Source organism: Oncorhynchus kisutch, unplaced genomic scaffold, assembly GCF_002021735.2.
Source record: "Oncorhynchus kisutch isolate 150728-3 unplaced genomic scaffold, Okis_V2 scaffold4019, whole genome shotgun sequence".
Classification (NCBI taxonomy): Eukaryota; Metazoa; Chordata; class Actinopteri; order Salmoniformes; family Salmonidae; genus Oncorhynchus; species Oncorhynchus kisutch.
The window spans coordinates 1-130,320 of NW_022265964.1; the positions used below are offsets into that span (position 1 = coordinate 1).

Consider the following 130,320-nt stretch of genomic DNA (forward strand, 5'->3'; position numbering starts at 1 on the left):
TTAACGTAAGGACTTAAAACTCAGGATTCTGTAAAAGCATCACCCCTGTGAGGATATTTGTTGACTTATAGCTTCCTGTGCCAACCGGAAGTAACCATAATTGGTGTCTCGGGGCTGTTTCGAGGGGTTAAAAAAAGTCAGATCTTCCAAAACTTCATTTATGTGATTAGGCAACCATGACTGTAAATCAGTCCTTTTTTTTTTCTTTCCCATAAAATTTAAAAGGAAAATAAATCACACTAAAACACAACTTGGATAGAGGGACGTATTGGGATGTGTAGAGACAGACAGTGACTGCATAGTTAGCTTTGTTCGAGCTAAAAAAGAACCGTCAGACCTAGAGTTCCGAAAACTTTAGAATCCTGTTCTAGACCTCCGGTCGATAATGCGTGGTGAGTTAGGTGGCTCTAGAAGGTTCTCGGACCGAGAACAGCCTCGTACATTTGCAATGATTTCAATTAATTTTGACCATTACGAAAATGACGACATTAGAAAAGTCTCAGAGACGCAAGGCTAGGTGCATTGAAACCGGCTCGGCCCATAGAGACAGATCCCAACGTTTCTGTCCGATAGCTCATTCAAGGACCCCGTAGCAAGGCATGGAAAAAAGTAGATTTTCAGCACCAATTAGGGTTTTAACTCGGGCACCGAAGGACCTATCGAGCAGAAACTTGGGATTCGGGGTCGCCTCACATAGGCCTTCACATAATGTCCGAACTGGACCCGCAGCTAGAACGTAACTATGCGTTTTACCTTTTATTATGTTTTAAACTGAAGGCGCTGTGAATTATGGGCCTGCTCTGACATATGTGATAGTTGGCTTCTAAATGAGTAGGAAAAAGTGGGTTTGGTGTCAATTGATATCAGTTTGGTGTCATAATGACATCTAATTGACTGATGGACACTGACTTGCTAGTTGACTTTTGTACATTTGCAATGTGTTTAAACGGAGAGGGACCATCACCAAAATGGCATTCTGAAATCAACACAAAAAAATGGCATCACCATAGTCTCCAGACTGTGCCGAGTTCAACGAGACGCCCCGCTTGACCGTAGCTCGTTCTGAGGTCCTCCCGATCCGTGAAAGCCTAACCTTGACCGTGTGGCATTAACCCTTAACAGTTAAAAGAAGGTGTTTACTTCAAACAGTTTGCTTTGACTTCTCTCCCCATAGGAATACATTGCCTGCACCTCTAAATTCAACCTGAAGCCTATGTGGGTTATGAATGCCTAATGAACCTGTCTTCTATGACAGTCCATCAGACCACTATGAGGTCTACCTGTGTCGATTCTAAGCTTCCTGGAGCAAATGGATGTGATTAAATTAACCCAAAAGGTGTTTTGATGTACATAACCTTCAAAGGTGAAAATGACTACATTCAACCCTGTGTAGATTGTAGATCAGTCAATTCTTAACAAAGACTTAAAACTCAGGATTCGGTAAGTGTCTATGTCAATCAAGACATGTGTTTACTTATAGCTTCCTGTGCCAACCGGAAGTGCCTTTAATTGGGTCACACTGTCTGTTTTGAAGGGTTAGAAAAGTCACATCTCTCCAAAACTTCATATGTGTGACTAGGTGACCCTCCTAAACTGTAAATCAGTCATTTCTCCCAGCAGATGTCAAAGAAAAGCTCTCACACACACACACACACACACACACAGCAAGGATGGAGTGATAAAGTGCGGTGCTCAAAGACACAGAGAGCAGGCAATGGCATAAACATAATCTCTAGGCCGTGCCGAGTTCAACGAGATATCCCGCTCGGTCTAAGCGCAGCGACCATTAGAAAAGTAGGCACAAAATGAAGACTGCACCACAACATCATTTGCTTTTGGGTGACAGCGGCGGAACCGTTAGGTTTAGAAGGACAATTCAACCACAGGAATGTTCCTAAGGTCCTCCCGATCCGTGCAAGCCTAACCTTGACCGTGTGGCATTAACCCTTAACAGTAAAACAGGGTTTTTTGATCTCACAGATTAATGACTTCTCTCCCCATAGGAATACATTGCCTGCACTCCTAATTTCAACCTCAGGCCTATGTGGGTTATGAATGACTTATGAACCTGTCTTCGATAACAGTCCATCAAGCCACTATGAGGTCTACCTGTGTCGATTCTAAGCTTCCTGGAGCAACCGGAAGAGGTTAAAATCACCCTAAAAGTGTATACTCATACCCTGCCTGCAGTTTGATAGACATAGTGCATTCAACCCTGTGTAAATCAGTCAGTTCTTAACGTAAGGACTTAAAACTCAGGATTCTGTAAAAGCATACCACAATGAGGATATGTGTTGATTTATAGCTTCCTGTGCCAACCGGAAGTGCCATAATTGGTGTCTCAGGGGCTGTTTCGAGGGGTTAAAAAAGTCAGATCTTTCCAAAACTTCATATATGTGATTAGGCAACCCCCATGAACTGTAAATCTGTCATTTTTCCCATAAAATTTCAAAGGAAAAATAAATCACACTAAAACACAACTTGGATGGAGGGACGTAATTGGGGTGCGTAGAGACAGACAGTGACTGCAATAGTTAGCTTTGTTCGAGCTAAAAAAGAACCGTCAGACCTAGAGTTCTGAAACTTTAGAATCCTGTTCTAGACCTCCGGTCAATAGTGCGTGGTGAGTTACGTGGCTCTAGAAGGTTCTCGGACCGAGAAACAGCCTCGTACATTTGCAATGACTTCAATTCATTTTGACCATTACGAAAATGACGACATTTAGAAAAGTCTCAGAAACGCAAGACTAGGTGCATTGCGACCGTCTCGTTCCATAGAGACGGACCGCAACGTTTCTGTCCGATAGCTCATTCAAGGACCCCGTAGCAAGTCATGGAAAAAAGTGGATTTTCAGCACCAATTAGGGTTTTGCTCGGACACCAAATGACCGATCCGAAACTTGGGATTCGGGGTCGCCTCAGCTAGGCCAACACATAACATAAGAAATGGACCCGCAGCTAGAACGTAACTACGTGTTTTATGTTTTTTTAATGGTTTGAACCGAAGGAGTTGTGAATTTTGGGCCATCTCTGTAGTATGTGATAGTTGGCTACTAAACGAGTTGGAAAAAGTGAGTTTGGTGTCAGTTGTGTCAGAATGATATCTAATTGACTGACGGTGACTTGCTGGTGACTCTTGTCCATTTGCAATATGTTTAAACAGTGAGGTACCATCACCAAAGTGACATTCTGAAATCAACCCTAACGAGCGACTGAGATTAACCAGAATCACTGCCCAGCCATCCCGAGTTCATCGGGCCAGTCAATTTCACATTCCTGCAGGATTTTTATAGCATGACAAATTCGTGATGGTACCTGCCCATTGAACCATATTGCAAATGCACAGTGACTTTGCAAAAGTAAGAAAACATAAACAAATGGACATAATGAAATCACCATATTTTTATTTTTGGGTTACCAGTTGCACAACAATGCACGTGCATTTGCAATATGATTCAAAAGTGAAAAAACATCACCAAATGGACATGATGAAGTCAACACAACGAGCGATGGAAAGGAGCAACTATCACTGCCAGGCCATCCCGAGTTCATCAGGCCAGTCAATTTAGCATTTCTGCAGGAGTTTTGAGCATGTCAAATTTCTTATGGTAAATGCCCATTGAACCATATTGCAAATGTACATGCACTTGCAATATGATTCTATAGTGAAAAAACATCACCAAATGGACATGATGAAATCAACACAACGAGTGATGGAAAGGAACTACTATCACTGCCCGGCCATCCCGAGTTCATCAGGACAGTCAATTTTGCATTTTTGAGCATGTCAAATTTCTAATGGTAAATGCCCATTGAACCATATTGCAAATGTACATGCACTTGCAATATGATTCTATAGTGAAAAAACATCACCAAATGGACATGATGAAATCAACACAACGAGTGATGGAAAGGAACTACTATCACTGCCCGGCTGTTACGAATCCCTTTTGGCCCGACAGTCTAGGGGGGGATGGTAATGAGACCGGTAACATAACTCATGCAAATTATTATTGTGACAAAGTAAAAGTGTGAACAAAATAACCATGACAACAGAAATCTACCGTCAAACTCTTATTAGGTTTATTTATAAACACACGGTAATGGGGGGGAAGCAGGAAAAGGGGCTGAGCTGGACCCAAGGAAAGAAACAGTAAATATACAAAAACACCCCTAAGCTAGACTAGCCTACTTTAACAACAGCTAACTAACCAAAAATACAGTGGGGGGGGTCCGCCCAGTTCTAACTAGTGTATTTAACAAAGTTCACCTACTGGTAGTGTATGCCCATGGGAGACTTGTCTTGGTTTCCCCCTTTTCCCACCAGCAACAAACAAACACCATAACCAAAACAATACTCACAGGTGATGACAAAGTGCTATGGAGGTGCTCAAACAAAAGCGAGGTTAAGACACAACGCAAGAGTGAAACACAGAGGCCTACAGACATGGCATTTACAGAGAGATTGAGCTCTAGAGCAAACAAATGATGGGGTTTTTAAACCATGGGGAAGGAACTGTGATAGGGTAGGAAATAGGAGGAGGTGTGTCTTCTGATTGATGATTGATTGTTGACTGATTGGGGAGTGATGATTTTCACCTGTGAGGGGAGAAGGAGAGAAAAGAAACACACACACAGGATACACACACACACAGGATAACTGTATCCGTAACACCGGCCATCCCGAGTTCATCAGGCCAGTCAATTTAGCATTTCTGCAGGATTTTTGAGCATGTCAAATTTCTTATGGTATTTGGGCCCCAAAAAAGTTACTTTTGACTTTGACTTTTGACTTCCTATGAAATCATATTGCAAATGGAAAAAACATATGCCTTTTATGCACAAGTAAAAAAAAAATGATAATAAAATATGACTAAAGTATGTTGATACAGTTCTTATACATGTGTAATTGACACAAAAATTGAAACAATTTCGAAAAACGGTCCAGAAAGCACTTTTTTAAGGGGTGATCATTTTTGACCAAAAAATCATTTTTTCACAATTTTGCTTTTGGATGTTGACTTGAGGTCCATTTCCAATATGAAAAACCACGGTGGAGCGCACTCGCCACCCCCTGTTGGATTTTTGAAGTGTTACAACTGGCAATTTCCATATGGCATTTGCAATCAACTTTGCATGAATCAACGCCGAATTGGGTGGTATTGACCAATGTGTATATGGTTTGTCCGATGCCAATGATTTGCCATTCATTTTTGTCCATTTCAGGGGGGACTTCCCTTACAACAAAAAAATATTAGCAGACTTTGCCGCCGCTGTGACTACTGCACAGTCAGAACAGGCCGCTCTCATGCTCAGCTCCAACAGCTCCCAGTGGGGGCTCCCATGGAGAGGGTGGGAGTGGATGTAGTTGGGCCGTTCCCCACCACAGACAGTGGAAACCCGCTGGGTGCTCACGGCCAAGGACTATTTCATTAAAATGTCCCGAGGCCTATGCTCTGCCTGACCAGGAGGCAGAGACCATCGTCGACGCCCTGACAGCGGGGATGTTCAGCAGGTTTGGAGCTGCGGAGTTCATCCACAGCGACCCGGGAAGAAACTTTGAGTTCCCTGTGTTTGCCACCATGTGAGAGGCTGGGTATGCACAAGACCCCACTACTCCTATCTATCCTCAAAGTGATGGCCTTGTGGAGCTCTTCAACAAAACGCTTGGACAGCAGCTGGCCATCGTCTCTGCCAAACACCAGCGTGACTGGGACAAGCACCTGCCCATAGTCCTCACGTCATGCCTCCAGCACGCCTGCCCTCCTCATGTTGGGCAGAGAGAGCCGCACCCCTGCAGAAATGCCGTTTGGTCGGTCCCTGGATAGCCCTCCTATTCCCCTGGAGCTGGAGTATGCCCGGAGACTCCAGGACCACCTGGAGACAGCCCACACCTTCGCCAGAGAGCAGCTGGTGAATGCAGGTGTGAGACAGAAGAGGAACTATGACGTTCACACCCGGGGAAGGCTCTTTGTGGCTGGGGAAGATAGGCAGATGCCCCAAGTTGGACAGCCACTGGGTGGGGCCCTGCAGCGTCCTGAAGAGGGTAGGGGAGGTTGTGTACCGGGTGCAGCTTCCTCCCAGGGGGGCACCTCTTCAACCTCCAGAGGCTGAAGAAATTTGGCTTGTCACCTAAAATCCTATCTGACTCAAGGTCATCAGACTGTTAAATAGCCATCACTAACACAGAGAGGCTAATGCCTACATACAGACTTGAAATCATTGGCCACTTGAAAAAAATGGTTGACTAGTCACTTTAATAATGCCAGTTTAATAATGTTTACATATCTTGCATCACTCATCTCATGTGTATATACTGTATTTTATACCATCTATTGCATCTTGCCTATGCCGCTCGGTCATCGCTCATCCATATCTTTTTATGCATATATTTTTATTCAATCCGTTTAATTTAAGATTTGTGTGAATGATTTATTATTCTTGTTGTGGAATTGTTAGATTAGATTAGCCCCCGGGTACCCATCTAATTATTTAATTTATATTACAGCTGTCCACCAATAAAACCCTCAGACTTTTTAATACATATTTTTTTACCTTTATTTAACCAGGCAAGTCAGTTAAGAACAAATTCTTATTTTCAATGACGACCTAGGAACAGTGGGTTAACTGCCTGTTCAGGGGTAGAACGACAGATTTGTACCTTGTCAGCTCAGGGATTTGAACTTGCAACATTCCGGTTACTAGCCCAACACTCTAACCACTAGAGTGGAACAAACTACCACAGGAACTCCAAGCCTGTTTGAAATGGAAGAGTCTATCTGGTAAGAACACCTTTTAATTTACCTGCGCTGCAGAGTGGAACAAACTACCACAGGAACTCCAAGCCATGCCGATCGTAACTTCCTATAAATAATGTCTAGAGTTGGCTAATGATGGACCAATAGAACGGTTTATTTTCCATGACAGTAGGTAAGGCTCTACGCTGTGACAAGGTCCTCCTGTCCTTTGTTTTGTGTTATGTGGAGCCGAGGCCTACTATGATTCGAAAAATATTTAAAAATAGAAATGTGTTTTCAAACGTATTTTCTGTGTCATTCTCGATGATTGAAAATGCTTTATCAACGTGTGGTTTGTGCATGGACAGGCATAATCATCAGTGCTACCATAACAGATCTCATACATTGGGGTTGTCAGAAGACAAATTGTCTCTTTCAGGCCTTACTAAGCTTTTAAAAAGATCCTACATTGTAACACCATTCATCCGATAAGAAAATCTAACTGCTGATAAACCTTAAATATTATTTTGAACATGAAGATCAGGGGAGAGCGCGAACGCAGTCCCCCACTACCAGATATTATGCAATCGAGATTTCCACATTTGAGAAATTCGCAGGGGTCAGCACAGCCGGAGTGCAATGGCTGAGCCTCGCCCTGGGTGAACCGCCTTCTTGATCACGGTGTCTCCCTTGCCAGGTAAGTATGAGTTGTACACGTTGGTAGAGGAGCACTCCTTCCAGGACAAAGGTGTTTGACTCACGGTTACCACTTCTACTACTGATATACCACATCATATTGAACAAGGTTTAATGATGTTTACGAATACAATTGCGGACAAGGTGAAGAAAAAGCAATACATTTAGTTTTACTATATTATATCACGGACCGACTGTTTTCTCATCATGCAACACGGCATAAATTCTATATACATTGAATTTCTTGTCTAAATGTCCGTCTGGTTACACACAAGTAGGCGATGTACCAAAATGCTGAAATCACATTCGTGCACACAGCCAACCGAAAGACACCACTTATTTCTGGTGTTTTGTAGCGTTCCAGACGTTGTAGGAATAGTTTCATCACGCTTGTTTTCTGCTCTCAGTAAAATATGATTCCACCATCGACCACAGGGTGGCATACGACCAACAGATATGGAGGAGAAACAGTAGCCTACTACTTCAACTTTGACTGATTTTATCAGGAAATAAGTGGACCAGGGACATGTCTGTGGAATGGTAATGGTTGACCAGGGCAATGTCTGTTGTCATGGTAATGGTTGACCAGAAAATGTCTGTTGTCATGGTAATGTTTGACCAGGGAAATGTCTGTTGTCAAGGTAATGGTTGACCAGGGAAATGTCTGTGGAATGGTTGACCAGGGCAATGTCTGTGGCATGGTAATGGTTGAGCAGGGCAATGACTGTGGCATGGTAATGGTTGACATTTTCTGTGGACTTAAATGACAAACTGTCCTATAAATGATTTAATAATCTAGCAAATAAAAGACCTCAATCCAGAAAACGTCATGAGGGCACAAAATGATCCATTCACAAGTAGGCCTTTTCCTTGACATTATCGGGACATGACAGGCATAATCACCAGTGCTACAATAACATATCACACACATCCGGGTTATCAGAAGACAAAAATGTATCTCTGAGGCCTTAGTTGACTTATAAACAGACCCTACATTCTATAGCCATTCATCTGATAAGAACATGTAAATGTTGACAAATGTCCCTCTCAACACGAAACTCAATAGAAGTGAGAGTTAAATGAAACACATGGAATTAAATATGTACCTTAATTGTTTTTAACATCAAGATCAGGGGAGAGCGCGAACGCAGTCCCCCACTACCAGAAATTATGCAATCGAGATTTCCACATTTGAGAAATTCGCAGGGGTCAGCACAGCCGGAGTGCAATGGCTGAGCCTCGCCCTGGGTGAACCGCCTTCTTGATCACGGTGTCTCCCTTGCCAGGTAAGTATGAGTTGTACACGTTGGTAGAGGAGCACTCCTTCCAGGACAAAGGTGTTTGACTCACGGTTACCACTTCTACTACTGATATACCACATCATATTGAACAAGGTTTAATGATGTTTACGAATACAATTGCGGACAAGGTGAAGAAAAAGCAATACATTTAGTTTTACTATATTATATCACGGACCGACTGTTTTCTCATCATGCAACACGGCATAAATTCTATATACATTGAATTTCTTGTCTAAATGTCCGTCTGGTTACACACAAGTAGGCGATGTACCAAAATGCTGAAATCACATTCGTGCACACAGCCAACCGAAAGACACCACTTATTTCTGGTGTTTTGTAGCGTTCCAGACGTTGTAGGAATAGTTTCATCACGCTTGTTTTCTGCTCTCAGTAAAATATGATTCCACCATCGACCACAGGGTGGCATACGACCAACAGATATGGAGGAGAAACAGTAGCCTACTACTTCAACTTTGACTGATTTTATCAGGAAATAAGTGGACCAGGGACATGTCTGTGGAATGGTAATGGTTGACCAGGGCAATGTCTGTTGTCATGGTAATGGTTGACCAGAAAATGTCTGTTGTCATGGTAATGTTTGACCAGGGAAATGTCTGTTGTCAAGGTAATGGTTGACCAGGGAAATGTCTGTGGAATGGTTGACCAGGGCAATGTCTGTGGCATGGTAATGGTTGAGCAGGGCAATGACTGTGGCATGGTAATGGTTGACATTTTCTGTGGACTTAAATGACAAACTGTCCTATAAATGATTTAATAATCTAGCAAATAAAAGACCTCAATCCAGAAAACGTCATGAGGGCACAAAATGATCCATTCACAAGTAGGCCTTTTCCTTGACATTATCGGGACATGACAGGCATAATCACCAGTGCTACAATAACATATCACACACATCCGGGTTATCAGAAGACAAAAATGTATCTCTGAGGCCTTAGTTGACTTATAAACAGACCCTACATTCTATAGCCATTCATCTGATAAGAACATGTAAATGTTGACAAATGTCCCTCTCAACACGAAACTCAATAGAAGTGAGAGTTAAATGAAACACATGGAATTAAATATGTACCTTAATTGTTTTTAACATCAAGATCAGGGGAGAGCGCGAACGCAGTCCCCCACTACCAGAAATTATGCAATCGAGATTTCCACATTTGAGAAATTCGCAGGGGTCAGCACAGCCGGAGTGCAATGGCTGAGCCTCGCCCTGGGTGAACCGCCTTCTTGATCACGGTGTCTCCCTTGCCAGGTAAGTATGAGTTGTACACGTTGGTAGAGGAGCACTCCTTCCAGGACAAAGGTGTTTGACTCACGGTTACCACTTCTACTACTGATATACCACATCATATTGAACAAGGTTTAATGATGTTTACGAATACAATTGCGGACAAGGTGAAGAAAAAGCAATACATTTAGTTTTACTATATTATATCACGGACCGACTGTTTTCTCATCATGCAACACGGCATAAATTCTATATACATTGAATTTCTTGTCTAAATGTCCGTCTGGTTACACACAAGTAGGCGATGTACCAAAATGCTGAAATCACATTCGTGCACACAGCCAACCGAAAGACACCACTTATTTCTGGTGTTTTGTAGCGTTCCAGACGTTGTAGGAATAGTTTCATCACGCTTGTTTTCTGCTCTCAGTAAAATATGATTCCACCATCGACCACAGGGTGGCATACGACCAACAGATATGGAGGAGAAACAGTAGCCTACTACTTCAACTTTGACTGATTTTATCAGGAAATAAGTGGACCAGGGACATGTCTGTGGAATGGTAATGGTTGACCAGGGCAATGTCTGTTGTCATGGTAATGGTTGACCAGAAAATGTCTGTTGTCATGGTAATGTTTGACCAGGGAAATGTCTGTTGTCAAGGTAATGGTTGACCAGGGAAATGTCTGTGGAATGGTTGACCAGGGCAATGTCTGTGGCATGGTAATGGTTGAGCAGGGCAATGACTGTGGCATGGTAATGGTTGACATTTTCTGTGGACTTAAATGACAAACTGTCCTATAAATGATTTAATAATCTAGCAAATAAAAGACCTCAATCCAGAAAACGTCATGAGGGCACAAAATGATCCATTCACAAGTAGGCCTTTTCCTTGACATTATCGGGACATGACAGGCATAATCACCAGTGCTACAATAACATATCACACACATCCGGGTTATCAGAAGACAAAAATGTATCTCTGAGGCCTTAGTTGACTTATAAACAGACCCTACATTCTATAGCCATTCATCTGATAAGAACATGTAAATGTTGACAAATGTCCCTCTCAACACGAAACTCAATAGAAGTGAGAGTTAAATGAAACACATGGAATTAAATATGTACCTTAATTGTTTTTAACATCAAGATCAGGGGAGAGCGCGAACGCAGTCCCCCACTACCAGAAATTATGCAATCGAGATTTCCACATTTGAGAAATTCGCAGGGGTCAGCACAGCCGGAGTGCAATGGCTGAGCCTCGCCCTGGGTGAACCGCCTTCTTGATCACGGTGTCTCCCTTGCCAGGTAAGTATGAGTTGTACACGTTGGTAGAGGAGCACTCCTTCCAGGACAAAGGTGTTTGACTCACGGTTACCACTTCTACTACTGATATACCACATCATATTGAACAAGGTTTAATGATGTTTACGAATACAATTGCGGACAAGGTGAAGAAAAAGCAATACATTTAGTTTTACTATATTATATCACGGACCGACTGTTTTCTCATCATGCAACACGGCATAAATTCTATATACATTGAATTTCTTGTCTAAATGTCCGTCTGGTTACACACAAGTAGGCGATGTACCAAAATGCTGAAATCACATTCGTGCACACAGCCAACCGAAAGACACCACTTATTTCTGGTGTTTTGTAGCGTTCCAGACGTTGTAGGAATAGTTTCATCACGCTTGTTTTCTGCTCTCAGTAAAATATGATTCCACCATCGACCACAGGGTGGCATACGACCAACAGATATGGAGGAGAAACAGTAGCCTACTACTTCAACTTTGACTGATTTTATCAGGAAATAAGTGGACCAGGGACATGTCTGTGGAATGGTAATGGTTGACCAGGGCAATGTCTGTTGTCATGGTAATGGTTGACCAGAAAATGTCTGTTGTCATGGTAATGTTTGACCAGGGAAATGTCTGTTGTCAAGGTAATGGTTGACCAGGGAAATGTCTGTGGAATGGTTGACCAGGGCAATGTCTGTGGCATGGTAATGGTTGAGCAGGGCAATGACTGTGGCATGGTAATGGTTGACATTTTCTGTGGACTTAAATGACAAACTGTCCTATAAATGATTTAATAATCTAGCAAATAAAAGACCTCAATCCAGAAAACGTCATGAGGGCACAAAATGATCCATTCACAAGTAGGCCTTTTCCTTGACATTATCGGGACATGACAGGCATAATCACCAGTGCTACAATAACATATCACACACATCCGGGTTATCAGAAGACAAAAATGTATCTCTGAGGCCTTAGTTGACTTATAAACAGACCCTACATTCTATAGCCATTCATCTGATAAGAACATGTAAATGTTGACAAATGTCCCTCTCAACACGAAACTCAATAGAAGTGAGAGTTAAATGAAACACATGGAATTAAATATGTACCTTAATTGTTTTTAACATCAAGATCAGGGGAGAGCGCGAACGCAGTCCCCCACTACCAGAAATTATGCAATCGAGATTTCCACATTTGAGAAATTCGCAGGGGTCAGCACAGCCGGAGTGCAATGGCTGAGCCTCGCCCTGGGTGAACCGCCTTCTTGATCACGGTGTCTCCCTTGCCAGGTAAGTATGAGTTGTACACGTTGGTAGAGGAGCACTCCTTCCAGGACAAAGGTGTTTGACTCACGGTTACCACTTCTACTACTGATATACCACATCATATTGAACAAGGTTTAATGATGTTTACGAATACAATTGCGGACAAGGTGAAGAAAAAGCAATACATTTTGTTTTACTATATTATATCACGGACCGACTGTTTTCTCATCATGCAACACGGCATAAATTCTATATACATTGAATTTCTTGTCTAAATGTCCGTCTGGTTACACACAAGTAGGCGATGTACCAAAATGCTGAAATCACATTCGTGCACACAGCCAACCGAAAGACACCACTTATTTCTGGTGTTTTGTAGCGTTCCAGACGTTGTAGGAATAGTTTCATCACGCTTGTTTTCTGCTCTCAGTAAAATATGATTCCACCATCGACCACAGGGTGGCATACGACCAACAGATATGGAGGAGAAACAGTAGCCTACTACTTCAACTTTGACTGATTTTATCAGGAAATAAGTGGACCAGGGACATGTCTGTGGAATGGTAATGGTTGACCAGGGCAATGTCTGTTGTCATGGTAATGGTTGACCAGAAAATGTCTGTTGTCATGGTAATGTTTGACCAGGGAAATGTCTGTTGTCAAGGTAATGGTTGACCAGGGAAATGTCTGTGGAATGGTTGACCAGGGCAATGTCTGTGGCATGGTAATGGTTGAGCAGGGCAATGACTGTGGCATGGTAATGGTTGACATTTTCTGTGGACTTAAATGACAAACTGTCCTATAAATGATTTAATAATCTAGCAAATAAAAGACCTCAATCCAGAAAACGTCATGAGGGCACAAAATGATCCATTCACAAGTAGGCCTTTTCCTTGACATTATCGGGACATGACAGGCATAATCACCAGTGCTACAATAACATATCACACACATCCGGGTTATCAGAAGACAAAAATGTATCTCTGAGGCCTTAGTTGACTTATAAACAGACCCTACATTCTATAGCCATTCATCTGATAAGAACATGTAAATGTTGACAAATGTCCCTCTCAACACGAAACTCAATAGAAGTGAGAGTTAAATGAAACACATGGAATTAAATATGTACCTTAATTGTTTTTAACATCAAGATCAGGGGAGAGCGCGAACGCAGTCCCCCACTACCAGAAATTATGCAATCGAGATTTCCACATTTGAGAAATTCGCAGGGGTCAGCACAGCCGGAGTGCAATGGCTGAGCCTCGCCCTGGGTGAACCGCCTTCTTGATCACGGTGTCTCCCTTGCCAGGTAAGTATGAGTTGTACACGTTGGTAGAGGAGCACTCCTTCCAGGACAAAGGTGTTTGACTCACGGTTACCACTTCTACTACTGATATACCACATCATATTGAACAAGGTTTAATGATGTTTACGAATACAATTGCGGACAAGGTGAAGAAAAAGCAATACATTTAGTTTTACTATATTATATCACGGACCGACTGTTTTCTCATCATGCAACACGGCATAAATTCTATATACATTGAATTTCTTGTCTAAATGTCCGTCTGGTTACACACAAGTAGGCGATGTACCAAAATGCTGAAATCACATTCGTGCACACAGCCAACCGAAAGACACCACTTATTTCTGGTGTTTTGTAGCGTTCCAGACGTTGTAGGAATAGTTTCATCACGCTTGTTTTCTGCTCTCAGTAAAATATGATTCCACCATCGACCACAGGGTGGCATACGACCAACAGATATGGAGGAGAAACAGTAGCCTACTACTTCAACTTTGACTGATTTTATCAGGAAATAAGTGGACCAGGGACATGTCTGTGGAATGGTAATGGTTGACCAGGGCAATGTCTGTTGTCATGGTAATGGTTGACCAGAAAATGTCTGTTGTCATGGTAATGTTTGACCAGGGAAATGTCTGTTGTCAAGGTAATGGTTGACCAGGGAAATGTCTGTGGAATGGTTGACCAGGGCAATGTCTGTGGCATGGTAATGGTTGAGCAGGGCAATGACTGTGGCATGGTAATGGTTGACATTTTCTGTGGACTTAAATGACAAACTGTCCTATAAATGATTTAATAATCTAGCAAATAAAAGACCTCAATCCAGAAAACGTCATGAGGGCACAAAATGATCCATTCACAAGTAGGCCTTTTCCTTGACATTATCGGGACATGACAGGCATAATCACCAGTGCTACAATAACATATCACACACATCCGGGTTATCAGAAGACAAAAATGTATCTCTGAGGCCTTAGTTGACTTATAAACAGACCCTACATTCTATAGCCATTCATCTGATAAGAACATGTAAATGTTGACAAATGTCCCTCTCAACACGAAACTCAATAGAAGTGAGAGTTAAATGAAACACATGGAATTAAATATGTACCTTAATTGTTTTTAACATCAAGATCAGGGGAGAGCGCGAACGCAGTCCCCCACTACCAGAAATTATGCAATCGAGATTTCCACATTTGAGAAATTCGCAGGGGTCAGCACAGCCGGAGTGCAATGGCTGAGCCTCGCCCTGGGTGAACCGCCTTCTTGATCACGGTGTCTCCCTTGCCAGGTAAGTATGAGTTGTACACGTTGGTAGAGGAGCACTCCTTCCAGGACAAAGGTGTTTGACTCACGGTTACCACTTCTACTACTGATATACCACATCATATTGAACAAGGTTTAATGATGTTTACGAATACAATTGCGGACAAGGTGAAGAAAAAGCAATACATTTAGTTTTACTATATTATATCACGGACCGACTGTTTTCTCATCATGCAACACGGCATAAATTCTATATACATTGAATTTCTTGTCTAAATGTCCGTCTGGTTACACACAAGTAGGCGATGTACCAAAATGCTGAAATCACATTCGTGCACACAGCCAACCGAAAGACACCACTTATTTCTGGTGTTTTGTAGCGTTCCAGACGTTGTAGGAATAGTTTCATCACGCTTGTTTTCTGCTCTCAGTAAAATATGATTCCACCATCGACCACAGGGTGGCATACGACCAACAGATATGGAGGAGAAACAGTAGCCTACTACTTCAACTTTGACTGATTTTATCAGGAAATAAGTGGACCAGGGACATGTCTGTGGAATGGTAATGGTTGACCAGGGCAATGTCTGTTGTCATGGTAATGGTTGACCAGAAAATGTCTGTTGTCATGGTAATGTTTGACCAGGGAAATGTCTGTTGTCAAGGTAATGGTTGACCAGGGAAATGTCTGTGGAATGGTTGACCAGGGCAATGTCTGTGGCATGGTAATGGTTGAGCAGGGCAATGACTGTGGCATGGTAATGGTTGACATTTTCTGTGGACTTAAATGACAAACTGTCCTATAAATGATTTAATAATCTAGCAAATAAAAGACCTCAATCCAGAAAACGTCATGAGGGCACAAAATGATCCATTCACAAGTAGGCCTTTTCCTTGACATTATCGGGACATGACAGGCATAATCACCAGTGCTACAATAACATATCACACACATCCGGGTTATCAGAAGACAAAAATGTATCTCTGAGGCCTTAGTTGACTTATAAACAGACCCTACATTCTATAGCCATTCATCTGATAAGAACATGTAAATGTTGACAAATGTCCCTCTCAACACGAAACTCAATAGAAGTGAGAGTTAAATGAAACACATGGAATTAAATATGTACCTTAATTGTTTTTAACATCAAGATCAGGGGAGAGCGCGAACGCAGTCCCCCACTACCAGAAATTATGCAATCGAGATTTCCACATTTGAGAAATTCGCAGGGGTCAGCACAGCCGGAGTGCAATGGCTGAGCCTCGCCCTGGGTGAACCGCCTTCTTGATCACGGTGTCTCCCTTGCCAGGTAAGTATGAGTTGTACACGTTGGTAGAGGAGCACTCCTTCCAGGACAAAGGTGTTTGACTCACGGTTACCACTTCTACTACTGATATACCACATCATATTGAACAAGGTTTAATGATGTTTACGAATACAATTGCGGACAAGGTGAAGAAAAAGCAATACATTTTGTTTTACTATATTATATCACGGACCGACTGTTTTCTCATCATGCAACACGGCATAAATTCTATATACATTGAATTTCTTGTCTAAATGTCCGTCTGGTTACACACAAGTAGGCGATGTACCAAAATGCTGAAATCACATTCGTGCACACAGCCAACCGAAAGACACCACTTATTTCTGGTGTTTTGTAGCGTTCCAGACGTTGTAGGAATAGTTTCATCACGCTTGTTTTCTGCTCTCAGTAAAATATGATTCCACCATCGACCACAGGGTGGCATACGACCAACAGATATGGAGGAGAAACAGTAGCCTACTACTTCAACTTTGACTGATTTTATCAGGAAATAAGTGGACCAGGGACATGTCTGTGGAATGGTAATGGTTGACCAGGGCAATGTCTGTTGTCATGGTAATGGTTGACCAGAAAATGTCTGTTGTCATGGTAATGTTTGACCAGGGAAATGTCTGTTGTCAAGGTAATGGTTGACCAGGGAAATGTCTGTGGAATGGTTGACCAGGGCAATGTCTGTGGCATGGTAATGGTTGAGCAGGGCAATGACTGTGGCATGGTAATGGTTGACATTTTCTGTGGACTTAAATGACAAACTGTCCTATAAATGATTTAATAATCTAGCAAATAAAAGACCTCAATCCAGAAAACGTCATGAGGGCACAAAATGATCCATTCACAAGTAGGCCTTTTCCTTGACATTATCGGGACATGACAGGCATAATCACCAGTGCTACAATAACATATCACACACATCCGGGTTATCAGAAGACAAAAATGTATCTCTGAGGCCTTAGTTGACTTATAAACAGACCCTACATTCTATAGCCATTCATCTGATAAGAACATGTAAATGTTGACAAATGTCCCTCTCAACACGAAACTCAATAGAAGTGAGAGTTAAATGAAACACATGGAATTAAATATGTACCTTAATTGTTTTTAACATCAAGATCAGGGGAGAGCGCGAACGCAGTCCCCCACTACCAGAAATTATGCAATCGAGATTTCCACATTTGAGAAATTCGCAGGGGTCAGCACAGCCGGAGTGCAATGGCTGAGCCTCGCCCTGGGTGAACCGCCTTCTTGATCACGGTGTCTCCCTTGCCAGGTAAGTATGAGTTGTACACGTTGGTAGAGGAGCACTCCTTCCAGGACAAAGGTGTTTGACTCACGGTTACCACTTCTACTACTGATATACCACATCATATTGAACAAGGTTTAATGATGTTTACGAATACAATTGCGGACAAGGTGAAGAAAAAGCAATACATTTTGTTTTACTATATTATATCACGGACCGACTGTTTTCTCATCATGCAACACGGCATAAATTCTATATACATTGAATTTCTTGTCTAAATGTCCGTCTGGTTACACACAAGTAGGCGATGTACCAAAATGCTGAAATCACATTCGTGCACACAGCCAACCGAAAGACACCACTTATTTCTGGTGTTTTGTAGCGTTCCAGACGTTGTAGGAATAGTTTCATCACGCTTGTTTTCTGCTCTCAGTAAAATATGATTCCACCATCGACCACAGGGTGGCATACGACCAACAGATATGGAGGAGAAACAGTAGCCTACTACTTCAACTTTGACTGATTTTATCAGGAAATAAGTGGACCAGGGACATGTCTGTGGAATGGTAATGGTTGACCAGGGCAATGTCTGTTGTCATGGTAATGGTTGACCAGAAAATGTCTGTTGTCATGGTAATGTTTGACCAGGGAAATGTCTGTTGTCAAGGTAATGGTTGACCAGGGAAATGTCTGTGGAATGGTTGACCAGGGCAATGTCTGTGGCATGGTAATGGTTGAGCAGGGCAATGACTGTGGCATGGTAATGGTTGACATTTTCTGTGGACTTAAATGACAAACTGTCCTATAAATGATTTAATAATCTAGCAAATAAAAGACCTCAATCCAGAAAACGTCATGAGGGCACAAAATGATCCATTCACAAGTAGGCCTTTTCCTTGACATTATCGGGACATGACAGGCATAATCACCAGTGCTACAATAACATATCACACACATCCGGGTTATCAGAAGACAAAAATGTATCTCTGAGGCCTTAGTTGACTTATAAACAGACCCTACATTCTATAGCCATTCATCTGATAAGAACATGTAAATGTTGACAAATGTCCCTCTCAACACGAAACTCAATAGAAGTGAGAGTTAAATGAAACACATGGAATTAAATATGTACCTTAATTGTTTTTAACATCAAGATCAGGGGAGAGCGCGAACGCAGTCCCCCACTACCAGAAATTATGCAATCGAGATTTCCACATTTGAGAAATTCGCAGGGGTCAGCACAGCCGGAGTGCAATGGCTGAGCCTCGCCCTGGGTGAACCGCCTTCTTGATCACGGTGTCTCCCTTGCCAGGTAAGTATGAGTTGTACACGTTGGTAGAGGAGCACTCCTTCCAGGACAAAGGTGTTTGACTCACGGTTACCACTTCTACTACTGATATACCACATCATATTGAACAAGGTTTAATGATGTTTACGAATACAATTGCGGACAAGGTGAAGAAAAAGCAATACATTTTGTTTTACTATATTATATCACGGACCGACTGTTTTCTCATCATGCAACACGGCATAAATTCTATATACATTGAATTTCTTGTCTAAATGTCCGTCTGGTTACACACAAGTAGGCGATGTACCAAAATGCTGAAATCACATTCGTGCACACAGCCAACCGAAAGACACCACTTATTTCTGGTGTTTTGTAGCGTTCCAGACGTTGTAGGAATAGTTTCATCACGCTTGTTTTCTGCTCTCAGTAAAATATGATTCCACCATCGACCACAGGGTGGCATACGACCAACAGATATGGAGGAGAAACAGTAGCCTACTACTTCAACTTTGACTGATTTTATCAGGAAATAAGTGGACCAGGGACATGTCTGTGGAATGGTAATGGTTGACCAGGGCAATGTCTGTTGTCATGGTAATGGTTGACCAGAAAATGTCTGTTGTCATGGTAATGTTTGACCAGGGAAATGTCTGTTGTCAAGGTAATGGTTGACCAGGGAAATGTCTGTGGAATGGTTGACCAGGGCAATGTCTGTGGCATGGTAATGGTTGAGCAGGGCAATGACTGTGGCATGGTAATGGTTGACATTTTCTGTGGACTTAAATGACAAACTGTCCTATAAATGATTTAATAATCTAGCAAATAAAAGACCTCAATCCAGAAAACGTCATGAGGGCACAAAATGATCCATTCACAAGTAGGCCTTTTCCTTGACATTATCGGGACATGACAGGCATAATCACCAGTGCTACAATAACATATCACACACATCCGGGTTATCAGAAGACAAAAATGTATCTCTGAGGCCTTAGTTGACTTATAAACAGACCCTACATTCTATAGCCATTCATCTGATAAGAACATGTAAATGTTGACAAATGTCCCTCTCAACACGAAACTCAATAGAAGTGAGAGTTAAATGAAACACATGGAATTAAATATGTACCTTAATTGTTTTTAACATCAAGATCAGGGGAGAGCGCGAACGCAGTCCCCCACTACCAGAAATTATGCAATCGAGATTTCCACATTTGAGAAATTCGCAGGGGTCAGCACAGCCGGAGTGCAATGGCTGAGCCTCGCCCTGGGTGAACCGCCTTCTTGATCACGGTGTCTCCCTTGCCAGGTAAGTATGAGTTGTACACGTTGGTAGAGGAGCACTCCTTCCAGGACAAAGGTGTTTGACTCACGGTTACCACTTCTACTACTGATATACCACATCATATTGAACAAGGTTTAATGATGTTTACGAATACAATTGCGGACAAGGTGAAGAAAAAGCAATACATTTTGTTTTACTATATTATATCACGGACCGACTGTTTTCTCATCATGCAACACGGCATAAATTCTATATACATTGAATTTCTTGTCTAAATGTCCGTCTGGTTACACACAAGTAGGCGATGTACCAAAATGCTGAAATCACATTCGTGCACACAGCCAACCGAAAGACACCACTTATTTCTGGTGTTTTGTAGCGTTCCAGACGTTGTAGGAATAGTTTCATCACGCTTGTTTTCTGCTCTCAGTAAAATATGATTCCACCATCGACCACAGGGTGGCATACGACCAACAGATATGGAGGAGAAACAGTAGCCTACTACTTCAACTTTGACTGATTTTATCAGGAAATAAGTGGACCAGGGACATGTCTGTGGAATGGTAATGGTTGACCAGGGCAATGTCTGTTGTCATGGTAATGGTTGACCAGAAAATGTCTGTTGTCATGGTAATGTTTGACCAGGGAAATGTCTGTTGTCAAGGTAATGGTTGACCAGGGAAATGTCTGTGGAATGGTTGACCAGGGCAATGTCTGTGGCATGGTAATGGTTGAGCAGGGCAATGACTGTGGCATGGTAATGGTTGACATTTTCTGTGGACTTAAATGACAAACTGTCCTATAAATGATTTAATAATCTAGCAAATAAAAGACCTCAATCCAGAAAACGTCATGAGGGCACAAAATGATCCATTCACAAGTAGGCCTTTTCCTTGACATTATCGGGACATGACAGGCATAATCACCAGTGCTACAATAACATATCACACACATCCGGGTTATCAGAAGACAAAAATGTATCTCTGAGGCCTTAGTTGACTTATAAACAGACCCTACATTCTATAGCCATTCATCTGATAAGAACATGTAAATGTTGACAAATGTCCCTCTCAACACGAAACTCAATAGAAGTGAGAGTTAAATGAAACACATGGAATTAAATATGTACCTTAATTGTTTTTAACATCAAGATCAGGGGAGAGCGCGAACGCAGTCCCCCACTACCAGAAATTATGCAATCGAGATTTCCACATTTGAGAAATTCGCAGGGGTCAGCACAGCCGGAGTGCAATGGCTGAGCCTCGCCCTGGGTGAACCGCCTTCTTGATCACGGTGTCTCCCTTGCCAGGTAAGTATGAGTTGTACACGTTGGTAGAGGAGCACTCCTTCCAGGACAAAGGTGTTTGACTCACGGTTACCACTTCTACTACTGATATACCACATCATATTGAACAAGGTTTAATGATGTTTACGAATACAATTGCGGACAAGGTGAAGAAAAAGCAATACATTTTGTTTTACTATATTATATCACGGACCGACTGTTTTCTCATCATGCAACACGGCATAAATTCTATATACATTGAATTTCTTGTCTAAATGTCCGTCTGGTTACACACAAGTAGGCGATGTACCAAAATGCTGAAATCACATTCGTGCACACAGCCAACCGAAAGACACCACTTATTTCTGGTGTTTTGTAGCGTTCCAGACGTTGTAGGAATAGTTTCATCACGCTTGTTTTCTGCTCTCAGTAAAATATGATTCCACCATCGACCACAGGGTGGCATACGACCAACAGATATGGAGGAGAAACAGTAGCCTACTACTTCAACTTTGACTGATTTTATCAGGAAATAAGTGGACCAGGGACATGTCTGTGGAATGGTAATGGTTGACCAGGGCAATGTCTGTTGTCATGGTAATGGTTGACCAGAAAATGTCTGTTGTCATGGTAATGTTTGACCAGGGAAATGTCTGTTGTCAAGGTAATGGTTGACCAGGGAAATGTCTGTGGAATGGTTGACCAGGGCAATGTCTGTGGCATGGTAATGGTTGAGCAGGGCAATGACTGTGGCATGGTAATGGTTGACATTTTCTGTGGACTTAAATGACAAACTGTCCTATAAATGATTTAATAATCTAGCAAATAAAAGACCTCAATCCAGAAAACGTCATGAGGGCACAAAATGATCCATTCACAAGTAGGCCTTTTCCTTGACATTATCGGGACATGACAGGCATAATCACCAGTGCTACAATAACATATCACACACATCCGGGTTATCAGAAGACAAAAATGTATCTCTGAGGCCTTAGTTGACTTATAAACAGACCCTACATTCTATAGCCATTCATCTGATAAGAACATGTAAATGTTGACAAATGTCCCTCTCAACACGAAACTCAATAGAAGTGAGAGTTAAATGAAACACATGGAATTAAATATGTACCTTAATTGTTTTTAACATCAAGATCAGGGGAGAGCGCGAACGCAGTCCCCCACTACCAGAAATTATGCAATCGAGATTTCCACATTTGAGAAATTCGCAGGGGTCAGCACAGCCGGAGTGCAATGGCTGAGCCTCGCCCTGGGTGAACCGCCTTCTTGATCACGGTGTCTCCCTTGCCAGGTAAGTATGAGTTGTACACGTTGGTAGAGGAGCACTCCTTCCAGGACAAAGGTGTTTGACTCACGGTTACCACTTCTACTACTGATATACCACATCATATTGAACAAGGTTTAATGATGTTTACGAATACAATTGCGGACAAGGTGAAGAAAAAGCAATACATTTTGTTTTACTATATTATATCACGGACCGACTGTTTTCTCATCATGCAACACGGCATAAATTCTATATACATTGAATTTCTTGTCTAAATGTCCGTCTGGTTACACACAAGTAGGCGATGTACCAAAATGCTGAAATCACATTCGTGCACACAGCCAACCGAAAGACACCACTTATTTCTGGTGTTTTGTAGCGTTCCAGACGTTGTAGGAATAGTTTCATCACGCTTGTTTTCTGCTCTCAGTAAAATATGATTCCACCATCGACCACAGGGTGGCATACGACCAACAGATATGGAGGAGAAACAGTAGCCTACTACTTCAACTTTGACTGATTTTATCAGGAAATAAGTGGACCAGGGACATGTCTGTGGAATGGTAATGGTTGACCAGGGCAATGTCTGTTGTCATGGTAATGGTTGACCAGAAAATGTCTGTTGTCATGGTAATGTTTGACCAGGGAAATGTCTGTTGTCAAGGTAATGGTTGACCAGGGAAATGTCTGTGGAATGGTTGACCAGGGCAATGTCTGTGGCATGGTAATGGTTGAGCAGGGCAATGACTGTGGCATGGTAATGGTTGACATTTTCTGTGGACTTAAATGACAAACTGTCCTATAAATGATTTAATAATCTAGCAAATAAAAGACCTCAATCCAGAAAACGTCATGAGGGCACAAAATGATCCATTCACAAGTAGGCCTTTTCCTTGACATTATCGGGACATGACAGGCATAATCACCAGTGCTACAATAACATATCACACACATCCGGGTTATCAGAAGACAAAAATGTATCTCTGAGGCCTTAGTTGACTTATAAACAGACCCTACATTCTATAGCCATTCATCTGATAAGAACATGTAAATGTTGACAAATGTCCCTCTCAACACGAAACTCAATAGAAGTGAGAGTTAAATGAAACACATGGAATTAAATATGTACCTTAATTGTTTTTAACATCAAGATCAGGGGAGAGCGCGAACGCAGTCCCCCACTACCAGAAATTATGCAATCGAGATTTCCACATTTGAGAAATTCGCAGGGGTCAGCACAGCCGGAGTGCAATGGCTGAGCCTCGCCCTGGGTGAACCGCCTTCTTGATCACGGTGTCTCCCTTGCCAGGTAAGTATGAGTTGTACACGTTGGTAGAGGAGCACTCCTTCCAGGACAAAGGTGTTTGACTCACGGTTACCACTTCTACTACTGATATACCACATCATATTGAACAAGGTTTAATGATGTTTACGAATACAATTGCGGACAAGGTGAAGAAAAAGCAATACATTTTGTTTTACTATATTATATCACGGACCGACTGTTTTCTCATCATGCAACACGGCATAAATTCTATATACATTGAATTTCTTGTCTAAATGTCCGTCTGGTTACACACAAGTAGGCGATGTACCAAAATGCTGAAATCACATTCGTGCACACAGCCAACCGAAAGACACCACTTATTTCTGGTGTTTTGTAGCGTTCCAGACGTTGTAGGAATAGTTTCATCACGCTTGTTTTCTGCTCTCAGTAAAATATGATTCCACCATCGACCACAGGGTGGCATACGACCAACAGATATGGAGGAGAAACAGTAGCCTACTACTTCAACTTTGACTGATTTTATCAGGAAATAAGTGGACCAGGGACATGTCTGTGGAATGGTAATGGTTGACCAGGGCAATGTCTGTTGTCATGGTAATGGTTGACCAGAAAATGTCTGTTGTCATGGTAATGTTTGACCAGGGAAATGTCTGTTGTCAAGGTAATGGTTGACCAGGGAAATGTCTGTGGAATGGTTGACCAGGGCAATGTCTGTGGCATGGTAATGGTTGAGCAGGGCAATGACTGTGGCATGGTAATGGTTGACATTTTCTGTGGACTTAAATGACAAACTGTCCTATAAATGATTTAATAATCTAGCAAATAAAAGACCTCAATCCAGAAAACGTCATGAGGGCACAAAATGATCCATTCACAAGTAGGCCTTTTCCTTGACATTATCGGGACATGACAGGCATAATCACCAGTGCTACAATAACATATCACACACATCCGGGTTATCAGAAGACAAAAATGTATCTCTGAGGCCTTAGTTGACTTATAAACAGACCCTACATTCTATAGCCATTCATCTGATAAGAACATGTAAATGTTGACAAATGTCCCTCTCAAAGTCCCCCACTACCAGAAATTATGCAATCGAGATTTCCACATTTGAGAAATTCGCAGGGGTCAGCACAGCCGGAGTGCAATGGCTGAGCCTCGCCCTGGGTGAACCGCCTTCTTGATCACGGTGTCTCCCTTGCCAGGTAAGTATGAGTTGTACACGTTGGTAGAGGAGCACTCCTTCCAGGACAAAGGTGTTTGACTCACGGTTACCACTTCTACTACTGATATACCACATCATATTGAACAAGGTTTAATGATGTTTACGAATACAATTGCGGACAAGGTGAAGAAAAAGCAATACATTTTGTTTTACTATATTATATCACGGACCGACTGTTTTCTCATCATGCAACACGGCATAAATTCTATATACATTGAATTTCTTGTCTAAATGTCCGTCTGGTTACACACAAGTAGGCGATGTACCAAAATGCTGAAATCACATTCGTGCACACAGCCAACCGAAAGACACCACTTATTTCTGGTGTTTTGTAGCGTTCCAGACGTTGTAGGAATAGTTTCATCACGCTTGTTTTCTGCTCTCAGTAAAATATGATTCCACCATCGACCACAGGGTGGCATACGACCAACAGATATGGAGGAGAAACAGTAGCCTACTACTTCAACTTTGACTGATTTTATCAGGAAATAAGTGGACCAGGGACATGTCTGTGGAATGGTAATGGTTGACCAGGGCAATGTCTGTTGTCATGGTAATGGTTGACCAGAAAATGTCTGTTGTCATGGTAATGTTTGACCAGGGAAATGTCTGTTGTCAAGGTAATGGTTGACCAGGGAAATGTCTGTGGAATGGTTGACCAGGGCAATGTCTGTGGCATGGTAATGGTTGAGCAGGGCAATGACTGTGGCATGGTAATGGTTGACATTTTCTGTGGACTTAAATGACAAACTGTCCTATAAATGATTTAATAATCTAGCAAATAAAAGACCTCAATCCAGAAAACGTCATGAGGGCACAAAATGATCCATTCACAAGTAGGCCTTTTCCTTGACATTATCGGGACATGACAGGCATAATCACCAGTGCTACAATAACATATCACACACATCCGGGTTATCAGAAGACAAAAATGTATCTCTGAGGCCTTAGTTGACTTATAAACAGACCCTACATTCTATAGCCATTCATCTGATAAGAACATGTAAATGTTGACAAATGTCCCTCTCAAAGTCCCCCACTACCAGAAATTATGCAATCGAGATTTCCACATTTGAGAAATTCGCAGGGGTCAGCACAGCCGGAGTGCAATGGCTGAGCCTCGCCCTGGGTGAACCGCCTTCTTGATCACGGTGTCTCCCTTGCCAGGTAAGTATGAGTTGTACACGTTGGTAGAGGAGCACTCCTTCCAGGACAAAGGTGTTTGACTCACGGTTACCACTTCTACTACTGATATACCACATCATATTGAACAAGGTTTAATGATGTTTACGAATACAATTGCGGACAAGGTGAAGAAAAAGCAATACATTTTGTTTTACTATATTATATCACGGACCGACTGTTTTCTCATCATGCAACACGGCATAAATTCTATATACATTGAATTTCTTGTCTAAATGTCCGTCTGGTTACACACAAGTAGGCGATGTACCAAAATGCTGAAATCACATTCGTGCACACAGCCAACCGAAAGACACCACTTATTTCTGGTGTTTTGTAGCGTTCCAGACGTTGTAGGAATAGTTTCATCACGCTTGTTTTCTGCTCTCAGTAAAATATGATTCCACCATCGACCACAGGGTGGCATACGACCAACAGATATGGAGGAGAAACAGTAGCCTACTACTTCAACTTTGACTGATTTTATCAGGAAATAAGTGGACCAGGGACATGTCTGTGGAATGGTAATGGTTGACCAGGGCAATGTCTGTTGTCATGGTAATGGTTGACCAGAAAATGTCTGTTGTCATGGTAATGTTTGACCAGGGAAATGTCTGTTGTCAAGGTAATGGTTGACCAGGGAAATGTCTGTGGAATGGTTGACCAGGGCAATGTCTGTGGCATGGTAATGGTTGAGCAGGGCAATGACTGTGGCATGGTAATGGTTGACATTTTCTGTGGACTTAAATGACAAACTGTCCTATAAATGATTTAATAATCTAGCAAATAAAAGACCTCAATCCAGAAAACGTCATGAGGGCACAAAATGATCCATTCACAAGTAGGCCTTTTCCTTGACATTATCGGGACATGACAGGCATAATCACCAGTGCTACAATAACATATCACACACATCCGGGTTATCAGAAGACAAAAATGTATCTCTGAGGCCTTAGTTGACTTATAAACAGACCCTACATTCTATAGCCATTCATCTGATAAGAACATGTAAATGTTGACAAATGTCCCTCTCAAAGTCCCCCACTACCAGAAATTATGCAATCGAGATTTCCACATTTGAGAAATTCGCAGGGGTCAGCACAGCCGGAGTGCAATGGCTGAGCCTCGCCCTGGGTGAACCGCCTTCTTGATCACGGTGTCTCCCTTGCCAGGTAAGTATGAGTTGTACACGTTGGTAGAGGAGCACTCCTTCCAGGACAAAGGTGTTTGACTCACGGTTACCACTTCTACTACTGATATACCACATCATATTGAACAAGGTTTAATGATGTTTACGAATACAATTGCGGACAAGGTGAAGAAAAAGCAATACATTTTGTTTTACTATATTATATCACGGACCGACTGTTTTCTCATCATGCAACACGGCATAAATTCTATATACATTGAATTTCTTGTCTAAATGTCCGTCTGGTTACACACAAGTAGGCGATGTACCAAAATGCTGAAATCACATTCGTGCACACAGCCAACCGAAAGACACCACTTATTTCTGGTGTTTTGTAGCGTTCCAGACGTTGTAGGAATAGTTTCATCACGCTTGTTTTCTGTTCTCAGTCAAATATGATTCCACCATCGACCACAGGGTGGCATACGACCAACAGATATGGAGGAGAAACAGTAGCCTACTACTTCAACTTTGACTGATTTTATCAGGAAATAAGTGGACCAGGGACATGTCTGTGGAATGGTAATGGTTGACCATGGAAAAGTCTGTTGTCATGGTAATGGTTGACCAGAAAATGTCTGTTGTCATGGTAATGTTTGACCAGGGAAATGTCTGTTGTCAAGGTAATGGTTGACCAGGGAAATGTCTGTGGAATGGTTGACCAGGGAAATGTCTGTGGCATGGTAATGGTTGAGCAGGGCAATGACTGTGGCATGGTAATGGTTGACATTTTCTGTGGACTTAAATGACAAACTGTCCTATAAATGATTTAATAATCTAGCAAATAAAAGACCTCAATCCAGAAAACGTCATGAGGGCACAAAATGATCCATTCACAAGTAGGCCTTTTCCTTGACATTATCGGGACATGACAGGCATAATCACCAGTGCTACAATAACATATCACACACATCCGGGTTATCAGAAGACAAAAATGTATCTCTGAGGCCTTAGTTGACTTATAAACAGACCCTACATTCTATAGCCATTCATCTGATAAGAACATGTAAATGTTGACAAATGTCCCTCTCAACACGAAACTCAATAGAAGTGAGAGTTAAATGAAACACATGGAATTAAATATGTACCTTAATTGTTTTTAACATCAAGATCAGGGGAGAGCGCGAACGCAGTCCCCCACTACCAGAAATTATGCAATCGAGATTTCCACATTTGAGAAATTCGCAGGGGTCAGCACAGCCGGAGTGCAATGGCTGAGCCTGAGTTGTACACGTTGGTAGAGGAGCACTCCTTCCAGGACAAAGGTGTTTGACTCACGGTTACCACTTCTACTACTGATATACCACATCATATTGAACAAGGTTTAATGATGTTTACGAATACAATTGCGGACAAGGTGAAGAAAAAGCAATACATTTTGTTTTACTATATTATATCACGGACCGACTGTTTTCTCATCATGCAACACGGCATAAATTCTATATACATTGAATTTCTTGTCTAAATGTCCGTCTGGTTACACACAAGTAGGCGATGTACCAAAATGCTGAAATCACATTCGTGCACACAGCCAACCGAAAGACACCACTTATTTCTGGTGTTTTGTAGCGTTCCAGACGTTGTAGGAATAGTTTCATCACGCTTGTTTTCTGCTCTCAGTAAAATATGATTCCACCATCGACCACAGGGTGGCATACGACCAACAGATATGGAGGAGAAACAGTAGCCTACTACTTCAACTTTGACTGATTTTATCAGGAAATAAGTGGACCAGGGACATGTCTGTGGAATGGTAATGGTTGACCAGGGCAATGTCTGTTGTCATGGTAATGGTTGACCAGAAAATGTCTGTTGTCATGGTAATGTTTGACCAGGGAAATGTCTGTTGTCAAGGTAATGGTTGACCAGGGAAATGTCTGTGGAATGGTTGACCAGGGCAATGTCTGTGGCATGGTAATGGTTGAGCAGGGCAATGACTGTGGCATGGTAATGGTTGACATTTTCTGTGGACTTAAATGACAAACTGTCCTATAAATGATTTAATAATCTAGCAAATAAAAGACCTCAATCCAGAAAACGTCATGAGGGCACAAAATGATCCATTCACAAGTAGGCCTTTTCCTTGACATTATCGGGACATGACAGGCATAATCACCAGTGCTACAATAACATATCACACACATCCGGGTTATCAGAAGACAAAAATGTATCTCTGAGGCCTTAGTTGACTTATAAACAGACCCTACATTCTATAGCCATTCATCTGATAAGAACATGTAAATGTTGACAAATGTCCCTCTCAACACGAAACTCAATAGAAGTGAGAGTTAAATGAAACACATGGAATTAAATATGTACCTTAATTGTTTTTAACATCAAGATCAGGGGAGAGCGCGAACGCAGTCCCCCACTACCAGAAATTATGCAATCGAGATTTCCACATTTGAGAAATTCGCAGGGGTCAGCACAGCCGGAGTGCAATGGCTGAGCCTCGCCCTGGGTGAACCGCCTTCTTGATCACGGTGTCTCCCTTGCCAGGTAAGTATGAGTTGTACACGTTGGTAGAGGAGCACTCCTTCCAGGACAAAGGTGTTTGACTCACGGTTACCACTTCTACTACTGATATACCACATCATATTGAACAAGGTTTAATGATGTTTACGAATACAATTGCGGACAAGGTGAAGAAAAAGCAATACATTTTGTTTTACTATATTATATCACGGACCGACTGTTTTCTCATCATGCAACACGGCATAAATTCTATATACATTAAATTTCTTGTCTAAATGTCCGTCTGGTTACACACAAGTAGGCGATGTACCAAAATGCTGAAATCACATTCGTGCACACAGCCAACCGAAAGACACCACTTATTTCTGGTGTTTTGTAGCGTTCCAGACGTTGTAGGAATAGTTTCATCACGCTTGTTTTCTGCTCTCAGTAAAATATGATTCCACCATCGACCACAGGGTGGCATACGACCAACAGATATGGAGGAGAAACAGTAGCCTACTACTTCAACTTTGACTGATTTTATCAGGAAATAAGTGGACCAGGGACATGTCTGTGGAATGGTAATGGTTGACCAGGGCAATGTCTGTTGTCATGGTAATGGTTGACCAGAAAATGTCTGTTGTCATGGTAATGTTTGACCAGGGAAATGTCTGTTGTCAAGGTAATGGTTGACCAGGGAAATGTCTGTGGAATGGTTGACCAGGGCAATGTCTGTGGCATGGTAATGGTTGAGCAGGGCAATGACTGTGGCATGGTAATGGTTGACATTTTCTGTGGACTTAAATGACAAACTGTCCTATAAATGATTTAATAATCTAGCAAATAAAAGACCTCAATCCAGAAAACGTCATGAGGGCACAAAATGATCCATTCACAAGTAGGCCTTTTCCTTGACATTATCGGGACATGACAGGCATAATCACCAGTGCTACAATAACATATCACACACATCCGGGTTATCAGAAGACAAAAATGTATCTCTGAGGCCTTAGTTGACTTATAAACAGACCCTACATTCTATAGCCATTCATCTGATAAGAACATGTAAATGTTGACAAATGTCCCTCTCAAAGTCCCCCACTACCAGAAATTATGCAATCGAGATTTCCACATTTGAGAAATTCGCAGGGGTCAGCACAGCCGGAGTGCAATGGCTGAGCCTCGCCCTGGGTGAACCGCCTTCTTGATCACGGTGTCTCCCTTGCCAGGTAAGTATGAGTTGTACACGTTGGTAGAGGAGCACTCCTTCCAGGACAAAGGTGTTTGACTCACGGTTACCACTTCTACTACTGATATACCACATCATATTGAACAAGGTTTAATGATGTTTACGAATACAATTGCGGACAAGGTGAAGAAAAAGCAATACATTTTGTTTTACTATATTATATCACGGACCGACTGTTTTCTCATCATGCAACACGGCATAAATTCTATATACATTGAATTTCTTGTCTAAATGTCCGTCTGGTTACACACAAGTAGGCGATGTACCAAAATGCTGAAATCACATTCGTGCACACAGCCAACCGAAAGACACCACTTATTTCTGGTGTTTTGTAGCGTTCCAGACGTTGTAGGAATAGTTTCATCACGCTTGTTTTCTGTTCTCAGTCAAATATGATTCCACCATCGACCACAGGGTGGCATACGACCAACAGATATGGAGGAGAAACAGTAGCCTACTACTTCAACTTTGACTGATTTTATCAGGAAATAAGTGGACCAGGGACATGTCTGTGGAATGGTAATGGTTGACCATGGAAAAGTCTGTTGTCATGGTAATGGTTGACCAGAAAATGTCTGTTGTCATGGTAATGTTTGACCAGGGAAATGTCTGTTGTCAAGGTAATGGTTGACCAGGGAAATGTCTGTGGAATGGTTGACCAGGGAAATGTCTGTGGCATGGTAATGGTTGAGCAGGGCAATGACTGTGGCATGGTAATGGTTGACATTTTCTGTGGACTTAAATGACAAACTGTCCTATAAATGATTTAATAATCTAGCAAATAAAAGACCTCAATCCAGAAAACGTCATGAGGGCACAAAATGATCCATTCACAAGTAGGCCTTTTCCTTGACATTATCGGGACATGACAGGCATAATCACCAGTGCTACAATAACATATCACACACATCCGGGTTATCAGAAGACAAAAATGTATCTCTGAGGCCTTAGTTGACTTATAAACAGACCCTACATTCTATAGCCATTCATCTGATAAGAACATGTAAATGTTGACAAATGTCCCTCTCAACACGAAACTCAATAGAAGTGAGAGTTAAATGAAACACATGGAATTAAATATGTACCTTAATTGTTTTTAACATCAAGATCAGGGGAGAGCGCGAACGCAGTCCCCCACTACCAGAAATTATGCAATCGAGATTTCCACATTTGAGAAATTCGCAGGGGTCAGCACAGCCGGAGTGCAATGGCTGAGCCTGAGTTGTACACGTTGGTAGAGGAGCACTCCTTCCAGGACAAAGGTGTTTGACTCACGGTTACCACCTCTACTACTGATATACCACATCATATTGAACAAGGTTTAATGATGTTTACGAATACAATTGCGGACAAGGTGAAGAAAAAGCAATACATTTTGTTTTACTATATTATATCACGGACCGACTGTTTTCTCATCATGCAACACGGCATAAATTCTATATACATTGAATTTCTTGTCTAAATGTCCGTCTGGTTACACACAAGTAGGCGATGTACCAAAATGCTGAAATCACATTCGTGCACACAGCCAACCGAAAGACACCACTTATTTCTGGTGTTTTGTAGCGTTCCAGACGTTGTAGGAATAGTTTCATCACGCTTGTTTTCTGCTCTCAGTAAAATATGATTCCACCATCGACCACAGGGTGGCATACGACCAACAGATATGGAGGAGAAACAGTAGCCTACTACTTCAACTTTGACTGATTTTATCAGGAAATAAGTGGACCAGGGACATGTCTGTGGAATGGTAATGGTTGACCAGGGCAATGTCTGTTGTCATGGTAATGGTTGACCAGAAAATGTCTGTTGTCATGGTAATGTTTGACCAGGGAAATGTCTGTTGTCAAGGTAATGGTTGACCAGGGAAATGTCTGTGGAATGGTTGACCAGGGCAATGTCTGTGGCATGGTAATGGTTGAGCAGGGCAATGACTGTGGCATGGTAATGGTTGACATTTTCTGTGGACTTAAATGACAAACTGTCCTATAAATGATTTAATAATCTAGCAAATAAAAGACCTCAATCCAGAAAACGTCATGAGGGCACAAAATGATCCATTCACAAGTAGGCCTTTTCCTTGACATTATCGGGACATGACAGGCATAATCACCAGTGCTACAATAACATATCACACACATCCGGGTTATCAGAAGACAAAAATGTATCTCTGAGGCCTTAGTTGACTTATAAACAGACCCTACATTCTATAGCCATTCATCTGATAAGAACATGTAAATGTTGACAAATGTCCCTCTCAACACGAAACTCAATAGAAGTGAGAGTTAAATGAAACACATGGAATTAAATATGTACCTTAATTGTTTTTAACATCAAGATCAGGGGAGAGCGCGAACGCAGTCCCCCACTACCAGAAATTATGCAATCGAGATTTCCACATTTGAGAAATTCGCAGGGGTCAGCACAGCCGGAGTGCAATGGCTGAGCCTCGCCCTGGGTGAACCGCCTTCTTGATCACGGTGTCTCCCTTGCCAGGTAAGTATGAGTTGTACACGTTGGTAGAGGAGCACTCCTTCCAGGACAAAGGTGTTTGACTCACGGTTACCACTTCTACTACTGATATACCACATCATATTGAACAAGGTTTAATGATGTTTACGAATACAATTGCGGACAAGGTGAAGAAAAAGCAATACATTTTGTTTTACTATATTATATCACGGACCGACTGTTTTCTCATCATGCAACACGGCATAAATTCTATATACATTGAATTTCTTGTCTAAATGTCCGTCTGGTTACACACAAGTAGGCGATGTACCAAAATGCTGAAATCACATTCGTGCACACAGCCAACCGAAAGACACCACTTATTTCTGGTGTTTTGTAGCGTTCCAGACGTTGTAGGAATAGTTTCATCACGCTTGTTTTCTGCTCTCAGTAAAATATGATTCCACCATCGACCACAGGGTGGCATACGACCAACAGATATGGAGGAGAAACAGTAGCCTACTACTTCAACTTTGACTGATTTTATCAGGAAATAAGTGGACCAGGGACATGTCTGTGGAATGGTAATGGTTGACCAGGGCAATGTCTGTGGCATGGTAATGGTTGACATTTTCTGTGGACTTAAATGACAAACTGTCCTATAAATGATTTAATAATCTAGCAAATAAAAGACCTCAATCCAGAAAACGTCATGAGGGCACAAAATGATCCATTCACAAGTAGGCCTTTTCCTTGACATTATCGGGACATGACAGGCATAATCACCAGTGCTACAATAACATATCACACACATCCGGGTTATCAGAAGACAAAAATGTATCTCTGAGGCCTTAGTTGACTTATAAACAGACCCTACATTCTATAGCCATTCATCTGATAAGAACATGTAAATGTTGACAAATGTCCCTCTCAACACGAAACTCAATAGAAGTGAGAGTTAAATGAAACACATGGAATTAAATATGTACCTTAATTGTTTTTAACATCAAGATCAGGGGAGAGCGCGAACGCAGTCCCCCACTACCAGAAATTATGCAATCGAGATTTCCACATTTGAGAAATTCGCAGGGGTCAGCACAGCCGGAGTGCAATGGCTGAGCCTGAGTTGTACACGTTGGTAGAGGAGCACTCCTTCCAGGACAAAGGTGTTTGACTCACGGTTACCACTTCTACTACTGATATACCACATCATATTGAACAAGGTTTAATGATGTTTACGAATACAATTGCGGACAAGGTGAAGAAAAAGCAATACATTTTGTTTTACTATATTATATCACGGACCGACTGTTTTCTCATCATGCAACACGGCATAAATTCTATATACATTGAATTTCTTGTCTAAATGTCCGTCTGGTTACACACAAGTAGGCGATGTACCAAAATGCTGAAATCACATTCGTGCACACAGCCAACCGAAAGACACCACTTATTTCTGGTGTTTTGTAGCGTTCCAGACGTTGTAGGAATAGTTTCATCACGCTTGTTTTCTGCTCTCAGTAAAATATGATTCCACCATCGACCACAGGGTGGCATACGACCAACAGATATGGAGGAGAAACAGTAGCCTACTACTTCAACTTTGACTGATTTTATCAGGAAATAAGTGGACCAGGGACATGTCTGTGGAATGGTAATGGTTGACCAGGGCAATGTCTGTTGTCATGGTAATGGTTGACCAGAAAATGTCTGTTGTCATGGTAATGTTTGACCAGGGAAATGTCTGTTGTCAAGGTAATGGTTGACCAGGGAAATGTCTGTGGAATGGTTGACCAGGGCAATGTCTGTGGCATGGTAATGGTTGAGCAGGGCAATGACTGTGGCATGGTAATGGTTGACATTTTCTGTGGACTTAAATGACAAACTGTCCTATAAATGATTTAATAATCTAGCAAATAAAAGACCTCAATCCAGAAAACGTCATGAGGGCACAAAATGATCCATTCACAAGTAGGCCTTTTCCTTGACATTATCGGGACATGACAGGCATAATCACCAGTGCTACAATAACATATCACACACATCCGGGTTATCAGAAGACAAAAATGTATCTCTGAGGCCTTAGTTGACTTATAAACAGACCCTACATTCTATAGCCATTCATCTGATAAGAACATGTAAATGTTGACAAATGTCCCTCTCAAAGTCCCCCACTACCAGAAATTATGCAATCGAGATTTCCACATTTGAGAAATTCGCAGGGGTCAGCACAGCCGGAGTGCAATGGCTGAGCCTCGCCCTGGGTGAACCGCCTTCTTGATCACGGTGTCTCCCTTGCCAGGTAAGTATGAGTTGTACACGTTGGTAGAGGAGCACTCCTTCCAGGACAAAGGTGTTTGACTCACGGTTACCACTTCTACTACTGATATACCACATCATATTGAACAAGGTTTAATGATGTTTACGAATACAATTGCGGACAAGGTGAAGAAAAAGCAATACATTTTGTTTTACTATATTATATCACGGACCGACTGTTTTCTCATCATGCAACACGGCATAAATTCTATATACATTGAATTTCTTGTCTAAATGTCCGTCTGGTTACACACAAGTAGGCGATGTACCAAAATGCTGAAATCACATTCGTGCACACAGCCAACCGAAAGACACCACTTATTTCTGGTGTAGCGTTCCAGACGTTGTAGGAATAGTTTCATCACGCTTGTTTTCTGTTCTCAGTCAAATATGATTCCACCATCGACCACAGGGTGGCATACGACCAACAGATATGGAGGAGAAACAGTAGCCTACTACTTCAACTTTGACTGATTTTATCAGGAAATAAGTGGACCAGGGACATGTCTGTGGAATGGTAATGGTTGACCATGGAAAAGTCTGTTGTCATGGTAATGGTTGACCAGAAAATGTCTGTTGTCATGGTAATGTTTGACCAGGGAAATGTCTGTTGTCAAGGTAATGGTTGACCAGGGAAATGTCTGTGGAATGGTTGACCAGGGCAATGTCTGTGGCATGGTAATGGTTGAGCAGGGCAATGACTGTGGCATGGTAATGGTTGACATTTTCTGTGGACTTAAATGACAAACTGTCCTATAAATGATTTAATAATCTAGCAAATAAAAGACCTCAATCCAGAAAACGTCATGAGGGCACAAAATGATCCATTCACAAGTAGGCCTTTTCCTTGACATTATCGGGACATGACAGGCATAATCACCAGTGCTACAATAACATATCACACACATCCGGGTTATCAGAAGACAAAAATGTATCTCTGAGGCCTTAGTTGACTTATAAACAGACCCTACATTCTATAGCCATTCATCTGATAAGAACATGTAAATGTTGACAAATGTCCCTCTCAACACGAAACTCAATAGAAGTGAGAGTTAAATGAAACACATGGAATTAAATATGTACCTTAATTGTTTTTAACATCAAGATCAGGGGAGAGCGCGAACGCAGTCCCCCACTACCAGAAATTATGCAATCGAGATTTCCACATTTGAGAAATTCGCAGGGGTCAGCACAGCCGGAGTGCAATGGCTGAGCCTCGCCCTGGGTGAACCGCCTTCTTGATCACGGTGTCTCCCTTGCCAGGTAAGTATGAGTTGTACACGTTGGTAGAGGAGCACTCCTTCCAGGACAAAGGTGTTTGACTCACGGTTACCACTTCTACTACTGATATACCACATCATATTGAACAAGGTTTAATGATGTTTACGAATACAATTGCGGACAAGGTGAAGAAAAAGCAATACATTTTGTTTTACTATATTATATCACGGACCGACTGTTTTCTCATCATGCAACACGGCATAAATTCTATATACATTGAATTTCTTGTCTAAATGTCCGTCTGGTTACACACAAGTAGGCGATGTACCAAAATGCTGAAATCACATTCGTGCACACAGCCAACCGAAAGACACCACTTATTTCTGGTGTTTTGTAGCGTTCCAGACGTTGTAGGAATAGTTTCATCACGCTTGTTTTCTGCTCTCAGTAAAATATGATTCCACCATCGACCACAGGGTGGCATACGACCAACAGATATGGAGGAGAAACAGTAGCCTACTACTTCAACTTTGACTGATTTTATCAGGAAATAAGTGGACCAGGGACATGTCTGTGGAATGGTAATGGTTGACCAGGGCAATGTCTGTTGTCATGGTAATGGTTGACCAGAAAATGTCTGTTGTCATGGTAATGTTTGACCAGGGAAATGTCTGTTGTCAAGGTAATGGTTGACCAGGGAAATGTCTGTGGAATGGTTGACCAGGGCAATGTCTGTGGCATGGTAATGGTTGAGCAGGGCAATGACTGTGGCATGGTAATGGTTGACATTTTCTGTGGACTTAAATGACAAACTGTCCTATAAATGATTTAATAATCTAGCAAATAAAAGACCTCAATCCAGAAAACGTCATGAGGGCACAAAATGATCCATTCACAAGTAGGCCTTTTCCTTGACATTATCGGGACATGACAGGCATAATCACCAGTGCTACAATAACATATCACACACATCCGGGTTATCAGAAGACAAAAATGTATCTCTGAGGCCTTAGTTGACTTATAAACAGACCCTACATTCTATAGCCATTCATCTGATAAGAACATGTAAATGTTGACAAATGTCCCTCTCAAAGTCCCCCACTACCAGAAATTATGCAATCGAGATTTCCACATTTGAGAAATTCGCAGGGGTCAGCACAGCCGGAGTGCAATGGCTGAGCCTCGCCCTGGGTGAACCGCCTTCTTGATCACGGTGTCTCCCTTGCCAGGTAAGTATGAGTTGTACACGTTGGTAGAGGAGCACTCCTTCCAGGACAAAGGTGTTTGACTCACGGTTACCACTTCTACTACTGATATACCACATCATATTGAACAAGGTTTAATGATGTTTACGAATACAATTGCGGACAAGGTGAAGAAAAAGCAATACATTTTGTTTTACTATATTATATCACGGACCGACTGTTTTCTCATCATGCAACACGGCATAAATTCTATATACATTGAATTTCTTGTCTAAATGTCCGTCTGGTTACACACAAGTAGGCGATGTACCAAAATGCTGAAATCACATTCGTGCACACAGCCAACCGAAAGACACCACTTATTTCTGGTGTAGCGTTCCAGACGTTGTAGGAATAGTTTCATCACGCTTGTTTTCTGTTCTCAGTCAAATATGATTCCACCATCGACCACAGGGTGGCATACGACCAACAGATATGGAGGAGAAACAGTAGCCTACTACTTCAACTTTGACTGATTTTATCAGGAAATAAGTGGACCAGGGACATGTCTGTGGAATGGTAATGGTTGACCATGGAAAAGTCTGTTGTCATGGTAATGGTTGACCAGAAAATGTCTGTTGTCATGGTAATGTTTGACCAGGGAAATGTCTGTTGTCAAGGTAATGGTTGACCAGGGAAATGTCTGTGGAATGGTTGACCAGGGCAATGTCTGTGGCATGGTAATGGTTGAGCAGGGCAATGACTGTGGCATGGTAATGGTTGACATTTTCTGTGGACTTAAATGACAAACTGTCCTATAAATGATTTAATAATCTAGCAAATAAAAGACCTCAATCCAGAAAACGTCATGAGGGCACAAAATGATCCATTCACAAGTAGGCCTTTTCCTTGACATTATCGGGACATGACAGGCATAATCACCAGTGCTACAATAACATATCACACACATCCGGGTTATCAGAAGACAAAAATGTATCTCTGAGGCCTTAGTTGACTTATAAACAGACCCTACATTCTATAGCCATTCATCTGATAAGAACATGTAAATGTTGACAAATGTCCCTCTCAAAGTCTCCCACTACCAGAAATTATGCAATCGAGATTTCCACATTTGAGAAATTCGCAGGGGTCAGCACAGCCGGAGTGCAATGGCTGAGCCTCGCCCTGGGTGAACCGACTTCTTGATCACGGTGTCTCCCTTGCCAGGTAAGTATGAGTTGTACACGTTGGTAGAGGAGCACTCCTTCCAGGACAAAGGTGTTTGACTCACGGTTACCACCTCTACTACTGATATACCACATCATATTGAACAAGGTTTAATGATGTTTACGAATACAATTGCGGACAAGGTGAAGAAAAAGCAATACATTTTGTTTTACTATATTATATCACGGACCGACTGTTTTCTCATCATGCAACACGGCATAAATTCTATATACATTGAATTTCTTGTCTAAATGTCCGTCTGGTTACACACAAGTAGGCGATGTACCAAAATGCTGAAATCACATTCGTGCACACAGCCAACCGAAAGACACCACTTATTTCTGGTGTTTTGTAGCGTTCCAGACGTTGTAGGAATAGTTTCATCACGCTTGTTTTCTGTTCTCAGTCAAATATGATTCCACCATCGACCACAGGGTGGCATACGACCAACAGATATGGAGGAGAAACAGTAGCCTACTACTTCAACTTTGACTGATTTTATCAGGAAATAAGTGGACCAGGGACATGTCTGTGGAATGGTAATGGTTGACCATGGAAAAGTCTGTTGTCATGGTAATGGTTGACCAGAAAATGTCTGTTGTCATGGTAATGTTTGACCAGGGAAATGTCTGTTGTCAAGGTAATGGTTGACCAGGGAAATGTCTGTGGAATGGTTGACCAGGGCAATGTCTGTGGCATGGTAATGGTTGAGCAGGGCAATGACTGTGGCATGGTAATGGTTGACATTTTCTGTGGACTTAAATGACAAACTGTCCTATAAATGATTTAATAATCTAGCAAATAAAAGACCTCAATCCAGAAAACGTCATGAGGGCACAAAATGATCCATTCACAAGTAGGCCTTTTCCTTGACATTATCGGGACATGACAGGCATAATCACCAGTGCTACAATAACATATCACACACATCCGGGTTATCAGAAGACAAAAATGTATCTCTGAGGCCTTAGTTGACTTATAAACAGACCCTACATTCTATAGCCGTTCATCTGATAAGAACATGTAAATGTTGACAAATGTCCCTCTCAACACGAAACTCAATAGAAGTGAGAGTTAAATGAAACACATGGAATTAAATATGTACCTTAATTGTTTTTAACATCAAGATCAGGGGAGAGCGCGAACGCAGTCCCACACTACCAGAAATTATGCAATCGAGATTTCCACATTTGAGAAATTCGCAGGGGTCAGCACAGCCGGAGTGCAATGGCTGAGCCTCGCCCTGGGTGAACCGCCTTCTTGATCACGGTGTCTCCCTTGCCAGGTAAGTATGAGTTGTACACGTTGGTAGAGGAGCACTCCTTCCAGGACAAAGGTGTTTGACTCACGGTTACCACTTCTACTACTGATATACCACATCATATTGAACAAGGTTTAATGATGTTTACGAATACAATTGCGGACAAGGTGAAGAAAAAGCAATACATTTTGTTTTACTATATTATATCACGGACCGCCTGTTTTCTCATCATGCAACACGGCATAAATTCTATATACATTGAATTTCTTGTCTAAATGTCCGTCTGGTTACACACAAGTAGGCGATGTACCAAAATGCTGAAATCACATTCGTGCACACAGCCAACCGAAAGACACCACTTATTTCTGGTGTTTTGTAGCGTTCCAGACGTTGTAGGAATAGTTTCATCACGCTTGTTTTCTGTTCTCAGTCAAATATGATTCCACCATCGACCACAGGGTGGCATACGACCAACAGATATGGAGGAGAAACAGTAGCCTACTACTTCAACTTTGACTGATTTTATCAGGAAATAAGTGGACCAGGGACATGTCTGTGGAATGGTAATGGTTGACCATGGAAAAGTCTGTTGTCATGGTAATGGTTGACCAGAAAATGTCTGTTGTCATGGTAATGTTTGACCAGGGAAATGTCTGTTGTCAAGGTAATGGTTGACCAGGGAAATGTCTGTGGAATGGTTGACCAGGGCAATGTCTGTGGCATGGTAATGGTTGAGCAGGGCAATGACTGTGGCATGGTAATGGTTGACATTTTCTGTGGACTTAAATGACAAACTGTCCTATAAATGATTTAATAATCTAGCAAATAAAAGACCTCAATCCAGAAAACGTCATGAGGGCACAAAATGATCCATTCACAAGTAGGCCTTTTCCTTGACATTATCGGGACATGACAGGCATAATCACCAGTGCTACAATAACATATCACACACATCCGGGTTATCAGAAGACAAAAATGTATCTCTGAGGCCTTAGTTGACTTATAAACAGACCCTACATTCTATAGCCATTCATCTGATAAGAACATGTAAATGTTGACAAATGTCCCTCTCAACACGAAACTCAATAGAAGTGAGAGTTAAATGAAACACATGGAATTAAATATGTACCTTAATTGTTTTTAACATCAAGATCAGGGGAGAGCGCGAACGCAGTCCCCCACTACCAGAAATTATGCAATCGAGATTTCCACATTTGAGAAATTCGCAGGGGTCAGCACAGCCGGAGTGCAATGGCTGAGCCTCGCCCTGGGTGAACCGCCTTCTTGATCACGGTGTCTCCCTTGCCAGGTAAGTATGAGTTGTACACATCGGTAGAGGAAGAGTCATTCCAGGACAAAGGTGTTTGACTCACGGTTACCACTTCTACTACTGATAATACCTCATCATATTGAACAAGGTTTAATGACGTTTACGAATACAATTGCGGACAAGGTGAAGAAAAAGCAATACATTTTGTTTTACTATGTTATATCACGGTCCGACTGTTTTCCCATCATGCAACACGGTAGAAATTCTATATACATTGAATTTCTTGTCTAAATGTCAGTCTGGTTACACACAAGTAGGCGATGTAGCATAATGCTGAAAATACATTCGTGCACACAGCCAACCGAAAGACACCACTTATTTCTGGTGTTTTGTAGCGTTCCAGACGTTGTAGGAATAGTTCCATCACGCTTGTTTTCTACTCTCAGTAAAATATGATTCCACCATCGACCACAGGGTGGCATACGACCAACAGATATGGAGGAGAAACAGTAGCCTACTACTTCAACTTTGACTGATTTTATCAGGAAATAAGTGGACCAGGGACATGTCTGTGGAATGGTAATGGTTGACCAGGGAAATGTCTGTTGTCATGGTAATGGTTGACCAGAAAATGGCTGTTGTCATGGTAATGTTTGACCAGGGAAATGTCTGTTGTCAAGGTAATGGTTGACCAGGGAAATGTCTGTGGAATGGTTGACCAGGGAAATGTCTGTGGCATGGTAATGGTTGACCAGGGCAATGACTGTGGCATGGTAATGGTTGACATTTTCTGTGGACTTAAATGACAAACTGTCCTATAAATGATTTAATAATCTAGCAAATAAAAGACCTCAATCCAGAAAACGTCATGAGGGCACAAAATGATCCATTCACAAGTAGGCCTTTTCCTTGACATTATCGGGACATGACAGGCATAATCACCAGTGCTACAATAACATATCACACACATCCGGGTTATCAGAAGACAAAAATGTATCTCTGAGGCCTTAGTTGACTTATAAACAGACCCTACATTCTATAGCCATTCATCTGATAAGAACATGTAAATGTTGACAAATGTCCCTCTCAACACGAAACTCAATAGAAGTGAGAGTTAAATGAAACACATGGAATTAAATATGTACCTTAATTGTTTTTAACATCAAGATCAGGGGAGAGCGCGAACGCAGTCCCCCACTACCAGAAATTATGCAATCGAGATTTCCACATTTGAGAAATTCGCAGGGGTCAGCACAGCCGGAGTGCAATGGCTGAGCCTCGCCCTGGGTGAACCGCCTTCTTGATCACGGTGTCTCCCTTGCCAGGTAAGTATGAGTTGTACACGTTGGTAGAGGAGCACTCCTTCCAGGACAAAGGTGTTTGACTCACGGTTACCACTTCTACTACTGATAATACCTCATCATATTGAACAAGGTTTAATGACGTTTACGAATAGAGTTGCGGACAAGGCGAAGAAAAAGCAATACATTTTGTTTTACTATGTTATATCACGGTCCGACTGTTTTCCCATCATGCAACACGGTAGAAATTCTATATACATTGTATTTTTTGTCTAAATGTTGGTCTGGTTACACACAAGTAGGCGATGTACCAAAATGCTGAAATCACTTTCGTGCACACAGCCAACCGAAAGACACCACTTATTTCTGGTGTTTTGTAGCGTTCCAGACGTTGTAGGAATAGTTTCATCACGCTTGTTTTCTGCTCTCAGTAAAATATGATTCCACCATCGACCACAGGGTGGCATACGACCAACAGATACGGAGGAGAAACAGTAGCCTACTACATCATCAACAAGACACGGTCGTAGCTACAATGGTTGGTTTTTAATTCATTGTTTTATTTCACCAGGTAGGCCAGTTGGGAACAAGTTCTCATTTTCAAACTGCGACCTGGCCAAGAATAAAGCAAAGCAGTGCGACAAAAACAACAACACAGAGTTACACGTAAACAAACATAGTCAATAACACAGTAGAACATCAAAATAGAAAGATCTATGTACAGTGACATGGCCATACTCGTATTTGTAATTGTATCTGTAAATTGACAGGATGATACTCGCGATCGGGATGCGCCGAGGTGTGTTTGTTTGTGGGCAGCTACATTTGCTATCAATCAATCAAATCAGAATATGCATTAGCGTTTCATCTTTATCCCTACCCCTTGCCCTCTTGTGAGATATAATGCACATTGATAGCAAACGTCCTCGTCGTGTGGTTTGTATCATAGCAGCAGACAGCAGCAATCTAAATGATAATCTATGATCAGACCAAAAACATGCGAGGTTTGTTGTCGTGCATAAGAACAGTCATTAGCCGTGGTATATTGGCCATATACCACACCCCTTGGGGTTAATTCGATAATTGGATTTAGAAAAAAAAGAACTGGAATACATTTCCTCGTATAATGTTGTTCCTCTTTGAATGCGATTTAACTGCGAAGAAAAACATTCAAAATAAAAGTCCTCGTCAAAACTTCCCGTTCCATGGCTACTACTACTTCCGGGTCAGCTTCGCTCCATGCAATGACATTGTAACCAAATATTTACGAAAGTCAAATACGGGGTGTGTGTCTGTGCACGTTTTTTGCTATTCATGCTATGAATTTGTACCAGACATTTACGAAATCTATACGGGGAGTGTGTCTGTGCCAGTTGTTGCTATACATGCTCTGAAAGACAAAGTTGACCGACATAGTTTTACAATATGACACCAATGTCTACGGGATTCACAGATGAGCGACAGGGCGAAGCACAGGTAAACACGTAACAGTAAGCTGCTCCAGTAACTAAGCTACTGTTCCCTAGCTACCCTCATCTGTCACTCGCAGTCATTTAACATGCTTACTGCTACTAGCAAGTTGTAGGCTAACTAGCTAACGTTTTCTATGCACTCGAATTCTTGACAACAACAAAAAACACAAACCGGTTACGTCAATGAATATCTATTGATAAAATCAATCAAGGTTCGTTTTTGGGACAGCTAACCTGTGTGTCTGTGTGTGTGTGTTTGTATAGAGTCCTGTAGGAATGGATTATATCCCCACAGAAGATGAGAGGAGAGTCTTCAGAGAATGCAACCAGGAGAGTTTCTGGTACAGATGTAAGTTACCATGGGTAACACAAGACGAACAAAATAGCAATAGATTTTACAGGAGTCTATATTTTTTACAGGAGTCTGTGTTTTTACAAGAGTCTGTTTGACAGGGGTCTACATTTTTACAGGAGTCTGTGTTTTACAAGAGTCTGTGTTTTACAGGAGTCTGTATTTGACAGGAGTCTGTGTTTTACAGGAGTCTATATTTTTACAGGAGTCTGTGTTTTACAGGAGTCTGTATTTGACAGAGGTCTGTGTTTTACAGGAGTCTATATTTTTACAGGAGTCAGTGTTTTACAGGAGTCTGTATTTGACAGGAGTCTGTTTGACAGGAGTCTGTGTTTTACAGGAGTCTGTTTGACAGGAGTCTGTGTTTTACAGGAGTCTGTATTTGACAGGAGTCTGTTTGACAGGAGTCTGTGTTTTACAGGAGTCTATATTTTTACAGGAGTCTGTTTGACAGGAGTCTGTGTTTTTACAGGAGTCTGTGTTTTTACAGGAGTCTGTATTTGACAGGAGTCTATATTTTTACAGGAGTCTATATTTTTACAGTAGTCTGTTTTACAGGAGTCTATATTTTTAGAGGAGTCTGTGTTTTACAGGAGTCTGTATTTGACAGGAGTCTATATTTTTACAGGAGTCTGTTTGACAGGAGTCTATTTTTACAGGAGTCTGTTTTACAAGAGTCTGTATTTGACAGGAGTCTATATTTTTACAGGAGTCTATATTTTTACAGGAGTCTGTTTGACAGGAGTCTGTGTTTTACAGGAGTCTGTGTTTTTACAGGAGTCTGTATTTGACAGGAGTCTGTATTTGACAGGAGTCTATATTTTTACAGGAGTCTATATTTTTACAGGAGTCTATATTTTTACAGGAGTCTGTATTTTTACAGGAGTCAGGTTCATGTTCAATATATCATTCCTTCTATGTACAGGTATTGGTGCACACGTGATTCTAACCTGGTTTCTCCCCTCCCTTCCTACAGCCGTGCCTTTCTCAGTGGTCAGCATGCTTGTCACTCAAGGCCTCATCCATAGAGGTAGGCCCACCTCCCATTTCCATCATCACTATATCTTAGTGTATGATAGTGTATGATCTAGGAGAGCATCTCAATACTCTGATATAGAATAGTAGCTTCCGGTTAGAGATACCTTAATGACAAGTAGCGTCCAAGATGATAGTGTATGATCTAGGAGAGCATCTCAATACTCTGATATAGAATAGTAGCTTCCGGTTAGAGATACCTTTATGACAAGTGGCGTCCAAGATGATAGTGCAGAGACGGCAGCCAAAAAGATTGAGGTGTTTTCTGCAGAACACAGGAGAGTCAGTCTTGATATCACTAGTCCAATTCATGGTAGAAAAGGCAAGTGTTGACCAGGTGGGCATCAAGACCGACTCTCCTGTGTTCCTTCCTGTCTTAACCCTGGTGACATCAAGATCGACTCTCCTGTGTTCCTTCCTGTCTTAACCCTGGTGACATCAAGACTGACTCTCCTGTGTTCCTTCCTGTCTTAACCCTGGTGACATCAAGACCGACTCTCCTGTGTTCCTTCTTGTCTTAACCCTGGTGACATCAAGACTGACTCTCGTGTGTTCCTTCCTGTCTTAACCCTGGTGACATCAAGACCGACTCTCGTGTGTTCCTTCCTGTCTTAACCCTGGTGACATCAAGACCGACTCTCCTGTGTTCCTTCCTATCTTAACCCTGGTGACATCAAGACTGACTCTCCTGTGTTCCTTCCTGTGTTTTAGGAGCTCTGACGTTGTCGTCCAGGTTTGGATCTCTCCCTAAAGTGGCCTGTGAGTTCACTGAACACAGATGTTTGTGTATAAAAAAAGTGTGTGCGCATTGTTATTATGAGATTGTAATACAGATGTGTGTCCCCAGTTGCAGGGCTGTGTGGCTACCTGGCAGGGAAGATGTCGTACATGAAACATTGTCAGGAGAAGTTCAAGAGGCTGGAGCACTCCCCTCTGGGAGAAGCACTGAGACAGAGGACCAGACCCAACGCACAGTCAGTAACACACACACACACATACATTCACTCACTCACTCACTCACACACACACACACACACACACACACACACACACACACACACACACACACACACACACACTCTCCTCTTCTCTCTCAGGTCGTCTCAGGGCCCCCAGTCAGAGATGAGTGACCCCGACCAGGTGACCTTTGACCCCATGTTCCAGGCCTCTGACCCCCAGAGCCAGGTACACACACACATTTCAATACTTTCTTTGAATCCACCCATCAAATGTATATAAAAAATGGATCCAAACATTTCAAAGTTCCCTGTATGCATGGCAACCAACAGTACAGGAAGCACCTCCTTCTCCAAACAGCTAGGCTGCCCACGACAGCTGAAACAGAGCAGTACCTAGACAACTAGTCTCCTTGTCCAAACAGCTAGGCTGCCCACGACAGCTGAAACAGAGCAGTACCTAGACAACTAGTCTCCTTGTCCAAACAGCTAGGCTGCCCACGACAGCTGAAACAGAGCAGTACCTAGACAACTAGTCTCCTTGTCCAAACAGCTAGGCTGCCCACGACAGCTGAAACAGAGCAGTACCTAGACAACTAGTCTCCTTGTCCAAACAGCTAGGCTGCCCACGACAGCTGAAACAGAGCAGTACCTAGACAACTAGTCTCCTTGTCCAAACAGCTAGGCTGCCCACGACAGCTGAAACAGAGCAGTACCTAGACAACTAGTCTCCTTGTCCAAACAGCTAGGCTGCCCACGACAGCTGAAACAGAGCAGTACCTAGACAACTAGTCTCCTTGTCCAAACAGCTAGGCTGCCCACGACAGCTGAAACAGAGCAGTACCTAGACAACTAGTCTCCTTGTCCAAACAGCTAGGCTGCCCACGACAGCTGAAACAGAGCAGTACCTAGACAACTAGTCTCCTTGTCCAAACAGCTAGGCTGCCCACGACAGCTGAAACAGAGCAGTACCTAGACAACTAGTCTCCTTGTCCAAACAGCTAGGCTGCCCACGACAGCTGAAACAGAGCAGTACCTAGACAACTAGTCTCCTTGTCCAAACAGCTAGGCTGCCCACGACAGCTGAAACAGAGCAGTACCTAGACAACTAGTCTCCTTGTCCAAACAGCTAGGCTGCCCACGACAGCTGAAACAGAGCAGTACCTAGACAACTGGTCTCCTTGTACAGTGCCTTGCGAAAGTATTCGGGCCCCCTTGAACTTTGCGACCTTTTGCCACATTTCAAGCTTCAAACATAAAGATATAAAACTGTATTTTTTGTGAAGAATCAACAACAAGTGGGACACAATCATGAAGTAGAACAACATTTATTGGATATTTCAAACTTTTTTAACAAATCAAAAACGGAAAAATTGGGCGTGCAAAATTATTCAGCCCCTTTACTTTCAGTGCAGCAAACTCTCTCCAGAAGTTCAGTGAGGATCTCTGAATGATCCAATGTTGACCTAAATGACTAATGATGATAAATACAATCCACCTGTGTGTAATCAAGTCTCCGTATAAATGCAACTGCACTGTGATAGTCTCAGAGGTCCGTTAAAAGCGCAGAGAGCATCATGAAGAACAAGGAACACACCAGGCAGGTCCGAGATACTGTTGTGAAGAAGTTTAAAGCCGGATTTGGATACAAAAAGATTTCCCAAGCTTTAAACATCCCAAGGAGCACTGTGCAAGCGATAATATTGAAATGGAAGGAGTATCAGACCACTGCAAATCTACCAAGACCTGGCCGTCTCTCTAAACTTTCAGCTCATACAAGGAGAAGACTGATCAGAGATGCAGCCAAGAGGCCCATGATCACTCTGGATGAACTGCAGAGATCTACAGCTGAGGTGGGAGACTCTGTCCATAGGACAACAATCAGTCGTATATTGCACAAATCTGGCCTTTATGGAAGAGTGGCAAGAAGAAAGCCATTTCTTAAAGATATCCATAAAAAGTGTCGTTTAAAGTTTGCCACAAGCCACCTGGGAGACACACCAAACATGTGGAAGAAGGTGCTCTGGTCAGATGAAACCAAAATTGAACTTTTTGGCAACAATGCAAAACGTTATGTTTGGCGTAAAAGCAACACAGCTCATCACCCTGAACACACCATCCCCACTGTCAAACATGGTGGTGGCAGCATCATGGTTTGGGCCTGCTTTTCTTCAGCAGGGACAGGGAAGATGGTTAAAATTGATGGGAAGATGGATGGAGCCAAATACAGGACCATTCTGGAAGAAAACCTGATGGAGTCTGCAAAAGACCTGAGACTGGGACGGAGATTTGTCTTCCAACAAGATAATGATCCAAAACATAAAGCAAAATCTACAATGGAATGGTTCAAAAATAAACATATCCAGGTGTTAGAATGGCCAAGTCAAAGTCCAGACCTGAATCCAATCGAGAATCTGTGGAAAGAACTGAAAACTGCTGTTCACAAATGCTCTCCATCCAACCTCACTGAGCTCGAGCTGTTTTGCAAGGAGGAATGGGAAAAAATGTTAGTCTCTCGATGTGCAAAACTGATAGAGACATACCCCAAGCGACTTACAGCTGTAATCGCAGCAAAAGGTGGCACTACAAAGTATTAACTTAAGGGGGCTGAATCATTTTGCACGCCCAATTTTTCAGTTTTTGATTTGTTAAAAAAGTTTGAAATATCCAATAAATGTCGTTCCACTTCATGATTGTGTCCCACTTGTTCTTGATTCTTCACAAAAAAATACAGTTTTATATCTTTATGTTTGAAGCCTGAAATGTGGCAAAAGGTCGCAAAGTTCAAGGGGGCCGAATACTTTCGCAAGGCACTGTAAAAGTGAGAATGTCCTCGTCAACGGCAGCATTCTGGTACATGGAATGAGAGACAGAGTGGTCAGTACTGTCCAGAGCAGTGAGTTCCCCCTGCAGCCTCAGGCCAGTCTAGTGTTGTAGTAGCTGGGAGACAGAGTGGTCAACACAGTCTCAGTCTAGTGTTGTAGTAGCTGGGAGACAGAGTGGTCAACACAGCCTCAGTCTAGTGTTGTAGTAGCTGGGAGACAGAGTGGTCAACACAGTCTCAGTCTAGTGTTGTAGTAGCTGGGAGACAGAGTGGTCAACACAGTCTCAGTCTAGTGTTGTAGTAGCTGGGAGACAAGAGTGGTCAACACAGCCTCAGTCTAGTGTTGTAGTAGCTGGGAGACAAGAGTGGTCAACACAGCCTCAGTCTAGTGTTGTAGTAGCTGGGAGACAGAGTGGTCAACACAGTCTCAGTCTAGTGTTGTAGTAGCTGGGAGACAGAGTGGTCAACACAGTCTCAGTCTAGTGTTGTAGTCGCTGCATCCGTCTGATACCGAGGAGTGTTGTCCTGGATGTACGATGAGCTTCTGCAACAACACTTGCAGTCTGACCACAACTGCATCCGAGGCCGTCACTGGCTCAGTTTTACATATCAGTCCGTGTCCAACCTGATCTCCAGTCAGTGTTCTGTGTAAAGTGTTCCCGTTTTGATTGTGTGTGTCAGGTCCCACCCAACGCCAGAGACTATGGATACAGTGACGCCCCCACCGCGGCACAGACCAGCCGCACCGCTGCAGACATCGACTACAACATGCCAGGTAACCGTGGCAGCAAGTAGTAACCTAACTACAGTTGTTAACCATGACAACCCTCCAACGGTATCCTCCTAGTTATAACTGCCTGATTTAACCTCAGTCTGACCCCCCCCCCCCTCCACCTCTCCTCCTGCAGCTCAACCTCTGACCTCTGACCTGTATATCTTGAATGTCTGTCCCCTGCAGCCCAGGGTCGTTTTCACTAGGAACCGAGCCGGGAAGGGGGCAGGGTGAAGTTGGCCCTAGACACTGATCTTAGGTCAGTTGCATCCCCCCCCCCCCCCCCTGCCCCTCCACTAGTGGTTAAAGTTACCATTGGGGGGGATGAGGAAGCTGATCCTAGATCTGCACCATAGACTTAGATAGATGACATAATTTGCATCTATCCCATTGTGGCGTCTGGGGGCACGAGCAGCACCATTAAGGCCATCTCTAGGTTGAAGTAGTCCATTTTCTACTATTTAAACAGAGTTGGTAAACCAACTGAAAGGGAGCATACTGCCCCCTGGAGGGTGTTGTCTGAACAGGAATAAAGTCTAGGTAGGTGATTACTGCCCCCTGGAGGGTGTTGTATGAACAGGAATAAAGTCAAGGTAGGTGATTTACTGCCCCCTGGAGGGTGTTGTCTGAACAGGAATAAAGTCTAGGTTGGTGATTTACTGCCCCCTGGAGGGTGTTGTCTGAACAGGAATAACATCTAGGTTGGTGATTTACTGCCCCCTGGAGGGTGTTGTCTGAACAGGAATAGTCTAGGTAGGTGATTTACTGCCCCCTGGAGGGTGTTGTCTGAACAGGAATAAAGTCAAGGTAGGTGATTTACAGCCCCCTGGAGGGTGTTGTCTGAACAGGAAAAGTCTAGGTAGGTGATTTACTGCCCCCCTGGAGGGTGTTGTCTGAACAGGAATAAAGTCTAGGTAGGTGATTTACTGCCCCCCCTGGAGGGTGTTGTCTGAACAGGAATAAAGTCTAGGTAGGTGATTTACTGCCCCCCTGGAGGGTGTTGTCTGAACAGGAAAAGTCTAGGTAGGTGATTTACTGCCCCCTGGAGGGTGTTGTCTGAACAGGAATAGTCTAGGTAGGTGATTTACTGCCCCCTGGAGGGTGTTGTCTGAACAGGAATAAAGTCTAGGTAGGTGATTTACTGCCCCCCTGGAGGGTGTTGTCTGAACAGGAATAAAGTCTAGGTAGGTGATTTACTGCCCCCCCTGGAGGGTGTTGTCTGAACAGGAATAAAGTCTAGGTAGGTGATTTACTGCCCCCCTGGAGGGTGTTGTCTGAACAGGAATAAAGTCTAGGTAGGTGATTTACTGCCCCCCCTGGAGGGTGTTGTCTGAACAGGAATAAAGTCTAGGTAGGTGATTTACTGCCCCCCTGGAGGGTGTTGTCTGAACAGGAAAAGTCTAGGTAGGTGATTTACTGCCCCCTGGAGGGTGTTGTCTGAACAGGAATAGTCTAGGTAGGTGATTTACTGCCCCCTGGAGGGTGTTGTCTGAACAGGAATAAAGTCTAGGTAGGTGATTACTGCCCCCTGGAGGGTGTTGTCTGAACAGGAATAAAGTCTAGGTAGGTGATTTACTGCCCCCTGGAGTTATGGAATGTTTTTTTCACAAGTAGATCATTCATTGGTTGATCCCTCCTCATGACCTGGATGGAATGGTGTCATCTTTCCTTTAACTCACCCATAGGAAGTCCCGCTCAGTTGACTACTTCAGAATGGTGGAAGTCCTCAATGACAATGTCCATGTTAAAACAGGTTATTTTCCAAGTAGATATCTATCTACACTGAACAAAAAATATATATTTTTAAAAACGCAACAATTTCTGAGTTTACTGTTCATATAAAGAAATCAGTTTAATTGATATATATTCATTAGGCCATAATCTATGGGTTTCACAGGACTGGGAATACAGATATCTTTAAAAAATATATATTTTTAATGTAGGGGCTTGGATCAGAAAACCACTCACTATCTGGTGTGACCACCATTTCAAATCAAATATTTATTTATATAGCCCTTCGTACATCAGCTGATATCTCAAAGTCTGGTGTACGCAGGTCGTGTTCTTTTTCCTGACCTGTCACCTCTGACCCCTGAAGCCCAGTCGTTCCAATATAACGAGGAGCCCAGGAGGAAGCCAATCATGTACGAGGACTTCTAACCTTTACCCTCTAACCTCTGCCCCCCCCCCCCTCCAGCCCAGTCGTTCCTGGATGACGAGGAGCCCAGGAGGAAGCCAATCATGTACGAGGACCTAAGGAACAAGAACCGAGAAACCTATGAGGTCACGCTTACCCAGAAGGCTGAGACGCTGCTCAAACCAGAGTCTGACCGGCCAGGGAGGACCGCCCCCAAGAAGGACTGTGAGTTAGTGGATGTGTGCCAAATGCCACCCTATTCCCTATATAGTGCACTACTTTAGACCAGAGCTCTATTCCCTATATAGTGCACTACTTTAGCCCAGAGCCCTATTCCCTATATAGTGTACTACTTTAGACCAGAGCCATATTCCCTATATAGTGCACTACTTTAGACCAGAGCCCTATTCCCTATATAGTGCACTACTTTAGACCACAACCCTATGGAACCCTATTCCCTATATAGTGCACTACTTTAAACCAGAGCCCTATTCCCTATATAGTGCACTACTTTAGACCACAACCCTATGGAACCCTATTCCCTATATAGTGCACTACTTTAGACCAGAACCCTATTCCCTATATAGTGCACTACTTTAGACCAGAACCCTATTCCCTATATAGTGCACTACTTTAGACCAGAGCCCTATTCCCTATATAGTGCACTACTTTAGACCAGAACCCTATTCCCTATATAGTGCACTACTTTAGACCAGAGCCCTATTCCCTATATAGTGCACTACTTTAGACCACAACCCTATGGAACCCTATTCCCTATATAGTGCACTACTTTAGACCAGAGCCCTATTCCCTATATAGTGCACTACTTTAGACCACAACCCTATGGAACCCTATTCCCTATATAGTGCACTACTTTAGACCAGAACCCTATTCACTATATAGTGCACTACTTTAGACCAGAACCCTATTCCCTATATAGTGCACTACTTTAGACCAGAGCCATATTCCCTATGGAGTGCACTACTTTAAACCAGAGCCCTATTCCCTATATAGTACACTACTTTAGACCAGAGCCCTATTCCCTATATAGTGCACTACTTTAGACCAGAGCCCTATGGCACCCTATTCCCTATATAGTGCACTACTTTAGACCAGAGCCCTATTCCCTATGGAGTGCACTACTTTAGACCAGAGCCCTATTCCCTATATAGTACACTACTTTAGACCAGAGCCCTATTCCCTATATAGTGCACTACTTTAGACCAGAGCCCTATTCCCTATATAGTGCACTACTTTAGACCACAACCCTATGGAACGCTATTCCCTATATAGTGCACTACTTTAGACCAGAGCCCTATGGCACCCGATCCCTTATATAGTGCACTACTTTAGACCAGAGCCCTATTCCCTATGGAGTGCACTACTTTAAACCAGAGCCCTATTCCCTATATAGTACACTACTTTAGACCAGAGCCCTATTCCCTATATAGTGCACTACTTTAGACCAGAGCCCTATGGCACCCTATTCCCTATATAGTGCACTACTTTAGACCAGAGCCCTATTCCCTATGGAGTGCACTACTTTAGACCAGAGCCCTATTCCCTATATAGTACACTACTTTAGACCAGAGCCCTATTCCCTATATAGTGCACTACTTTAGACCAGAGCCCTATTCCCTATATAGTGCACTACTTTAGACCACAACCCTATGGAACGCTATTCCCTATATAGTGCACTACTTTAGACCAGAGCCCTATTCCCTATATAGTACACTACTTTAGACCAGAGCCCTATTCCCTATATAGTGCACTACTTTAGACCAGAGCCCTATTCCCTATATAGTGCACTACTTTAGACCACAACCCTATGGAACCCTATTCCCTATATAGTGCACTACTTTAGACCAGAGTCCTATGGCACCCTATTCCCTATATAGTGCACTACTTTAGACCAGAGCCCTATGGCACCCTATTCCCTATATAGTGCACTACTTTAGACCAGAGCCCTATGGCACCTTATTCCCTCCTATTCCCTATATAGTGCACTACTATAGACCAGAGCCCTATGGCACCCTATTCCCTATATAGTGCACTACTATAGACCAGAGCCCTATGGCACCCTATTCCCTATATAGTGCACTACTTTAGACCACAACCCTATGGAACCCTATTCCCTATATAGTACACTACTTTAGACAGGAGTCCTATGGCACCCTATTCCCTATATAGTACACTACTTTAGACCAGAGCCCTAATGGTGTTTATCATCCCTTCATCCTCTCCTCTCTTTTAGCAGGGAAGAAGAACGTCTACGGAGACAGCTTGGAGGAGTGAGTCTCTCCATCTGTTATCACTGACAGTGCTGATTGGACTACAATACCCACAACCCCCTTGTGGTTGCTTTGCTATTATTTACGTCTCAATTTATGAATGTATGGGATAATCTCAATTGCATTTCCTTGATTCCTTGCGTCCTCTCTCCTCAAAACCCATTGGATGAGGAGGTCAGGAGGTCAGCAGGTAGCCTAGTGGTTAAGAGCGTTGGGCCAGTAACCAAAAGGTTGCTGGTTCAAATCACCGAACCAACTAGGTGAGAAAAATAAAAAAAATCAGTCGACGTGCCCTTGAGCAAGGCAATTAACCACAATTGCTCCTGTAAATTGCTCTCGATAAGCGTCTGCTAAATTACTTAAATATATTTTTTAAATTAGGGCCTCCCCCCTCCTTGCTAGGAATCAAGGAAATTAGATTCTCCCATTTGTCTGTCTGATTCTGTCTTTTGAAAACATGTCAATAAACCCAATTGGTTTTGAAATTGCATACCGTTGTCTTTTTGTGTGTCTGTCAATCAGAGAATGATAAGAGGCCTCTCTATTGGCCAAATGGCCTTTCCACTTCATTGGCTGATACCTCCTGTGTTTTTTTTTGTTATCAATGATAACAGGTAATCATTCACAGGGTCATACTTATGAATCATTCTGAAAGAGAGACATCTTTCACCTTGTTAAACAAGCAGGTATTTGTGTGGTAATAACCAGACTTTTTTTTCTCCCCCCAACAGACATTATTGACAAATGTATTCCAGTAAGTTGTGACATTTTTTTTTACCTTTATTTAACTTGGCAAGTCAGTTAAGAACAAATTATTATTTTCAATGACGGACTAGGAACAGTGGGTTAACTGCCTGTTCAGGGGCAGAACGACAGATTTGTACCTTGTCAGCTCGGTGGTTTGAACTTGCAACCTTCCGGTTACTAGACCAATGCTCTAACCACTAGTACTAGACCAACGCTCTAACCCTGCCGCCCCACATAAGGAATGGATTCAAAATATCCCGTTCTGAGGGAACAAGGAGAAACACATTTTCCCTATTGGAGTCAACTGGATTAAGGAGGGCAGGTCAAGAAGGTGAAATCTGGCTACACCTCTAAATAACATGAGAGTTCCAGATGGAATAGCATCAGAGACTACGGAGAACTCTCTAGGTGTGTAAAGGATACTGTAACGAAATAAAAAAAATCCTCATAATTGAGTAACAATCCTTCTGCATTAATATTATCAACGGACACCTCCTGGTGACCCTGTAGGAGTCATGTCCAACCGCGTCATCAGGATGGATCAGCCAATCGTGAAGAAAATCTACAAACAAAAATGAGATTGAGGCAATGGTGCTGCCACAGAAGCAATAATGGCACAAGATAAGTCCTCTATCTATATGGTTGCAACCTGCCAACCTAGGGTCGATAAACCAATCAGCAGTATGGATTGAAACATTTTTATTTAACCTCTATGGGATCAGTGTCCCTAAACTGGCCCTAATGGGACTAGAATGAAGAAAGTAACAGCCAACTTTCCGGGACATTGACATGTCTTATATATAGCTTAAATTCTAGTTAATCCACCTGCAATGTCCAATTTACAGTAGCTATTACAGTAGCTATTATTGTTTGAGGAGAGTGCACAACAACAAAACACTTATTAAAGCAACTGGGTTTAATACATTCACCTCTGAAGGTAAATAATGTACTTACAATGCAGTAGTCTTGCTCTGATTTGTCATCCTGAGGATCTCCCGAGATAAAATGGAGCATGGTTTTGTTTGATAAAATCAATTTTTTTATATTCAAATGTAGGAACTGGGTTCTACAGTTTTAACCCCTGTTGTCTCTGGCCCCACAACTACCCCGCTCGGCCATCTAGATGTGTGAAGGTTAGTGTTTTTTTCTGTAGGGAAGCTAATTATCCTTCCTTTATGACATTCCTGGGCGTGTGTAAACTTGAATTGTTTTATTACCATAGCATTTTTGTATGTTCTCTATAGTTATGTACTTGATAATGTATCAATTGGCCAATTTGGCACATTTGGGCAAACTCCTGGCAGACCTGATACAAAATATTGTGTCGTAAATTAAATGCTTCACTGGATCAGTCTGAAACCCACTGCTGCCACCTGGTGGCCAAAATCTAAATGACAACTATCTGACTATGGCCTTTCTTTTGGGTTTCAAAGATGATAAAATAAAAAAATATATAGAAAATAGAAAATAGAAAACGCATGTTTTTTGGTTTGTATTATCTTTTACCTGATCTAATGTGTTATATTCTCCTACATTAATTTCAAATTTCCACAAACTTCAAAGTGTTTCCTTTCAAATGGTATCAATAATATGCATATTTTTCTTTATTTAACTAGGCAAGACAGTTAAGAACAAATTCTTATTTACAATTACGGCCTACCCCCCTGGACAAACCCTCTCCTACCCCGGACGATGCTGGGCCAATTGTGCTTCGCCCTATAGCCTGGGAACGAACCAGGGTCTGTAGTGACACCACTGCAATGCCATAAGACCGCTGCGCCTCTCAGGAGGCCATAAAAGCCACATAGCTCAGTAACTACAACAAATGGAAACAATTGCTTTCCTATATACGGTTGTTTCATATGACACAACTTTAGTGGTACGGACAGAAGGAAGAGGTTTAGCTCATGTGTGATCATCATGGTAACAAGTAGGCCTAATAATCTCAACTGAATCACATGTCCGTTCTTTACTGCAACCATAAATAAATTACAAATAGCTACATACATACTTAACCAAGAACATACGATAGCTAGCTACTGACGGATAAATATGTTGAGATATTTATATGTAGAATAGAAAGCCATTTTGCACACAGAATACTTTCTGTGGAATTCCTGAATCGATGACGAAAGAACGTCTCTCTCCTTCCGGTTTCAGGGCACTGCGGCGGATGTTGATATTCTGTTTTGGAGACCACAACCAGAGTTAGCTAGCGAGCTTTCGTCGTTGCCGGAGTTTTTTTTTGTTAGTTGTTGTTTGGTTGTTGTCTGACTTTTTTTTAATCGTTTTTCAACCGGGGGAAGGAACCCATTCCCCAAACGACGGCACCGTGTCTCTCCCGGCGCCTCACCGGGTAAACGCGAGGCCGAGTCGTGCGATGATGGAGGACTTCGACGAGATCTACGAGGAGGAGGAGGAGGAAGAGGAGGACGAGGAGAGGGCCGCGGAGGAACAGCTGTTAAAATACGCTCCAGACCCGGTGGTCGTCCGAGGATCTGGCCACGTCACTGTGTAAGAAACCGGCAGGGCTCGGGGGGGGGAAAGACCCAAGCACCTGTTAGTTGTCATAAACTAACGCGAACTAGATAACGAAAGTTACACTACGGCATTAACTAGCTTGTTAGCGGAAAGCTAAGCTAACGTAATCAGGTCGGTGTATTTACGATAACAGGGCCAAGAAGCTCGCCTATTAGCATGGCAACTAACTATTAACGAGCTAACATGACCTAGTTTATGTAGTTCGGACCATAAAATGACTATATATACACCGTAACTACCTGGTTAACTAAATATACTTTCCATATGTGGTTTAGTCAAACAGTTAAATAGAACGTCACTCAAGGGAAATGAGGCTATCTAGTTGTTGTGTGCATCAAATAATGCATTTACTTATGTTCTTGTCCCCGAAGGTTTGGACTCAGTAACAAGTTTGAGTCAGAGTTCCCATCGGCACTTACAGGGAAGGTGAGTCATGGAAATTACACACATTTTCTGTAAATCTGCCATCTTCGACGTGTGTCCCTCAAGAGTTTTAACGAGTGCAGGTGGTCAGGGGCGGTTGCCAGGTGTGCATCAATCATGATTGTATATATATTTTTTTGTGTTGGGATAGGGTTGAGGTGCCACTTGTTGGGAACAACTACCATACCTGGCAACCCTGCATTTCCAGCTAGCGACAGACTCTGAGAGAATACCTTGCAAATGGCACTTTTCCAGTATTGTAACTTTGTAGTATTGTATTTGCCACTTTAAAATATAAAGATCCACCTGAAATCATTGTAATAGTCATGTGTTTATTAGCAGGTAATATTGACTCCCCCCAGGACAGCCAACTAGCTTTCCTGGAGATGTTGAAAGTGTGCAGGTCTCCCCAGCAGAATCTTCTGTGTTTTGATTCCATCCGCAGACAAGCTCACTCTCCCTACCTGTTTCATGTATATGACCTGATTTGAGTATTTCCCCTGTCTGTCCTCTAGGTGGCGCCAGAGGAGTTCAAGGCCAGTATAAACCGTGTTAACGGCTGTCTGAAGAAGACGCTGCCAGTGAATGTGCGTTGGCTGCTGTGTGGCTGTCTCTGTTGCTGCTGTACACTGGGCTTCAGTCTCTGGCCCGTCATCTGTCTGAGCAAAAGGGTGGGAGACACACACACACACTGAGATACCCACACAGACCATCCCTCTGCGTACCATACTCAAGGTTACCTGTCTCTCTCCTCCTCAGACACAGAGATCCATGGAGAAGCTGTTGGATTGGGAGAACAGCAGACTGTACCACAAGGTGTGTAGGGGTGGGAGGAGGGCCGGGAGAGGTAGTTAAGTTTGACTGACCTCTCCCTCTCTTTTTCTCCTCTTCCCTCCCTCCCCTCTCCCTCCCCTCTCTCTCTCTCTCTCTCTCCCTCCCCTCTTTCTTTCTCCCCCCTCTCTCCCCCCCTCTCTCCCCCCCTCTCTCCCTCCCTCTTTCTTTCTCCCCCCTCTCTCCCCCCCTCTCTCCCCCTCTCTCTCCCTCTCTCTCTCTCTCTCTCTCTCTCTCTCTCTCTCTCTCTCTCTCTCTCTCTCTCTCTCTCTCTCCTTCCCTCTCTCAGCTGTGTTTGCATTGGAGGCTGAGCAAGAGGAAGTGTGAAACCAACAACATGATGGAATATGTGAGAACACACACACACACACACACACGGAGTACTTGAGTAATGCACACACACACACACTTTGAATAACCTCTCTCCCCCCCCCCCCTCAGGTAATCCTGATAGAGTTCCTACCCAAGATCCCCATTTTCAGACCGGACTAGCTCTCCGCGGCCCCACCCACATCCTCCCGTGGTGCCTCTCTTCACTCGGCCCAGTCACCTCTCCAAAATGGCCTCCTCTTTCCTCCCCTAACCAGGCCCATACCCCTAAAACAACAACACCATTTAGTGTTTACTGGACATTATCTAACTTCTCTATCTAGCCCCTCTATATACCCAGAAAACACCTGTTTACACCCTAAAGCCCCTCCCCTTCTCTGATGTCAACCTTCGACCCCTGATCTGTTGGAGGAGACGTGGCCTTTTGACCCCCCCGGGGTGGCCATGTTGACTGTCATCGGTCTGTGGGTCATCATGGGAGACCCAGCTCAGAAAGGGTGTAAACGGTACCATAGAACTGTGGAACTGGACTCCTAATTTTGGACCTGCAATGATGGACCTCCTCTTCACAGCCCTTCCCTGTACACGAGGCACAATCTTTACTCAGATTTATACCCCCGTTATGTTGTACCCCAACCTGAACTATGAGACACTGTTGGAACAGTTGATATTATACTCTGTTCTAGAACCTCTATGGAACCGCTGAGGTGACAATCAATGGATTAGCTACGGAACTACTACAGAACTTCAATGGAACTAATATAGAACATTGACAGAACTTCAATGGATTAGCAAACGGAACAGCTATGGAACTGGCAGAACATCATTAGAACAGCGATGGAACTGACAGAACATCATTAGAACAGCTATGGAACTCCCAACGGAATGTCATTGGGCTCCCGAGTGGCGCGGTGTTCCAAGACACTGCATCTCAGTGCAAGAGGCGTCACTGGTTCGAATCCAGGCTGTATCACATCCGGCCGTGATTGGGAGTCCCATAGGGCGGCGCACAATTGGCCCAGCGTCGTCCGGGTTTGGCCGGGGTAGGCCGTCATTGTAAATAATAATTTGTTCTTTAAATGACTTGCCTAGTTAAATAAAGGTTAAATACAAATGGAACATTGGTAGAACAGTTGTGGAACTTGCAGCATCATTCGCCTTTTGACTGGTCATAGTATCGGTAGTGAACAGCCAAACTAACCACAGTGGATCAGTAGAGAGAACAGCCAAACTAACCACAGTGGATCAGAAGAGAGAACAGCCAAACTAACCACAGTGGATCAGTAGAGAGAACAGCTAAACTAACCACAGTGGATCAGTAGAGAGAACAGCCAAACTAACCACAGTGGATCAGTAGAGAGAACAGCCAAACTAACCACAGTGGATCAGTAGAGAGAACAGCCAAACTAACCACAGTGGATCAGTAGAGAGAACAGCCAAACTAACCACAGTGGATCAGTAGAGAGAACAGCCAAACTAACCACAGTGGATCAGTAGAGAGAACAGCCAAACTAACCACAGTGGATCAGTAGAGAGAACAGCCAAACTAACCACAGTGGATTAGTAGAGAGAACAGCCAAACTAACCACAGTGGGTCAGTAGAGAGAACAGCCAAACTAACCACAGTGGATCAGTAGAGAGAACAGCCAAACTAACCACAGTAGATCGGTAGAGAACAGCCAAACTAACCACAGTGGGTCAGTAGAGAGAACAGCCAAACTAACCACAGTGGATCAGTAGAGAGAACAGCCAAACTAACCACAGTAGATTAGTAGAGAGAACAGCCAAACTAACCACAGTAGGTCAGTTGAGAGAACAGCCAAACTAACCACAGTGGATCAGTAGAGAGAACAGCCAAACTAACCACAGTAGATCGGTAGAGAACAGCCAAACTAACCACAGTGGGTCAGTAGAGAGAACAGCCAAACTAACCACAGTGGATCAGTAGAGAGAACAGCCAAACTAACCACCGTGGATCAGTAGAGAGAACAGCCAAACTAACCACAGTAGGTCAGTTGAGAGAACAGCCAAACTAACCACAGTGGTCAGTAGAGAGAACAGCCAAACTAACCACAGTGGGTCAGTAGAGAGAACAGCCAAACTAACCACAGTAGGTCGGTAGAGAACACCCAAACTAACCACAGTGGATCAGTAGAGAGAACAGCCAAACTAACCACAGTAGATCGGTAGAGAGAACAGCTAAACTAACCACAGTGGATCAGTAGAGAGAATAGCCAAACTAACCACAGTGGATCAGTAGAGAGAACAGCCAAACTAACCACAGTGGGTCAGTAGAGAGAACAGCCAAACTAAACACAGTGGGTCAGTAGAGAGAACAGCCAAACTAACCACAGTGGGTCAGTAGAGAGAACAGCCAAACTAACCACAGTGGATCAGTAGAGAGAACAGCCAAACTACTTTAGACCAGAGCCCTATTCCCTATGTAGTGCACTACTTTAGACCAGAGCCCTATTCCCTATGTAGTGCACTACTTTAGACCAGAGCCCTATTCCCTATGTAGTGCACTAATTTAGACCAGGGCCCATAGGGCTCTGTATAGGGAATAGGATGCAATTTGGGACAGCTTTGGCTGATTAGTAAAGGTCAAGGGTCATGCTCAGGGGGTTACCATGGAGATAGAGGAATATGTAGAATTAAAACGGAATGGCCAAACCTACTCCTGGAGAGATGCTACTGGCCGTGCAGGCTTTTACTCCGACCCTGCTCTAACACACCTGATTCTACTAATCAGTCTAATCAGAACCTTGACTGGCAGAATGAGGTGTGTTAGAGCAGGGCTGAAGCAAAAGCCTGCAGACCCAGTAGCTCTCTGGGAGGAGGGTTGATATCACCAAGACCACTTTAGGTTCATACGGCATCAACTAGCTTTCTGATTGGTTACCTGTGTGTGTAGTTTAACTGTTATCTCAGTCCATGATTGGATCTTGGTCACTCCTTTTTATATTCTTTGTCTGGTATTTCTGAACAGGTGTGTTATGATCCTAGCAGACGTGTGTGGATGAATGATCACGTAACGTCTGTGTGTGTGTTTTACGGATGTGAAATAGCTAGCTAGTTAGCGGCGCGCGCTAAATAGCGATTCAATCGATGACGTCACTTGCTCAAAGAATTGCAGCCCAGTCAGATCGGGGGTGTATTTATTAGTCGACCACCGTAGCATAACGTTTTGCAACAACAAAAAAACAAGTGTTGGTTGAGTAGGAGTCCTGAGCTAGGATCAGGTCTGTTTCCTAGTGAATACACCCCATGGTGTTCAATTGGAGTGTTACTGTCCCCATTCTACCATTAGGTTGGTACTCCCAACACTGTTGCTATCCATTCTACCATTAGGTTGGTACCCCAACACTGTTACTGTCCATTCTACCATTAGGTTGGTACTCCAACACTGATCTGAAGCTGTGACCAAAGATTGGGGTCCATCTCCCCAAGAAGGTTGATCATCCTGGAACACGACTCAGTTCCTTTTCTCAACACCATATCGATGATGTCACGTGCCTTCTCTGCCCTCTCAGCAATCCCCTTCACTGACTCCATGTCCTCCTGGTTGATGACTGTGTGTTGCAGGAGTCTGTCCAGCAGTTCATTCAGGACAGGTCCTGATACTCGTTTCACAAACTCTGTCCGTACAGAACGCAGCTGCTGCTCTGCAGAACCAGTCAGACTGCTCTCAGCCGGACCTCCTGCCCCCGACACAGCACCTGAGACAGTCAGGTTACAAAATAACTACATTTGAGTCATTTTAGAAGCAGACACTTTCCTCCTTAAATAAAAGAGACCTGAAATAACAAGTATTGACAAAAATTAATTTTTTACAATGACGACCTGCATCACTGAACATATTTAAGGCCGGGTTCACAGACATAGAAAAACAGATTGGGTCATTCAGAACCAGGTTAATCTACATCAAGTCCTGGAGGAGATGTCATTGGGGCATTCAGAACCAGGCTAATCTACATCAAGTCCTGGAGGAGATGTCATTGGGACATTCAGAACCAGGTTAATCTACATCAAGTCCTGGAGGAGATGTCATTGGGTCATTCAGAACCAGGTTAATCTACATCAAGTCCTGGAGGAGATGTCATTGGGACATTCAGAACCAGGTTAATCTACATCAAGTCCTGGAGGAGATGTCATTGGGACATTCAGAACCAGGTTAATCTACATCAAGTCCTGGAGGAGATGTCATTGGGTCATTCTGAACCAGGTTAATCTACATCAAGTCCTGGAGGAGATGTCATTGGGTCATTCAGAACCAGGTTAATCTACATCAAGTCCTGGAGGAGATGTCATTGGGACATTCAGAACCAGGTTAATCTACATCAAGTCCTGGAGGAGATGTCATTGGGACATTCAGAACCAGGTTAATCTACATCAGGTCCTGGAGGAGATGTCATTGGGTCATTCAGAACCAGGTTAATCTACATCAAGTCCTGGAGGAGATGTCATTGGGACATTCAGAACCAGGTTAATCTACATCAAGTCCTGGAGGAGATGTCATTGGGGCATTCAGAACCAGGTTAATCTACATCAGGTCCTGGAGGAGATGTCATTGGGTCATTCAGAACCAGGTTAATCTACATCAAGTCCTGGAGGAGATGTCATTGGGGCATTCAGAACCAGGTTAATCTACATCAAGTCCTGGAGGAGATGTCATTGGGTCATTCAGAACCAGGTTAATCTACATCAAGTCCTGGAGGAGATGTCATTGGGACATTCAGAACCAGGTTAATCTACATCAAGTCCTGGAGGAGATGTCATTGGGGCATTCAGAACCAGGCTAATCATGTTGACTGGCCCTCATGCCATTGGTTTGTACAGAGCATTCAGAAAGTATTCAGACCCCTTGACTTTTTCCACATTTTGTTACGTTACAGACTTATTCTAAAATTGATTACGTGTTTTTCCCCTCATCGATCTACATACACAATGCCCCATAATGACATCACAATACCCCATAATGACATCACAATACCCCATAATGACATCACAATACCCCATAATGACACCACAATACCCCATAATGACACCACAATACCCCATAATGACATCACAATACCCCATAATGAAATTGAAAACAGGTTTTTAGACTTGTTTACAAATAAACAAATACCTTATTTACATAAGTACGTAGACCCTTTGCTATGACACTTGAAATTCAGCTCAGGTGCATCCTGTTTCCATTGATCATCCTTGATGTTTTTACAACTTGGAGTCCACTTGTGGTAAATTGAATTGATTGGACATGTTTGGAAAGGCACACACCTGTCTATATAAAGGTCCCTCAGTTGACAGTGCATGTCAGAGCAAAAACCAAGCCATGAGGTCGAAGGAATTGTCCGTAGAGCCCCGAGACAGGATTGTGTGGAGGCACAGATATGGGGAAGGTGACCAAGATCCCGATGGTCACTCTGACAGAGCTCTAGTGTTCCTCTGTGGAGATGGGAGAACCTTCCAGAAGGACAACCATCTCTGCAGCACTCCACCAATCAGGCCTTTATGGTAGAGAGGCCAGACGGAAGCCACTCCTCAGTAAAAGGCACATGACAGCCTGCTTAGAGTTTGCAAAAAGGCACCTAAAACACAAAATTCTCTGGTATAATGAAACCAAGATTGAACTCTTTGGCCTGAATGCCAACTTGGCACCATCCCGACAGTGGTGGCAGCATCATGCTGTGGGGATGTTTTTCAGTGGCAGGGACTGGGAGACTAGTCAGGATTAAGGGAAAGATGAACGGAGAACTGTACAGAGATCCTTGATGAAAACGTGCTCAGGAGTCAAGGGGTCTGAATACTTTCTGAATGCATTGTAACTCATGGTTACTTACTAGTTGAACAGGTGTCAGAGATGTATTCATCTGAAAGATAAGCAAAAATGAGGTTATATCACTCTAAATAGCATCTGGTACTAAAGTACAAAGTGATGATTGACATGTGCTCCTACATCGTGATACTTTCTCTTTCCATGCTGTCCTCTCATCATCACCGAATAACTCCATCTCAATGTCAATCCCTGTTATTTTCACAATCGCCTTGAAAAAGCTTGGTGTGGTGTCTCTTTGTATGAGATGAATCCTCTGGAGCGAGAGAGAGACAGAGAGAGAAAAAGAGAGAGGGAGAGAGGCATTGCCAAAGCAATGTAAACGTATGTTTCCCATGCCAATAAAGCCATTTGAATTTAATTGAGAGCGAGCGAGAAGGCGACAGCAAGAGAGAGAGAGAGCAATGGACAGACATGTTCTCATTCTACTGAAACAATGGACAGACATGTTCTCATTCTACTGAAACAATGGACAGACATGTTCTCATTCTACTGAAACAATGGACAGACATGTTCTCATTCTACTGAAACAATGGACAGACATGTTCTCATTCTACTGAAACAATGGATAGACATGTTCTCATTCTACTGAAACAATGGATAGACATGTTCTCATTCTACTGAAACAATGGATAGACATGTTCTCATTCTACTGAAACAATGGACAGACATGTTCTCATTCTACTGAAACAATGGACAGACATGTTCTCATTCTACTGAAACAATGGACAGACATGTTCTCATTCTACTGAAACAATGGACAGACATGTTCTCATTCTACTGAAACAATGGACAGACATGTTCTCATTCTACTGAAACAATGGACAGACATGTTCTCATTCTACTGAAACAATGGACAGACATGTTCTCATTCTACTGAAACAATGGACAGACATGTTCTCATTCTACTGAAACAATGGACAGACATGTTCTCATTCTACTGAAACAATGGACAGACATGTTCTCATTCTACTGAAACAATGGACAGACGACATGTTCTCATTCTACTGAAACAATGGACAGACTACATGTTCTCATTCTACTGAAACAATGGACAGACATGTTCTCATTCTACTGAAACAATGGACAGACATGTTCTCATTCTACTGAAACAATGGACAGACATGTTCTCATTCTACTGAAACAATGGACAGACATGTTCTCATTCTACTGAAACAATGGACAGACATGTTCTCATTCTACTGAAACAATGGACAGACATGTTCTCATTCTACTGAAACAATGGACAGACATGTTCTCATTCTACTGAAACAATGGACAGACATGTTCTCATTCTACTGAAACAATGGACAGACATGTTCTCATTCTACTGAAACAATGGACAGACATGTTCTCATTCTACTGAAACAATGGACAGACATGTTCTCATTCTACTGAAACAATGGATAGACATGTTCTCATTCTACTGAAACAATGGACAGACATGTTCTCATTCTACTGAAACAATGGACAGACATGTTCTCATTCTACTGAAACAATGGATAGACATGTTCTCATTCTACTGAAACTGTACCTGTGGATTGATGGAGGTAGAACAGGGAATGTTCAGTCTGAAGAAACTATATAGTTTGAAGGACTGCTCTGGTCTGGAGATGAGAAACCTTGAAGACCCGTAGGACTTTTCCTGTTGTTCCACAGCCTGCGAAACAACCCAGCCAGTCAATGTAGTCTTATTCAAACATTATTCAGAAAACTAGCAACACACTTATCTTAATTTAATGAGTGTCAACATAAACTGCACCAGTGGTTAGTTAAGGTCATCTCTATAATAATGATACCTCACCTGTATTTGGCCGGGGTTCCAGGGGAACAGGTACAGGCGAGAAATTAATGTTTCCCTTTTCACTGTCAGATAGAGCATCAGCTCACAGTGGACATCTACGTTCCATGAAAAGATATAGCTCAGTATAACAGAGATAGGTGAGAACTTGGGATGGAGAATCTTAACATGGAATCTGGTGACCTCATGCACTTCCTCTAAAGACACTCCATGTTCCTCTACATGAAGAATCTTCATCTCATTCCTCAGGGAAGGGTTGGTCCCTGAACAACACAATACAAAGGAGACAGAAAGACAAATATTGTATTATTAATCCAACTAAAACACAAAGAATATGCAGTGCCAGATCACAGTAAACTCAAACTCCCAGAATAGTTCCTTCATTAATTGAAAAAAAGCTACATGGAAATGTCTTTCTGAATACTATTTCTACATCGTTTTACCTAAACAGACAAAGTGTGGCAGATGAACTTCCTCCAGTTCACCTAACTCCATAGTGATGTCCAGCAATGGACCACCTTGTGTGTACTGCATGTCTTTCAGAAGTTGACTGTAGGGTTCCCAGTTCCTGAAGTGATACTTCAGAATGACATCTCTCTCACACAGCCAGCGGAGCCCAGACACTGTGCACTCATAACTCCCTTTGGGTGTCCTGTGTCTGAGGGCAACAACAAGATGGTAGAGGGTCAATGGTCAAATGGAGAGGTTGGATTAGAAGACTATTCCCAAAGGTAATGGGGAAATACACTAGCAAATGGAATGAAATTTTATAAGTAGATATTTTACCTGAACATTGTCACTCCCTGGACAGTGGAAGTCAAGGGTTCAATCTGAAGCCAGTGTGTGGAGTCCTGAACAAGGACAAGCATGTCAGTAATACATATGGGGCCTGTTTCCTGGACACAGATTGAGTCTAGTGCTGGACTTACAGCATGCTCAATGGAAGTTTCAATAGAAAGATCTTTAAGGTCCAGGACTAGACTTAATCTGAGTCTGGGAAACTGGCCAATTAACCAAAGTAACTCATCTAATGTATTTATTCAATGTTACATGGAATGCTGGTGATTTATCAATTAAACTGTCTAAAGACAAAATATGACACCAGCTAAAATCCTGCATGACTACAAGCAGAACACAGGACTGCCTATATCCCAGTATGAATGGTTGGTCAGTACACACCTGGCTTTGAGACTGTGTTTATATTACTAAAGCAGAACACAGGACTGTCTATATCCCAGTATGAATGGTTGGTCAGTACACACCTGGCTTTGAGACTGTGTTTCTATTACTAAAGCAGAACACAGGACTGCCTATATCCCAGTATGAATGGTTGGTCAGTACACACCTGGCTTTGAGACTGTGTTTATATTACTAAAGCAGAACACAGGACTGTCTATATCCCAGGATGAATGGTTGGTCAGTACACACCTGGCTTTGAGACTGTGTTTATATTACTAAAGCAGAACACAGGACTGTCTATATCCCAGTATGAATGGTTGGTCAGTACACACCTGGTTGAGACTGTGTTTATATTACAAAGCAGAACACAGGACTGTCTATATCCCAGTATGAATGGTTGATCAGTACACACCTGGCTTTGAGACTGTGTTTATATTACTAAAGCAGAACACAGGACTGTCTATATCCCAGTATGAATGGTTGGTCAGTACACACCTGGCTTTGAGACTGTGCCGGACTCTTGCTGTTTTAAACCCTCTAGAGACAGCAGGAGCGGTAGAGATACTCTGAATGATCGGCTATGAAAAGCCAACTGACATTTACTCCTGAGGTGCTGACCTGTTGCACCCTCGACATCCACTGTGATTATTATTATTATTTGACCCTGCTGGTCGTCTATGAACATTTGAACATCTTGGCCATGTTCTGTTATAATGCACAGCCAGAAGAGGACTGGCCACCCCTCATAGCCTGGTTCCTCTCTAGGTTTCTTCCTAGGTTCTGTCCTTTCTAGGGAGTTTTTCCTAGCCACCGTGCTTCTACACCTGCATTGCTTGCTGTTTGGGGTTTTAGGCTGGGTTTCTGTACAGCACTTTGAGATATCAGCTGATGTAAGAAGGGTTTTACAAATAAATGTGATGTAAAAGTAAGAACTGAGACTAATGACATACCTCAACATGGTCACAAGTCTTACAGCTCTGAGGAATCACTGAAGGCAAAAGTAGTTGTTATTTAAAACAGACAATCTCATGGAATAATGAATTAATAATTAGACTTGTAATAAACATGAATCTAAGTGAGCAAAAGTCTCAGAATGTACACTCATTATATTAACATACCCTAATCTGACATTAGTGTTATATTAATGAATGTTTGTGGAAGCAGGAAACAACATCGTTCTGGTCCATGTTTTATAGATGTTGAGGGCCTGATTTCTGCTAGATATTAGGATGAGAGTTTATTGGTAGAGTCAGATAAATGTATGTTGTACGAGCAGCACCACAGATATTGTGATGAGCAAGATGCCCGACTTCTCTCACACACAGTATCTGTCCATGTGCGTGGGTCTTCTTCACTCTCTTACAACGTGGTAGCCACGGGACCAAAACAGTGGTCTAGCCTTGCGCTCCAAAGCTCTTAGTTGTTGTAGAAATTCACCCACTATTTCCAGCCTTTCTTAATTAAAGTATGGGTCGCGACGTGTCAGAGTAAATTTATAATTATTTAATTAATTACTGGAATTGATTCGGCCAAGTGCATCTGCGCTCTCTGCCTTTTAGCAGCGGTCTCTGCTCAGTTTGGCAGATGGGTGAGTAGGAGATGCGCTCTCTGCCTTTTAGCAGCGGTCTCTGCTCAGTTTGGCAGATGGGTGAGTAGGAGATGCGCTCTCTGCCTTTTAGCAGCGGTCTCTGCTCAGTTTGGCAGATGGGTGAGTAGGAGATGCGCTCTCTGCCTTTTAGCAGCGGTCTCTGCTCAGTTTGGCAGATGGGTGAGTAGGAGATGCGCTCTCTGCCTTTTAGCAGCGGTCTCTGCTCAGTTTGGCAGATGGGTGAGTAGGAGATGCGCTCTCTGCCTTTTAGCAGCGGTCTCTGCTCAGTTTGGCAGATGGGTGAGTAGGAGATGCGCTCTCTGCCTTTTAACAGCGGTCTCTGCTCAGTTTGGCAGATGGGTGAGTAGGAGAGGGAGAGGGAGATGCCCGTGTGCTTTGCGGTTCACCGGATATATTTTTTTTCTGCGGTTTTCTTGAACATCACTCCGCGACACATCGTTCAGCAGCGGATGAGGCCCTGTTAGCCACTGACTTGTTATACCCACTCAACATCACTCACCAAATGCACTCATACCAGCAACAAGTTCAGAATGAGCTCCAATTGTCATAAAACGCAAATACAGGGATAAGTTTCTCTCGCTTTCATACAAACTTTGAGAAATAACGAAGAGCGCCCCACTGTCTGTTTTGCGCGGGGAATTTTCGTTAGTAATGAGTCTCTCAAAACAAACAAATGAATTAAAAACGACACGTCCTGACCAAACATCCGCAACATGATGGTAAACCCATTGCCTTCCTTCAGAACAAGGCAGAATACTTCCGGAAACAGTGCGACGGTGGAAAACTAAGTCACCTAGCAAGGCATTGTTGTCATTTTTACAACAGGTGATGATAAGCAGAAATAAGGGAGTACTAACTCTCATAGTAGTAGATGTGCGTTTCTCTTTCAAACAATCCCCTGGCCTTGTACACAGCTAATAGCAAAAAATTAGCCAAAGCAAGCTAGCTAGTTACGGATGGTGCAACCCTTAGTAACAGTACAGATTAATATAGAAAATTATCAGGACTACTGTACATCTTACTGTAGAAATTATTGTTTAAAACTAGTCTTGGTTGGAACTGTTGCTGTTCACATTCAAGTAATAATTTGTATTCTGAACTGGAATAAACTGATTGAAAGGAAGATTTATTTATTTTTTTGAGGCAAACAGTCATCGACAGCAGGAAGCGGTCTCCTGCCTGACTGAGGAAACAGTAGAGGTTCTGGTCCAGTTTGGCTCCACATACCTACGTGGTGAGTCAGGGTTCTGAACTCTTGCCATACTTAAAAACACAAGTACAGAAACAGTCTCAAGGTTGAGTATGACCTCAGTGTTGCCCTGTTAAACACGGAGCCCAGAATAGACCTGCTTGTTGAAAACTTCAACAAGACACACACCTCTCATTAGGACTGTGTGTGTGTTTTCTAGTCTACACCTGTGTGATCAATCAGTTTAGTCCAGTTCAGAATGAAAATTATTTATTGTATTTTAGCAGCAAACAGTTCCAACCTAGACACATATGTAAGAGTGTTTAAATGGGGGGGAAATGAACATTAAAATAGATTTATATGGGTATTTAATTGAATTGTTATTTGTTTTAGGCATAAGGGCAATGAAATGTACCGATATTTACATATAGTTGCATATTGTCCTAAGCTTGGGTCCCAGGAAAAACACAATCTGTAATTTGGGTCCCAGGCTGAAAAACTTTAAGAACCCCTGCACTATGTTGTTTACGTTGTGCATCTACGTCATATTGCGGACTCTACCTTTAAGTTTGTTTTGACCAAATAGATCATTATTGTGCTCCTTGTCTGGGACTCAAGTATAATGAACTCTTTAATCATATTTTGAGTTAAAAACAATTATCAGTTAACTCACATTTCTCAGGTCCAGGCTTGATCCAACTCTCTCCACCATGGTCTCTGGTGTCCTCAGGTCCAGACTTGATACAACTCTCTCCACCATGGTCTCTGGTGTCCTCAGGTCCAGGCTTGATACAACTCTCTCCACCATGGTCTCTGGTGTCCTCAGGTCCAGGCTTGATACAACTCTCTCCACGATGGTCTCTGGTGTCCTCAGGTCCAGGCTTGATACAACTCTCTCCACCATGGTCTCTGGTGTCCTCAGGTCCAGACTTGATACAACTCTCTCCACGATGGTCTCTGGTGTCCTCAGGTCCAGACTTGATACAACTCTCTCCACCATGGTCTCTGGTGTCCTCAGGTCCAGACGTGATACAACTCTCTCCACGATGGTCTCTGGTGTCCTCAGGTCCAGACTTGATACAACTCTCTCCACCATGGTCTCTGGTGTCCTCAGGTCCAGGCTTGATCCAACTCTCTCCACGATGGTCTCTGGTGTTCTCAGGTCCAGGCTTGATCCAACTCTCTCCACGATGGTCTCTGGTGTCCTCAGGTCCAGGCTTGATACAACTCTCTCCACCATGGTCTCTGGTGTCCTCAGGTCCAGGCTTGATACAACTCTCTCCACCATGGTCTCTGGTGTCCTCAGGTCCAGGCTTGATACAACTCTCTCCACCATGGTCTCTGGTGTCCTCAGGTCCAGGCTTGATACAACTCTCTCCACGATGGTCTCTGGTGTCCTCAGGTCCAGACTTGATACAACTCTCTCCACCATGGTCTCTGGTGTCCTCAGGTCCAGGCTTGATACAACTCTCTCCACCATGGACTCTGGTGTCCTCAGGTCCAGGCTTGATACAACTCTCTCCACGATGGTCTCTGGTGTCCTCAGGTCCAGGCTTGATACAACTCTCTCCACGATGGTCTCTGGTGTCCTCAGGTCCAGGCTTGATACAACTCTCTCCACCATGGTCTCTGGTGTCCTCAGGTCCAGGCTTGATACAACTCTCTCCACCATGGTCTCTGGTGTCCTCAGGTCCAGGCTTGATCCAACTCTCTCCACCATGGTCTCTGGTGTCCTCAGGTCCAGGCTTGATACAACTCTCTCCACCATGGTCTCTGGTGTCCTCAGGTCCAGGCCTGATACAACTCTCTCCACCATGGTCTCTGGATTTGGTAAAGCAGAAGGTTAGACTGTGAATAAACTAAATACAACTTATAAAGGCTTGATATAGCATACATACAGTCTTCATAAGCAATACAAAGTGTGTACAAAGGGTGACAAAACAGCTCCCTATGTAGGGTGCATTGTCAAATGTGACATAACATACTATGTCAACTTCAAAATGTGGTCCTGTGTAGCTCAGTTCAAAGAGCACGGTGCTTGAAATGTCAGGGTTGTGGGTTCGACTCCCACCAGGGAAGAGCATATGCTAAATTATGTAAATGTGACATAACCCCCCCTATGTCAACGTTGATAAAAGCAATACTGATGGTGACATTGCTTATCTTGATGAAAGCCCCTAGAGATGTGAAGTCACCAGGTATCATATGAGTTACACCCCCCCCCCCCCAAAAACACTGCACTGTGCTTCTGACACAAAATTGAGACCTACACCTGAGTGAGACTGACATTACAGTGAGGCTGTCCTATTCAACAGGTTCTGATGCCCTCTAGTGGTTAGAGTGAGACTGACATTACAGTGAGGCTGTTCACTGTATGGGATTCTCTACTTTACATAGTCTCTGTTCTGATCATTCACTGTATGGGATTCTCTACTTTACATAGTCTCTGTTCTGCTCATTCGCTGTATGGGATTCTCTACTTTACATAGTCTCTGCTCATTCACTGTATGGGATTCTCTACTTTACATAGTTTCTGTTCTACTCATTCACTGTATGGGATTCTCTACTTTACATAGTCTCTGTTCTGATCATTCACTGTATGGAATTCTCTACTTTACATTTTCTCTGCTCATTCACTGTATGGAATTCTCTACTTTACATTTTCTCTGCTCATTCACTGTATGGAATTCTCTACTTTACATTTTCTCTGCTCATTCACTGTATGGGATTCTCTACTTTACATTGTCTCTGCTCATTCACTGTATGGGATTCTCTACTTTACATAGTCTCTGTTCTGATCATTCACTGTATGGAATTCTCTACTTTACATTGTCTCTGCTCATTCACTGTATGGGATTCTCTACTTTACATAGTCTCTGTTCTGATCATTCATTGTATGGGATTCTCTACTTTACATTGTCTCTGCTCATTCACTGTAAGGAATTCTCTACTTTACATTGTCTCTGCTCATTCACTGTATGGGATTCTCTACTTTACATTGTCTCTGCTCATTCACTGTATGGGATTCTCTACTTTACATAGTCTCTGCTCATTCACTGTATGGGATTCTCTACTTTACATAGTCTCTGTTCTACTCATTCACTGTATGGGATTCTCTACTTTACATAGTCTCTGCTCATTCACTGTATGGGATTCTCTACTTTACATAGTCTCTGCTCATTCACTGTATGGGATTCTCTACTTTACATAGTCTCTGTTCTACTCATTCACTGCCCAGAGAACAGACCACTCTGGTGATTTCAGTGATGAATGTAAAAAAATGAAAGTTAGATCTCAATCCATGTCTACAAGATCACATACTGATAGTATTCTACAGAACCCAATATACACTACCGGTCAAAAGATTTAGAACATCTACTCACTATTTTTTACTATTTTCTACATTGTAGAATAATAGTGAAGACATCAAAACTATGAAATAACACATATGGAATCATGTAGTAACCAAAAAAGTGTTGAACAAATCAAAAAATATTTTTGATTCTTCAAATAGCCACCCTTTGCCTTGATGACAGCTTGGCACACTCTTGGCATTCTCTCGGCACTGCCTCTCAGTGCTAGAGGCATCACTACAGACCCTGGTTCGATTCCAGGCTGTATCACAACCGGCCGTGATTGGGAGTCCCATAGTACAGTGTACAATTGGCAGTCATTGTAAATAAGAATTTGTTCTTAACTGACTTGCCTAGTTAAATAAACACACATATACATACATATATATATACACATATACACATATATACACATATACACATATATACACATATATACACATATATACACATATATACACATATATACACATATATACATATACATATACACATATATATACATATACACATATATACACATATATACACACATATATACACATATATACACATATATACACATATACACACATATATACACATATATACACATATATACATATATATACATATACACATATATACACATATATACATACACACACACACACATATATATATACACACACATACATACATACACACACACATATACATGCATAAATTATCTATGGGATTATAATGGATGACAGAACCCTGTGAGTTTGTATTCTGAATTTCATGGTCGCACATTGAGATTCATGGTTACAAGTACGATTCCTCTTCGCTACTTCCTGAGATTTGATTGATGGAACAATCCAGCCAATGGTTGCAACAATATGTGGCTGTGGTTTTGGCTGATTGGTCAGGAGTAAAAAAAGGTCCTACCCACAAAGCAACTGAAACCATTTTTTACAGAAATCTCTTTCTATTAACTTACTAAACTGTTTACAAGTTTACGAATCTCTTGGTATTGTGACACTGACAGAACTCTGAGCACAGATAAAAAGTGTATTTTTTGATTCACAGCAGAATATTCATACTAGTAAATGGGTCTGTAATAATTCTGAAAATAAATGATTCTTGCAAATCGTATTGAGCGTATTCAAAATGTCAAGTTATAAGTCGCCAGGTGTACGGTGTTTCCTTCGACATGTTGGTGTCAAGAAGCAGTGCGGCTTGGCTGGGTTGTGATTTCGGAGGACGCACTCTCGGCCTTCGCCTCTCCAGAGTCTGTACGGGAGTTGCAGCGATGAGACAAGACTGTAACTACCAATTAGATACCACGAAAAAGGGGTGAAAAACAACAACACAACATGACACAAGATTGTGAAATGTAATTACAGATTTGTGAATCGTAATTGCAACCACAAATCTCAATGTGTGACGACAAACTCACAGGGTTTTGTCATCATCGAAATATGTGGGATTGGATAGAAACCTAGCTTGTTACCAGTTGGATAGAAACCTAGCCTGTTACCAGTTGGACAGAAACCTAGCTTGTTACCAGTTGGATAGAAACCTAGCCTGTTACCAGTTGGATAGAAACCTAGCTTGTTACCAGTTGGATAGAAACCTAGCTTGTTACCAGTTGGATAGAAACCTAGCCTGTTACCAGTTGGATAGAAACCTAGCCTGTTACCAGTTGGATAGAAACCTAGCCTGTTACCAGTTGGATAGAAACCTAGCTTGTTACCAGTTGGATAGAAACCTAGCCTGTTACCAGTTGGATAGAAACCTAGCTTGTTACCAGTTGGATAGAAACCTAGCCTGTTACCAGTTGGATAGATTCCTAGCTTGTTACCAGTTGGATAGAATCCTAGCTTGTTACCAGTTGGATAGAAACCTAGCTTGTTACCAGTTGGATAGAAACCTAGCCTGTTACCAGTTGGATAGAAACCTAGCCTGTTACCAGTTGGAAAGAAACCTAGCCTGTTACCAGTTGGATAGAAACCTAGCCTGTTACCAGTTGGATAGAAACCTAGCCTGTTACCAGTTGGTAGAATCCTAGCTTGTTACCAGTTGGATAGATTGTTACCAGTTGGATAGAAACCTAGCTTGTTACCAGTTGGATAGAAACCTAGCCTGTTACCAGTTGGATAGAAACCTAGCCTGTTACCAGTTGGATAGAAACCTAGCTTGTTACCAGTTGGATAGAAACCTAGCCTGTTACCAGTTGGATAGAAACCTAGCTTGTTACCAGTTGGATAGAAACCTAGCCTGTTACCAGTTGGATAGATTCCTAGCTTGTTACCAGTTGGATAGAATCCTAGCTTGTTACCAGTTGGATAGAAACCTAGCTTGTTACCAGTTGGATAGAAACCTAGCCTGTTACCAGTTGGATAGAAACCTAGCCTGTTACCAGTTGGATAGAAACCTAGCCTGTTACCAGTTGGATAGAAACCTAGCCTGTTACCAGTTGGATAGAAACCTAGCCTGTTACCAGTTGGATAGAAACCTAGCCTGTTACCAGTTGGTAGAATCCTAGCTTGTTACCAGTTGGATAGATTGTTACCAGTTGGATAGAAACCTAGCTTGTTACCAGTTGGATAGAAACCTAGCCTGTTACCAGTTGGATAGAAACCTAGCCTGTTACCAGTTGGATAGAAACCTAGCCTGTTACCAGTTGGATAGAAACCTAGCTTGTTACCAGTTGGATAGAAACCTAGCCTGTTACCAGTTGGATAGAAACCTAGCCTGTTACCAGTTGGATAGAACCCTAGCCTGTTACCAGTTGGATAGATTGTTCCCAGTTGGATAGAAACCTAGCCTGTTACCAGTTGGATAGATTGTTACCAGTTGGATAGAAACCTAGCTTGTTACCAGTTGGATAGAAACCTAGCTTGTTACCAGTTGGATAGAAACCTAGCCTGTTACCAGTTGGATAGAAACCTAGCCTGTTACCAGTTGGATAGAAACCTAGCCTGTTACCAGTTGGATAGAAACCTAGCTTGTTACCAGTTGGATAGAAACCTAGCCTGTTACCAGTTGGATGGTAACCTAGCCTGTTACCAGTTGGATGGAAACCTAGCTTGTTACCAGTTGGATAGAAACCTAGCCTGTTACCAGTTGGATAGAAACCTAGCTTGTTACCAGTTGGATAGAAACCTAGCTTGTTACCAGTTGGATAGAAACCTAGCCTGTTACCAGTTGGATAGAAACCTAGCCTGTTACCAGTTGGATAGAAACCTAGCTTGTTACCAGTTGGATAGAAACCTAGCCTGTTACCAGTTGGATAGAAACCTAGCCTGTTACCAGTTGGATGGTAACCTTGCCTGTTACCAGTTGGATAGAAACCTAGCCTGTTACCAGTTGGATAGAAACCTTGCCTGTTACCAGTTGGATAGAAACCTAGCCTGTTACCAGTTGGATAGAAACCTAGCCTGTTACCAGTTGGATAGAAACCTAGCCTGTTACCAGTTGGATGGTAACCTTGCCTGTTACCAGTTGGATAGAAACCTAGCTAGCAGTTGGTCCTAGGATGTTTTTACGTAATGATATAGGCCTACATTTTATGTAATTTGGAAACACTTCTCTTCAAATTAGTTGTATATCATTAAAATAACTATATTTACAATTATCTCTTACCTCTTAGAACTGGTGTCTTGAGGCAGACTCTTTTTAGAGGGTGTGGCCCCTTCCTCTCGGTCAGAATACTTCCTCTTAGAGGCAGTGCCTCTCTTCTCGCTCTCCCCAGAGAGACTCATTTCAGAGGCAGTGGTCCCCTCCTCTCTCTCCCCACAGAGACTCATCCACTATCTGGATTTGGGTGAATGAGAAATGGGGAGGCTTGGGCAAGTTGCTATGGGGAGGGGTGCAGGGCTGTGGACCGGGGTTGGGGTAGCCAGGTGGAAAGCATGGCCAGCCGTAGAAAAATGCTTTTTGAAATTCTCAATTATCACGGATTTAATCGGTGGTGACAGTGTTTCCTAGCCTCAGTGCTGTGGGCACCTTGGAGGAGGTGCTCTTATTCTCCATGGACTTTAGTGTCCCATAACGTTTGGGGTTTGTGCTACAGGATGCAAATTTATGTTTGAAAAAGCTAGCCTTTGCTTTCCTAACTGCCTGTGTATATTGGTTCCTAACTTCCCTGAAAAGTTGCATATCGCGGGGGCTATTCGATGCTAATGCAATACGCCACAGGATGCTTTTGAGCTGGTCAAGGGCAGTCAGGTCTGGAGTGAACCAAGGGCTATATCTGTTCCTGGTTTTAAATTTTTTTAATGGAAAATGCTTATTTAAGATGGTGAGGAAAGCACTTTTAAAGAATAACCAGGCATCCTCTACTGACGGAATGAGGTCAATATCCTTCCAGGATACCCGGGCCAGGTCAATTAGAAATGCCTGCTCGCTGAAGTGTTTTAGGGAGCGTTTGACAGTGATGTGGGGTGGTCGTTTGACCGCAGACCCATTACGGACGCAGGCAATGAGGCACCGACAGAGATGGCCGCCTCGCTTCTCTTCGCGTTCCTAGGAAACTATGCAGTATTTGGTTTTTTGTGTGTTATTTCTTCCATTGTTACCCCAGGTAATCTTAGGTTTTATCACATACAGTCGGGAGGAACTATTGGATATAACAGCAACGTCAACTCACCATCATTACGACCAGGAATATGACTTTCCAAAAGCGGATCCTGTGTTTTGCCCACTACCCAGGACAATGGATCGGATCGCAGCCGGCGACCCAAAACAACGAGGCCGTAGAAGGGGCAGACGGAGAGGTCTTCTGGTCAGGCTCCGTAGACGGGCACATCACGCACTGCTCCCGAGCATACTACTCGCCAATGTCCAGTCTCTTGACACCAAGGTAGATGAAATCCGTGGGTAGCCTTCCAGAGGGACGTCAGAGACTGTAACGTTCTTTGTTTCACGGAAACATGGCTCACTCGAGACACGCTATCGGAGTCGGTACAGCCAGCTGGTTTCTTCACACATCGCGCCGACAGAAACAAGCATCTTTCTGGTAAGAAGAAGGGCGGGGGTGTATGCCTTATATGATTAACGAGATGTGGTGTGATCATAACAACATACAGGAACTCAAGTCCTTCTGTTCACCTGACTTAGAATTCCTCACAATCAAATACCAACCACATTATCTACCTACAGAATTCTTGTTGATTATAAACACAGCCGTATATATTCCCCCCAAGCAGACACATCGATGGCCCTGAACAAACTTCATTTGACTCTATGTAAACTGGAAACCACATATCCTGAGGCTGCATTTATTGTAGCTGTGTATTTTAACAAGGCTAATCTGAAAACAAGGCTCCCTAAATTCTACAGTGGTAGGCTTGATTACCAACAACGACGAGACGGCCTACAGGGAGGAGGTGAGGGCCCTCGGTGTGTGGTGTCAGGAAAATAACCTCACACTCAACGTCAACAAAACAAAGGAGATGATCATGGACTTCAGGAAACAGCAGAGGGAGCACCCCCCATCCACATCGACGGGACAGTAGAAAGTTTTAAGTTCCTCAGCGTACACATCACGGACAAACTGAAATAGTCCAACCACACAGACAGCATGGTGAAGAAGGCGCAGCAGCGCCTCTTCAACCTCAGGAGGCTGAAGAAATTTGGCTTGTCACCATAAAACACTCACAAACTTTTACAGATGCACAATTGTGAGCATCACCGCCTGGTACAGCAACTGCTCCGCCCATAACCGTAAGGGTCTCCAGAGGGTAGTGAGGTTTGCACAACGCATCACCGGGGGCAAACTACCTGCCCTCCAGGACATCTACACCACCCGATGTCACAGGAAGGCCAAAAAGATCATCAAGGACAACAACCACCCGAGCCACTGCCTGTTCACCCTGCTATCATCCAGAAGGCGAGGCCAGTACAGGTGCATCAAAGCAGAGACCGAGAGACTGAAAAACAGCTTCGATCTCAAGGCCATCAGACTGTTAAACAGCCACCACTAACATTGAGTGGCTGCTGCCAACATACTGACTCAACTCCAGCCACTTTAATAATGGAAAAATTGATGTAATAAATGTATCACTAGTCACTTTAAACAATGCCACTTATATATGTTTACATACCCTACATTACTCATCTCATATGTATATACTGTACTCTATACCATCTACTGCATCTTGCCATCTTGATGTAATATATCACTAGACACTTTAAACAATGCCACTTATATAATGTTTACATACCCTACATTACTCATCTCATATGTATATACTGTACTCTATACCATCTACTGCATCTTGCCTGTGCCGTTCGGCCATCACTCATTCATATATATTTGTTTATGTACATATTCTTATTCATTCCTTTACACTTGTGTGTATAAAGGTAATTGTTGTGAAATTGTTAGGTTAGATTACTGGTTGGATATTACTGCATTGTCGGAACTAGAAGCACAAGCATTTCGCTACACTCGCATTAACATCTGCTAACCATGTGTATGTGACAAATACAATTTGATTTGATCGCTGAGATCCTGGTTGAAGACAGCAGAGGTGTATTTGGAGGGCAGGTTGGTTAGGATGACATCTATGAGGGTGCCCATGTTTACAGATTTGGGTTTGTACCTGGTACATTCATTGATAATTTGTGTGAGATTGAGGGCATCAAGTTTAGATTGTAGGATGGCCGGGGTGTTAAGCATGTCCCCGTTTAGGTCACCTAACAGCACGAGCTCTGAAGATAGATTGGGGTTAATCAATTCACATATGGTGTCCAGGGCACAGCTGGGGGCAGGAGGAGGTCAATAGCAAGTGGCAACCATGAGAGACTTGTTTCTGGAAAGGTGGATTTTTAAAAGTAGAAGCTCAAATAGTTTGGTCACAGACCTGGATAGTTTGGCAAAACTCTGCAGGCTAACTCTGCCCCTTTGGCAGTTATATTTTTGTCGGAAAATAGTTAAGGACGGAAATTTCAGGCTTGGCTGGGTTGTGATTACGGAGAACGCACGACTCTCGGCATTCGCTTCTCCGGAGTCCGTACGGGAGATGCAGCGATGAGACAAGACTAACTACCAATTGGATGCCACGAAATTGGGGAGAAAAAAAACGGGTGCATTTTTACATTTTATTTAAATAAATTATAATCGCTATCTTGTGCAGTCAATCGCCCATACCCTACCTCATAGCCACATACCCTACCGCATAGCCCTGTCGCCTATAATATAACATAATCAATATGAATCAGCATCAATGTAAGGAAGCCTAAACATATCATTATTGAAAGTTGAAATCAGTAATGTAATAATATAAGAATTCTGCGGATGTCTTACACCCTAAATTACACCCTAAATCACCTTTCTCTGCGATGGCCTAACTTCTCCAAAAACACGTCTCTACATAACATTGTAAAAGAAAGCTACAAACCTCAGAAACATGTTTTCTTCGGCCGATGGTGTCCATTTATTCATCTACTTCCTTATAGATGTACTTCCTGTTTCAACACAGTGGGCGGGTTTAACACGTATACGTTTATTTTATATATTCATATTTATGTCATGTAAAGTCTCCATACACTTCATGTAAGTATTCAGCCCATATAATGTGATTTTCTGGTAAAAGTGGATTTATATTTTATTTCAGGATTTGATTGAGTGATGTTTAACAGTGCTACCAGGAGAGGGCAGTGTGACAACAACCAGGTTTGGCAGGAGGAACTAGACGGTCATGCCTCTGTTGTTGTGGTAACATGATAGGATGGGTTGTTGGTTAGGAATAGATAACAGAGCCACGGTTGGACACTTCAGCATTCAGCCATGGTTGGACGAGTCAGCCGTGAGTGGATATCTGTATCAGCCACTGTTGGATAGCTCAGCCGTAGCTGCATACTAGTCATGTTCGGATAATAGAGGCGTGGTGGGATGTACCAGTCAGCTATGATTGGATAGCTACGGTAGCTCCGCCCCGTTCATAGTCCCAGACCCAAAACGCTCCCAGTCTCTCAGCCACCGTGCAAGAGTGAACATCTCCCGTGACTGTTATTTCTTAACTTGTCAAAGCTTGAAATCTGTTCACTCATTTCCATCCCAGCCCGAAACCGTATCTGCAGAACAGCACTTTTTTTTTTAGGAGTTTTGATATTCTTATATTGTTACGGTACTTTTTGATACTGTTTGTAAGTATCCCATGTTATGCACCGAATTTGTAATTGTATTTGAATGTGAAATTAAAATAAAAATTAATTAAAAAAAAAAATATATATATATATATATATATATGTATGCTTATGTGTACAACGTGGTGCTTTGTTGAATAAAACGGAAACAAACCAACCAGAATATAGTCATGTCTTTAATTTCACATTTCAATATTATATCAACTCGTTCATGGAGGTAATAGACATTTAGGGAGGCAGAGTATGACAGTATGAAAACATAACACTGTAAAAAAAAACAAGAACAAGTTTAAATGTGTACTCAATTTCCAGGGGCTTCCTCTACGTGAAGCAGAGCCGTCCTGAGCCTCCATTACAGGAACTCAGTGCCAGAGTGAACTTCTCCCCTTATACTATATGATATATTGTGTACGACCGATGATATTTAACAAAAGGGGACAGAGGAATCAGGGTGATGGTTATGTTAGTTGGATTCGTCTGCTGGTTTGAAGCTCAAAAAGCTGCTTCACTCCGAGGAGCTGCTGTAGTGTTGCCGGCACGGAGAAGTTAGGCTGGGCTCTGTGAGGACGATGGCAGTCAGAGGAAGGAACACGGCTGCGTTACGACACCAGTCAAATCGATGCGCAGCTCTACTATCTCGGTTGCAGCTCCGCGGGACGAGAGTCTTTCACATGAGAACATCCAACCACGGCTGAATTGTCCGATCAATGTTAAGTCAAGTCAGTCACTGTAAAACCAAGCTGTACTGGATAGAAAATAGTAGATAGTAAGTTGACCTACCCGGTCGAAGCATACTACTAATCTACTGGAGAAATGTGGCTCACTTTTGTAAGTGAATGGAAATACAAGTCACTATAAAACCACCACTGTGTCTCTACTCACTGACACTGAGCTGTCCGAAGAAACCAGAAGGGAGCTGCCAACCATCATCATCAGAAGAACAACAATTCAGCCAGAAACACTCCGATTGACTGCTGCTGAGGCTTGAACACTGCCAGAGAGAACTGCGTTGATTATGAAGGGGAAAGGTGTAATGACGGTTTTCCTACTTGCACTTGTTGCAAAATCCTCCGTGTCTCTTCCGATCACTATAACCGTGATGTTGAATCACCCAGTTACACCGCCCTGCTCTGGATCATGCCGTGGTGGCAGAAATAAGACGGGAAGGAAAGATCCATAGAATAAATGGAACATTCTGCCATCACTCCGTGGATCCAAGACCAAGAAAACACATCCCATCAGGAAAAAACACTGGCATGTCACGCTCTGCTCTGTCGTCGCTGCCAGCCACCAGCAAGACTGATACACACTTCATCGGCGTCTCTCTACTGCCACCGTGCGATAGTCTCGGCTCCCATGGTGAACTTCACCCCTTTACACACCGGTATAGCGGAGGGGGGAGAGAGATTCGGAAGAAATGCTGAGCTCCGCTGCAGCCCAGCCCACTGAAATCCTACTAGGCCGCCTACAATGGTTGTGTGCCATGTCACTGACAATAATAAAATACATCTTTCATGCAGAACTCTCCGTCTTCAGTCATTCAAATAATATGTTTAGATATTAAGGAGGCTGTATGTTTGTATTATCACAGCACTATAATAAAAGGGGGGTCCTCAGAATCCATTGTGAGACTAAAAACGTCAAGTGTCGTCAATAGCAACGACGAGACAGCCTATAGACAGACAAGAAGCGCAGTGTCTAACAGCGATGTGCAGCGGAAACAACCTGGAGCTGAACACGAAGAAAAGAAAGGACGTCATAGAGGATTTTATAAATGTTTTATTTGTTCCCTGTGACTGTTATACTGTCTACCTCTGTGTGCTATGTAGACCTACTATATGTGAGAGAGCTAAAATGAGACGTAATGAAACAGGCAGGGAGCAGGACTCGAACCCTCGACCTTCTAGCCCGAAGTCCAGCGCGCTATCGACTGTGCCGCAAAAGCATATTCAAGCAGAGAGTCGCTATCCGCGGATATAAGCCCAGGGTCGTTACACTATATAATGATATTGTGTAGGTTAGATGATATTTAACAAAAGGGGACAGAGGACACGGAGACATGGTTATGTTAGTTGGATTAGTCTGCTGGTTTGACGCTCAAAAAGCGGCTTCACTCCGAGGAGCTGCTGTAGTGTTGCCGGCACGGAGAAGTTAGGCTGGGCTCTGTGAGGACGATAGCAGTCAGAGGCAGGAACACGGCTGCGTTACGACACCAGTCAAATCGATGCGCAGCTCTACTATCTCGGTTGCAGCTCCGCGGGACGAGAGTCTTTCACATGAGAACATCCAACCACGGCTGAATTGTCCGATCAATGTTAAGTCAAGTCAGTCACTGTAAAACCAAGCTGTACTGGATAGAAAATAGTAGACAGTAAGTTGACCTACCCGGTCGAAGCATACTACTAATCTACTGGAGAAATGTGGCTCACTTTTGTAAGTGAATGGAAATACAAGTCACTATAAAACCACCACTGTGTCTCTACTCACTGACACTGAGCTGTCCGAAGAAACCAGAAGGGAGCTGCCAACCATCATCATCAGAAGAACAACAATTCAGACAGAAACACTCCGATTGACTGCTGCTGAGGCTTGAACACTGCCAGAGAGAACTGCGTTGATTATGAAGGGGAAAGGTGTAATGACTGTTTTCCTACTTGCACTTGTTGCAAAATCCTCTGTCTCTTCCTATCACTATAACCGTGATGTTGAATCACCCAGTTATACCGCCCTGCTCTGGATCATGCCGTGGTGGCAGAAATAAGACGGGAAGGAAAGATCCATAGAATAAATGGAACATTCTGCCATCACTCCGTGGATCCAAGACCAAGAAAACACATCCCCTCAGGAAAAACCACTGGCATGTCACGCTCTGCTCTGCCGTCGCTGCCAGCCACCAGCATGACTGACACACACTTCATCGGCGTCTCTCTACTACCACTGTGCGATGGTCTCGGCTCCCATGGTGAACTTCACCCCTTTACACACCGGTATAGCTGAGGGAGGAGAGAGATTCGGAAGAAATGCTGTGGTGGTTTTACAGTAGATTAGTAGTCCTCAGAATCCATTGTGAGACTAAAAACGTCATAAGTGTCGTCAATAACAACGACGAGACAGCCTATAGACAGACAAGAAGCGCAGTGTCTAACAGCGATGTGCAGCGGAAACAACCTGGAGCTGAACACGAAGAAAAGAAAGGACGTCATAGAGGATTTTATAAATGTTTTATTTGTTCCCTGTGACTGTTATACTGTCTACCTCTGTGTGCTATGTAGACCTACTATATGTGAGAGAGCTCCAAAGTATAATTCCAATATATTACTTTTAATAGGTCCTTGCAAATGGCAATTATACTACTTGAATAAAATAGATTAATCTACTTGAATAAAATTTAGAAAAGCTTCTGATTGAGTTTGGAACTGTCAGATAATTTCTGTAGCACAGAAATATAACGATAGTAAAATGAGACGTAATGAAACAGGCAGGGAGCAGGACTCGAACCCTCGACCTTCTAGCCCGAAGTCTAGCGCGCTATCGACTGTGCCCCAAAGGAATACTCAAGCAGAGAGTCGCTATCCACGCTTATAAACCCAGGCTCGTTACACTATATGATATATTGTATACGACCGATGATATTATGATATTTAACAAAAGGGGACAGAGGACACGGGGACATGGTTATGTTAGTTGGATTAGTCTGCTGGTTTGAAGCTCAAAAAGCGGCTTCACTCCGAGGTACAGCAGTAGTGTTGCAGGCACGGAGAAGTTAGGCTGGGCTCTGTGAGGACGATGGCAGTCAGAGGCAGGGACACGGCTGCGTTACGACACCAGTCAAATCGATGCGCATCTCTACTATCTCGGTTGTAGCTCCGCGGGACGAGAGTCTTTCACATGAGAACATCCAACCACGGCTGAATTGTCCGATCAATGTTAAGTCAAGTCAGTCACTGTAAAACCAAGCTGTACTGGATAGAAAATAGTAGATAGTAAGTTGACCTACCCGGTCGAAGCATACTACTAATCTACTGGAGAAATGTGGCTCACTTTTGTAAGTGAATGGAAATACAAGTCACTATAAAACCACCACTGTGTCTCTACTCACTGACACTGAGCTGTCCGAAGAAACCAGAAGGGAGCTGCCAACCATCATCATCAGAAGAACAACAATTCAGCCAGAAACACTCCGATTGACTGCTGCTGAGGCTTGAACAGTGCCAGAGAGAACTGCGTTGATTATGAAGGGGAAAGGTGTAATGACTGTTTTCCTACTTGCACTTGTTGCAAAATCCTCCGTGTCTCTTCCGATCACTATAACCGTGATGTTGAATCACCCAGTTACACCGCCCTGCTCTGGATCATGCCATGGTGGCAGAAATAAGACGGGAAGGAAAGATCCATAGAATAAATGGAACATTCTGCCATCACTCCGTGGATCCAAGACCAAGAAAACACATCCCCTCACGCAAAAACACTGGCATGTCACGCTCTGCTCTGCCGTCGCCGCCAGCCAACAGCATGACTGACACACACTTCATCGGCGTCTCTCTACTGCCACCGTGCGATAGTCTCGGCTCCCATTGTGAACTTCACCCCTTTACACACCTGCATATAGCTGAGGGGCGAGAGAGATTCGGAAGAAATGCTGAGCTCCGCTGCAGCCCAGCCCACTGAAATCCTACTAGGCCGCCTACAATTGACACGCCACATTGCATCAACCAATGGCTGTGTGCCATGTCACTGACAATAATAAAATACATCTTTCATGCAGAACTCTCCGTCTTCAGTCATTCAAATAATATGTTTAGATATTAAGGAGGCTGTATGTTTGTATTATCACAGCACTATAATAAAAGGGGGGTCCTCAGAATCCATTGTGAGACTAAAAACGTCAAGTGTCGTCAATAACAACGACGAGACAGCCTATAGACAGACAAGAAGCGCAGTGTCTAACAGCGATGTGCAGCGGAAACAACCTGGAGCTGAACACAACGAAAAGAAAGGACGTCATAGAGGATTTTATAAATGTTTTATTTGTTCCCTGTGACTGTTATACTGTCTACCTCTGTGTGCTATGTAGACCTACTATATGTGAGAGAGCTCCAAATAATAATTCCAATATATTACTTTTAATAGGTCCTTGAAAATGGCAATTATACTACTTGAATAAAATGGATTAAACTACTTTAATCAAATTTAGAAAAGCTTCGGATTGAGTTTGGAACTATCATATAATTTCTGTACCACAGAAATATAACGATAGTAATATAACGATACTAAAATGAGACGTAATGAAACAGGCAGGGAGCAGGACTCGAACCCTCGACCTTCTAGCCCGAAGTCTAGCGCGCTATCGACTGTGCCCCAAAAGCATATTCAAGCAGAGAGTCGCTATCCGCGGATATAAGCCCAGGGTCGTTACACTATATAATGATATTGTGTAGGTTAGATGATATTTAACAAAAGGGGACAGAGGACACGGAGACATGGTTATGTTAGTTGGATTAGTCTGCTGGTTTGACGCTCAAAAAGCGGCTTCACTCCGAGGAGATGCTGTAGTGTTGAGGGCACGGAGAAGTTAGGCTGGGCTCTATGAGGACGATGGCAGTCAGAGGCAGGAACACGGCTGCGTTACGACACCAGTCAAATCGATGCGCAGCTCTACTATCTCGGTTGCAGCTCCGCGGGACGAGAGTCTTTCACATGAGAACATCCAACCACGGCTGAATTGTCCGATCAATGTTAAGTCAAGTCAGTCACTGTAAAACCAAGCTGTACTGGATAGAAAATAGTAGATAGTAAGTTGACCTACCCGGTCGAAGCATACTACTAATCTACTGGAGAAATGTGGCTCACTTTTGTAAGTGAATGGAAATACAAGTCACTATAAAACCACCACTGTGTCTCTACTCACTGACACTGAGCTGTCCGAAGAAACCAGAAGGGAGCTGCCAACCATCATCATCAGAAGAACAACAATTCAGCCAGAAACACTCCGATTGACTGCTGCTGAGGCTTGAACACTGCCAGAGAGAACTGCGTTGATTATGAAGGGGAAAGGTGTAATGACGGTTTTCCTACTTGCACTTGTTGCAAAATCCTCCGTGTCTCTTCCGATCACTATAACCGTGATGTTGAATCACCCAGTTACACCGCCCTGCTCTGGATCATGCCGTGGTGGCAGAAATAAGACGGGAAGGAAAGATCCATAGAATAAATGGAACATTCTGCCATCACTCCGTGGATCCAAGACCAAGAAAACACATCCCCTCAGGAAAAAACACTGGCATGTCACGCTCTGCTCTGCCGTCGCTGCCAGCCACCAGCATGACTGACACACACTTCATCCGCGTCTCTCTACTACCACCGTGCGATAGTCTCGGCTCCCATGGTGAACTTCACCCCTTTACACACCGGTATAGCTGAGGGAGGAGAGAGATTCGGAAGAAATGCTGAGCTCCGCTGCAGCCCAGCCCACTGAAATCCTACGAGGCCGCCTACAATTGACACGCCACATTGCATCAACCAATGGCTGTGTGCCATGTCACTGACAATAATAAAATACATCTTTCATGCAGAACTCTCCGTCTTCAGTCATTCAAATAATATGTTTAGATATTAAGGAGGCTGTATGTTTGTATTATCACAGCACTATAATAAAAGGGGGGTCCTCAGAATCCATTGTGAGACTAAAAACGTCATAAGTGTCGTCAATAGCAACGACGAGACAGCCTATAGACAGACAAGAAGCGCGATGTGCAGCGGAAACAACCTGGAGCTGAACACGAAGAAAAGAAAGGACGTCATAGAGGATTTTATAAATGTTTTATTTGTTCCCTGTGACTGTTATACTGTCTACCTCTGTGTGCTATGTAGACCTACTATATGTGAGAGAGCTCCAAATAATAATTCCAATGTATTACTTTTAATAGGTCCTTGCAAATGGCAATTATACTACTTGAATACAATTTAGAAAAGCTTCTGATTGAGTTTGGAACTGTCATATAATTTCTGTAGCACAGTGTCAGATATTGAATAGAGGTGGTAGTGTCAGATATTGAATAGAGGTGCCAGTGTCAGATATTGAATAGAGGTGGTAGTGTCAGATATTGAATACAAACAAAAGGTTTGATTGGCTCACTCAGTCGAGGTTTGATGAGTAACAATAAAAACATAGCAACAAAGAGAGGACAAATAGCACAATTCAAGTTGCTTTATCAATGACAAATATACTTCATATTAGTAGTCAATACTCACCAATAAGCCCACCGCTAACTAGCTATCAGTTTCACATCCGTTACACTTACCTATCATCACCTTCACATTAAAAATAGAAGTCTTCTCTGTTCACATAGCCTATCACCTTCACATTAAGAGTATAGGTCTTCTCTGATTACATAGCCTTGTTGAACTCGTTTTGGGATGGTGCTCTTATGGTGATTTTGGTGCCGTCTATTGCTCCATTCGTATTTGGGAACCCATTCAATCAGTTGTGCGATGATAGAAATGGTATATTACACGTTTGCTGATGATTAGATCCTCAACATTGCCTCATCGAGGGATGTGAGATGCCGCTGACGAATCCGCGAGCATCCGGTTGAAACGTGCCGGTTACCAAAAACCCGAGGGTGGATAAGCACTTTGACGTGCACCCGAATGGCTTGGGTTCGCCTTTCAAAGTAGGTCTCATATCCTCACAAGATCGGTTTTGGGAAACGATATCTGATCAGCCAATCTGTACTTCCTCCTAAAAAAAAAAAAGTCCCACCTGTCTGTAAAAACGGACTCCCTGCGAAATGCAACGGTGACAAATCTTCCAACAGAGCAGATCAGACATCTCTCATCTTTCGTAAGTTATATCGTTATTTTAGTGGTCATGTTTGATTGACATTTCCTGAATTAAAGCAACAGACAACCAGAACATGTTGAACCATCCTGCCTGTCTATTCTGCCAGTTGACTACAACTGTTGATCTGAAGCTGTGAACAAAGATATGGGGTCCATCTCCCCAAGAAGGTTGATCATCCTGGAACTTTGACTCGGTTCCTTTTCTCAACACCATGTCGATGATGTCACGTGCCTTCTCTGCCCTCTCAGCTATCCCCCTTTAGTGAGTCCATTTCCTCATTTCATTCAGACAGAGTGAGTTGTAATCCCGTAAAGAATCTAAGGAAGGTCTTTCGTCAAGATGTCAACGTGGTGGTGTGTATCTTTGACTAGCATGACTATCAGCTTCCCCATCTGTATAGGACAAGAGATCATTCCAGTTCATACCCTTAATTGCGTTTTCAAAATCATGTTGTGGAAATTCTTCCACACAGAGACACTCGAAGTCAATCTGAAATGAGCTGGAAAGGTTCAAACCAATCAGGATCTCTCCCTGGTCAGACCCAACTCAATGTACCATAGTACACATGTCAATCAGGATCTCTCCCTGAAGCACATGAATAAAACACATGTTTAAAGAATAGCAAACATTACAATTTAAAATCATTTAAGTGTCTTTGTCCACAGACTAGGAGACAGGCCTCAGCATCTTCAGATTAGGTGGAGAAGTGTCTTTGTCCATAGACTAGGAGACAGGCCTCAGCATCTTCAGATTAGGTGGAGAAGTGTCTTTCTCCACAGACTAGGAGACAGGCCTCAGCATCTTCAGATTAGGTGGAGAAGTGTCTTTGTCCATAGACTAGGAGACAGGCCTCAGCATCTTTAGATTAGGTGGAGAAGTGTCTTTGTCCACAGACTAGGAGACGGGCCTCAGCATCTTCAGATTAGGTGGAGAAGTGTCTTTGTCCACAGACTAGGAGACAGGCCTCAGCATCTTCAGATTAGGTGCTACAAGACAGAGGATGGAGGAGAGATCAGAAAGTATGGTGAAGAAGGAGGAGTGAGATACACCTGAGATAATGATGTGATGATGGTCCTATGATACACCTGAGATAATGATGTGATGATGGTCCTATGATACACCTGAGATGATGTGATGATGGTCCTATGATACACCTGAGATAATGATGTGATGATGGTCCTATGATACACCTGAGATAATGATGAGATAATGATGAGATGATGGTCCCATGATACACCTGAGATGATGATGTGATGATGGTCCTATGATAGAACTATAATAGGACACATTTATTACAGGCAGCAACACAAACACATGCTTCCATTCTGAAAAGTGCTTTATCTTTGATCTGGGTAGCTAAGTTTTTATTTGACCTATATTTAATCATTCCACATATTCAAGGGAGGGAGAAAAGAAACCGGTCTTACCTAGATTCACTCAAGTACTTAACAAGATGTTGTTCATGTTCCCTGAGAGCTTTGAGACAAGCTCCCATCACTTCTGGTCCTTTAGGGAGGACTGCATTCAGTAGTTTTCTCATTCGCTCCTGTTCAGTTGTTTCAGCTGTTATTCTGGAGTACTCTTCATCACCAATCATGCTCTTTGACGACAGATCATCTGCTATTGGCATTGGGTTTTTGACTCCCTGAATGAGTTCAGCCCTATGTTTCTTCAGAAACTCCTCAGCAGGAATCCCAGAGAGTGTTAATGCTGAAGGGGGGTGAAATAAATGAATATGTCTTTAGGGTGAACAGCAGCTGTTTCTACATCTAACAGTCTCTCCAGTTACCATTCCTCTGATAGTCATGTCTTGTATAGAGCTGACACCAGGGTTGTAGTCAATTCATATGCAAGTCATATTCAAAAATAATAAATTGCCTTCCCATTAGTCATTGAAAATTGAGAATGTTGTTTTTCCCTTCCCATTAGTCATTGAAAATGGAGAATGTTGTTTTCCCTTCCCATTGGTCATTGAAAATTGAGAATGTTGTTTTTCCCTTCCCATTGGTCATTGAAAATTGAGAATGTTTTTTTTCCCTTCCCATTGGTCATTGAAAATGGAGAATGTTGTTTTTCCCTTCCCATTGGTCATTGAAAATTGATGCCCTTTTCCGGTTAATGAATTTGAATTTCAGTTTACTTCCTGAATGGACTGATTTATTTGGAATTGACGCCTACCCTGGCTGACACGACTGTCTATTCTACATAACATACAGAGCCTTGCAAAAGTGTTCATACCCCTTGGATTTCTCTATTGTGTTACATAGTGGGATTAAAATGGATTTAACTGTAATGTTTAGTCAACTATCTACTGAAAATACTCTGTAATGCCAAAGTGGACCTGTCCCCCATACAGGAGAAAACTGAGGATGGATCAACAACATTGTAGTGACTCCATCATAACGACTTAAATGAGAGAGTGAAACACAACACATCACTGAGTAACTGCCTCCTTATTTTCAAGCATGGTGGTGGCTACTTCATGGTATGGGTATGCTTGACATCAGCAAATACTGGGGAGTTTTTCAGGATGAAAAGAAACAGGATGGAGCTAAGAACAGGCAAAATCCTAGAGGAAAACCTGGTTCAGTCTGCTTTACACCAGACACAGGGAGATGATTTCACCTTTCAGCAGGACAATAACCTATAACACAAGGCCAAATCTACACTGGAGTTTCTTACCAAGAAGACAATGAATGTTCCTGAGTGGCCGAGTTAAACTTAAATCTGCTTGTAAATCTATGACAAGATGTGAAAATGGCTGTCTATACCCATGATCTCCAACATCTTGACAGAGCTTGAAGAATTATGACAATAATAATGGGTTAATATTGTACAATCCAGGTGTGTAAAGCTCTTAGAGACTTACCCAAGAAGACTCCCTGCTGTAATGACTCTTAGAGACTTACCCAAGAAGACTCCCAGCTGTAATCACTGCCAAAGGTGTTTCTCAGTATTGACTCAGGGGGCTGAATACTTATGGAAACACTATTTTACGTACTTAATTTCTATCTAAATATATATATATATCCTTTGACATTAGTGTACTTTGTGTAGATTGTTGACCAAGAAATTACAATTAAATCCCCTTTTATCCCAATTTGTAACACTATAAAATGTGATGCAGATACTTTTGAAAGACTCTGTATTTCTGTCTGAATGTTCTATATCATTTCACCCCACTGAACAAGACTCATGAAGACCTTCATCACCCCACTGAACACGACTCATGAAGACCTTCATCACCCCACTGAACAAGACTCATGAAGACCTTCATCCACCCCACTGAACAAGACTCATGAAGACCTTCATCACCCCCACTGAACACGACTCATGAAGACCTTCATCACCACACTGAACAAGACTCATGAAGACCTTCATCCACCCCACTGAACAAGACTCATGAAGATCTTCATCCCCCCCACTGAACAAGACTCATGAAGACCTTCAACAGTGTCCTTCATCACGACTTGAAGAGACGTGAGCTCTGTGACCTCGTCCACAAAGACAAACTTACGTGTTGGATGAGAGTCTTTGCTGTATTCATCTGAAAGACAAACAAGAGAAAATATCATAAAACACTTTTAACAGCATCTGTTAGAAAAGGACATTGATGATTGACATACTGTTCATGTCCAGTATTACTTACCTTTTGATACCACTGATTTCCATACTGTCCTCTCATCATCCCCGATTAACTCCATCTCAATGTCCACCCCTGTGTTTCCCATTATCATCTTACAACAGCTTGGTGTGGTGTTTGCAGGTAACAGCTGAATCTTCTGTAGGAGGCCATATGGTGCAACACGAGAGAGAGAGAGAGAGAATGATATTCTAGTAATTCATATACAATATGACAGATTCATGTCCTCAGCCTAATAAAACTGCACCTCTGGATAGATGGAAGTAGAGTGTGGATTCTTGAGTGCAAACCAAGTGTTCATCTTTAAGGGCCCGTTTGGACTTGACAGGAGAAATTCTGAATATCCTTGGGACACCTGATCTTTCTCCCGTTCCCGAACAGCCTACAAAATGAGAGATGTAGTAGTCAGTCACAACAATGTAGTCTCATAATTCACACAACATGCAGCTCACTGGGAAATCCATTTTTGTCAACACTATCGTTATTGATTTACCATTATTTTATCAGATAAGTTGACTAGGAAGAGATTCTCTTTTACAGCAACGACCTGGGGAATAGTTACAGCGGAGAGGGAGAGGGGATAAATGAGCCAATTGGAAGCTGAGGATGATTAGGTAGCCATGATGGTATGAGGGTCAGATTGGAAGTTTAGCCAGGATACCAGGTTAACACCCCTACTCTTACGATAAGTACCATGGGATCTTTAGTGACCATGGAGAGTCAGGACACCGGGGTTAACACCCCTACTCTTACGATAAGTACCATGGGATCTTTAGTGACCATGGAGAGGACACCCATTTAATGTCCCATCTGTAATACAGCACCCTACACAGGGCAATGTCCCCTTCACTGCCCAGGGGCAATGTCCCCTTCACTGCCCAGGGGCAATGTCCCCTTCACTGCTCAGGGGCAATGTCCCCTTCACTGCCCAGGGGCAATGTCCCCTTCACTGCTCAGGGGCAATGTCCCCTTCACTGCTCAGGGGCAATGTCCCCTTCACTGCCCAGGGGCAATGTCCCCTTCACTGCCCAGGGGCAATGTCCCCTTCACTGCCCAGGGGCAATGTCCCCTTCACTGCCCAGGGGCATTGGGTTCTCCTTCGACCAGAGGGAAGAGTGCCGTCTACTGGCTCTTCAAATGAACGAGACAGAAATAGATTTGTCACAGAGCTGCATGTTGTCTTTGTAATCTAGAGATTTTCAACAAACTATCAGCTTTCCTTCAGTAAGATTCAACATACTGTTGACACTTCAGTGATAGTGGCTCACCTCTTTCTGACTGGAGTTTCTGAGGAGCAGGTACAGCCTTGAAATTAATGTTGACTTTTTTACTGCCATGTAGAGGACCACGTCACAGTGGACATCTACGATCCAAGAAAAGATATAGCTCAGTATAACAGCGATAGCTGAGAACTTGGGATGGAGAATCTTAGCATGGAATCTGGTGACCTCATGCACTTCCTCTAAAGACACTCCATGTTCCTCTACATGAAGAATCTTCATCTCATTCCTCAGGGAAGGGTTGGTCCCTGAACAACACAATACAAAGGAGACAGAAAGACATATTGTATTATTCATCCAACTAAAACACAAAGAATATGCAGTACCAGATCACAGTAAACTCAAACTCTCAGAATAGTTTATTCATTAATTGAGGAAGTGAAACTCAGCTACATGGAAATGTCTTTCTGAATACTATTTCTACATGGTTTTACCTAAACAGACAAAGTGTGGCAGATGAACTTCCTTCAGTTCACCTAACTCCATAGTGATGTCCAGCAATGGACCACCTTGTGTGTACTGCATGTCTTTCAGAAGTTGACTGTAGGGTTCCCAGTTCCTGAAGTGATACTTCAGAATGACATCTCTCTCACACAGCCAGCGGAGCCCAGACACTGTGCACTCATAACTCCCTTTGGGTGTCCTGTGCCTGAGAGCAACAACAAGATGTGGTAGAGAGGGTCAATGGTCAAATGGAGAGGTTGGATTAGAATACTATTCCCAAAGGTAATGGGGAAATACACTAGCAGGTGGAATGAAATGTTAAAAGTAGTTATTTTACCTGAACATTGTCACTCCCTGGACAGTGGAAGTCAAGGGTTCAATCTGAAGCCAGTGTGTGGAGTCCTGGACAAGGACAAGCATGTCAGTAATACATATGGGGCCTGTTTCCTGGACACAGATTGAGTCTAGTGCTGGATTTAAAGCATGCTCAATGGAAGTTTCAATAGAACGTTCTTTAAGGTCCAGGACTAGACTTAATCCGTGTCTGGGAAACTGGCCAATAAAACCAAAATAACTAATCTAATGTATTTATTCAATGTTACATGGAATGCTGGTGATTTATCAATTAAACTGTCTAATGACAAAATATGACACCAGCTAAAATCCTGCATGACTACAAGCAGAACACAGGACTGTCTATATCCCAGGATGAATGGTTGGTCAGTACACACCTCAGTACACACCTGGCTTTGAGACTGTGTTTATATTACTAAAGCAGAACACAGGACTGTCTATATCCCAGTATGAATGGTTGGTCAGTACACACCTGGCTTTGAGACTGTGTTTATATTACTAAAGCAGAACACAGGACTGTCTATATCCCAGTATGAATGGTTGGTCAGTACACACCTGGCTTTGAGACTGTGTTTATATTACTAAAGCAGAACACAGGACTGTCTCTATCCCAGTATGAATGGTTGGTCAGTACACACCTGGCTTTGAGACTGTGTTTATATTACTAAAGCAGAACACAGGACTGTCTATATCCCAGTATGAATGGTTGGTCAGTACACACCTGGCTTTGAGACTGTGTTTATATTACTAAAGCAGAACACAGGACTGTCTATATCCCAGTATGAATGGTTGGTCAGTACACACCTGGCTTTGAGACTGTGTTTATATTACTAAAGCAGAACACAGGACTGTCTCTATCCCAGTATGAATGGTTGGTCAGTACACACCTGGCTTTGAGACTGTGTTTATATTACTAAAGCAGAACACAGGACTGTCTATATCCCAGTATGAATGGTTGGTCAGTACACACCTGGCTTTGAGACTGTGTTTATATTACTAAAGCAGAACACAGGACTGTCTATATCCCAGTATGAATGGTTGGTCAGTACACACCTGGCTTTGAGACTGTGTTTCTATTACTAAAGCAGAACACAGGACTGTCTATATCCCAGTATGAATGGTTGGTCAGTACACACCTGGCTTTGAGACTGTGTTTCTATTACTAAAGCAGAACACAGGACTGTCTATATCCCAGTATGAATGGTTGATCAGTACACACCTGGCTTTGAGACTGTGCCTGACTCCTGCAGGTATGTAAAAGTAAGAATTGACATTATGACTTACCTTAACATGGTCACAAGTCTTACAGCTCTGAGGAATCCCTGAAGTCAAAAGTAGTTATTTAAAATGAACAATGTAATAATGAATAAATAATTATTAAATTAAACTTGTTATAAAAATGAATATAAGTGAGCAACAGTCTCAAAATGTACACTCATTAGCATACCCTAATCTGACATTAGTGTTATATTAATTAATGTTTGTGGAAGCAGGAAACAACATCGTTCTGGTCCATGTTTTGTAGATGTTTGGGGGCCTGATTTCTGGTAGATCCTAGGATGAGAGCTTAAAGGTAGAGTCAGATAAATTATGTTGTACGAGCAGCACCACAGATATTGTGATGAGCAAGATGCCCGACTTCTCTCTCACACAGTATCTGCCATGTGCACCGGTCCTTTTCACTCTCTTACAGCGGAGAGGTTGAGTGTTCGCCACGGGACCAAAACAGCGGAGAAGTTTAGCGCTCCAACACTCTTAGCTGTTGTAGAAATTGACCCATTATCCTGTTTACGTTGAGCATCTATGTCACATCGCTGACTCTACATTTAAGTTTGTTTTGACAAAATAGATCATGATTGTGCTCCTTGTCTGGGACTAAACTATAATGAATGCTTTAAAACTATTTTGAGTTAAAAACAGTTATCAGTTAAATCACCTTTCTCAGGTCCAGGCTTGATCCAACTCTCTCCTCCATGGTCTCTGGTGTTCTCAGGTCCAGGCTTGATCCAACTCTCTCCTCCATGGTCTCTGGTGTTCTCAGGTCCAGGCTTGATCCAACTCTCTCCACCATGGTCTCTGGTGTTCTCAGGTCCAGACGTGATACAACTCTCTCCACCATGGTCTCTGGTGTCCTCAGGTCCAGGCTTGATCCAACTCTCTCCACCATGGTCTCTGGTGTCCTCAGGTCCAGGCTTGATCCAACTCTCTCCTCCATGGTCTCTGGTGTCCTCAGGTCCAGGCTTGATCCAACTCTCTCCACCATGGTCTCTGGTGTCTTCAGGTCCAGGCTTGATACAACTCTCTCCTCCATGGTCTCTGGTGTCCTCAGGTCCAGGCTTGATACAACTCTCTCCTCCATGGTCTCTGGTGTCCTCAGGTCCAGGCTTGATCCAACTCTCTCCTCCATGGTCTCTGGTGTCCTCAGGTCCAGGCTTGATCCAACTCTCTCCACCATGGTCTCTGGTGTCCTCAGGTCCAGGCTTGATCCAACTCTCTCCACCATGGTCTCTGGTGTCCTCAGGTCCAGGCTTGATCCAACTCTCTCCACCATGGTCTCTGGTGTTCTCAGGTCCAGGCTTGATACAACTCTCTCCACCATGGTCTCTGGTGTCCTCAGGTCCAGGCTTGATACAACACTCTCCACCATGGTCTCTGGTGTCCTCAGGTCCAGGCTTGATCCAACTCTCTCCACCATGGTCTCTGGTGTCCTCAGGTCCAGGCTTGATCCAACTCTCTCCACCATGGTCTCTGGTGTCCTCAGGTCCAGGCTTGATCCAACTCTCTCCTCCATGGTCTCTGGTGTCCTCAGGTCCAGGCTTGATCCAACTCTCTCCTCCATGGTCTCTGGTGTCCTCAGGTCCAGGCTTGATCCAACTCTCTCCACCATGGTCACTGGTGTCCTCAGGTCCAGGCTTGATCCAACTCTCTCCACCATGGTCTCTGGTGTCCTCAGGTCCAGGCTTGATCCAACTCTCTCCTCCATGGTCTCTGGTGTCCTCAGGTCCAGGCTTGATCCAACTCTCTCCACCATGGTCTCTGGTGTCCTCAGGTCCAGGCTTGATCCAACTCTCTCCACCATGGTCTCTGGTGTCCTCAGGTCCAGGCTTGGTCCAACTCTCTCCACCATGGTCTCTGGTGTCCTCAGGTCCAGGCTTGATCCAACTCTCTCCACCATGGTCTCTGGTGTCCTCAGGTCCAGGCTTGATACAACTCTCTCCACCATGGTCTCTGGTGTCCTCAGGTCCAGGCTTGATACAACTCTCTCCACCATGGTCTCTGGTGTTCCAACAGAACACATTAAAACACACCACTACTACTAATCTAACTGTCTGTAGGTCCAACAGAACACACCACTACTACTAATCTAACTGTCTGTAGGTCCAACAGAACCCATTAATACACACCACTACTACTACTCTAACTGTCTGTAGGTCCAACAGAACACACCACTACTACTAATCTAACTGTCTGTAGGTCCAACAGAACACATTAATACACACCACTACTACTAATCTAATTATAGAAAGGATTCCAGAGGAAAACACATGATGAAACATTGCTACTCACCTCTGAATGTGTTGGTCATCTATCTGACACAGGGTCACTGAGAAGGCGGAGTAAATCCCAAACCCAGGATAGAGGGGTTCAGTGAACGTGGTGTGTTCTGTGTAAAGGTGTGTCAGTGTACCAGAGGAGGACACACTATAGAAGGTCAAAGTACCAGCTGGCCAGTCCAGATACACTCCAACTCTGTTAGAAACATGACGAGGGATGGATCTGTTGACTCCATCATGTTTAAATAAATAACCTTTGTCAAAACAGACTAAACACCAAGACTTCCTATTGTCTCCAATCCTACGGTCACTCCCCCTTTCCTTCCTCTTCAGTCCTTTGTACACCACACCAATGTCCGCCATGCCACCATCCCTCTTCACCTCCCAGTAATAACGACACCCAGATAAGCCTTCTCTGCAGAGAACTTGATAAAGACAGTCAAATCTGTCTGGATGGTCTTCATAATGCTGGTCCTCCACCACCCTTTTCAACTTCCTGTTCCCCTCAGACAGTATCAGGTGTGGGTTTGCTGTATTTGGGTCCAGGGTGAGATGACAGGCATCTGTAGACAAAATGAGAGTTTAATCATACCACATCTTGATATAAAATGTTGTTTTGTCGGAACAGAACAAGTATTGATTAGTTACTATAGTTCTGAATATACAGTTAATTAGGATTGAAGAGACTTACATTTCCTCAGCCCTGATTTCAGCCTGCACTCTCCACCATGATCCACACTGTCGGAGAAACAGGTTATTGACTGACAAAGACCTAATAAAGCAGTCAACATTTAAACCACATTGTTGTGTTCTGGTGCACTATCCCAGTTCATTACTATCCTACCTACTGCATACAGAACGGAGTACAGTTCATTACTAGAGACATACAGGTATTCTATCCTACCTACTACATACAGAACAGAGTACAATTCATTACTAGAGACATACAGGTATTCTATCCTACCTACTGCATACAGGACGGAGTACAATTCATTACTAGAGACATACAGGTATAGTATCCTTCCTACTGCATACAGAACAGAGTACAATTCCAACAGGATATCAGAGATGCAGAAGAGTATTCATGTGGTGATGATGTATGCTGTGTTGGAGTGCTAAGCCTGCTGGGTAAACTTCCCTTTAATTCTACCATCATGTCCTCATGTTACTGACCCTACTACACTACATATGACACAACCGCTGCTCACACTATTAGGACATCTATTCTGACTTACTTCAGCTTCATCCGTTTATATGTGGGATCCACCAGAGCAGCTGAAAGCAGTCCCCCTGCAGAGTCTCCTGGGTGATTGTAGCTCAGGTCCAGCTCTTTCAGGTGGGAGGGGTTTGACCTCAGAGCTGAAGACAGAGCAGCACAGCCCTCCTCTGTGACCAGACAGCCAGACAGCCTACAGAGAGACACACAACAGCTGTCTAGGTTGGTGTACTGGTGTCAATCATCTTGTAGGTCACCAATACATGTGTCCATGACACAAACATTGACATGAAACAGATTTTCAGAGTATTTGAATTACTCAGTACCGACCTGACTGAAACAGCTGTACTTACCCCAGTGTGTGTAGTTTACAGTCTGGATCCTCCAGTCCAGCAGACAGCAGTGTAACTCCTGAGTCCTGCAGGTCATTGTCTCTCAGCTCCAGTTGTTTCAGTTGTGAGTTTGGTGAACTCAGGACTGAGGCCAGATCTGAACAGCAACCCTCTGTCAGACCACACTGACCAAGACTAGAGGGGAGTAGAGAACCAGTGGTTGAATAAGTACCCAATCGTCATACTTGAGTAAAAGTACAAATACCTTAATAGAAAATGACTCAAGTGAAAGTCACCCAGTAAAATACTACTTGAGTGAAAGTCACCCAGTAAAATACTACTTGAGTGAAAGTCACCCAGTAAAATACTACTTGAGTGAAAGTCACCCAGTAAAATACTACTTGAGTGAAAGTCACCCAGTAAAATACTACTTGAGTGAAAGTCACCCAGTAAAATACTACTTGAGTGAAAGTCACCCAGTAAAATACTACTTGAGTGAAAGTCACCCAGTGAAATACTTCTTGAGTGAAAGTCACCCAGTGAAATACTACTTGAGTGAAAGTCACCCAGTAAAATACTACCTGAGTGAAAGTCACCCAGTAAAATACTACTTGAGTGAAAGTCACCCAGTAAAATACTACCTGAGTGAAAGTCACCCAGTAAAATACTACTTGAGTGAAAGTCACCCAGTGAAATACTACTTGAGTAAAAGTCACCCAGTAAAATACTACTTGAGTGAAAGTCACCCAGTAAAATACTACTTGAGTGAAAGTCACCCAGTAAAATACTACTTGAGTGAAAGTCACCCAGTAAAATACTACTTGAGTGAAAGTCACCCAGTGAAATACTACTTGAGTAAAAGTCACCCAGTAAAATACTACCTGAGTGAAAGTCACCCAGTGAAATACTACTTGAGTAAAAGTCACCCAGTAAAATACTACCTGAGTGAAAGTCACCCAGTAAAATACTACTTGAGTAAAAGTCACCCAGTAAAATACTACCTGAGTAAAAGTCACCCAGTAAAATACTACTTGAGTGAAAGTCACCCAGTGAAATACTACTTGAGTAAAAGTCACCCAGTAAAATACTACTTGAGTGAAAGTCACCCAGTAAAATACTACCTGAGTGAAAGTCACCCAGTAAAATACTACTTGAGTGAAAGTCTTAAAGTATTCGGTTTTAAATATACTTAAGTATAAAAAGTACATGGAATTGATGAAATGTACTTAAGTATTAAAAGGAAAAGTATAAATCATTTTAAAATCCTTATATTAAGCACACCAGACGGCACCATTTTCTAGTTTATTTACAGATAGCCAGGGGCACACTCCATCACTCAGACATCATTTACTGATAGCCAGGGGCACACTCCATCACTCAGACATCATTTACTGATAGCCAGGGGCACACTCCATCACTCAGACATCATTTACTGATAGCCAGGGGCACACTCCATCACTCAGACATCATTTACTGATAGCCAGGGGCACACTCCATCACTCAGACATCATTTACTGATAGCCAGGGGCACACTCCATCACTCAGACATCATTTACTGATAGCCAGGGGCACACTCCATCACTCAGACATCATTTACTGATAGCCAGGGGCACACTGCATCACTCAGACATCATTTACTGATAGCCAGGGGCACACTGCATCACTCAGACATCATTTACTGATAGCCAGGGGCACACTCCATCACTCAGACATCATTTACTGATAGCCAGGGGCACACTCCATCACTCAGACATCATTTACTGATAGCCAGGGGCACACTCCATCACTCAGACATCATTTACTGATAGCCAGGGGGCACACTCCATCACTCAGACATCATTTACTGATAGCCAGGGGCACACTCCATCACTCAGACATCATTTACTGATAGCCAGGGGCACACTCCATCACTCAGACATCATTTACTGATAGCCAGGGGCACACTCCATCACTCAGACATCATTTACTGATAGCCAGGGGCACACTCCATCACTCAGACATCATTTACTGATAGCCAGGGGCACACTCCATCACTCAGACATCATTTACTGATAGCCAGGGGCACACTCCATCACTCAGACATCATTTACTGATAGCCAGGGGCACACTCCATCACTCAGACATCATTTACTGATAGCCAGGGGCACACTCCATCACTCAGACATCATTTACTGATAGCCAGGGGCACACTCCATCACTCAGACATCATTTACTGATAGCCAGGGGCACACTCCATCACTCAGACATCATTTACTGATAGCCAGGGGCACACTCCATCACTCAGACATCATTTACTGATAGCCAGGGGCACACTCCATCACTCAGACATCATTTACTGATAGCCAGGGGCACACTCCATCACTCAGACATCATTTACTGATAGCCAGGGGCACACTCCATCACTCAGACATCATTTACTGATAGCCAGGGGCACACTCCATCACTCAGACATCATTTACTGATAGCCAGGGGCACACTCCATCACTCAGACATCATTTACTGATAGCCAGGGGCACACTCCATCACTCAGACATCATTTACTGATAGCCAGGGGCACACTCCATCACTCAGACATCATTTACTGATAGCCAGGGGCACACTCCATCACTCAGACATCATTTACTGATAGCCAGGGGCACACTCCATCACTCAGACATCATTTACTGATAGCCAGGGGCACACTGCATCACTCAGACATCATTTACTGATAGCCAGGGGCACACTCCATCACTCAGACATCATTTACTGATAGCCAGGGGCACACTCCATCACTCAGACATCATTTACTGATAGCCAGGGGCACACTCCATCACTCAGACATCATTTACTGATAGCCAGGGGCACACTCCATCACTCAGACATCATTTACTGATAGCCAGGGGCACACTCCATCACTCAGACATCATTTACTGATAGCCAGGGGCACACTCCATCACTCAGACATCATTTACTGATAGCCAGGGGCACACTCCATCACTCAGACATCATTTACTGATAGCCAGGGGCACACTCCATCACTCAGACATCATTTACTGATAGCCAGGGGCACACTCCATCACTCAGACATCATTTACTGATAGCCAGGGGCACACTCCATCACTCAGACATAATTTACTGATAGCCAGGGGCACACTCCATCACTCAGACATCATTTACTGATAGCCAGGGGCACACTCCATCACTCAGACATCATTTACTGATAGCCAGGGGCACACTCCATCACTCAGACATCATTTACTGATAGCCAGGGGGCACACTCCATCACTCAGACATCATTTACTGATAGCCAGGGGCACACTCCATCACTCAGACATCATTTACTGATAGCCAGGGGCACACTCCATCACTCAGACATCATTTACTGATAGCCAGGGGCACACTCCATCACTCAGACATCATTTACTGATAGCCAGGGGCACACTCCATCACTCAGACATCATTTACTGATAGCCAGGGGCACACTCCATCACTCAGACATCATTTACTGATAGCCAGGGGCACACTCCATCACTCAGACATCATTTACTGATAGCCAGGGGCACACTCCATCACTCAGACATCATTTACTGATAGCCAGGGGCACACTCCATCACTCAGACATCATTTACTGATAGCCAGGGGCACACTCCATCACTCAGACATCATTTACAGATAGCCAGGGGCACACTCCATCACTCAGACATCATTTACTGATAGCCAGGGGCACACTCCATCACTCAGACATCATTTACAGATAGCCAGGGGCACACTCCATCACTCAGACATCATTTACTGATAGCCAGGGGCACACTCCATCACTCAGACATCATTTACTGATAGCCAGGGGCACACTCCATCACTCAGACATCATTTACTGATAGCCAGGGGCACACTCCATCACTCAGACATCATTTACTGATAGCCAGGGGGCACACTCCATCACTCAGACATCATTTACTGATAGCCAGGGGGCACACTCCATCACTCAGACATCATTTACTGATAGCCAGGGGCACACTCCATCACTCAGACATCATTTACAAACCAAGCATTTGCGTTCAGTGAGTTCGGCCAGATCAGAGGCAGTAGGGAGGACCAGGGATGTTCTCTGTTTAGTGAGTCTGCCAGATCAGAGGCAGTAGGGATGACCAGGGATGTTCTTTGTTTAGTGAGTCCGCCAGATCAGAGGCAGTAGGGATGACCAGGGATGTTCTCTGTTTAGTGAGTCCGCCAGATCAGAGGCAGTAGTGAGGACCAGGGATGTTCTCTGTTTAGTGAGTCCTCCAGATCAGAGGCAGTAGGGATGACCAGGGATGTTCTCTGTTTAGTGAGTCCTCCAGTTGGGAGGCAGTAGGGAGAACCAGGGATGTTCTCTGTTTAGTGAGTCCTCCAGATCAGAGGCAGTAGGGAGGACCAGGGATGTTCTCTGTTTAGTGAGTCCACCAGATCAGAGGCAGTAGGGATGACCAGGGATGTTCTCTGTTTAGTGAGTCCTCCAGATCAGAGGCAGTAGGGATGACCAGGGATGTTCTCTGTTTAGTGAGTCCTCCAGATCAGAGGCAGTAGGGATGACCAGGGATGTTCTCTGTTTAGTGAGTCCTCCAGATCAGAGGCAGTAGGGACGACCAGGGATGTTCTCTGTTTAGTGAGTCCTCCAGATCAGAGGCAGTAGGGACGACCAGGGATGTTCTCTGTTTAGTGAGTCCTCCAGATCAGAGGCAGTAGGGACGACCAGGGATGTTCTCTGTTTAGTGAGTTCTCCAGATCAGAGGCAGTAGGGAGGACCAGGGATGTTCTCTGTTTAGTGAGTCCTCCAGATCAGAGGCAGTAGGGATGACCAGGGATGTTCTCTGTTTAGTGAGTCCTCCAGATCAGAGGCAGTAGGGATGACCAGGGATGTTCTCTGTTTAGTGAGTTCTCCAGATCAGAGGCAGTAGGGAGGACCAGGGATGTTCTCTGTTTAGTGAGTCCTCCAGATCAGAGGCAGTAGAGATGACCAGGGATGTTCTCTGTTTAGTGAGTCCTCCAGATCAGAGTCAGTAGAGATGACCAGGGATGTTCTCTGTTTAGTGAGTCCTCCAGATCAGAGTCAGTAGAGATGACCAGGGATGTTCTCTGTTTAGTGAGTCCTCCAGATCAGAGGCAGTAGAGATGACCAGGGATGTTCTCTGTTTAGTGAGTCCTCCAGATCAGAGGCAGTAGAGATGACCAGGGATGTTCTCTGTTTAGTGAGTCCTCCAGATCAGAGGCAGTAGAGATGACCAGGGATGTTCTCTGTTTAGTGAGTCCTCCAGATCAGAGACAGTAGAGATGACCAGGGATGTTCTCTGTTTAGTGAGTCCTCCAGATCAGAGGCAGTAGGGATGACCAGGGATGTTCTCTGTTTAGTGAGTCCTCCAGATCAGAGGCAGTAGAGATGACCAGGGATGTTCTCTGTTTAGTGAGTCCTCCAGATCAGAGTCAGTAGAGATGACCAGGGATGTTCTCTGTTTAGTGAGTCCGCCAGATCAGAGGCAGTAGAGATGACCAGGGATGTTCTCTGTTTAGTGAGTCCTCCAGATCAGAGGCAGTAGGGATGACCAGGGATGTTCTCTGTTTAGTGAGTCCTCCAGATCAAAGGCAGTAGGGATGACCAGGGATGTTCTCTGTTTAGTGAGTCCACCAGATCAGAGGCAGTAGGGATGACCAGGGATGTTCTCTGTTTAGTGAGTTCTCCAGATCAGAGGCAGTAGGGATGACCAGGGATGTTCTCTGTTTAGTGAGTCCTCCAGATCAGAGGCAGTAGGGATGTTCTCTGTTTAGTGAGTCTGCCAGATCAGAGGCAGTAGGGATGTTCTCTGTTTAGTGAGTCCTCCAGATCAGAGGCAGTAGAGATGACCAGGGATGTTCTCTGTTTAGTGAGTCCTCCAGATCAGAGGCAGTAGGGACGACCAGGGATGTTCTCTGTTTAGTGAGTCCTCCAGATCAGAGGCAGTAGAGATGACCAGGGATGTTCTCTGTTTAGTGAGTCCTCCAGATCAGAGGCAGTAGAGATGACCAGGGATGTTCTCTGTTTAGTGAGTCCTCCAGATCAGAGGCAGTAGAGATGACCAGGGATGTTATCTTGATAAGTGTGTGAATTGGACCGTTTTCCTGTCCTGCTAAGCATGACAATGTAACGAGTAATTTTGGCTGTCGGGGAAAATATACGGAATAAAAAGTACTTTATTTTCTTCAGGAATGTAGTGAAGTGAAAGTAGTCGAAAATATAAATCGTAAAGTACAGATACACTAAGTTGTATTTTGGGGGTATGTACATAATTTTGCACGCCCAATTTTTCAGTTTTTGATTTGTTAAAAAAGTTTGAAATATCCAATAAATGTCGTTCCACTTCATGATTGTGTCCCACTTGTTGTTGATTCTTCACAAAAAAAAAACAGTTTTATATATTTATGTTTGAAGCCTGAAATGTGGCAAAAGGTCGCAAAGTTCAAGGGGGCCGAATACTTTCGCAAGGCACTGTACTTTAAAGTACATACTGGAGAAGACATACTTGAACACTAGCAACACACACTCACGTAACACACACACACACCTCAGTGTGTGTAGTTTACAGTCTGGATCCTCCAGTCCAGCAGACAGCAGTGTAACTCAGCTCAGTACAGACCTGACAAACAGCTGTACTTACCTCAGTGTGTGTAGTTTACAGTCTGGATCCTCCAGTCCAGCAGACAGCAGTGTAACTCCTGAGTCCTGCAGGTCATTGTCTCTCAGCTCCAGTTGTTTCAGTTGTGAGTTGGGTGAACTCAGGACTGAGGCCAGATCTGAACAGCAACCCTCTGTCAGACCACACTGACCAAGACTAGAGGGCAGAAGAGCACATGATTAACACATCTTTAAAACATCCACATATGAACTCATACTGAAGATATTTAACTCACACTAGTGTCTGTATGTTGCAGAGTGGACTGGTTAGTCCAAAACAGAGCAGCTCCACTCCTCTGCCTCCCAGGTCATTGTAGCGGAGGTCCAGTTCTCTCAGGGGGGAGTTTGGTGACTGCAGAGCTGAGGCCAGAGTCTCACAGGATTCATATGTGAGTTTACAGCCAGCTAGTCTGGAGAGAGGAGATAAACTATTAGATATACAAATCCTTCATTATAATGCTAGTCTGGAGAGAGAAGACATTTTGATACACTGTTCAATATGCAAATCCTTCATTATAATGCTAGTCTGGAGAGAGAAGACATTTTGATACACTGTTCAATATGCAAATCCTTCATTATAATGCTAGTCTGGAGAGAGAAGACATTTTGATACACTGTTCAATATGCAAATCCTTCATTATAATGCTAGTCTGGAGAGAGAAGACATTTTGATACACTGTTCAATATGCAAATCCTTCATTATAATGCTAGTCTGGAGAGAGAAGACATTTTGATACACTGTTCAATATGCAAATCCTTCATTATAATGCTAGTCTGGAGAGAGAAGACATTTTGATACACTGTTCAATATGCAAATCCTTCATTATAATGCTAGTCTGGAGAGAGAAGACATTTTGATACACTGTTCAATATGCAAATCCTTCATTATAATGCTAGTCTGGAGAGAGAAGACATTTTGATACACTGTTCAATATGCAAATCCTTCATTATAATGCTAGTCTGGAGAGAGAAGACATTTTGATACACTGTTCAATATGCAAATCCTTCATTATAATGCTAGTCTGGAGAGAGAAGACATTTTGATACACTGTTCAATATGCAAATCCTTCATTATAATGCTAGTCTGGAGAGAGAAGACATTTTGATACACTGTTCAATATGCAAATCCTTCATTATAATGCTAGTCTGGAGAGAGAAGACATTTTGATACACTGTTCAATATGCAAATCCTTCATTATAATGCTAGTCTGGAGAGAGAAGACATTTTGATACACTGTTCAATATGCAAATCCTTCATTATAATGCTAGTCTGGAGAGAGAAGACATTTTGATACACTGTTCAATATGCAAATCTTTATGAATAATGAGATACATTAAAAGGCAATAACAGAAGGATGCGATTGGACAACGTTAAAAACATTCCTAACTCACTCAAGATATTTACGCTTATAGTTTCAAATATTTATCACATCGTATGTATATTTATGTATTTTCACCAAGATGTTCAAATAATGTTTAAACATAATTACTAGAAATATATGAACACTATGAAGACAGTGGATACTGAAGATATGTTAAGTCCGTCGTTAGAATGAGACCAAGGTGCAGCGTGGGAGGCGTACATCTTTTCCTTCATTCAAAATGACACTGAAAAACAACAAAATAAGAAAAACGAATGTAAAGCTATATTGCAGTGCAGAAAGCAACTACACTGTTAAGGGAATAAAAAAAAAATCAATAATGACTAATTATGTATACATTTCAAATCAGGACTGACTAATCAGAATACTATTATGTTACTGTATATGTACTAATCAGAATACTATCATGTTACTGTATATGTACTAATCAGAATACTATTATGTTACTGTATATGTACTCATCAGAATACTATTATGTTACTGTATATGTACTAATCAGAATACTATTATGTTACTGTATATGTACTAATCAGAATACTATTATGTTACTGTATATGTACTAATCAGAATACTATTATGTTACTGTATATGTACTAATCAGAATACTATTATGTTACTGTATATGTACTAATCAGAATACTATTATGTTACTGTATATGTACTAATCAGAATACTATTATGTTACTGTATATGTACTAATCAGAATACTATTATGTTACTGTATATGTACTAATCAGAATACTATCATGTTACTGTATATGTACTAATCAGAATACTATTATGTTACTGTATATGTACTAATCAGAATACTATCATGTTACTGTATATGTACTAATCAGAATACTATCATGTTACTGTATATGTACTAATCAGAATACTATTATGTTACTGTATATGTACTAATCAGAATACTATCATGTTACTGTATATGTACTAATCAGAATACTATTATGTTACTGTATATGTACTAATCAGAATACTATTATGTTACTGTATATGTACTAATCAGAATACTATTATGTTACTGTATATGTACTAATCAGAATACTATTATGTTACTGTATATGTACTAATCAGAATACTATTATGTTACTGTATATGTACTAATCAGAATACTATTATGTTACTGTATATGTACTAATCAGAATACTATTATGTTACTGTATATGTACTAATCAGAATACTATTATGTTACTGTATATGTACTAATCAGAATACTATTATGTTACTGTATATGTACTAATCAGAATACTATTATGTTACTGTATATGTACTAATCAGAATACTATTATGTTACTGTATATGTACTAATCAGAATACTATCATGTTACTGTATATGTACTAATCAGAATACTATCATGTTACTGTATATGTACTAATCAGAATACTATTATGTTACTGTATATGTACTAATCAGAATACTATCATGTTACTGTATATGTACTAATCAGAATACTATTATGTTACTGTATATGTACTAATCAGAATACTATTATGTTACTGTATATGTACTAATCAGAATACTATTATGTTACTGTATATGTACTAATCAGAATACTATTATGTTACTGTATATGTACTAATCAGAATACTATCATGTTACTGTATATGTACTAATCAGAATACTATTATGTTACTGTATATGTACTAATCAGAATACTATTATGTTACTGTATATGTACTAATCAGAATACTATCATGTTACTGTATATGTACTAATCAGAATACTATTATGTTACTGTATAGATGTATGAATTTTCTTTTAACCCTAGTACTGAATATAATGTGTGTAAATATAATCAAGAATTAGAACAATGACTGTCTGTTCCTTGGTAGAAATGAATGAACTTATAGCCAGACTGGCTATAATGCTTATCTTACACAGGCAGACCCTCGGCTTGGGTCGTAAATTATCTTAGTAGGGAGAGACGATGTGGGATGGCTTGAGAACTATACAGCCATTGTACTGCTGGTTGATGAGACGGGGTAGTACGAAAACTAACGACGTAATTTTCCAGTTTATAATCTGTGGTAAACTGTATCATGTTCAGTACTCTCGAGAATAAACACTGCTGATAGATTTTGAGACTGGTCTCTGTCCATTTCATGCAAATAAGAGTCTTACAAATTGTTAGGAATTGACAGAGTGTTTCATTTTAATTGGGTATTAAAACATATAGGAATTTAATTCCTGTAACATGCACACAAACAAGATCCCACAACTGAAGGTGTGGAAAAGGGCTGCCTAAGTGTGATCCCCAATCAAAGACAACGAATGACAGCTGCCTCTGATTGGGAACCATTACCGACCAACAAAGAAACAGACAAATTAGAATGCCCACCCCAAATCACACCCCGACCCTAACCAAATAGAGAAATAAAAAGGTTCTAAGGTCTAGGGCGTGACAAGATATTTAACTCACACTAGTGTCTGTATCTTGCAGAGTGGACTGGTTAGTCCAACACAGAGCAGCTTCACTCCTCTGTCTCCCAGGTCATTGTTGCTGAGGTCCAGCTCTCTCAGAGGGGAGTTTGATGTCTGCAGAGCTGAGGCCAGAGTCTCACAGGATTTATATGTGAGTTTACAGCCAGCTAGTCTGGAGAGAGGAGATAAACTGTTAGATTGACAAATCCCTCATTATAATGATACTGTATGTATCTGCATATTTACCAAGATGTTCAAATAATGTTAAAAACATAACACATAATTACTACAAATAAATAAACAAAATAAAGACAGTGGATACTGAAGATATTTAACTCACACTAGTGTCTGTATGTTGCAGAGTGGACTGGTTAGTCCAACACAGAGCAGCTCCACTCCTCTGTCTCCCAGGTCATTGTAGCTGAGGTCCAGTTCTCTCAGAGGGGAGTTATGTTTCTGCAGAGCTGAGGCCAGAGTCTCACAGGATTTATGTGTGAGTTTACAGCCAGCTAGTCTGAAAAGAGGATATAGTCTGTTAGATATACAAATCCTTCATTATAATGATACTGTATACACATCAACTCAATAACCTAACTTACAGTGCTCTCTTGCAGGTTTTCACTACCGGCAGCAACCTCTGATAACCTTCCTCTGATGTGTTGTATGTCTTCAGGTCAAACTCCTCCAGCACCTCCTCTGACATCAGTAACAGGTAGGCCAGGGCTGAACATTGGTCAGGTTCTAGTCTTGTTTCTGAAAGAGTTCCTGATCGTAGGGAGGTCTGCATGTCTTCAACTAGAGAGTTGGAACCAAGTTCATTCAGACAGTGGAACAAGTTGATGATCCTTTCTGGTGAGGATTCCTCCTTGATCTTGTCTGAAAGGTATTCAACTGTTCTCTCATTGGTCTGTGTTGTACTTCCTGTCTGTGTCAGAAGGCCTCGTAACAGATTCTGATTGGACTCCAGTGAGAGACCCAGAAGGAAGCGGAGGAACAGGTCCAGGTGTCCATTCTCACTCTTCAAGGCCCGGTCCACTGTGATCTCGTGTAAGTCAGACAACTGGATTGACTCCTCCTCATCATCCTCCTCCTCCTCCTCCTCATCATCCTCCTCCTCATCATCATCCTCCTCATCACCACCAGTGACTGCTTTGGAGAAAACATTTTCCTGCTTGTCCAGACATGATTCTAAAGCATGCACTGCTGCTAGAAACTCCTGAACGCTCAGATGCACAAAGCTGTAGACCTTGTCTTGGTACAGCCCAGATTCTTCTTTAAAGATCTCTGTACACAATGCTGAGTACTCTGATGCCTCTGTGACGTCAAGGCCACATTCTCTCAGGTCCTCCTCATAGAAGATCAGGTTGCCCTTCTGCAGCTGTTGGAAAGCCAGCTTGGCCAGTTTCAGGATCATCTCTTTGTCTGACTGAGACAGTTCCTTTGGGTTTGTCTCTGTGGCTTTGTTGTACTTCCTGTTCTTCACAATGATTTGGATGAGCATGAAGTGTGAGTACATCTGGGTCAGAGTTTTGGGGACTTCATTCTTCTCTGCCTCGTTCAGTATCACCTCAAGGACTGTGGCTGATATCCAACAGAAGACTGGTATGTGGCACATGATGTGGAGGCTCCTTGAGGTCTTCATGTGTTTGATGATTTCATTGGCCAGATTCTGATCTGTGATTTTCTTCCTGAAGTACACCTCCTTCTGTGGATCATTGAACCCTCGTACCTCTGTCACCTGGTCAATACACTCAGGAGGGATCTGATTGGCTGCTGCAGGTCGTGTGGTTATCCAGAGGAGAGCAGAGGGAAGCAGATTCCCCTTGATGAGGTTTGTCAGCAGCACGTCCACTGAGGTTGGCTTCGTGACGTCACAGCACTTCTCATTGTTTTTGAAGTCTAGAGGAAGTCGACACTCATCCAGACCATCAAAAATGAAAACAGTTTTGGTTTCACCATCTTCAATGCTGTCAATCTCTTTCAGCTCTGAGAAGTAGTGGGAAAGAAGTTGCATCAGACTGTATTGGTCCTTTTTCAGGTTCAGATCACGGAAAGGAAGAGGAAACATGAAATGAACGTCCTGATTTGCTTTTCCCTCTGCCCAGTCAAGGATGACCTTCTGCACAGAGACTGTTTTTCCAATGCCTGCGATTCCTTTTGTCAGCACAGTTCTGATAGGTTTGTCTTGTCCAGGTAAAGGCTTGAAGATGTCGTTGCATTTGATTGGTGTCTCTTGTGTGGTTTGTTTTTTGGATGCCATCTCCATCTGTCTAACCTCATGTTCATTATTGAGCCCTCCACTTCCACCCTCTGTGATGTAGAGGTCTGTGTAGATGTCCTTGAACAGACTTTGGTTTCCATGGTGTCCAATTCCTTCAGATATGTGTTGATACCGGTGTTTCAGTTTAGGCTTAATGTCTTGTTGGACTGTCAGCAGAGTTTGACCTGTAGGAAAACAATGAGAGTTGGGACTCATAAGTTAATGTGTGTGTTTTCTAAGGGCTTTTGTACCATTCTTTGTAATATTGTATGAAACACAGTCTTACTTCTTCTGTCCAGAAGGTTGTGTGTGATCTTTAATACATCCTCACTGTCCAAACTCTCCACTTCCTTATTGTCATCTGGTAATGGTTCCTGGCTGAAAGCAGGTGGCTGATCACTCTTCATTGATAGCAGGCTGGTTGTAGGTGACACTGCTCTGAGCTTCTGGACACTGATCAAAACAGGGAGACAGATCACCTCATCAATATCTCATCAATACGTCATCTACTTCATTTTAACAACTGCATAGTGGAACTTCTAGAAGTCCTGATGTTTCTATTAAAGCTACAGTCTGGAATTGGTCAATACATTTTTGGCCCTTTAAATAAATGATATAGGCCTACATTTGATGTAATTTGGGAACACTTTTCATTAGTTTGATATAAGAGAAATGTATATTTTGCTATTAATCGCTTACCTCTTAGAACTGGTGTCTTGAGTCATTTTAGAAGCGGTGGTCTCCTCCTCTCTCTCCCCAGAGAGACTCATTTTAGAGGCAGTGGTCTCTCCCTCCCCAGAGAGACTCATTTTAGAGGCAGTGGTCTCTCTCTCCCCAGAGAGACTCATTTTGGAGGCAGTGGTCTCTCTCTCCCCAGAGAGACTCATTTTGGAGGCAGTGGTCTCTCTCTCCCCAGAGAGACTCATTTTGGAGGCAGTCTCCTCCTCTCTCTCCCCAGAGAGACTCATTTTAGATGTAAGTCACAGCTCACTCAGCTACAATAATAACGTAACAGAACAGTCAATATTTCTGAACATTGTTGAAGAACCATAAACAATGACAAAACATTTACTGTCTGTGGTCAAAGAGTGAAATCAGCTCCTTCATATTGTATTCAAACATACACAGTCCAATATGGTATTCTTTTGATTTGGATCCCCACTAGCTGACTCCATAACAACAGCTAGTCTACCTGGTTGGATCCCCTGACTCCATAACAACAGCTAGTCTACCTGGTTGGATCCCCTGACTCCATTACAAGAGCTAGTCTACCTGGTTGGATCCCCATAATCTGACCCCATAATAACAGCTAGTACACCTGGTTGGATCCCCTGACTCCATAACAACAGCTAGTCTACCTGGTTGGATCCCCTGACTCCATAACAACAGCTAGTCTACCTGGTTGGATCCCCTGACTCCATAACAACAGCTAGTCTACCTGGTTGGATCCCCTGACCCCATAACAGCTAGTCTACCTGGTTGGATCCCCTGACCCCATAACAACAGCTAGTCTACCTGGTTGGATCAATATCATGGATAATCTGATAGAGCAGCCACTATAGTACCTGGTCAATATAATGGCTAATCTGATAGAGCCTATACTATAGTACCTGGTCAATATAATGGGTAATCTGATATAGCAGCCACTATATTACCTGATCAATATAATGGATAATCTGATAGAGCCTATACTATAGTACCTGGTCAATATAATGGATAATCTGATAGAGCCTATACTATAGTACCTGGTCAATATAATGGATAATCTGATAGAGCCTATACTATAGTACCTGGTCAATATAATGGATAATCTGATAGAGCCTATACTATAGTACCTGGTCAATATAATGGTTAGGAGCAGGTTAGGAGGAGAATTAACACAGCAGGTTAGGAGGAGAATTAACACAGCAGGATAGGAGGAGAATTAACACAGCAGGTTAGGAGGAGAATTAACACAGCAGGTTAGGAGGAGAATTAACACAGCAGGTTAGGAGGAGAATTAACACAGCAGGTTAGGAGGAGAATTAACACAGCAGGTTAGGAGGATCATAAAGTGATACCAACCTTGTTGCAGGATGTTGTATATGTCCCTTATGTCAGGCCTTATTGGAAAGGATTTATTGATAATATCTGTTGGGAAAAAGTTTGGATGTTGCCACACACATACCTACTTGTTAACAAAAATTAAGGAAGTTTACTTTAAAATTATATATAAATATCAACCAGCCAACCACTATATAAAGAAGTCTATATCTTCATTTGTAATGACCACCCAGAAACAGTGTTGCATCTTGTCTTGGCTTTGTATTCATGTAAGAAAACTGTGGCAAGACATCAGTAGATTTATAATGTCATATATTCATGAAGATCTGACACTATTGTGGAGAGATGTACCGCTTGGATTCTTTACCTACGATAGAAATTAGCGGAACATTTTTTTATGTAATTAATTTCATCATTCTTTTGGCCAAATTTCATATTCACAAATGTAAATGTAAAAAACAAAACACCACATTTTCTTACCTTACAAAAAGAAAAGTGAACTGTATTTTAAGACAATTAAATACTCTACTAACAGAAACGCTGTTATAATTATAAGTGCCTGTATGTCCCTTAATAAGGCCCGTGTGTAATGTGATATTTTACCCCCAAATTGTCTTTTGTATATTAATTTATATTGTAATGAAACAGCAGGGAGCTGTTACAATATATACACTTGTGTTCCCACACGTACTTCCTGTATGGATTCGCGCAACGTGGCAGGTTCGGATGAGAACAGTACATTGTTGCGCGTCACTTTTACTTGACGAGACGTACTTTTTATTTAACGACAGCTATACATAATTCCGATGCACGTCTTCTTTCGGGAAATGAAAGTGAGCTAGTTTCCACAGTCTTTCGTGAGGATGATAATCACCTTTAATGTGCTGGCAATCACCGATAACAATAATACTATATTTCGTAGCCTATATCACATCACATTAGGCTATAAATCCACACAAATGTAAATAAGCCTAAAATAATAATTCTTGAAAGTTTCAATCAATATTGTAATAACATGACGGATGTCTTACCCCCTAAATCATCACTCTCGCAATTTCTACAGTAAAATGTAAAAGAACGCTACACACGTCTTAAACATTCCTCTCTGATGATAACGGTCTTCTTCTTCTTCTTCTATTTCGGTGGGGTTTAAGGAGGACTGCACCCCAAAAGATGTATTGCCGCCACCAACTGGACTTTTTGAAGAAAAAAAAATATCCATGTGTAATAGTGAAACCAACTTCATCCACCCTAATAAAAATAGTACATTGCCAAAACAAACAACACTCCCACTTCTTCCTTCTTGTAGTTCTCCATATCTCCTGTCTCAGGTTCTAGGATCTGAAAGGCTGGTACGGCTCAGTGGAGGAAAGGGAGAGCGGAGGGATGTTGAGAGACTGACCCTCAGTCTGCTGCTCTCTCCCTCTGCTGACACTGCCCCCTCAGTCTGCTGCTCTATCCCTCTGCTGAGACTGACCCTCAGTCTGCTGCTCTCTCCCTCTGCTGAGACTCACCCTCAGTCTGCTGCTCTCTCCCTCTGCTGAGACCCACCCTCAGTCTGCTGCTCTCTCCCTCCGCTGAGACTGACCCTCAGCCTGCTGCTCTCTCCCTCTGCTGAGACTGACCCTCAGTCTGCTGCTCTCTCCCTCTGCTGAGACTGACCCTCAGTCTGCTGCTCTCTCCCTCTGCTGAGACTCACCCTCAGTCTGCTGCTCTCTCCCTCTGCTGAGACTCACCCTCAGTCTGCTGCTCTCTCCCTCCGCTGAGACTGACCCTCAGTCTGCTGCTCTCTCCCTCTGCTGAGACTGACCCTCAGTCTGCTGCTCTCTCCCTCTGCTGAGACTGACCCTCAGTCTGCTGCTCTCTCCCTCTGCTGAGACTGACCCTCAGTCTGCTGCTCTCTCCCTCTGCTGAGACTGACCCTCAGTCTGCTGCTCTCTCCCTCTGCTGAGACTGACCCTCAGTCTGCTGCTCTCTCCCTCCGCTGAGACTGACCCTCAGCCTGCTGCTCTCTCCCTCTGCTGAGACTGACCCTCAGTCTGCTGCTCTCTCCCTCTGCTGAGACTGACCCTCAGCCTGCTGCTCTCTCCCTCTGCTGAGACTGACCCTCAGTCTGCTGCTCTCTCTCCCTCTGCTGAGACTGACCCTCAGTCTGCTGCTCTCTCCCTCTGCTGAGACTGACCCGATGTCTGCTGCTCTCTCCCTCTGCTGAGACTGACCCTCAGTCTGCTGCTCTCTCCCTCTGCTGAGACTCACCCTCAGTCTGCTGCTCTCTCCCTCTGCTGAGACTCACCCTCAGTCTGCTGCTCTCTCCCTCCGCTGAGACTCACCCTCAGCCTGCTGCTCTCTCCCTCTGCTGAGACTGACCCTCAGTCTGCTGCTCTCTCTCTCTGCTGAGACTGACCCTCAGTCTGCTGCTCTCTACCTCTGCTGAGACTGACCATCAGATACAGGCACCATCAGCCCAGTAAAATATAAAGCGAATTATTTAAAAATATGCTCACTCAGCTGTGCCTCACAAGTAATACAACAATTGATCTATTACCGGTGTGATCATATAGCCTACCTCAAATTTTGAAATATATATTTTTTTTTTACGTCCCGAACAGCAATGCATTGGCAGGTAAATTCAAGCAAAGCCTGGTGCTGGTGTCAGATATTGAATAGAGGTACTAGTGTCAGATATTGAATAGAGGTGCGAGTGTCAGATATTGAATAGAGGTGCTAGTGTCAGATATTGAATAGAGGTGCTTGTGTCAGATATTGAATAGAGGTACTAGTGTCAGATATTGAATATAGGTGCTAGTGTCAGGTATTGAATAGAGGTGCTGGTGTCAGATATTGAATAGAGGTACTAGTGTCAGATATTGAATAGAGGTGCGAGTGTCAGATATTGAATAGAGGTGCTAGTGTCAGATATTGAATATAGGTGGTAGTGTCAGATATTGAATAGAGGTGCTAGTGTCAGATATTGAATCGAGGTGCTAGTGTCAGATATTGAATAGAGGTGGTAGTGTCAGATATTGAATACAACCAAAAGGTTTGATTGGCTCACTCAGTTGTGGTTTGATGAGTAACAATAAAAACATAGCAACAAAGAGAGGACAAATAGCACAATTCAAGTTTCTTTATCAATGACAAATATACTTCATATTAGTAGTCAATACTCACCAATAAGCCATCCGTCCTCAACAGCTCCCTCCTGTAGGCGGAGAGGCCAACACTGTTCTGAAGAACGAACAAGTCGTGCTTTCTACCTGGCCACCACATTCAGTAGTGTCTTTTACACATAACATTACCTATCATCACCTTCACATTAAGAGTAGAGACCTTCTCTGTTCACATAGTCTATCACCTTCACATTAAGAGTAGAAACCTTCTCTGTTCATATAGCCTATTTGAACTCGTTTTGGGATGGTGTAAATTGTATGTTACAATACATTTTGCTGATGATTGCATCTAAAACATTGTCTCATCGAGGGATGTGAGATGCCGCTGGCCGATCAGAAAGCTTCCACTGAAAAGGACCCGTTGCCAAAAACCCGAGGAGGGTGGATAGCACTTTCACGTGCAAACGGATGGCATGGGTTTGCTTTTCCAATGTAGGTCTTTTAAATCCTCGCAAAGATCCTATAAGATTGGTTTTGGGAAACAATATCTGATGAGCCAATCTGGACTTTCTGCCAAAAAAGTCCCACCTGTCTGTATAAACAGAGACTCCCTGCTAAATGCAGCGGTGACAAATCTTCCAACGGAACAGTTCAGACATCTCTCATTGTGTTTCTCATTATCTCAGTTCGTTATTGTATTTACACAATAGTGTCACTTTCACACGTTCCTCTATTTTAACACATTACTGGACTATATCTGGATTACTAACGTATCAACGGCACTGATGTGGTCAAATTATATACAGGCTGTCAAGACGTGTTGCATGAATTCACAATGGAAAAACAAACAAAACAATGACTCTTATTACTCTCACAATTTCACACATTTTCAACATACACGTATGTTTACAGGGAGGCAGGTAGCCTGGTGAGTATGAGCATTGGGCCAGTAACCAAGAGGTTGCCGGTTCGAATCCCCAAGCTGACAAGATACAAATCTGTCGTTCTGCCCATGAGCAAGGCAGTTAACCCACTGTTCCCCGGGCGCCGATGACGTATGATTGATAAATGAGGCCCCTGAATCATAATAGTAATAACAGTAATAATGATCATTGATTTGAAAACAAGAATAATATCAAAGTGTTTGAAATAAACTAGAAAATAATGTTTAACAACACATTTATATATATATATTTATTTATTACCAGAATTGTATTTTAGAACACAACAGGGCAGAAACAAAATTATAATAAAATGGGAGAAAAATTCGAACTAAATAAAACCATACATGGATCACTTCCTCATTTAGCCTAGCCACACCCCCCATGGATCACTTCCTCATTTATCCTAGCCACACCCCCCATGGATCACTTCCTCATTTAGCCTAGCCACACTCCCCATGGATCACTTCCTCATTTAGCCTAGCCACACCCCCCATGGATCACTTCCTCATGTATCTTAGCCACACCCCCCATGGATCACTTCCTCATTTATCCTAGCCACACCCCCCATGGATCACTTCCTCATTTAGCCTAGCCACACCCCCCATGGATCACTTCCCCATTTATCCTAGCCACACCCCCCATGGATCACTTCCTCATTTAGCCTAGCCACACCCCCCATGGATCACTTCCTCATGTATCTTAGCCACACCCCCCATGGATCACTTCCTCATTTAGCCTAGCCACACCCCCCATGGATCACTTCCTCATTTAGCCTAGCCACACCCCCCATGGATCACTTCCTCATTTATCCTAGCCACACCCCCCATGGATCACTTCCTCATTTAGCCTTGCCACACCCCCCATGGATCACTTCCTCATTTATCTAGCCACACCCCCCAGTGGACATGTATCATTGTTTCAGAGTAAATATCTATATATTATTCTGCTCCATTACCGTTTCATTTACTTCTCACTTCCCCCCCTCCTGCTGCTGCCCCTATGGACATTCCACAACAGACTCTTACCCCTGATTGGTTCAAACCAAGTGATCCATGGGGGGTGTGGCTAGGCTAAATCAGGAGCTCTCCCTGGTCAGACCCAACTCAATGTATCATAGTACACATGTCAATCAGGAGCTCTCCCTGGTCAGACCCAACTCAATGTACCATAGTACACATGTCAACCAGGATCTCTCCCTGGTCAGACCCAGCAGTTGTCTTATATATGGTGATACACAGACAAGTTACATTTGAATGATTTGGCATAATTAATGAATCATTACCATTTAGTTTAGTTTATGTGACCGACCAATACTGGTTCATAACATTTGACAGACCAACACGTCACCAGTCTTCTTCTCTCTAAGCTGAGACCTTGAAACTGAGATATCTCGTTCTCAAACCAACGTCTGGCCTTACTGCCAAATTACAGCTACTGATAGTGAGGATTTGTACAGTCGGCCACTTAATGAACACACATTGGTTTATAGAACAGCACATGAATAAAACACAGACATGGGTTTAAAGAATAGCAAACATTAAAATTTAAAATCATTTAAGTGTCTTTGTCCACAGACTAGGAGACAGGCCTCAGCATCTTCAGATTAGGTGAAGTGTCTTTCTCCAAAGACTATGAGACAGGCCTCAGCATCTTCAGATTAGGTGGAGAAGTGTCTTTGTCCACAGACTAGGAGACAGGCATCAGCATCTTCAGATTAGGTGGAGAAGTGTCTTTGTCCACAGACTAGGAGACAGGCCTCATTCCTATGCTGTGAGCTCTGAGCTACAGAGCTGTCTGGCCTCAGAAGACCTCTTCCAGAGAAAGGGGTGAGGGAACAGACTCTCTCTTTTGAAATTCCCATTGTGGGTAACGCGCCATAGTGTGTTGGCCCGTTATACTATGTTCTAATCATGTGTTTTGTCTATGTGTATCTTTTATCCTAATTTTAGCTTTTTAGTAAATAAATATTCAACTAAGATTGGTGTGGTGCGAATTCATTAGTGGGATCCGGGGTCCGTGCAGATTCAAGGGCTATACGACGTTCAGATTATGAGACTGATAGAGGAAACTGGTTAATTAGCTGCTGTTGTAAAATCGATATTCTGATATTCTTTGAATTTGGGAAATAGAAACTCAATAAAAAATAGTTTTCCCATGGTGCCCCAGGTTAATGAGTTAATAATTGCTTGATTCAGTTAATCACTTAATTAGAAACTTGTAATCATTCTATGAGCAACAGTCGTCACATTAACTAATACAACATCACGACAGAAGAGAGAGATCAGAAAGTATGGAGAAGAATGAGGAGTGAGATACACCTGAGATAATTATGTAATGATGGTCCTATGATATACCTGAGATAATGATGCGATGACGGTCCTATGATACACCTGAGATAATGATGCGATGACGGTCCTATGATACACCTGAGATAATGATGAGATAATGGTCCTATGATGGTCCTATGATACACCTGAGATAATGATATGATGATGGTCCTGATACACCTGAGATAATGATGTGATGATGGTCCTGATACACCTGAGATAATGGTCCTATCTTACACCTGAGATAATGATGTGATGATGGTCCTATGATACACCTGAGATAATGATGAGATGATGATCCTATGATACACCTGAGATAATGATGAGATGATGATCCTATGATACACCTGAGATAATGATGTGATGATGGTCCTATGATACACCTGAGATAATGATGAGATGATGATCCTATGATACACCTGAGATAATGATGAGATGATGATCCTATGATACACCTGAGATAATGATGTGATGATGGTCCTATGATACACCTGATATAATGATGAGATAATGGCCCTATGATACACCTGAGATAATGATGTGATGATGGTCCTATGATACACCTGAGATAATGATGAGGTAATGATGTGATGATGGTCCTATGATACACCTGAGATAATCATGAGATACTGGCCCTATAATACACCTGAGATAATGATGAGATAATGGCCCTATGATACACCAGAGATAATGATGAGATGATGGTCCTATGATACACCTGAGATAATGATGAGATAATGGCCCTATGATACACCTGAGATAATGATGAGATAATGATGTACAACACTCCTTCCGTGGCCTCCAACTGCTCTTAAACACTAGTAAAACCAAATGCATGCTTTTCAACCGTTTGCTGCCTGCCCCGCACGCCTGACCAGCATCACCACCCTGGATGGTTCCGACCTTGAATATGTGGACATCTATAAGTACCTAGGTGTCTGGCTAGACTGTAAACTCTCCTTCCAGACTCATATCAAACATCTCCAATCGAAAATCAAGTCAAGAGTCAGCTTTCTATTCCGCAACAAAGCCTCCTTCACTCACGCCGCCAAACTTACCCTAGTAAAACTGACTATCCTACCGATCCTCGACTTCGGCGATGTCATCTACAAAATTGCTTCCAACACTCTACTCAGCAAACTGGATGCAGTTTATCACAGTGCCATCCGTTTTGTCACTAAAGCACCTTATACCACCCACCACTGCGACTTGTATGCTCTAGTCGGCTGGCCCTCGCTACATATTCGTCGCCAGACCCACTGGCTCCAGGTCATCTACAAGTCCATGCTAGGTAAAGCTCCGCCTTATCTCAGTTCACTGGTCACGATGGCAACACCCATCCGTAGCACGCGCTCCAGCAGGTGTATCTTACTGATCATCCCTAAAGCCTACACCTCATTTGGACGCCTTTCGTTCCAGTTCTCTGCTGCCTGTGACTGGAACGAATTGCAAAAATCGCTGAAGTTGGAGACTTTTATCTCCCTCACCAACTTCAAACATCTGCTATCTGAGCAGCTAACCGATCGCTGCAGCTGTACATAGTCTATCGGTAAATAGCCCACCCATTTTTACCTACCTCATCCCCATACTGTTTTTATTTATTTACTTTTCTGCTCTTTTGCACACCAAATGACCATCTGATCATTTATCACTCCAGTGTTAATCTGCAAAATTTTAATTATTTGCATACCTCCTCATGCCTTTTGCACACAATGTATATAGACTCCCCCTTTTTTTCTACTGTGTTATTGACCTGTTAATTGTTTACTCCATGTGTAACTCTGTGTTGTCTGTTCACACTGCTATGCTTTATCTTGGCCAGGTTGCAGTTGCAAATGAGAACTTGTTCTCAACTAGCCTACCTGGTTAAATAAAGGTGAAATAAAATTTACAAAATAAATAAATGTGATGATGGCCCTATGATACACCTGAGATAATGATGAGATAATGATGTGATGATGGTCCTATGATACACCTGAGATAATGATGAGATAATGATGCGATAATGATGTGATAATGATCCTGGTCCTATGATAAGAGTAATTTATTACAGGCAGCAACACAAAAACATGGTTCCATTCTGAAAAAGACTCTCTTTGATCTGGGTAGCTAAGTTTTTATTTGACCTATATTTAATAATTCCACATATTCAAGGGAGGGAGAAAAGAAACCGGTCTTACCTAGATTCACTCAAGTACTTAACAAGATGGTGTTCATGTTCACTGAGAGCTTTGAGACAAGCTCCCATCACTTCTGGTCCTTTAGGGAGGACTGCATTCAGTAGTTCTCTCATTCGCTCCTGTTCAGTTGTTTCAACTTTTATTCTGGAGTACTCTTCATCACCAATCATGTACTTTGACCGCAGAACATCTGCTATTGGCATTGGGTTTTTGACTCCCTGAATGAGTTCAGCCCTGTGTTTCTTCAGAAACTCCTCAGCAGGAATCCCAGAGAGTGTTAATGCTGAAGGGGGGGTGAAATAAATGAATATGTCTTTAGGGTGAACAGCAGCTGTTTCTACATCTAACAGTCTCTCCAGTTACCATTCCTCTGATAGTCATTTCTTGTATAGAGCTGACACCAGGGTTGTAGTCAATTCATATGCAAGTCATATTCAAAAATAATAAATTGCCTTCCCATTAGTCATTGAAAATGGAGAATGTTGTTTTCCCTTCCCATTGGTCATTGAAAATTGAGAATGTTGTTTTCCCTTCCCATTGGTCATTGAAAATTGAGAATGTTGTTTTTCCTTCCCATTGGTCATTGAAAATTGAGAATGTTGTTTTTCCCTTCCCATTGGTCATTGAAAATTGAGAATGTTGTTTTTCCCTTCCCATTGGTCATTGAAAATTGAGAATGTTGTTTTTCCCTTCCCATTGGTCATTGAAAATGGAGAATGTTGTTTTTCCCTTCCCATTGGTCATTGAAAATGGAGAATGTTGTTTTTCCCTTCCCATTGGTCATTGAAAATTGAGAATGTTGTTTTTCCCTTCCCATTGGTCATTGAAAATGGAGAATGTTGTTTTTCCCTTCCCATTGGTCATTGAAAATGGAGAATGTTGTTTTTCCCTTCCCATTGGTCATTGAAAATGGAGAATGTTGTTTTTCCCTTCCCATTGGTCATTGAAAATTGAGAATGTTGTTTTCCCTTCCCATTGGTCATTGAAAATGGAGAATGTTGTTTTTCCCTTCCCATTGGTCATTGAAAATTGAGAATGTTGTTTTCCCTTCCCATTGGTCATTGAAAATGGAGAATGTTGTTTTTCCCTTCCCATTGGTCATTGAAAATTGAGAATGTTTGTTTTCCCTTCCCATTGGTCATTGAAAATTGAGAATGTTTTTTTCCCTTCCCATTGGTCATTGAAAATTGAGAATGTTGTTTTCCCTTCCCATTGGTCATTGAAAATTGAGAATGTTGTTTTCCCTTCCCATTGGTCATTGAAAATGGAGAATGTTGTTTTCCCTTCCCATTGGTCATTGAAAATTGAGAATGTTGTTTTACCTTCCCATTGGTCATTGAAAATTGAGAATGTTGTTTTCCCCTTCCCATTGGTCATTGAAAATGGAGAATGTTGTTTTTCCCTTCCCATTGGTCATTGAAAATTGAGAATGTTGTTTTCCCTTCCCATTGGTCATTGAAAATTGAGAATGTTGTTTTCCCTTCCCATTGGTCATTGAAAATTGAGAATGTTGTTTTCCCTTCCCATTGGTCATTGAAAATTGAGAATGTTGTTTTTCCCTTCCCATTGGTCATTGAAAATGGAGAATGTTGTTTTTCCCTTCCCATTGGTCATTGAAAATTGAGAATGTTGTTTTCCCTTCCCATTAGTCATTGAAAATGGAGAATGTTGTTTTCCCTTCCCATTAGTCATTGAAAATGGAGAATGTTGTTTTCCCTTCCCATTAGTCATTGAAAATGGAGAATGTTGTTTTCCCTTCCCATTAGTCATTGAAAATGGAGAATGTTGTTTTCCCTTCCCATTAGTCATTGAAAATGGAGAATGTTGTTTTCCCTTCCCATTAGTCATTGAAAATGGAGAATGTTGTTTTCCCTTCCCATTAGTCATTGAAAATGGAGAATGTTGTTTTCCCTTCCCATTAGTCATTGAAAATGGAGAATGTTGTTTTCCCTTCCCATTAGTCATTGAAAATGGAGAATGTTGTTTTCCCTTCCCATTAGTCATTGAAAATGGAGAATGTTGTTTTCCCTTCCCATTAGTCATTGAAAATGGAGAATGTTGTTTTCCCTTCCCATTAGTCATTGAAAATGGAGAATGTTGTTTTCCCTTCCCATTAGTCATTGAAAATGGAGAATGTTGTTTTCCCTTCCCATTAGTCATTGAAAATGGAGAATGTTGTTTTCCCTTCCCATTAGTCATTGAAAATGGAGAATGTTGTTTTCCCTTCCCATTAGTCATTGAAAATGGAGAATGTTGTTTTCCCTTCCCATTAGTCATTGAAAATGGAGAATGTTGTTTTCCCTTCCCATTAGTCATTGAAAATGGAGAATGTTGTTTTCCCTTCCCATTAGTCATTGAAAATGGAGAATGTTGTTTTCCCTTCCCATTAGTCATTGAAAATGGAGAATGTTGTTTTCCCTTCCCATTAGTCATTGAAAATGGAGAATGTTGTTTTCCCTTCCCATTAGTCATTGAAAATGGAGAATGTTGTTTTCCCTTCCCATTAGTCATTGAAAATGGAGAATGTTGTTTTCCCTTCCCATTAGTCATTGAAAATGGAGAATGTTGTTTTCCCTTCCCATTAGTCATTGAAAATGGAGAATGTTGTTTTCCCTTCCCATTAGTCATTGAAAATGGAGAATGTTGTTTTCCCTTCCCATTAGTCATTGAAAATGGAGAATGTTGTTTTCCCTTCCCATTAGTCATTGAAAATGGAGAATGTTGTTTTCCCTTCCCATTAGTCATTGAAAATGGAGAATGTTGTTTTCCCTTCCCATTAGTCATTGAAAATGGAGAATGTTGTTTTCCCTTCCCATTAGTCATTGAAAATGGAGAATGTTGTTTTCCCTTCCCATTAGTCATTGAAAATGGAGAATGTTGTTTTCCCTTCCCATTAGTCATTGAAAATGGAGAATGTTGTTTTCCCTTCCCATTAGTCATTGAAAATGGAGAATGTTGTTTTCCCTTCCCATTAGTCATTGAAAATGGAGAATGTTGTTTTCCCTTCCCATTAGTCATTGAAAATGGAGAATGTTGTTTTCCCTTCCCATTAGTCATTGAAAATGGAGAATGTTGTTTTCCCTTCCCATTAGTCATTGAAAATGGAGAATGTTGTTTTCCCTTCCCATTAGTCATTGAAAATGGAGAATGTTGTTTTCCCTTCCCATTAGTCATTGAAAATGGAGAATGTTGTTTTCCCTTCCCATTAGTCATTGAAAATGGAGAATGTTGTTTTCCCTTCCCATTAGTCATTGAAAATGGAGAATGTTGTTTTCCCTTCCCATTAGTCATTGAAAATGGAGAATGTTGTTTTCCCTTCCCATTAGTCATTGAAAATGGAGAATGTTGTTTTCCCTTCCCATTAGTCATTGAAAATGGAGAATGTTGTTTTCCCTTCCCATTAGTCATTGAAAATGGAGAATGTTGTTTTCCCTTCCCATTAGTCATTGAAAATGGAGAATGTTGTTTTCCCTTCCCATTAGTCATTGAAAATGGAGAATGTTGTTTTCCCTTCCCATTAGTCATTGAAAATGGAGAATGTTGTTTTCCCTTCCCATTAGTCATTGAAAATGGAGAATGTTGTTTTCCCTTCCCATTAGTCATTGAAAATGGAGAATGTTGTTTTCCCTTCCCATTAGTCATTGAAAATGGAGAATGTTGTTTTCCCTTCCCATTAGTCATTGAAAATGGAGAATGTTGTTTTCCCTTCCCATTGGTCATTGAAAATGGAGAATGTTGTTTTCCCTTCCCATTGGTCATTGAAAATGGAGAATGTTGTTTTTCCCTTCCCATTGGTCATTGAAAATGGAGAATGTTGTTTTTCCCTTCCCATTGGTCATTGAAAATTGAGAATGTTTGTTTTCCCTTCCCATTGGTCATTGAAAATTGAGAATGTTTTTTTCCCTTCCCATTGGTCATTGAAAATTGAGAATGTTGTTTTCCCTTCCCATTGGTCATTGAAAATTGAGAATGTTGTTTTCCCTTCCCATTGGTCATTGAAAATGGAGAATGTTGTTTTCCCTTCCCATTGGTCATTGAAAATTGAGAATGTTGTTTTACCTTCCCATTGGTCATTGAAAATTGAGAATGTTGTTTTCCCCTTCCCATTGGTCATTGAAAATGGAGAATGTTGTTTTTCCCTTCCCATTGGTCATTGAAAATTGAGAATGTTGTTTTCCCTTCCCATTGGTCATTGAAAATTGAGAATGTTGTTTTCCCTTCCCATTGGTCATTGAAAATTGAGAATGTTGTTTTCCCTTCCCATTGGTCATTGAAAATTGAGAATGTTGTTTTTCCCTTCCCATTGGTCATTGAAAATGGAGAATGTTGTTTTTCCCTTCCCATTGGTCATTGAAAATTGAGAATGTTGTTTTCCCTTCCCATTGGTCATTGAAAATTGAGAATGTTGTTTTCCCTTCCCATTGGTCATTGAAAATTGATGCCCTTTTCCAGTTATTGAACTTGAATTTTAGTTTACTTCCTGAATGGACTGACTTATTTGGAATTGACGCCGACCCTGGCTGACACGATTGTCTATTCTACATAACATACAGAGCCTTGCAAAAGTGTTCATACCCCTTGGATTTCTCTATTGTGTTACATAGTGGGATTAAGATGGATTTAACTGTAATGTTTAGTCAACTATCTACTGAAAATACTCTGTAATGCCAAAGTGGACCTGTCCCCCCATACAGGAGAAAACTGAGGAGGGATCAACAACATTGTAGTGACTCCATCATAACGACTTAAATGACAGAGTGAAACACAACACATCACTGAGTAACTGCCTCCTTATTTTCAAGCATGGTGGTGGCTGCTTCCTGGTATGGGTATGCCCCAGCAAATACTGGGGAGTTTTTCAGGA

At 42.6% G+C, this 130,320-nt stretch overlaps 5 protein-coding genes and 30 non-coding genes across 44 annotated transcripts; 2 read left to right on the forward strand and 33 right to left on the reverse strand.

The window, feature by feature from the left end:
- Positions 1 to 7,277: 7,277 nt before the first annotated feature.
- Positions 7,278 to 7,441, reverse strand: LOC116373113 (U1 spliceosomal RNA). Its single transcript, XR_004209512.1, has one exon. It is a non-coding gene; the product is annotated as a U1 spliceosomal RNA (small nuclear RNA).
- Positions 7,442 to 8,562: 1,121 nt separating this feature from the next.
- Positions 8,563 to 8,726, reverse strand: LOC116373094 (U1 spliceosomal RNA). Its single transcript, XR_004209494.1, has one exon. It is a non-coding gene; the product is annotated as a U1 spliceosomal RNA (small nuclear RNA).
- Positions 8,727 to 9,847: 1,121 nt separating this feature from the next.
- Positions 9,848 to 10,011, reverse strand: LOC116373106 (U1 spliceosomal RNA). The gene has a single exon (XR_004209505.1). It is a non-coding gene; the product is annotated as a U1 spliceosomal RNA (small nuclear RNA).
- Positions 10,012 to 11,132: 1,121 nt separating this feature from the next.
- Positions 11,133 to 11,296, reverse strand: LOC116373118 (U1 spliceosomal RNA). The gene has a single exon (XR_004209516.1). It is a non-coding gene; the product is annotated as a U1 spliceosomal RNA (small nuclear RNA).
- Positions 11,297 to 12,417: 1,121 nt separating this feature from the next.
- On the reverse strand, positions 12,418 to 12,581 carry LOC116373128 (U1 spliceosomal RNA). The gene has a single exon (XR_004209526.1). It is a non-coding gene; the product is annotated as a U1 spliceosomal RNA (small nuclear RNA).
- A 1,121-nt stretch (positions 12,582 to 13,702) lies between these two features.
- On the reverse strand, positions 13,703 to 13,866 carry LOC116373129 (U1 spliceosomal RNA). Its single transcript, XR_004209527.1, has one exon. It is a non-coding gene; the product is annotated as a U1 spliceosomal RNA (small nuclear RNA).
- A 1,121-nt stretch (positions 13,867 to 14,987) lies between these two features.
- LOC116373095 (U1 spliceosomal RNA) lies at positions 14,988 to 15,151 on the reverse strand. The gene has a single exon (XR_004209495.1). It is a non-coding gene; the product is annotated as a U1 spliceosomal RNA (small nuclear RNA).
- Positions 15,152 to 16,272: 1,121 nt separating this feature from the next.
- LOC116373096 (U1 spliceosomal RNA) lies at positions 16,273 to 16,436 on the reverse strand. The gene has a single exon (XR_004209496.1). It is a non-coding gene; the product is annotated as a U1 spliceosomal RNA (small nuclear RNA).
- A 1,121-nt stretch (positions 16,437 to 17,557) lies between these two features.
- LOC116373097 (U1 spliceosomal RNA) lies at positions 17,558 to 17,721 on the reverse strand. Its single transcript, XR_004209497.1, has one exon. It is a non-coding gene; the product is annotated as a U1 spliceosomal RNA (small nuclear RNA).
- A 1,121-nt stretch (positions 17,722 to 18,842) lies between these two features.
- Positions 18,843 to 19,006, reverse strand: LOC116373098 (U1 spliceosomal RNA). The gene has a single exon (XR_004209498.1). It is a non-coding gene; the product is annotated as a U1 spliceosomal RNA (small nuclear RNA).
- A 1,121-nt stretch (positions 19,007 to 20,127) lies between these two features.
- LOC116373100 (U1 spliceosomal RNA) lies at positions 20,128 to 20,291 on the reverse strand. The gene has a single exon (XR_004209499.1). It is a non-coding gene; the product is annotated as a U1 spliceosomal RNA (small nuclear RNA).
- A 1,121-nt stretch (positions 20,292 to 21,412) lies between these two features.
- On the reverse strand, positions 21,413 to 21,576 carry LOC116373101 (U1 spliceosomal RNA). Its single transcript, XR_004209500.1, has one exon. It is a non-coding gene; the product is annotated as a U1 spliceosomal RNA (small nuclear RNA).
- Positions 21,577 to 22,697: 1,121 nt separating this feature from the next.
- On the reverse strand, positions 22,698 to 22,861 carry LOC116373102 (U1 spliceosomal RNA). The gene has a single exon (XR_004209501.1). It is a non-coding gene; the product is annotated as a U1 spliceosomal RNA (small nuclear RNA).
- Positions 22,862 to 23,982: 1,121 nt separating this feature from the next.
- On the reverse strand, positions 23,983 to 24,146 carry LOC116373103 (U1 spliceosomal RNA). The gene has a single exon (XR_004209502.1). It is a non-coding gene; the product is annotated as a U1 spliceosomal RNA (small nuclear RNA).
- A 1,026-nt stretch (positions 24,147 to 25,172) lies between these two features.
- Positions 25,173 to 25,333, reverse strand: LOC116373117 (U1 spliceosomal RNA). The gene has a single exon (XR_004209515.1). It is a non-coding gene; the product is annotated as a U1 spliceosomal RNA (small nuclear RNA).
- Positions 25,334 to 26,359: 1,026 nt separating this feature from the next.
- Positions 26,360 to 26,520, reverse strand: LOC116373119 (U1 spliceosomal RNA). Its single transcript, XR_004209517.1, has one exon. It is a non-coding gene; the product is annotated as a U1 spliceosomal RNA (small nuclear RNA).
- Positions 26,521 to 27,546: 1,026 nt separating this feature from the next.
- Positions 27,547 to 27,707, reverse strand: LOC116373120 (U1 spliceosomal RNA). Its single transcript, XR_004209518.1, has one exon. It is a non-coding gene; the product is annotated as a U1 spliceosomal RNA (small nuclear RNA).
- A 1,121-nt stretch (positions 27,708 to 28,828) lies between these two features.
- Positions 28,829 to 28,985, reverse strand: LOC116373125 (U1 spliceosomal RNA). The gene has a single exon (XR_004209523.1). It is a non-coding gene; the product is annotated as a U1 spliceosomal RNA (small nuclear RNA).
- Positions 28,986 to 30,059: 1,074 nt separating this feature from the next.
- Positions 30,060 to 30,223, reverse strand: LOC116373104 (U1 spliceosomal RNA). Its single transcript, XR_004209503.1, has one exon. It is a non-coding gene; the product is annotated as a U1 spliceosomal RNA (small nuclear RNA).
- Positions 30,224 to 31,249: 1,026 nt separating this feature from the next.
- On the reverse strand, positions 31,250 to 31,410 carry LOC116373121 (U1 spliceosomal RNA). The gene has a single exon (XR_004209519.1). It is a non-coding gene; the product is annotated as a U1 spliceosomal RNA (small nuclear RNA).
- Positions 31,411 to 32,531: 1,121 nt separating this feature from the next.
- On the reverse strand, positions 32,532 to 32,688 carry LOC116373126 (U1 spliceosomal RNA). Its single transcript, XR_004209524.1, has one exon. It is a non-coding gene; the product is annotated as a U1 spliceosomal RNA (small nuclear RNA).
- Positions 32,689 to 33,762: 1,074 nt separating this feature from the next.
- On the reverse strand, positions 33,763 to 33,926 carry LOC116373105 (U1 spliceosomal RNA). The gene has a single exon (XR_004209504.1). It is a non-coding gene; the product is annotated as a U1 spliceosomal RNA (small nuclear RNA).
- A 960-nt stretch (positions 33,927 to 34,886) lies between these two features.
- On the reverse strand, positions 34,887 to 35,043 carry LOC116373127 (U1 spliceosomal RNA). The gene has a single exon (XR_004209525.1). It is a non-coding gene; the product is annotated as a U1 spliceosomal RNA (small nuclear RNA).
- Positions 35,044 to 36,022: 979 nt separating this feature from the next.
- LOC116373122 (U1 spliceosomal RNA) lies at positions 36,023 to 36,183 on the reverse strand. The gene has a single exon (XR_004209520.1). It is a non-coding gene; the product is annotated as a U1 spliceosomal RNA (small nuclear RNA).
- Positions 36,184 to 37,299: 1,116 nt separating this feature from the next.
- On the reverse strand, positions 37,300 to 37,463 carry LOC116373107 (U1 spliceosomal RNA). The gene has a single exon (XR_004209506.1). It is a non-coding gene; the product is annotated as a U1 spliceosomal RNA (small nuclear RNA).
- Positions 37,464 to 38,489: 1,026 nt separating this feature from the next.
- LOC116373123 (U1 spliceosomal RNA) lies at positions 38,490 to 38,650 on the reverse strand. Its single transcript, XR_004209521.1, has one exon. It is a non-coding gene; the product is annotated as a U1 spliceosomal RNA (small nuclear RNA).
- Positions 38,651 to 39,671: 1,021 nt separating this feature from the next.
- On the reverse strand, positions 39,672 to 39,832 carry LOC116373124 (U1 spliceosomal RNA). Its single transcript, XR_004209522.1, has one exon. It is a non-coding gene; the product is annotated as a U1 spliceosomal RNA (small nuclear RNA).
- Positions 39,833 to 40,953: 1,121 nt separating this feature from the next.
- LOC116373114 (U1 spliceosomal RNA) lies at positions 40,954 to 41,117 on the reverse strand. Its single transcript, XR_004209513.1, has one exon. It is a non-coding gene; the product is annotated as a U1 spliceosomal RNA (small nuclear RNA).
- Positions 41,118 to 42,238: 1,121 nt separating this feature from the next.
- Positions 42,239 to 42,402, reverse strand: LOC116373108 (U1 spliceosomal RNA). Its single transcript, XR_004209507.1, has one exon. It is a non-coding gene; the product is annotated as a U1 spliceosomal RNA (small nuclear RNA).
- Positions 42,403 to 43,524: 1,122 nt separating this feature from the next.
- On the reverse strand, positions 43,525 to 43,688 carry LOC116373109 (U1 spliceosomal RNA). Its single transcript, XR_004209508.1, has one exon. It is a non-coding gene; the product is annotated as a U1 spliceosomal RNA (small nuclear RNA).
- A 1,178-nt stretch (positions 43,689 to 44,866) lies between these two features.
- On the forward strand, positions 44,867 to 55,985 carry LOC116373093 (OCIA domain-containing protein 1). 4 transcript variants are annotated; one of them, XM_031821843.1, is made up of 9 exons: positions 44,867 to 45,132; positions 45,393 to 45,477; positions 46,457 to 46,510; positions 47,227 to 47,274; positions 47,363 to 47,489; positions 47,613 to 47,700; positions 50,977 to 51,070; positions 53,265 to 53,429; positions 55,459 to 55,980. In XM_031821843.1, the coding sequence occupies exons 1-9, from the start codon at positions 45,082 to 45,084 to the stop codon at positions 55,497 to 55,499; spliced, it is 753 nt and encodes a 250-aa protein (XP_031677703.1). In that variant the 5' UTR covers positions 44,867 to 45,081; the 3' UTR covers positions 55,500 to 55,980. The 4 variants fall into 4 exon arrangements, with proteins under 4 accessions (XP_031677703.1, XP_031677701.1, XP_031677702.1 ...); XM_031821842.1 differs by having other exon boundaries at positions 44,869 to 45,132; positions 47,369 to 47,489; XM_031821844.1 differs by having other exon boundaries at positions 44,870 to 45,132; positions 55,462 to 55,985.
- A 2,354-nt stretch (positions 55,986 to 58,339) lies between these two features.
- Positions 58,340 to 64,176, forward strand: LOC116373092 (cysteine-rich hydrophobic domain-containing protein 2). Its single transcript, XM_031821839.1, has 6 exons — positions 58,340 to 58,756; positions 59,155 to 59,209; positions 59,722 to 59,877; positions 59,966 to 60,022; positions 60,327 to 60,386; positions 60,479 to 64,176. The coding sequence occupies exons 1-6, from the start codon at positions 58,623 to 58,625 to the stop codon at positions 60,527 to 60,529; spliced, it is 513 nt and encodes a 170-aa protein (XP_031677699.1). The 5' UTR covers positions 58,340 to 58,622; the 3' UTR covers positions 60,530 to 64,176.
- On the reverse strand, positions 63,509 to 98,192 carry LOC109878781 (NACHT, LRR and PYD domains-containing protein 1b allele 5-like). Of its 4 annotated transcripts, none has more exons than XR_004209493.1 (9): positions 72,658 to 76,447; positions 70,137 to 70,174; positions 68,794 to 68,858; positions 68,451 to 68,665; positions 68,011 to 68,270; positions 67,741 to 67,866; positions 66,330 to 66,462; positions 66,214 to 66,243; positions 63,509 to 64,086 (listed from the first exon to the last, which is right to left on the reverse strand). XR_004209493.1 is itself a non-coding variant. In XM_031821835.1 (9 exons), exons 3-9 carry the CDS (start codon positions 68,799 to 68,801, stop codon positions 63,755 to 63,757), a joined length of 1,104 nt encoding a protein of 367 aa, XP_031677695.1. In that variant the 5' UTR covers positions 68,802 to 68,858; positions 70,137 to 70,174; positions 72,658 to 73,802; the 3' UTR covers positions 63,509 to 63,754. The 4 variants fall into 4 exon arrangements, 3 of the variants coding, with proteins under 3 accessions (XP_031677695.1, XP_031677696.1, XP_031677697.1); XM_031821835.1 differs by having other exon boundaries at positions 72,658 to 73,802; XM_031821836.1 differs by lacking the exons at positions 70,137 to 70,174; positions 72,658 to 76,447 and adding an exon at positions 97,409 to 98,192 and having other exon boundaries at positions 68,794 to 69,681.
- LOC116373091 (NACHT, LRR and PYD domains-containing protein 1b allele 2-like) lies at positions 83,619 to 99,000 on the reverse strand. The gene is made up of 10 exons (XM_031821838.1): positions 98,956 to 99,000; positions 98,304 to 98,341; positions 97,003 to 97,067; positions 96,656 to 96,870; positions 96,210 to 96,469; positions 95,189 to 95,323; positions 94,948 to 95,080; positions 94,816 to 94,845; positions 92,726 to 93,008; positions 83,619 to 92,284 (listed from the first exon to the last, which is right to left on the reverse strand). The coding sequence occupies exons 3-10, from the start codon at positions 97,008 to 97,010 to the stop codon at positions 92,278 to 92,280; spliced, it is 1,071 nt and encodes a 356-aa protein (XP_031677698.1). The 5' UTR covers positions 97,011 to 97,067; positions 98,304 to 98,341; positions 98,956 to 99,000; the 3' UTR covers positions 83,619 to 92,277.
- Positions 99,001 to 100,467: 1,467 nt separating this feature from the next.
- LOC109888290 (NACHT, LRR and PYD domains-containing protein 12-like) lies at positions 100,468 to 118,028 on the reverse strand. 4 transcript variants are annotated; one of them, XM_031821831.1, is made up of 11 exons: positions 115,552 to 115,680; positions 115,139 to 115,305; positions 113,192 to 115,037; positions 112,933 to 113,106; positions 112,591 to 112,764; positions 109,022 to 109,195; positions 108,769 to 108,942; positions 102,143 to 102,316; positions 101,809 to 101,982; positions 101,265 to 101,311; positions 100,468 to 101,136 (listed from the first exon to the last, which is right to left on the reverse strand). In XM_031821831.1, exons 1-11 carry the CDS (start codon positions 115,659 to 115,661, stop codon positions 100,583 to 100,585), a joined length of 3,768 nt encoding a protein of 1,255 aa, XP_031677691.1. In that variant the 5' UTR covers positions 115,662 to 115,680; the 3' UTR covers positions 100,468 to 100,582. The 4 variants fall into 4 exon arrangements, with proteins under 4 accessions (XP_031677691.1, XP_031677692.1, XP_031677693.1 ...); XM_031821833.1 differs by lacking the exons at positions 100,468 to 101,136; positions 101,265 to 101,311; positions 101,809 to 101,982; ... (1 more) ...; positions 108,769 to 108,942; positions 109,022 to 109,195 and adding exons at positions 116,917 to 116,982; positions 117,927 to 118,028 and having other exon boundaries at positions 112,301 to 112,764; positions 115,552 to 115,847; XM_031821832.1 differs by lacking the exons at positions 100,468 to 101,136; positions 101,265 to 101,311; positions 101,809 to 101,982; ... (1 more) ...; positions 108,769 to 108,942; positions 109,022 to 109,195 and adding an exon at positions 109,207 to 110,393.
- Between the last annotated feature and the right edge of the window lie 12,292 nt (positions 118,029 to 130,320).

What these genes read in the sequence shown, in the direction of transcription:
- LOC116373093 (XM_031821841.1), top strand. Translation starts at nt 45,082, where the DNA reads ATGACACCAATGTCTACGGGATTCACAGATGAGCGACAGGGCGAAGCA. An exon ending in TCAAGGCCTCATCCATAGAG is followed by an intron (nt 46,511 to 47,226) that starts GTAGGCCCACCT and finishes CCTGTGTTTTAG; the next exon opens with GAGCTCTGACGTTGTCGTCC. An exon ending in ATCTCTCCCTAAAGTGGCCT is followed by an intron (nt 47,275 to 47,362) that starts GTGAGTTCACTG and finishes GTGTGTCCCCAG; the next exon opens with TTGCAGGGCTGTGTGGCTAC.
- LOC116373092 (XM_031821839.1), top strand. Translation starts at nt 58,623, where the DNA reads ATGATGGAGGACTTCGACGAGATCTACGAGGAGGAGGAGGAGGAAGAG. An exon ending in CATCGGCACTTACAGGGAAG is followed by an intron (nt 59,210 to 59,721) that starts GTGAGTCATGGA and finishes TCTGTCCTCTAG; the next exon opens with GTGGCGCCAGAGGAGTTCAA. An exon ending in TCATCTGTCTGAGCAAAAGG is followed by an intron (nt 59,878 to 59,965) that starts GTGGGAGACACA and finishes TCTCCTCCTCAG; the next exon opens with ACACAGAGATCCATGGAGAA.
- LOC109878781 (XM_031821836.1), bottom strand. Translation starts at nt 68,876, where the DNA reads ATGCTTGTCCTTGTTCAGGACTCCACACACTGGCTTCAGATTGAACCC. An exon ending in GGAACCCCGGCCAAATACAG is followed by an intron (nt 67,867 to 68,010) that starts GTGAGGTATCAT and finishes GTTGTTTCGCAG; the next exon opens with GCTGTGGAACAACAGGAAAA. An exon ending in CTCTGACACCTGTTCAACTA is followed by an intron (nt 64,087 to 66,213) that starts GTAAGTAACCAT and finishes TGACTGTCTCAG; the next exon opens with GTGCTGTGTCGGGGGCAGGA.
- LOC116373091 (XM_031821838.1), bottom strand. An exon ending in GCCACACTTTGTCTGTTTAG is followed by an intron (nt 96,470 to 96,655) that starts GTAAAACCATGT and finishes TGTGTTGTTCAG; the next exon opens with GGACCAACCCTTCCCTGAGG. An exon ending in CTACTTCCATCTATCCAGAG is followed by an intron (nt 95,081 to 95,188) that starts GTGCAGTTTTAT and finishes GGCCTCCTACAG; the next exon opens with AAGATTCAGCTGTTACCTGC.
- LOC109888290 (XM_031821831.1), bottom strand. Translation starts at nt 115,661, where the DNA reads ATGAGTCTCTCTGGGGAGGGAGAGACCACTGCCTCTAAAATGAGTCTC. An exon ending in AAAACCTGCAAGAGAGCACT is followed by an intron (nt 113,107 to 113,191) that starts GTAAGTTAGGTT and finishes TCCTCTTTTCAG; the next exon opens with ACTAGCTGGCTGTAAACTCA. An exon ending in TGCAAGATACAGACACTAGT is followed by an intron (nt 109,196 to 112,590) that starts GTGAGTTAAATA and finishes TCCTCTCTCCAG; the next exon opens with ACTAGCTGGCTGTAAACTCA.